This window comes from Lactuca serriola, chromosome 3 (genome assembly GCF_051521515.1).
Source record: "Lactuca serriola cultivar US96UC23 chromosome 3, Lser_US96UC23_V15, whole genome shotgun sequence".
In the NCBI taxonomy this organism is placed as follows: Eukaryota; Viridiplantae; Streptophyta; class Magnoliopsida; order Asterales; family Asteraceae; genus Lactuca; species Lactuca serriola.
In genome coordinates this window covers 99023974-99168152 of record NC_136410.1, presented here as the reverse complement: position 1 = coordinate 99168152, position 144179 = coordinate 99023974, and the positions used below count along the sequence as shown (strand labels likewise).

The following is a 144179-nucleotide window of genomic DNA, read 5'->3' as shown; positions in this document are numbered from 1 at the left end:
TACAGATGTGTGCGACGTACCCACTACATGAGACGCACACTCCCTAGTATCAATTTTTGACACTTTTAACCCCTGATTTGTTTCACCTATTTCTTTTACACCACAATAGACAAATTTTCGCCTAAAACATCCACACTATTAGTATATAGAATTTGGCATATCACACAAGACAAGGAAAAGGACGATGTGATGCAAAAAAAATACCCGTAAACACCATGAAACTTCAAATCAGACTAATTACTTAAAGAAATCATCTGTATATTTTTGGAGAACAGAAAAAGCCGATAAAAAGACAAGTTGCTAGAAAGTTAATTGGCTAGATACAGTCTGCCTCCATAGCAAGAATGTACCGAGAACATATTAATAAGTAAATTAGTATAACAATCATGATTAAACTAAATAAAATTAGTAAAGTCATTTAAGATTTGTGATAAATCAATCCAACTTACAAGAAGTAATCGCAATATATCTACTACTATAGGATGACACCAAGCCAACACAAGGACTAACACTAATAGACCCAACTACCATGAAGACTATAGTAAAGAAACAAATATCCAACGCCCTAGTAGCCTATGAAGTAAACCGAAATAACACCCCAAAGATCGAAGAAGGAAATGAAGAGTGGAATAACAACAAGAGCAACCAAAATGCGTACACTTACCAAAAAATCATTAACGACAAACCTAGACCCTTCTATGGAGATGAAGGTATAAATCATATAACCTACTGGATCAAGGAGATGGAATCGATCCTACAAACCCACAACTATGCCAGAAACTGTTGGGTTGAATTTAACACCTTTACATTTATGGATGTTGCTCTTAACTGGTGGAATACCAACATCAAGAACTTAGGAGTTGATGCAACCTACTTAATTCCTTGGGAAGAAATGAAAAGGATGATAGTAGCAGAATTCTACCCCATGGGAAAAGTATCAAGAATGGAACAAGGGCTCCGACATCTAACTAGAAAGGGACAAATGTGTCTGCATAATCAATACGTTTCGAGGACCTTACCACCATATGTCTGAAGCTGATAAATTTAGAGAACAAGAAGATCAAGAAATACATTGAAGGACTAACACTATCAATTCAAGGAGCGATAACCATTGCTCAACCTGACACCTACCACAAGATTAAAGAATTGGCCTTCATCCTTTATTTATCCTTCTTTCTGTTCTTTCTATCCATTGGCCTGTACGTCCTAACTCATTCATTCGAGATATTATATAAGTGAACCTATTACGGAATCTAATTAGTTAAAATCAAAGTAAAAGTTCTTAGGTTAGACAGTAAGGGTAGGAGAAGGGCAATCACTCATTCTTAAAACCAGTGTTCTTAAGGCCAAAGAGTCGGTAGAAAAGGGGGGAAAGCTCTCCAAATAGAACAGACAACCCACTGAAGAGCAACGGTCGAACGAAAGAATGCAGAGAAATTCAAGGCTAACAAGAGAAAATATGATGACAATTCAAGTAAATCCTCAGGAGAGAAACAAGTTATCAAGAAACCCCTTATTGCGACACACATACCTTATACCGGAAGTCTTCCACAATGCAGTAAGTGTCGATACCTCCACGTAGGAGAGTGTAGAGAACTAGTCAGTAAAAATTATAGTAAAAAGGGCCATATTGCTAAGTCTTGTAGAAGCCCGACTCATACCAAGAACCAAAAAAATAGGGTTCTAGTAGTCATAACAATTGTTTAAGTATGGAAAGCAATAACACTTCAAAAGAGACTACCCAGAAAAACAATGAAGAAATGCTTAAGGCAAAGTATTCAGAAGCAACATAAACTATGTAACTCCAAGAGCTACCTAGATGAGCCAGCATACTAAATTTAAAACAATAATGTACCCACAATTGGTAATAGGAATAATGATCATGTGCAAAGATCTTAATAATAATCTTCAGTGACATTCTTGGGTTTCCTATTGGTGTAAAATAGACGAACCAAAGAAAGTCTCAGGAAGATAAATCAACCAAGAAGATCATACCAATATTTCCCCCACTTGTCTCCATTCGTAGAAACCATAGTCTGACTAGTTACCCAATTATGTAATATGTACGGATCATGTATAGCAAATCCTTTCGACAATCGCCAAAGAGACAAAAGTTATATTCCATACTCAATAGAGCATATGGTACAAGGTTCTATGGCAGTAGAATGCCAACTCCACTTACTCAATATTTCTCCACAATTATGAATTATAAACTAATCCCACAAAAAGCTTAATGTAACACGATTACCCCATGATGAGTTTAATACAAAATAACATCCTATGTGTTCATGCAAACCCTAATGCTTGGATCTAGGTTTCTCTATTGTACATGTAATTCATCCAAGACTTACAAACCCCAAAATCTAGCATGCAAGATTTGAAATTTACATATGAAAAACAGATCTAGATGATTACCTTGTTTGTTGGTTGTAGATCTTGAAGCCTTGAGAACTTTAGTGCCTCAAATATTGTGCCTCTAATGAATCACAAACACCAAAAGCAATTGGATGGAACAAGAGAGAGAGGGGAGAGGAAAAATTCGGCTCTAAGACTTATAGGGTTAGGTGTAGCTGAATTCTCATGCCCAGGGGGTTCTTATATAGGTGTATAAATTAGGGTTTCAGTCATTATCCTTATCTGGTTACTTAGCCACCAAGCAGCCCATAAGATAATTCTAGAATCCCATTATAGACGAATTCTTAAGGCCTTATCCTTAGAATTCGTCCACCCTATCATTTAGGGTTTACTTGCCCAAACTTGTAACTATCACATAATTACAATTCAGTCCCCCTAGTTCAATTAACTTCTTTTGATCACAAAGTTAATTCTTAATTAATTCTTATTTCTATGCCCATTCCAGTTAAGTTGGCTATGCATTTGAGTTCTACAAGTTCTTAGTTGTTTGCATAACTACTTGGAAGCTGAAAATGGGCATAACCTCTGGATCTACTAGCTTCCTCTTGAACTCCCAAGCTTCTTTCTTTTTCTCAAGCTTAACAACCACCAAAAATACACAAAACTAGCTCAAGAACACTCAAACAAGGTTATGGTTTCGAATTAGGGATTTCTGGACAAACGAAGGCGATAAGGGAGGCCACAATGGGGGTGTTAGTTCGTTTGAATAGGGTGCAAACCCTTTAAATTAGGGTTTCATCTAGACTGGCCTACTCTCCGACTCGGCGAGTAGGTTCTTCCACCCGCGTCCAATTTTTAACCTCTAATCGACGAGTTGAGGCCTCCAACTCGCCGAGTCCCAGAGTAAATGTACAAAAATTTAAATTTAAATTACGTACCAAAAACCAGGCGCTACAAATCTCCCCCACTTATTTTAGACTTCATCCTCGAAGTCTGCCACTGCGTCTGGAAAAAGCTCGGGGTAGTGCTCCCTCATCTCGTCCTCCGACTCCCAAGTCCATTCTGAGCCCTTGCGGTGCTACCACTGCACCTTCACCAACTCTACCTCCTTGTTCCTCAGCGTCTTCGTCTTTCTATCTAGAATATCTATCGGTCGCTCGATATAGTTCAGACTGTCATCCACCTGAATATCCTCAAGAGGCACCACTGCAGAGTCGTCTACCAGGCACTTTCGCAGCTGAGGGACGTGAAAAGTACTATGAATCTGACTAAACTCAGCTAGCATATCTAGCCTATATTCCACCTTGCCCACCCGGGCCACAACCGTGAAGGTTCCAATGTATCTGGGGCTCAACTTTCCCCACTTCCTGAATCGGGTGACACCTTTCCAAGGTGACACCTTCAAGAGGACCATATCCCCGACCTGGAACTCCAGGTCCGAAGGGCGCCTGTCGACATAACTTTTCTGCTGACTCTGAGCAGTCCCAAGCCTTCTACGAACCTGTTGGATCCTCTCCTTCGTCTTGATCACCACTTCGGTACTCCCCATGACCCTCTGTCCAACCTCACCCCAGCATATCGGGGTTCTGCACTTCCTCCCATATAACATCTCGAAGGGAGGATGGTAATACTCACATGGTAGGTATTATTGTAGGAAAACTCTGCCAAGGAAAGGTAGGCAGCCTAGCTACCACCAAAGTCTAATGCACATACCCATAACATATCCTCCAATGCTTGCAAGGTCCGCTCGCTCTGACCATCCGTATGTGGGTGGAAAGTAGTGCTAAAGTGCAGATGCATACCCAACTCGTCATGAAATTTCTTCCAGAATCTAGAAGTAAACTGCACGTCTCTGTCAAAAATCATGGAGACTGGCACTCCGTGTTGGGCTACAACCTCTCGAATATAGATATCGGCTAGCTTCTCGACCAAAATGCTCCCTTAGATCGGTATGAAATGGGCACTCTTGGTCAACCGATCCACGATGACCCTTATGGAATCTACTCCCCTTGCGGTCCTAGGAAGCTTGGTGATGAAATCCATGGTAATATCTTCCCATTTCCACATGGGGATGTCCAACGTCTGCATCTTGCCATGAGGCCGCTGATGCTTTGCCTAGACCTTCCTGCAGGTCAGACACCTCTTTATGTACCAGGCTACATCTTGCTTCATGCAGGGCCACCAATAATCAGGAAGAAGATCTTTGTACATCTTTGTTGCCCCAGGATGGATAGAAAACCTGGATTTATGGGCCTCATCCATCAAAATATGTCGTACTCCGCCCCAGTACGGAACCCAGGCCATCCCATGTAGGGTCAGCAGCCTGCGACACTCATAATCAAACGAGGCCACGTGGCCAATGATCCGCTCACATTTCCGACACTCCTCCTTCAAACCCTTGACCTCTTCCTCTCGGATATGCTCCAACAATGGAGTCGCTACAGTCATCCTCAGGCATACGTCTCTAATCGGGGCTACCTTGCGACTAAGCGAATTGGCCACAACGTTGGCCTTCCCCATATGGTAGAGGATCTCACAATCATAATCCTTCACCACATCTAGCCACCGATGCTGCCTCATGTTCAGATTTGGATGATCCATGAGGTACCTCAAACTCTTGTGGTCCGTGTAAATGGTACATCGGACCCCATAGAGGTAGTGTCGCCAAATCTTAAGGGCGAAGACAACCGCCCCTAACTCAAGATCATGCGTCATGCAGTGTGCGTCGTGAGGCTTCAGCTGCCTCGAAGCGTAGGCGATAACATGCTCCCTCTGCATAAGCATCACACCCAACCCCGAAATGGACGCGTCGTAGTATACCACAAAATCCTCCATGCCTTCTGGGAGGGTAAGGATTGGCGCCTAACATAGCCGCTACCTTAATTTCTCGAACGTTGCATGCTGCTCTAGCCCCCAGCGAGAGACCACAACCTTCTTCATCAATCGGGTCAAGGGCATGACTATCTTGATGAAGTCCTGAATGAACCTCCAGTAATATCCTGCCAATCTCAGGAAACTCCGAATCTCAGATGGAGACTTCAGAATTTCCCATCTTGTTGCGGCCTCCACCTTGTTCGGGTCAACCAAAATCCCATTCTGGTTGACAAGGTGCCCAAGAAACTGCACCTCGTGCAACCAGAACTCACACTTGGAGAACTTGGCGTACAAGCTCCCCCTCCGCAGGATATCTAACACCTCCTGCAAGTTCTCCTCACGCTGCTCCTGCGTCTTGGAGTAAACCAGGATGTCGTCAATGAAAAATATCACAGACTGATCCATCATCGGCCTGTCTACATGGTTCATGAGGTCCATGAACGCGGCAGGAGCATTGGTGAGCCCGAAGGGCATCACCACAAACTCGTAATGGCCATAGCGAGTCCGTAAAGCAGTCTTCTATACGTCCTGGTATCTGACCCTCATCTGATGGTAGCCTGACCGCAAATCTATCTTGGAGAACCAAGATGCCCCCCTAAAGCTGGTCGAAAAGATCATCAATCCTCGGGAGTGGGTAACGCTTCTTCACTGTTACCTTGTTCAGCTCCCGGTAGTCTATACACATCCGATGCGACCTGTCCTTCTTCTTTACAAACAAGGTCGGGGCTCCCCAGGGTGAACTGCTCGGTCTGATGAATCCCTTGTTTAACAGTTCCTACAGTGTGTAGACAACTCCTACATCTCAGGAGGAGCTAACCGATACGGGGCCTTGGCTATCGGAGCCACACTCGGGATTAGGTCGATCCTAAACTCCACCTGTCTCTCCAGAGGTATTCTCGAAAAATGCTCTGGAAAGATGTTCGGGTACTCTCGTACCACTAGCACATCACTCACGGTCGCCTTACCCTCCTCTTGGGTATCCATGACATAGGCAACATATCTGGCACAACCCTGCTGAAGGTAGCGCCTAGCCCTCGCTGTTGAGCATAAAGTTGGCCCGCGTTGTGGCCTCTCGCCCTGAATCACTAGCTCTCCCCCAATTGGGGTCCTAACTCAAACCAACTATTGTACACAGTCGATCACTGCCCCATTAGGGCTCAACCAGTCCATACCGATGATGACTTTGTTCCCACGTAATGGTATGGGAACAAGTAGCACTCCTCAAACAGCCTCAAAACACAATCTCAGAAAACCTCTGATACTCGAACTGATCGGTCATCCAAAATCTCAACCCCTAGAGGGCAATCCAACATGCCCAAAGACTCAGGGAACCTCTTGCTAAGGTCAAGAGAGACAAATGATCGGGTAGCCCCCGAATCAAACAACACCCGAACTGGAATACCTTTCACATTGAACGACCCTAAACAACACATCAAACATATATATAAACATTGTAAGCAACATAAAATAAGAGCTACGGAGAAGAAAACATACTCTTCACCACATTAGGTGTGGTGTGTGCCTCCTCGGTAGACAACTAGAAGGCTCGACTCCTCACCACCGAAGTATCTGTCTTTCCCTGTCAGCCATCCGTAAGCCGCAGGGTTGCTGGAGCTGGCGCTGCTGTTGCTGTTAATCTTGGGCAATCGGCCTTTTTATGGCCCTTCTGATTGCAGTGAAATCAAATCAGGTCTGGTGTCTAGAAGGTGGGGGCAGGGGAAGTACAATCCCTGCCAAAGTGTCCGAGCTTGCCGTACTTGTAGCAGCCCAATGATCCCAATCTACATACCCCCTCATGGTTCTTGCCGCACTTCCAGTAGCGGCCCCGACCCTGCTGGCCCTTCGACCTAGTGTCAGATCCCTTGGGCTTCTTCCTCGAAGCCCCAGTGACATGCCCATCCCCAGCCATCCTCTTCCTGAGGTGCTCTATATCAATCTCCTTCTCCCTCTCCCTCACAATCATGTCATCCAAGGTCGGACATGCCGAGTAGCTAACATGTTTCCGGATGTCAGCTCTCAACATGTCGTGATAACGGGTTTTCCGCATCTCCTCATCCCCTGCATACTGAGGCACCAATAAGGCCCTCTCCCGAAACTTGGCGATAATCTCCGCCACCATCTCTGTCGTCTGCCTCATATATCCAGAAACTCTATGGCCAGCTGTTGAAGCTCCACAGCGGGTGCGAACTCAGCCATGAATCGGGCCACAAAGTATGACCAAGTCATAGCCTCAATGGCTGAGGCTCCCAAGGAATCACCAACTGACTCCCACCAATCTCTGGCCCTGTCCCTCAAACATCCAGTTGCATACCTGACCTTCAACCCCTTAAGGCAAAAGCTCGTCAACTGAGCAGACTCCATGTCTGCAATCCATCGTCTGGCAACAATGGGGTCTTTCACCTCGTGGAAGTCTGCGCACCACATCCCTGAAATCCTTAAAGGATAGTGTGCGTGTCCCTGTCTGACCAGATGTCATATCGCTACTGAGTGCCCGGAGGCGATCCTCCATCAACTCTATGATCCCTTCCTTGATCGACCCAAAGATAACCGGGTCGCCTCAAGGATACCTCTCGTGATCTCTGACGCAATGAACTCGCGTAGTATCTCATCCGCTAGCTTGGAACCCAAACCCGAACCTGATCCTGATCCTGATCCTGATCCTGACCCTGATCCCGATCCTCCTACTCCGTGACGCGTAATCATTTCCATTCTGAAACAAAATACATAAGTTTCAGGGTCATACATAATCTAGAGAGATCTTACATACTCTACAAGTTCCTTGGTTCTATCTCAGCTCTCCTTGACTCGAGTATAGATCCTCTACTTTCAGTAGTATGGGCCCATACTACCTTTCACATCTATTCGTACTTTCCTCAAGGTTTGCTTTGACTTCACCAAGTCCCTTCTACTATTACTACTCGTTGCACTAATCTCATCCTAGGCTTACCCTAGGGTAACTCACCAGCCCACTCTCCGCCATCATCTGCACAAGAAGTCCTTGTCAACTATTACATATTACTAAGATCAGATAATTCTTCGAATGAGATTTCTCTCCCTACAACGGTTAGACTCAAACGAGAGCTGCGGAATAGGGCTAAACCTAACCTTCTGAAATTATTTAGCCCTCGTAATATGTAACTTAACATATTCGATTACTAGTTAATTAAAGATAACTAGGACCCCTAATAGCACAAAGCAAGTAGTATTCAGGCATTGAGTAACCGAAACCAAGCATATCCTATTCAGGCTATCATATTACTGTCTAATCAGTACTATCATGCAGCTCAATAAACACATACAACAGGCATACCTGGCATCTTCCTAGATCCTTAGCCCTATTCTAGCATGCAGTTATTATACACATACAATAGGCATAAAGGCATCCTTCCTAGACCCTTAGCCCTAATCTAGCATGCAGTTCTCATAATCCTATCATAACATAAAATGTATAGGTATCTTGGGGAAAACTTACATGAGTTCGGCCGGTCGCACGCATCACACACCTTGTTCTTTCTCAAAATTTTTTACTTTAACTTTAGAAAAACCATTTTTTGTGAAAATTCTTTCAAACCCTTGATTTGAGTCCAGACACCCCCGAAGGTGTGTCCGAATCCCTCAAACCAAGGATCTGATATCAACTTCTAACATCCCAAAATTCAAGGCCAAAAATTCCATTTTTAATTAAGTAACTTAAAAAATTGTTTACTGAAAACATCATCAATATCATATCGATCCATAATGCCATAAGTTAAATATCATAAAACATGTCGTGGAATAATAACAATGTCAGAGTACAATCCCATGGATCTCAAAAATGCAGAAATCATATGTGTGTGTGATGAACTGCTATCGTGCCAGCTCTTTCCCCTTCGATGTAGAGGTACCTGAAAAAAAAACTGAAAACTGTAAGCACGAAGCTTAGTGAGTTCCCCCATTATACCATATACCATACAAAACACATAATGCATAACATAACTGGGTACTAACTATCCCTTTGGTCTTGTCGACCGGTACCTTGCCTAGCATATCAGGGTGCTGGCCTCCCCTTCAGTCTTGTCGACCGGTATCTTGCTTAACATATCAAGGTGCTAGCCTCCCCGTCGGTCCTTTCGACCGGTATATAGGGACTATTTCACCCCTACCACTACCACATAATATCATAGCATATATTTCATAAACTTTCTAACATAATTGGGTACTAACTACCCCTTCGGTACTTTCGACCGGTACTGGGGTCTAACCTACCCCTCCTATCACATATCACATAACATCATAACATACTAGCACATAATCATGACAGATAGCAACATACCAAATAATTATCACAACGACAATTATCTCCACTATCACTCTTACTAGTGGGCCGACCTTGGTTCCTTCGACCCACTTCTACTGGAAGGTAACTCACCTCAGTGTCGTGAAGTGTCTGAACTATCCTCGCTTCCGGGATCAACTCCTCTCGAATCCTGCACATAATCATCTTCCTTAGTTACCATTTCATGGTCAACTTAGGTCAAAGTCAAAGTCAAAGTCACACCCTGTTCAAAGTCAACTTTCAGTCAACTTACCGAGTTGGTCCACCAACTCGTCGAGTTCCACGATACTGAGTCGGGACCCTTTGCAAGTGACTCGTCGAGCCCATCTTCATGCTAGTTGGGACATTTTTTTCCTTGACTCGTCGAGTTCATCTTCATTCAAGGTGATGCTCTTAGTGCTGGACTCACCGAGTTCTTCCTTGACTCGCCGAGTCCATCTTCATATTCTTGGGCCATAGCCTTGAACTCATTGATTTAGTTCATACACTCGCCGAGTCCTATGATTTCTAGGTCCTTAATGAGCCCAAACGACTGAGTGTTCTTCTAAGTTAACACATGGTCCATTATCAGAAAGGATTTGGTGGGAAATGCGACCTGACTCGCTGAGTCCCTCGATGTCCAAAACTATACACTCAATTTCAGTTGGTCTTAATACATCTATAACATAGATCTGGCCTCCTAGGGTCCATAATACATGTAGAGTTCCAAACTGACGTCTATGCATGGGGTATTTGGCTCAAATGACCCTAAAATGGAGTCTACAATATGCATGGGGTGCTTATGGCAATAAAGTTATGCCATAAGAACCCTCAATTTTTCTAGATCTGAAGGCATACCCTCTTTGAACCACAAAATCTCGAATGTGACTCTATAAAAGTTTAGAAAATATAGAAATGAACCCTAACTAGAGATCTAAGAGATAAATGGTCAAGGTTGAAGCTTTTTACCTCAAATGAGATGAAAATGTGACACAACCTCTGGATCTACTAGCTTCCTCATGAACTCCCAAGCTTCTTTCTCCTTCTCAAGCTTCACAACCACCAAAAATACACAAAAATGGCTCAAGAACACTGAAACAAGGTTATGGTTTCGAATTAGGGCTTTCTGGACAAAGGGAGGTGATGGGGGAGGCCATAATGGGGGTGTTAAGTCGTTTGAATAGGGTGAAAACCCTTAAAATTAGGTTTTCATCCAGACTGGCCTACTCGTCGAGTCAGGGTATTCGACTTGGCAAGTAGGTTCTTCCACCCGCGTCTAATTTTTAACCTCTATTTGTGACATCCCCATTTTCACGACCAGAAAAGACTGATTTTGTTTATGCTTTATGAAAATCAGAGTACCTCTTTTAATAAAAATGTTGCGGAATTTGTTCCTAGTAAAACATGATAAATACGTTATGAAAGCATTTCCGAAGAAAAATATTTTTATTCATTTTAAAACATTTGGGATGTCATCGTTAATACAGAAACATAAGTATAAATAGAACTTACATTCATTATCACTAGTGATTTACATCTCCTTAATCTCTCAGTGTAATGTGACATCATAACAACACTTGTAATATAAATAAACTGAGTGGGTCAGGTTGGGAAACCTGGTGAGTACATAGTGTTTTCAACCCACAATAATATAGTTATTATGATTAAACAATCAAATAATCAACCCAATTACCCATCACCATTATCTTCTTTACTCTTAAGGATCTATCCTAAGAGTCATCTATCCTGCATTCGTTCATTCTGAAGTCCCTTGCTTCCAAGGTTATAGGACTGGCACTAAATCCATAGCTGCCAATTCTCGTTCGTAAAGCACTAATTCCATAGCTGCTGGGTACTAAATCCAGAGCTACTAGTGTTTATCTAATAGGTACTAAGTCCATAGCTACCAATTCCTAACCGGTACTAAGTCCATAGTCAATGTTTGTCCAATAGGCATTAATTCCATAGCGGTCGATGTTATTTGTTAGGCACTAAGTCTATAGCTGCCAATGTTTACTCAAATCATGTATAAAAACGTTCATCCAGCATAGACAACAAGTATTCAGATAATATGCACACATAGCACGTAGTTTATATAAAATACTTCATATCTATGTGTAAGATGAAAGTAACTATGCACTCACCTGATACGGTGGTGACTCGGTCCTCGGACAGTACTTCGTAACTCTTAGAACAATTTTCCTTGACAAAACCTAGTATCATTACCACTAGGGTTTAGTTTAACGATAACCACGACAAATTAATATTCTGACTATTATTACTATTATATAAGCATTAAATAACACTCAATATAACTCATAATAATAGCCCAAATAATTATTTTAAGGACCTAATAACATTACTATAATTATTTGAAAGCTATATTAAAAATTGTGTAAGCGTAGCTCACTTACAGCGGATTTTAGAGAAAATCGGGCTTTGCTCGGAGCAGCGTTCGAAACCGAAAGACCCTTTTTCTCAGGACTTAGGGAGCATCGGGGCTTCCTTTTGGGTGCTAGGGGTTTTATCTAGGGTTTAGGAAGGTTTAGGGGAGTTAGAGAGAGAAAGAAACTAGAGAGAGAAGTGACAAATGTGTGAAAAACCGGCTGCCCTCGCTGCCTTTTTATAGCCTGTGTTAGAACAAAGTTCTTTTAGGATCGAATGATTCTATGCAAGTTAATGAATAAAGACAAAATAAAGAACACGAGAAAAGAGCTAAATATGTCGAATGATTATGCTTTAACACCTCAGAAGAGCTCGATAATGAACTTCGACTGTAGAGGTGTTTAGGGTTTACAATAATGAACGTCAAAATCAACAACTTATCATGCATACATGCATGCATATTTATAGTAAAACCCTATTAGCTAATCTAGATAATCACGGATGGACAGGCCCAATCCAGATACAAAACTTAAGGCCCTAGACGCAAGACAAACGAACTCAACAATCTCCCCCTTTGTGTCTATGGCGCTGAAACCTCAAATTTGTTTAACAACCGAAGACTTCTTCACAGTCTTGAAAATCCTCAGGATGATAGCCAAAAGATGGTACCAGAAAGTAATGTACCAACGCAGCATATCAATGAAAATTTTCTTGTCAGCTTCTGAGTTCTGCTTGCACCGATGTATCAAGTTGATAATGTGCTCCAAGCAGTCGGTAGAAAACAAATGCTTATCTACCAGAGCAAACAGAAACCTGTGAGCTTCGCCTTTCGTGAACATCACAGTAAGATTCGTTGAATCTATCTGTCCGATTTTCATTTTGTTCACATCCCCTGGTTTCGGTGTAGTCTTCACAATTGGCTTCTTGTTCATCACCTTTGCTCTCTCTTGATCCATAGTAGCAACTTCATGGATGTAGGAGGCCAACATTCTCTTCAGATGTTCTAAGATAGGCTCATATTCCATAGGATTAGTGAACAAAATGTTGTATAGTAGAATCCAATCATGAGGGTTGAGATTGGGAAGATCTGCAAGAGAGATAATAGACACCGTGTTTGCTGTACCACGAGTGATCTTGAAATTGATATTGATAAATCTCCCTGCAGGCGAAGGTTTGAGTACCTTAACAGTAATGATCTTTTGTGCGCTCCAAGTCAAGTACTGTGGTTGCCCATACTTTAAGTAAAAGTCTATCAACTCACGATCAACCTTCGGGTTATGGAAAGGAACCTCAGCAGTTGAATCAAAACAATGGAAAGTAAAAGCCTTCCTTGTAATTGGCATATCGAACTGCGAGTCTTTGGAGTTATCACAATCAAACGAAGCAACTAGCTCCAACCAATAGACGGAAGGAAACTCAATCACCTAATTGATAAGTGTCTCTTTCGTCCATAAGGGAAACAAAGCCTTCTTACAGTTCAGGGCATCTTCTTCTTCTTTGTTTCTCCCTTCTCTTTCCTCTACTTCCTTTGTTACTTTCACACTTTCATCCAGATCTCTGTTTCTTTTCTTTCGTTTGAGAGCATCAGCAATGGTTTCTTCTTCCTCGCTTTCACTATCATAAATAGTCTCCTTTGGCTTTTCTTGTGAACTAGAACCTGAAGCTACATTATCCTTCAGGTCGGTTGTGACACTTGGTTGAGCATCTTCTGTTTTCACAAATACTCTCGGCTGAACAATACAAGTACTACTTTCTCCCCCTTGTTTTGGATGTACAAACCCCTCCAAAACACCTTTCATTTCATGCAGCATGGCAAGGGCAGGAAGGAGTTTGGATGTGAGATGATAGTGAATTGTAAAAGTTAAAATAGGATCATGAGCACCAAGTAAATTGGTCAACAAGTCCTTCACCTCACCTGCACAGCTCTTATACACAGCCCATTGGACCTTTAATAAAGAGATTTCTTTCTCCGCTTGGGCTAGCTGCACCTTCTGGACTTCAATAGTGGCTTTGTGTTTGGCCAGATCCTCCTTCAAAGCACTTTCGGTTGCTAGGGTAGCATGAAGAGAGTCAAAACGAGAATCCACTAATCTTAAAAAGGAAGTGTTCTCGGTTTGGAGCGATGAGTGTACAACATCGAACTTAGTGCTTTCTTCTTGAAGGGACTTAGAAAAGGAGTCAACAGAGGATTGGACTTTCGCTGCAGTGGTTTCAGCATGAGCTTTCAAAGAGTCAAGGAATATCTGAGTTGTGTGAATAACCTCAGTAACCTCTGTCGTTGCCTGTTTACAAGACGATGTAGACGCATCAACTGCCTGAGTAGATTTTTCAATAGCCTTTGTGTATTGATCAATGGCAGTTTCGAGGAAGGCTTTAATAACAACACCACTGTAAGCTTTACTATCATCAAGTAAGCAATCAAGCTTCTCATGAATTTCGTGTAAATGTTGAGTTGTGACAGGAGCATCAATATCATCATCAGTCGGAAGCCGATATGGACTAAAATAAGTAGAGTCATATTCATCATTTTCTCCACCAAGGGTAGCACCAGAATCAGTGGAGTGGATAGGAAAGAGAGGTTTAGTGACAACAGGGGTTTCTGTTACAGTAGTTGCCCCCGTATCAGATACGTTGACATTCACTGTGGGGTTAGGAATTGTGGTTGTTGGGGATACTGTAAAGATTGGGGATGATAAAGGAGTTGTGGAAATAGGAATGGAAGTGATGGGAGGTGGTGGAGGTAAAGTTGTTTGTTGAGATGTGACTGGTGGAGTAATAATAGGATCAAAGAGATGAATTGTCTGTTTTGGTGATGGAGGTGGGGAAGGAACTCTGTTGTGATTGGGAGATTCGGTTGGAGTAGGTGATCGGGGAGGAGTGTTACCCCTTGGTGAGTCATGATGACTTTCCTCATCTTCATTGTCATCGGCCTGTTCTGAACATGGAGGAGTGGGACTCTTAGATCTTCGTGCCATCTTCTTTAACTAATTTTTCTTTTGATGAGAAGACTCCCCTTCACCACTCTTGCGTTTTGTGGACTTAGAGGACTTAGACTTTCCTTCCTCAGTAGGTTCTTTCTTGTAGATATGTTTCCCTCGGTTGTTAGGCTTGTCTACGACATCCAGAGCAGCCTGCTGTTCTGGAGAAAGAACTCTTGGTCCAATGGGAGGAAGTTTCCGATATTCAGCCATAACATTACTTTGGTCTGAAACACACCTAAACATGGACTCAAGAATTGATCCATTGTGAGGAAACTTAAGGGTATCCGAAAGAATAATCTTCTTCGTGTGGAAGATAGAGATAGAGGCAAGCAGAGCATCCTTCATAACTGGAATCTCCAAAGAATTAATCGCTTTCCTCGTAATAAGAGTCCAAAATCTTCCACATGATACTTCAGAATGCCTCGTAGACGTGTTGAGGCTCTGCACCACCTGAGACCAGATTATTGACCCATATAATCAAGATTGATCCCGTTGTAAAGTCCATAAAGAAGGGTAAGGAAACCCTTGTTGATACCGTCTGAACCACCACTTCGTTCTGCTAAACCCTTAATCAGTAGAGTGAGCAAGCCATTCCATTGAGATAGTAAACATGACTTCTTCACTTTGGTAATGGTGGTGAGCACATCAGTGTATCCCATTTCGTACATCATCGAGACTAACTGAGTTGTCGTAATAAAATCCGGTGAGACGACTGAGGAATCGACAGCTAGATGCAAAATCGAACAAAACTTCACTTTAGAAATCGATGCCTTCTTATCGTGGATGACAAAGTAGATGCATTATTTATTTTTGTCATAAGTCGCCGTAGAATTAACTTGCGTTAACAACGACATTGGAACAGCTTCAACCTGGGTTAGGGCTAAAACCAAGGGGGAATATTTCAAACATTCCACAACATGCAGCATATATGAATCATACAAGAACGGGTTAAGTTCGATGATCATATTTTGGTTTGGCTTAATGGTGAAAAATGATGATGATGCCATCTGATCATGAACTGATGATGAAGTCGTCATTGTTGATCGAAGAAAGAAGATGAACAGTGTATACTTGCCTTGTAAGTTTGAGAGAACTTGTTGCTGATAAAAGACAAATAAAACAAGAAACCCTTAATATACCATTGACAGGAGAGAGAAAAATCATGATGATAATGACATGATCTCTGAAACGTCGCCTGGAAAAGCGCGATGTGACAGTGTGGTTACTCCCAGGTATACGTCAGCACGCATGGGTATAGAGACCGTTCAAATTTATGCGCCCAAAAGCTTATATTCGATCGTCATTTAAAATCCCTTTAAAACTCCTTGTTTGGCTTCAATAGAGAAAACAAAATTCAAACCAATCAGTAACCAGAGTGTGGGAAAATTGAAATTTTCGTGCATTAGTGTGACAAAGATAAGGAAATAAAACAATTGTGTATGGGATGTGAGTGAAGTCTCATCTTAAGACAGAAAGCAAGGGATTCCGGGCAAGAATCACTTCCTTCAAAGTCAAGAGAGACTTGAAGTGCTTGGGTGGATTCCCGAAAAATACGATCAACTGTTTGCTAATAAACATTGAAAGGCTTCTTTTAATTATAAGGCTTCAGGGTGGCTTATCTTCAGCCGAACTTCGAGTCTTAACATAAGACCGAACGTTGGAAGAAGTACTTGTGAGACCGATGTGGTCTGTTAAACAAGTAGGTGGGATATAATTTTGAGTGACAGATAAAGTAATAGGAATCTCAAAAAAAAATAAACTGGGTCTTTTAGGGAAGAAAAGCCTTAGTGTTAGACAATTTCAGAAAAGACCGCACAAAAAGAAAAGGAGATTTCATTAAGTAACCAGTAAGTTCTTGAATAATTAATTCACCGTCAATTCATTATTGGTGTTGGATATTGGGTTTCACTTAGCACATGGTATATGTATCTAAGATCACAAACATAGATGTTGTGTAACCATAAACCTCAGTGGTAAGGACCGAGTGTCTCAAGGGTTACATTGGTGAACTGAAAGTAGATGGAGAATATAAGAGAGGTGGTTATAGAACCGAAAGTACCTTCTGCTAGATAGACGTGAGAAAGCAGAAAAACTCTTAACTCATATGAGAAGAGTAAGGTAGCTCTAGACCGAGTAGATGTGATCAGCCTGATTGGGAAGAAACGATAGGTATAGATCGAATCATTAAGGTCAGCTCAAAGTCTTAGAGGCTTAGGTCAACATACAACAGCATGCTTCTAGGGACCCTTTTCTAGTTCGTATTGAAATTAAAGATACCTACCTTAGATCCACATTTTGTAGTACTGGTACTCTTGTCACCTATTAAGAACAAAGAAACATACCACACAAACAAACAAATGAAACAAACAAAATATTTTTTTTTAATTTATGGAATTTTCTGAAAAAGAATAAAAACAGAAAGATAAAATATTTTTGGATTTTTGAAATTTTCTGAAAAAGAATAAAAACAGAAAGATAAAATATTTTTGGATTTTTGAAATTTTCTGAAAAAGAATAAAAACAGAAAGATAAAATAATTAAGTTTCAATCAAATGAAAGACAGAAGAAAAGAATGTACAAGATATACAACCGAAACCTTATCTTAGATGAGTGAAGCGAAATAGACCGAGCGTTCGGTTCATTTCGATTCCTTAAAATTCTAGAGCCGAAATAGACCGAGCGGTCGGTTCATTTCTATTCTCGAAAATTATGGAGCCGAAATAGACTGAGCGTTCGCTCCATTTTGCTTGTCTAATTTTTAGTGAGAGATTTGAGGATTCGGTACCGACTCTCCTTCCATCATGCCCAAGCCTTGTAAAATTTTGTTAAAGGTAGCTTCTGATAAGGCTTTAGTGAAGATGTCAGCCAGTTGATCAGCAGATCGAACAAAGTGTACTTCCACGTTTCCATCTTCTACATGATCCTTGATGAAGTGATATCTAAGTGCGATGTGCTTGGTTTTTGAGTGTTGCACTGGATTGTGACAAATCCTAATTTCACTTTCAGAGTCGCAATAGAGAGTAATCTTCTTCATACTTATCCCATAGTCTCTCAGTTGACTTTGAATCCATACCACTTGAGAAGTGCAAGATGTTGCAGCTATACACTCAACTTCGGCTGTGGATAATGAAACACAAGTTTGTTTCTTGGACTGCCAGCTCACAAGTTTCCCATCAAGAAATTGGCATCCACCTGTGGTGCTCTTTCTGTCTAGTCTGCATCCTCCTAGATCAGCATACCAGAGACCGAGAGATGAGGTTCGCCTCAGATAACGAAAAATGTTCTTCACAGCAACCCTGTGAGGTTCTTTTGGATTGGCTTGAAACCTGGCACAATAACAAACAAAAAACATGATATCCGGTCTACTAGCTGTTAGATACATAAGGGACCCTATCATTTGACGATATAGTGTTATGTCAACAGCAGGTTTTTCCAGAGATGGAGTTAACTTAGTGCCAAATGCCATAGGAACCTTCACTTTTGAATCACCCTACATACCGAATTTCGTCAGTAAGTTCTTTGTATAGGCCTCCTAGTTGATAAATATACCTTCTGGTCCCTGTCTAATATTTAAACCAAGGAAAAAATTAATCGGACCCATTGCACTCATTTCAAATTTAGTCTCCATCAACTTCCTGAATTCAGCTGTTAAGCCAGGATTCGTGGAGACGAAGATGATATCATCAACATAAATCTGAACAATCATCAGATGTTCTCCTTCCTTCATACGAAAGAAGGTAGGGTTAACCGAACCTTGCTTAAATTTTGACATTTTCAAAAAGCGAGTTAGTGTTTCATACCAGGCCCTAGGTGCTTGATTTAATCCATAGACAGCTTTATCCAGTACATAGCAATGATCAGGGTATTTTTCGTTCACAAAACCCGGCGGTTGCTCAACATAGACTGTTTCTTCTAATTCTCCATTCAAGAAAGCACATTTGACATCCATTTGGAAAACTTCAAAGTTTTTATGAGCAGCATATGCCAAAAAGATTCTAACTGGTTCTAACCTTGCTAATAGAGCAAAGGTTTCCTCATAATCTATCCCTTCCTCTTGACAATATCCTTTTACCACCAACCGAGCCTTGTTACGAATAACATTCCCCTCTTTATCTAACTTATTTCGAAATACCCATTTCAAGCCGACAACATAAGCATCTTTCGGTGTAGGAATCAACCTCCAAACTCGGTTGCGTTCGAACTCATGGAGCTCATCCTGCATTGCTTGAACCCAATCAAAATGATCAAGTGCAACACTTACAGTTTTCGGCTCAATTTTGGAAATAAACGAATTAAACATACAAAATTCAACTTTAGAGAATAATGCAGTTTGTTTCGCCTTCAGTTGAGAACGAGTAAGAACACTTTCTGAAGATTCACCAATAATTTGTTCTTTGGTATGGTCCTTCGTCCATTTCACTAATGGAGGATAGTTTGGATCATATTCTGGATTCAATTCAGCTTCCACTTCTACTTCAATCTCTGAGAGATCACCCTCGCCTTCGTCAGTTGTACTCTCAATCTCTTTCTCCTCCTCGACTGGCGAAGTGTGTCCTAAGGTAGCATCAGAGTCTGCATCCTCTGCGGGAGTTGGATTCTCCCCCTCGATTGTACTACCACTCGTTGGTTTTAGATCAGTACTTTCCCTTTCATCTGGACCTTTATGCGTTGGGGAGGGAAATGGATTCTCCCCCTCGACAGAGACTCCGGTTCTCTTTGGTGGTGTCAAGCTCTCCCCCTTGAATGTTGAATCATTGTTTGGAGAGCCATTTGATGACGTAGCATCTTTGGGTTTACTTTCCATCCTTTTAGCAGCTTTGTCTATGACCTTTTTGAGATTATCAATTTTGTTATCTGTTGCTTTTGCTTCTGAATGAATCGCTTTCTCTGGTTCATCAAATAGCCGAATGTATTCCTCGAACAGGTTGGATATAGGAACCGAGACTTGTCCAGATTCTGGGAATATGTCACCTAGGTCACCTTTAGTCCGCTGAACCTTCTTCATATAATTGTCATCAAAGGTGACATAGTAAGTCTCTTCAATCCTTTTGGAGCGTTTATTCAACACTATGTATGCTTTTGATGACAGAGAATAACCCATAAATATTCCCTCATCAGCTTTGACGTCAAACTTATTTTGGTTTTCTTTAGAGTTGAAAATAAAGCACCATGAACCGAATATGTGGAAAAATTTGACATTAGGCTTCCTATTATTTAAGATCTCATATGGAGTAATTGAGAATCTTTTGTTGAGAAAAGACCGATTCTGAGTGTAGCAAGCAGTGGCAATTGCATCAGCCCAGAAGTATAATGGTAGTGAGGCGAAAGTAAGCATTGTTCTGGCAGCTTCACAAAGAGCACGGTTTAGTCTTTCAACAATCTCATTCTCTTGTGGTGTATAAGGGGCCGGAAAATTATGATTTATCCCCTTATCATCCAGAAAGTCCTCAAAATCTTTGTTTTTGAATTCCAGACCATTGTCACTTCTGATGTTTCTGACCGTCTTTCTCAGCTGTACTTCCACTTGTTTAATAAATGTCTTCAACTTGGGGGTTGCATCTGATTTCTGTTTAAGAAAGAAAACCCAGGTGAAACGTGAAAAACCATCTACAATTACAAGAATGTACTTACTACCACCGATACTTTCGATAGCCGAAGGTCCACACAAGTCAATGTGCAATAGTTCAAGTGCTTCAACTATCTTTGTATTTATGCGTGTAGGGTGACTCTTTCTGCTCTTTTTCCCATCTCACATGCAGCATATAGATGCTCCTTATCGAACTTGAGAAGAGGGAGGCCCCGAACGTGGTCACCAAGCACCAATTTGTTGATGTCTTTGAAGTTCAGATGCGATAGGCGTCGATGCCATAACCAACTTTCATTGGTATTCGCTTTTGACAACAGACAAATAACGGGTGTACCTCGAATTGGGTTTAGATTCAGAGGGTACATTTCTCCCTTCCGTTCAGATTTCAGCAGAACCTTTATGGATTGCTTTTCAATTATCTCAAACCCCTCATCATCAAATGATACCTTCAAACCTGTGCCCACAACTAATTGTGACATGCTGATGAGTTTGTGTTGTAATCCTTCTACATACACTACTTTCCTAATTGAGAAGTCTCCATTGGTTATCATGTCATACCCCTTGATTGTTCCATAGGAATTGTTTCCATACGTTACACACTCACCATCTTTCAGGGACCGAAACTCCCTCAGTTCTTCCTTCCTTCCTGTCATGTGACGCGAGCAGCCACTATCTATATACCATTCGTCGTCAAACTGCTCGTCACTGATTACCTGCAAATTTAAGCAGATTTAGGAACCCAAAGTTTCTTGGGTCCTAGTGAATCTTTCATAGAAAAAGGAATTACAGTAGAAATATCAACCAAATATGTTCATTTAATGAGAGTGGTTTGATCTTTTCTTTTAATTGTGTATACCTTAATTTTGGTTTTATCTTGTTTAAATTTGAATTCGTTGGTTAGTTTGTTTGATGGCGTGTGGCTCCTAGGATTAGCTGATGATTGCTTGTTATGGATCCTAGTATCAGAAGCCAGCTTTCCTTTTCCTTTGATATTTGTTTTGAAATTTGCTTTGCCTTGAAGTTTGTTGTAACAGAGATTTGACTGAGGACTGAAACTAGGTTTAGAACTAGTAGGGGGACCGAAAGTTGACCTAGGACTGAAGCCAGTCTGCGGACCGAAACATGACTTTCGGTTCTTTAACTTGGAATAGTAAGAACTTGGGCTGAAATTTACTTTTACTATTTCCTTTCCCTTGTCTGTTGAGATTTTCTTGGGAGGAACATAGTTGAAATATTGTGAATTCCAGTAACTCTTTCGCTCATTTAGATTCTTTGCATATCTTTGATTTCTTAAGCGTTTTTGCTCAACCAGTTGCTTCTGTGATTTATGCACGTTGAAGCTTTCTTTTTGCTTGTCTCTTTGAGTTTTGGCTGTTTTGACTCGTACTTTCGGTTCTTCTTTCGGTTCTTTAGGAATATCTTTGGTTCCACTCGTACTTGGTTTGTCAGAACTTGAGCTTTTATTTAAGGGTTCAGCTATGTATCTTCCTTTAACTCTCCAAGAGGTCTGCTCAGATAAGCCTAATGTTTCGTCTGCATTATCTATAGGAGCTGACCAGAAGAAATCTTCGCACCCTTCTTCGTTGTCTTTTTCCACCAAGACTCTTAGTTCTGCCGTTTGCTTTGGAGTGAATCCTGTAACTGCGTATACCTGATTTGGCACAGTCTGAACCTTTTGATAGACCATGGCCTTTTCCTTGAGTTTCGGTTTCTGTTCTTTTGACATACGAGCGAATTCAACCGAGTTTTCTGATATTAGTGGTTTTTCGTTCTCGATTTCACTTTTCATAAACTTAGAGCAGTCAACTTCATCCTCTACTGAGATTTCACTCATCTCGCTTTCCTCATCAAATTCAGACGTATTATCTAAGTTTATTTTATTTTCATTGACAAGTTTGGCGTTTGAAAGATCAAACGTTTGAATAGTTTCAGATTTAATTTTTAGCCTATCATTTTCATCTAAGATATCTTTTAGCATACTTTTGTGTTCCTTAGAATCGATGAAGGTTTCTATCTTGTCCAGACCAAGCCTATAAGACATGGATCTCTCTTCACTTCTGATTCACATTCTGCTATGACCTCATCTTCCTTAAATTCAAGAAAGGGCAATATCATTTTATGAATTTTCTTACCAATTTCACAGCTTAAAGGTAATTGAGCAATATTAGTATAAAGACACTTAGCAATTAAACATAAAACATTTCTTCGTTTCAAAAACTTTAAATTGTCTCTTTGCAAATAAATGCTTTCGTCCCTAGCTCTAACTAACTCTGCTTCCTTCAGCTCAATCCACATTCTTTTTTCCTCACTTTTTGGAGACACCCTGCTGAGTTGGTCAGTTAGGTTAGAATTCGCTAAGCGAGTTTTCATGAGGCTACTACTTAGGTTAGAGAACTTAAAGTTTAATTCAGTTAATTCTTCTTCATAATATGTTTTTGGAATTTTAAGAGATTCAATAATAGATTGTACCTTTTTGATCAGTCGATCGCAGTCGTTGATCTTCTCACTCACTGGCTTGGCTGCAAAGCATTTGTTATCGGTCAGGTTCGGTTCCTTATCTGCACTTTCGGTTGATGGGCCAGCAGTGACAATTAAACACTTTCCAGACGAACCTCCTTCCTTTGTCACACAAGCCTTTCCATGAGTGGGCCTTCTAACCTCTTCATCTTCAAAGTTGGTTGACCACACTTCTACGCCACCGAATTTATCTTCCCCAGCATTCTCCTGAACAATCAAGGCATTCATTGAGCTGTTAGTCACCTTCTTCTTCTTGATTTCTTCTAACTTGCGCATATAGTACGCTTCATCATCTTCACCCTCTCTCTTCTCAGCCGTTTTCCTTAACATGCAAACTTTGGCAAAATGATTCTTGTCGTGACAGTAGTTGCAAGCATATCCAGAATCTCCTGCAAGCTTGCTCTCCTTTTTCTCTTCATCCTTTTGAGAGGAGACTTTCGGTTCATCCTTCATCTTCTCAGAACTATAACTTCCCTGCCAGTTTCGGTTCTTGCTAACAGGAAATTTTCTCCTTGCAAACTTCTTTGGGTTTGTGACCATCATTGCATACTCCTCACTTGTAAGGTCACATTCAGACATATCTTACTCTTCTTCTTCTTCTACGATACTTTTTCCTTTAGAGACAAGAGCCAGCGATCCCACACCAGAAACCACTTTTGCTTCCTTGGTTATTACACTTTCATGGGACTTACATATCCCCACAAGTTTCGCCAGCGATTAAGATTTAAACTGTTCATGCGCCTTCACAGTGGAAACTACAGCCATCCATTCCGGTCTCAGCCTGTTCATGAAAGTCACTTTCTGCTCGATCAACTTCCTCTCTATTCCATGCTTGATCATTTTACTTAGGAGATGATTGAACCGATCGAAAGTCTGTATGAGCTTCTCTTCAGGTTTCTATTCGAAAACTCCAAATTCTGACAGTAGCAGGGTTTGAATGGAGTGTTCCAGATCTTCATCAGTTGAGTAAAGTTCCTTCAACCTATCCCAGATTTCTTTAGCCGTTGTGCATGAACCTACTAACCGAAAAGTGTTAGATTGCAGGGCGAATCTGATCATCCTCATGGCCTTTACATTACAAAGCAATTTATCTTTATCGTCCTACGACATCTTGTCTATGTCTGCCACCAGCTTGTTGTACTCCTTTTGGGACTTGACAGTTGTGTTTGTTCCTGAGTGAACAAATAGCCCAAGCATGATAGTGTGACATCCCCAAAATCTCGGCCAGAAAAGACCGATTTCATTTATGCTTTTTAAAACATTTTCAGAGTAAATCCGATTGATTTTAAAAGAGATGCGGAATTTGTTCCCAAAAACAAAACATGATAAAATAGATATTTATCAAAACATTTCATATAGAAATATGATTTCATTTCATAATCAAAAGTCGGGATGTCATGTTCCGATATAGATCATAAAGCATAAACGATGATATTACAAGTCGTTCAACAAATATATACATATGCAGACTTGTAAACAAAAATGACTTGATGATTCGCCCATCTTAAGCTCTTGCGCCACTTCCTGTAATACAAATCAACTGAGTGGGTCAGGCTTGGGAGCCTGGTGAGCATATAGGGTTTTCAAACCCACAATAATTATATTTAATTTCATCAATCAACAATAAACCCGATTACCCATTCCCGTTATCCTCACCTTACGTTCCTAAAAATAACGTCTATTATAAGGAACTTATATTCAGGATTTTCATCGGGACGGACATTACTGCAGAGGGGCTTCCTCAACAATAAGTGTCCTAAAGGCAACCATGTGGGGGATAGAGTACACCGGTGAACACGTCGTTCACAACACCTACAGGTAATGAGCCTGCTAGTGTTCCACAGGACAGTCTAGAATAGTCCGTGGTCGTCATCCATACTCTGCTGAATGACTAGAATAACACCAATAACACCGAGGCCTCTCATCTGTTTATTTCACACCAATTATCTACCCATGTTCTACCCAACATATTAGTAGATAAAAATATACATTTTTATACATTGTTTAAAAACCTGTATAGCATGCTTTAATCAATACATATTCCACATAACAGATGAGGCATACACACATAACACGTATTTCATAGAGAATATACATTCACGCATATAACCACAAAGTATATACACGTAGCACGTATTTTATATTAAATACTTCATAATATTGCGTTGGAGAGAAAATAACTACACACTCACTTGATCAGAAGATGATCCGACAGCACTACGGCTTATAGAAGTAGCGTCTCTCCGCAGATCTGGAAGATCTTCACAAAAACCGGCTCCTCGCGGGCAGGGCTTCGGCTCGGGAATAACGCTCTTCGGGATTCTCGGGGCTTCGGATCTCGCTTCGGGGCTCGGGAATAATACCGGGGCTTCGGGGTATAGTCGGCACGCAAATCGAGGCAAAAAGGCTAGAGAGAATGAGGAATTTGCAAAAGAAAAGAAGCTGCTTCGGACCTCCTTTTATAGCCTGATCCTCGGGGTTACGCGGGGCGTAACTTCGGGGGTACGCGGGGCGTAGTGCTTCGCAGATCGTCAGCGCTTACATCACCGGGCCCTCTACGTCATCGCTTACGACTCACTACTCCGCAGGACTCGAGTGCTCTACGCTGTACGCGGGGCGTACAGCAGTACGCGCTGCGTACTTCGGATAGACCGCCTCTCCTTCTCTTCGGATAATATCGGAGGTTAAATAAAAATAAATATTAAATATTTATTAAAACTTCAAAAATTCATATCTCCTTCATATGAACTCCGTTTTCGACGTTCTTTATATCCACGCGAAGGTGAGACTACGCTCAACAACTTTCGTTTAGGCTCCGTCGGCTAATTTTGACTTTTATTTTTATTAATTATTTTTAGAAGGCTCGGACAGGAAAACTTCGTTATAAAATCATAACTTCTTCGTCCGATGTCCGTTCTCGCCTATCTTTTCATCGTTTCGCTACTAACAACGAGATCTTCGATTCTCATTTAGATTGTTCCGGCTAAAAACCGCTCGATCTCAAATCGAGTATTCGGGCTGCATACTGCCACGTCGAAACTTAGAAAAATCATAACTTCCTCATGCGAAGTCAGATTTGGGCGTTCCTTTTATGCACGCTCTCGGTTTAACGAAATCTACGACTTTCGTTTAGATCGCTAAGGCTAAATATCGCTCTATCTTAAATTCATATTTTACGTCACTCGACGTCGTGCCGGTTCCATCGCGAAACTTCGACAGGTCATAACTTCTTCGTTATAACTCGGATTTTGGCATTCCTTATATCTCCGGAATCCTTGTTTCAACCACTACAACTTTATGCAAAGATATCGGGCATATCTCACACTTTAATTTTGACGCTTATTTCATTCTTAATTTAATTACATCACATAATTAAGCAAATAAACACATAACTCACACAATACACAAATTCACAAATAATACATTTTATTATTTCAAATTGGGGTTACAAAGGTTAACCTAGACTATTACATTGCTAAAATGGCAAGCCTAGAAACACGGGCGTTACAATTCTCTCCACCTTAGAATGATTCCGTCCCCGGAATCACACACCAGCAAACAAATGCGGATAGCGACTCATCATGTCACTCTCCGTCTCCCAGGTGAGATTCGGCCCATTCGTGTGTTTCCATCGGACAAGCACTAACTCAACCATCTTACGTCGCAACTTCTTAGTCTTTCGGTCAACGATTGCCTCCGGTTCCTCAATCAACCTTTTGTTCTCATCGATCCTCAACTCTGAAAGTGGAATTATGTCGGGAACTTCTCCCATGAACTTCCTCAAGTAACACACATGAAAAGTGTTATGAATTCCATTCAGTTCTTCTGGTAGTTCGAGTTTGTAAGCTTGGTTCCCAATCCTCTGAAGAACTTTAAACGGTCCAATAAACCTTGGACTTAACTTTCCCCTTTTACCAAATCTTATAAGTCCCTTCCACGGCGAGACTTTAAGTAAAACCGAATCTCCAACTTCAAAAGTCATCGGTCTTCGCTTTTTGTCAGCATAGCTCTTTTGACGATCCTGAGCTGCTAACATTCTTTCCCTAATTATTTTCAACTTTTCAGCAGTTTGATGAACCAACTCCGGTCCCATAAACTGCTTTTCCCCAGCCTCAAGCCAACAAGACGGCGTACGACACTTCTGTCCATACAATGCTTGATAAGGTGCCATCTTTATGCTCGAGTGAAAACTATTATTATAGGAAAATTCTACCAAAGGCAAATGTTCATCCCAATTACCTAGGAATTCCAAGGTACACGCTCTCAGCATATCCTCAAGTGTTTGTATCGTTCTTTTGCTTTGACCATCAGTCTGCGGATGGTAAGCTGTACTTAAACACAACTTGGTACCCAATTCCTCTTGTAGACTTTTCCAAAATCGTGAGGTGAAACGACTGTCACGATCCGACACAATCGTTAACGGAACACCGTGAAGCCTCACAATTTCTTTCACGTAAGAATTCGCAAGCTTTTCCATAGTCCATTTCTCCTTTGCTGCTATGAAATGCGCACTCTTAGTGAATCGATCGACGACCACCCAAATCATGTCGTGACCATTCCTTGTTCTGGGTAGTTTAGTGACAAAATCCATAGCAATGTCTTCCCACTTACCCATAGGCACAGGTAATGGTTCTAAACTCCCGTATGGTTTCTGATGTTGTGCCTTGACTCTTGCGCAGGTTACACACTCGGCCACATACTTCGAAATGTCGAGCTTCATCGTCGGCCACCAATAATAGGGTTTCAGGTCCCTATACATTTTTGTGCTACCGGGATGAATCGAGTACATGGTTTTGTGAGCTTCTTCCATCAGAAGATCCCTGACTCCTCTTGTCTTCGGTATCCAAATCCGATCTTGGAACACCTTCAGTCCGTGACTGTTTACACCGAACACCCACGTTTTGCCCAAACGTTCCTCCTTTCGGTCATTTTTCTCAGAAGCTTCGCTTTGAGCTTTCTTTATACTTTCCAAAATAGTCGAGACAACTTCAATTCTCAACGCTCTTGGCCTTTTCTTTTCAAGATTGACCTTCCGACTGAGAGCATCAGCAACAATATTGGCCTTACCGGGGTGGTAAAGTATCTCACAGTCGTAGTCCTTAAGTAATTCCAGCCAGCGTCGTTGCCTCATATTCAATTCTTTCTGACTAAAGAGATATTGGAGACTCTTATGATCAGTGAAAAGTTTGCACTTTGTGCCATAGAGGTAATGCCTCCATATTTTCAGTGCGAAAACTACCGCTGCCAACTCCAAATCATGAGTCGGGTAGTTCTTTTCGTGCTCTTTCAGCTGTCGAGACGCATATGCTATCACCTTTTCTCTTTGGGTCAAAACACAACCCAATCCAACCCCAGACGCATCGCTATAAACCGCGAAGTCTTCAACTCCATCGGGTAGAGAAAGTATTGGTGCCTCGCATAGTTTCTTCTTTAGTCTCTCGAATGCTTCTTTATGCTTATCACTCCAAGCATAAGTAGCTCCTTTGTGGGTCAAAGCTGTTAATGGACTAGCGATCGAAGAAAAGCCTTGGATAAACCTTCGGTAATATCCGGCTAATCCTAAAAAGCTTCGGATCTCCGTGGGGCTTTTCGGTTGTTCCCACTTCATCACAGCTTCGATCTTTGCTGGATCAACCATTATCCCTTCTTGGTTGACCATGTGACCCAAGAATTGGACTTCACGAATCCAAAAATCACATTTGGAGAACTTCGCATACAACTTCTCCTTCTTCAAGACTTCCAACACTTCTCGCAAGTGTCTGCCATGCTCCTCTTGGCTTTTTGAATAAATCAGAATGTCATCTATGAACACTATCACAGATTTATCAAGGAACGGATTACAAACTCTGTTCATCAAATCCATGAATGCTGCCGGAGCATTGGTTAGTCCAAACGACATAACCAAGAACTCATAGTGTCCATATCGCGTTCTGAATGCGGTCTTCTCTATATCCTGCTCCCTTACCTTTAACTGATGATATCCTGACCTCAGGTCGATCTTTGAAAAATAACTTGAACCTTGTAGCTGATCGAATAGGTCATCAATCCTTGGCAACGGATATCTATTCTTTATTGTTGCCTTATTCAGTTCTCGGTAATCAATGCACATCCTCATGCTTCCATCTTTCTTCTTTACGAATAACACCGGAGCTCCCCAGGGTGATGAACTAGGTCTAATGAAACCTTTGTCCAATAACTCCTGAAGTTGCATCATTAGCTCCTTCATCTCCGTCGGTGCTAATCGATAAGGTGCTTTTGCAATTGGCGTTGTTCCGGGCAACAAGTCGATACGAAATTCTACTTGTCGATCGGGCGGTAATCCAGGAAGATCTTCGGGAAATACTTCCGGATAATCACACACAACAGGAATATTTTGCATCACCTTCTTTTCCTTCTTAGTGTCGATCACGAATGCTAAGTATGATGTACACCCCTTGGTCAAACATTTTCTGGCTTTCATTAGAGAAATGATTCCAGAGTTTACTCTGCGTTTATCTCCGTACACCATAAACGATTCCTTACCAGGTGGATTCACTTTCACTATTTTCTTCTTGCATAAAATTTCGGCATCGTTGGCGCTAAGCCAATCCATTCCCAAAACGATGTCGAAACCGTTAAGTTCGATAGGCAATAATTCCTCGTGGAACTTATTCCCATTCAGATCAATTAAGATGTTTTTCATACGATGGCTAACAGGTACAAACTTGCCACTAGCAACTTCGACTAATAAAGCATTATCTAGTCTATCAATAGGCAAAGCTAGTTTTCTACCAAATTCATGCGATATAAAGGAGTAGTTGGCTCCAGAATCAAATAAAATTTGGGCAGACAATTTGTTAACGAGAAAGGTACCTGAAGCGACATCAGCTTCATCTTTAGCAGCTTCCAGTGTCATCTGGAATGCTCTCGCCTTTGGCTTTGGCGGAATGTTGGGTCTTGCTGCTTCCTTCTTTTTCGGACAATCCCTTGAGATGTGCCCCTCTTCACCACAACCATAACAAACATTCTTGGTGAAGGTGCAGTCATTGGCATAATGCCCTAGCTTTCCACATTTGAAGCATGTGGTTTCCCCACCACACTTCCCATAATGCTTCTTCTTGCACTTGTCACACCATTTCGCTTCTACCTTTCCTCCACTTCCCCTCGAACTAGACTTCGAGAATTTACTTTTCTTGCTGGACCCTGAAAATCCATCGATTTTCCTTTTCTCGCCAACCTCTGACCTTTCCAGACCTTTTTCCCTGATCTGGGTCTCAACATTTCTAGCAGCCCAGATGGCGGCTTTCAATGTGGTTGCTTGCTTAACCATTGGACCATAGTCCGCTGGTAGTCCAAGGGCAAACTTGTTGACCTTAGAGAGTTCTGTAGGCACCAAATATGGGATAAACTTCATCTTTTCTGTGAAACTTGCAGCGTATTCAGTAACGCTCAATTTCCCTTTCTTCAAATTCTGAAACTCATTACTGATTTCCAGAAGGTCCTGCTCGGAGCAGTATTGCAGTTTTAGTTGTTCCACAAAGTCTTCCCAAGACATTTTGCTTGCTTCTCCCTTGGGCATAGAGTCAGCTAACAGCTTCCACCAACTCAACACCCCAGATTTTAGCAGAGGGATCGCAAGAGCGGTCTTCTGCCTGTTGCTGCATTCGCAACTTTCAAACATAGTCTCCATTTCGGAGACCCAGTCCATAACTTGCACCGGCGTCGGGCTTCCGGATAGACATGGTGGTTTGGATGCCATGAAATCCTTATACTTGCACCCACGACCATCATTTCCTCCATACTGGTTATTGCGTCTAACCACCGGTTGTTCGTCTTGACCAATGATTCCACTAAAGTTTTCTCCTTCAGACTGCCCTCCATTCTCCTCGGGCTCTTCCGCTTGAATTGACGGTTCTTCACGATTCTGCCTAAGCAGGCGTCTTGTTTCTTCCATCTGACGATCCAACATCATTTGAATCATCATTTGTACACCAGCCATTGTTATCGGCTCAGGTGCATCAGCTACGACAGGTACTTGTTGAATTACAGGCGGTTGATTCCTGTTTTCATCAGCATTTCCAACTCCGCTTCTTGTTCTCACCATTTTTTTTTGATCTACACACCGAATAATTTCACCTTATTACTCCAAACGATTACATGCTAGTTCTAATATCGTATACATACGCTTAGAATCCTAAACACATAAACCTTCAGATCCGGTTGGCAACAAACCGTAGATCCGAACAAATAATATCATATATGGCAACATAAAACATTTAGCACATAAAAGCATTTTAGGCAACTCTCCTAAAATAAACTAGTGCTCGTGTCTAAATTTATCAGACACACACCTCCCAATCTCCATTTAACATCTTAAGTTTAAGTCTAGAAATCCTACAAATTCCTAGTTCGCTTAAACTAATGCTCTGATACCAACTGTGACATCCCCAAAATCTCGGCCAGAAAAGACCGATTTCATTTATGCTTTTTAAAACATTTTCAGAGTAAATCCGATTGATTTTAAAAGAGATGCGGAATTTGTTCCCAAAAACAAAACATGATAAAATAGATATTTATCAAAACATTTCATATAGAAATATGATTTCATTTCATAATCAAAAGTCGGGATGTCATGTTCCGATATAGATCATAAAGCATAAACGATGATATTACAAGTCGTTCAACAAATATATACATATGCAGACTTGTAAACAAAAATGACTTGATGATTCGCCCATCTTAAGCTCTTGCGCCACTTCCTGTAATACAAATCAACTGAGTGGGTCAGGCTTGGGAGCCTGGTGAGCATATAGGGTTTTCAAACCCACAATAATTATATTTAATTTCATCAATCAACAATAAACCCGATTACCCATTCCCGTTATCCTCACCTTACGTTCCTAAAAATAACGTCTATTATAAGGAACTTATATTCAGGATTTTCATCGGGACGGACATTACTGCAGAGGGGCTTCCTCAACAATAAGTGTCCTAAAGGCAACCATGTGGGGGATAGAGTACACCGGTGAACACGTCGTTCACAACACCTACAGGTAATGAGCCTGCTAGTGTTCCACAGGACAGTCTAGAATAGTCCGTGGTCGTCATCCATACTCTGCTGAATGACTAGAATAACACCAATAACACCGAGGCCTCTCATCTGTTTATTTCACACCAATTATCTACCCATGTTCTACCCAACATATTAGTAGATAAAAATATACATTTTTATACATTGTTTAAAAACCTGTATAGCATGCTTTAATCAATACATATTCCACATAACAGATGAGGCATACACACATAACACGTATTTCATAGAGAATATACATTCACGCATATAACCACAAAGTATATACACGTAGCACGTATTTTATATTAAATACTTCATAATATTGCGTTGGAGAGAAAATAACTACACACTCACTTGATCAGAAGATGATCCGACAGCACTACGGCTTATAGAAGTAGCGTCTCTCCGTAGATCTGGAAGATCTTCACAAAAACCGGCTCCTCGCGGGCAGGGCTTCGGCTCGGGAATAACGCTCTTCGGGATTCTCGGGGCTTCGGATCTCGCTTCGGGGCTCGGGAATAATACCGGGGCTTCGGGGTATAGTCGGCACGCAAATCGAGGCAAAAAGGCTAGAGAGAATGAGGAATTTGCAAAAGAAAAGAAGCTGCTTCGGACCTCCTTTTATAGCCTGATCCTCGGGGTTACGCGGGGCGTAACTTCGGGGGTACGCGGGGCGTAGTGCTTCGCAGATCGTCAGCGCTTACATCACCGGGCCCTCTACGTCATCGCTTACGACTCACTACTCCGCAGGACTCGAGTGCTCTACGCTGTACGCGGGGCGTACAGCAGTACGCGCTGCGTACTTCGGATAGACCGCCTCTCCTTCTCTTCGGATAATATCGGAGGTTAAATAAAAATAAATATTAAATATTTATTAAAACTTCAAAAATTCATATCTCCTTCATATGAACTCCGTTTTCGACGTTCTTTATATCCACGCGAAGGTGAGACTACGCTCAACAACTTTCGTTTAGGCTCCGTCGGCTAATTTTGACTTTTATTTTTATTAATTATTTTTAGAAGGCTCGGACAGGAAAACTTCGTTATAAAATCATAACTTCTTCGTCCGATGTCCGTTCTCGCCTATCTTTTCATCGTTTCGCTACTAACAACGAGATCTTCGATTCTCATTTAGATTGTTCCGGCTAAAAACCGCTCGATCTCAAATCGAGTATTCGGGCTGCATACTGCCACGTCGAAACTTAGAAAAATCATAACTTCCTCATGCGAAGTCAGATTTGGGCGTTCCTTTTATGCACGCTCTCGGTTTAACGAAATCTACGACTTTCGTTTAGATCGCTAAGGCTAAATATCGCTCTATCTTAAATTCATATTTTACGTCACTCGACGTCGTGCCGGTTCCATCGCGAAACTTCGACAGGTCATAACTTCTTCGTTATAACTCGGATTTTGGCATTCCTTATATCTCCGGAATCCTTGTTTCAACCACTACAACTTTATGCAAAGATATCGGGCATATCTCACACTTTAATTTTGACGCTTATTTCATTCTTAATTTAATTACATCACATAATTAAGCAAATAAACACATAACTCACACAATACACAAATTCACAAATAATACATTTTATTATTTCAAATTGGGGTTACAAAGGTTAACCTAGACTATTACATTGCTAAAATGGCAAGCCTAGAAACACGGGCGTTACAATTCTCTCCACCTTAGAATGATTCCGTCCCCGGAATCACACACCAGCAAACAAATGCGGATAGCGACTCATCATGTCACTCTCCGTCTCCCAGGTGAGATTCGGCCCATTCGTGTGTTTCCATCGGACAAGCACTAACTCAACCATCTTACGTCGCAACTTCTTAGTCTTTCGGTCAACGATTGCCTCCGGTTCCTCAATCAACCTTTTGTTCTCATCGATCCTCAACTCTGAAAGTGGAATTATGTCGGGAACTTCTCCCATGAACTTCCTCAAGTAACACACATGAAAAGTGTTATGAATTCCATTCAGTTCTTCTGGTAGTTCGAGTTTGTAAGCTTGGTTCCCAATCCTCTGAAGAACTTTAAACGGTCCAATAAACCTTGGACTTAACTTTCCCCTTTTACCAAATCTTATAAGTCCCTTCCACGGCGAGACTTTAAGTAAAACCGAATCTCCAACTTCAAAAGTCATCGGTCTTCGCTTTTTGTCAGCATAGCTCTTTTGACGATCCTGAGCTGCTAACATTCTTTCCCTAATTATTTTCAACTTTTCAGCAGTTTGATGAACCAACTCCGGTCCCATAAACTGCTTTTCCCCAGCCTCAAGCCAACAAGACGGCGTACGACACTTCTGTCCATACAATGCTTGATAAGGTGCCATCTTTATGCTCGAGTGAAAACTATTATTATAGGAAAATTCTACCAAAGGCAAATGTTCATCCCAATTACCTAGGAATTCCAAGGTACACGCTCTCAGCATATCCTCAAGTGTTTGTATCGTTCTTTTGCTTTGACCATCAGTCTGCGGATGGTAAGCTGTACTTAAACACAACTTGGTACCCAATTCCTCTTGTAGACTTTTCCAAAATCGTGAGGTGAAACGACTGTCACGATCCGACACAATCGTTAACGGAACACCGTGAAGCCTCACAATTTCTTTCACGTAAGAATTCGCAAGCTTTTCCATAGTCCATTTCTCCTTTGCTGCTATGAAATGCGCACTCTTAGTGAATCGATCGACGACCACCCAAATCATGTCGTGACCATTCCTTGTTCTGGGTAGTTTAGTGACAAAATCCATAGCAATGTCTTCCCACTTACCCATAGGCACAGGTAATGGTTCTAAACTCCCGTATGGTTTCTGATGTTGTGCCTTGACTCTTGCGCAGGTTACACACTCGGCCACATACTTCGAAATGTCGAGCTTCATCGTCGGCCACCAATAATAGGGTTTCAGGTCCCTATACATTTTTGTGCTACCGGGATGAATCGAGTACATGGTTTTGTGAGCTTCTTCCATCAGAAGATCCCTGACTCCTCTTGTCTTCGGTATCCAAATCCGATCTTGGAACACCTTCAGTCCGTGACTGTTTACACCGAACACCCACGTTTTGCCCAAACGTTCCTCCTTTCGGTCATTTTTCTCAGAAGCTTCGCTTTGAGCTTTCTTTATACTTTCCAAAATAGTCGAGACAACTTCAATTCTCAACGCTCTTGGCCTTTTCTTTTCAAGATTGACCTTCCGACTGAGAGCATCAGCAACAATATTGGCCTTACCGGGGTGGTAAAGTATCTCACAGTCGTAGTCCTTAAGTAATTCCAGCCAGCGTCGTTGCCTCATATTCAATTCTTTCTGACTAAAGAGATATTGGAGACTCTTATGATCAGTGAAAAGTTTGCACTTTGTGCCATAGAGGTAATGCCTCCATATTTTCAGTGCGAAAACTACCGCTGCCAACTCCAAATCATGAGTCGGGTAGTTCTTTTCGTGCTCTTTCAGCTGTCGAGACGCATATGCTATCACCTTTTCTCTTTGGGTCAAAACACAACCCAATCCAACCCCAGACGCATCGCTATAAACCGCGAAGTCTTCAACTCCATCGGGTAGAGAAAGTATTGGTGCCTCGCATAGTTTCTTCTTTAGTCTCTCGAATGCTTCTTTATGCTTATCACTCCAAGCATAAGTAGCTCCTTTGTGGGTCAAAGCTGTTAATGGACTAGCGATCGAAGAAAAGCCTTGGATAAACCTTCGGTAATATCCGGCTAATCCTAAAAAGCTTCGGATCTCCGTGGGGCTTTTCGGTTGTTCCCACTTCATCACAGCTTCGATCTTTGCTGGATCAACCATTATCCCTTCTTGGTTGACCATGTGACCCAAGAATTGGACTTCACGAATCCAAAAATCACATTTGGAGAACTTCGCATACAACTTCTCCTTCTTCAAGACTTCCAACACTTCTCGCAAGTGTCTGCCATGCTCCTCTTGGCTTTTTGAATAAATCAGAATGTCATCTATGAACACTATCACAGATTTATCAAGGAACGGATTACAAACTCTGTTCATCAAATCCATGAATGCTGCCGGAGCATTGGTTAGTCCAAACGACATAACCAAGAACTCATAGTGTCCATATCGCGTTCTGAATGCGGTCTTCTCTATATCCTGCTCCCTTACCTTTAACTGATGATATCCTGACCTCAGGTCGATCTTTGAAAAATAACTTGAACCTTGTAGCTGATCGAATAGGTCATCAATCCTTGGCAACGGATATCTATTCTTTATTGTTGCCTTATTCAGTTCTCGGTAATCAATGCACATCCTCATGCTTCCATCTTTCTTCTTTACGAATAACACCGGAGCTCCCCAGGGTGATGAACTAGGTCTAATGAAACCTTTGTCCAATAACTCCTGAAGTTGCATCATTAGCTCCTTCATCTCCGTCGGTGCTAATCGATAAGGTGCTTTTGCAATTGGCGTTGTTCCGGGCAACAAGTCGATACGAAATTCTACTTGTCGATCGGGCGGTAATCCAGGAAGATCTTCGGGAAATACTTCCGGATAATCACACACAACAGGAATATTTTGCATCACCTTCTTTTCCTTCTTAGTGTCGATCACGAATGCTAAGTATGATGTACACCCCTTGGTCAAACATTTTCTGGCTTTCATTAGAGAAATGATTCCAGAGTTTACTCTGCGTTTATCTCCGTACACCATAAACGATTCCTTACCAGGTGGATTCACTTTCACTATTTTCTTCTTGCATAAAATTTCGGCATCGTTGGCGCTAAGCCAATCCATTCCCAAAACGATGTCGAAACCGTTAAGTTCGATAGGCAATAATTCCTCGTGGAACTTATTCCCATTCAGATCAATTAAGATGTTTTTCATACGATGGCTAACAGGTACAAACTTGCCACTAGCAACTTCGACTAATAAAGCATTATCTAGTCTATCAATAGGCAAAGCTAGTTTTCTACCAAATTCATGCGATATAAAGGAGTAGTTGGCTCCAGAATCAAATAAAATTTGGGCAGACAATTTGTTAACGAGAAAGGTACCTGAAGCGACATCAGCTTCATCTTTAGCAGCTTCCAGTGTCATCTGGAATGCTCTCGCCTTTGGCTTTGGCGGAATGTTGGGTCTTGCTGCTTCCTTCTTTTTCGGACAATCCCTTGAGATGTGCCCCTCTTCACCACAACCATAACAAACATTCTTGGTGAAGGTGCAGTCATTGGCATAATGCCCTAGCTTTCCACATTTGAAGCATGTGGTTTCCCCACCACACTTCCCATAATGCTTCTTCTTGCACTTGTCACACCATTTCGCTTCTACCTTTCCTCCACTTCCCCTCGAACTAGACTTCGAGAATTTACTTTTCTTGCTGGACCCTGAAAATCCATCGATTTTCCTTTTCTCGCCAACCTCTGACCTTTCCAGACCTTTTTCCCTGATCTGGGTCTCAACATTTCTAGCAGCCCAGATGGCGGCTTTCAATGTGGTTGCTTGCTTAACCATTGGACCATAGTCCGCTGGTAGTCCAAGGGCAAACTTGTTGACCTTAGAGAGTTCTGTAGGCACCAAATATGGGATAAACTTCATCTTTTCTGTGAAACTTGCAGCGTATTCAGTAACGCTCAATTTCCCTTTCTTCAAATTCTGAAACTCATTACTGATTTCCAGAAGGTCCTGCTCGGAGCAGTATTGCAGTTTTAGTTGTTCCACAAAGTCTTCCCAAGACATTTTGCTTGCTTCTCCCTTGGGCATAGAGTCAGCTAACAGCTTCCACCAACTCAACACCCCAGATTTTAGCAGAGGGATCGCAAGAGCGGTCTTCTGCCTGTTGCTGCATTCGCAACTTTCAAACATAGTCTCCATTTCGGAGACCCAGTCCATAACTTGCACCGGCGTCGGGCTTCCGGATAGACATGGTGGTTTGGATGCCATGAAATCCTTATACTTGCACCCACGACCATCATTTCCTCCATACTGGTTATTGCGTCTAACCACCGGTTGTTCGTCTTGACCAATGATTCCACTAAAGTTTTCTCCTTCAGACTGCCCTCCATTCTCCTCGGGCTCTTCCGCTTGAATTGACGGTTCTTCACGATTCTGCCTAAGCAGGCGTCTTGTTTCTTCCATCTGACGATCCAACATCATTTGAATCATCATTTGTACACCAGCCATTGTTATCGGCTCAGGTGCATCAGCTACGACAGGTACTTGTTGAATTACAGGCGGTTGATTCCTGTTTTCATCAGCATTTCCAACTCCGCTTCTTGTTCTCACCATTTTTTTTTGATCTACACACCGAATAATTTCACCTTATTACTCCAAACGATTACATGCTAGTTCTAATATCGTATACATACGCTTAGAATCCTAAACACATAAACCTTCAGATCCGGTTGGCAACAAACCGTAGATCCGAACAAATAATATCATATATGGCAACATAAAACATTTAGCACATAAAAGCATTTTAGGCAACTCTCCTAAAATAAACTAGTGCTCGTGTCTAAATTTATCAGACACACACCTCCCAATCTCCATTTAACATCTTAAGTTTAAGTCTAGAAATCCTACAAATTCCTAGTTCGCTTAAACTAATGCTCTGATACCAACTGTGACATCCCCAAAATCTCGGCCAGAAAAGACCGATTTCATTTATGCTTTTTAAAACATTTTCAGAGTAAATCCGATTGATTTTAAAAGAGATGCGGAATTTGTTCCCAAAAACAAAACATGATAAAATAGATATTTATCAAAACATTTCATATAGAAATATGATTTCATTTCATAATCAAAAGTCGGGATGTCATGTTCCGATATAGATCATAAAGCATAAACGATGATATTACAAGTCGTTCAACAAATATATACATATGCAGACTTGTAAACAAAAATGACTTGATGATTCGCCCATCTTAAGCTCTTGCGCCACTTCCTGTAATACAAATCAACTGAGTGGGTCAGGCTTGGGAGCCTGGTGAGCATATAGGGTTTTCAAACCCACAATAATTATATTTAATTTCATCAATCAACAATAAACCCGATTACCCATTCCCGTTATCCTCACCTTACGTTCCTAAAAATAACGTCTATTATAAGGAACTTATATTCAGGATTTTCATCGGGACGGACATTACTGCAGAGGGGCTTCCTCAACAATAAGTGTCCTAAAGGCAACCATGTGGGGGATAGAGTACACCGGTGAACACGTCGTTCACAACACCTACAGGTAATGAGCCTGCTAGTGTTCCACAGGACAGTCTAGAATAGTCCGTGGTCGTCATCCATACTCTGCTGAATGACTAGAATAACACCAATAACACCGAGGCCTCTCATCTGTTTATTTCACACCAATTATCTACCCATGTTCTACCCAACATATTAGTAGATAAAAATATACATTTTTATACATTGTTTAAAAACCTGTATAGCATGCTTTAATCAATACATATTCCACATAACAGATGAGGCATACACACATAACACGTATTTCATAGAGAATATACATTCACGCATATAACCACAAAGTATATACACGTAGCACGTATTTTATATTAAATACTTCATAATATTGCGTTGGAGAGAAAATAACTACACACTCACTTGATCAGAAGATGATCCGACAGCACTACGGCTTATAGAAGTAGCGTCTCTCCGTAGATCTGGAAGATCTTCACAAAAACCGGCTCCTCGCGGGCAGGGCTTCGGCTCGGGAATAACGCTCTTCGGGATTCTCGGGGCTTCGGATCTCGCTTCGGGGCTCGGGAATAATACCGGGGCTTCGGGGTATAGTCGGCACGCAAATCGAGGCAAAAAGGCTAGAGAGAATGAGGAATTTGCAAAAGAAAAGAAGCTGCTTCGGACCTCCTTTTATAGCCTGATCCTCGGGGTTACGCGGGGCGTAACTTCGGGGGTACGCGGGGCGTAGTGCTTCGCAGATCGTCAGCGCTTACATCACCGGGCCCTCTACGTCATCGCTTACGACTCACTACTCCGCAGGACTCGAGTGCTCTACGCTGTACGCGGGGCGTACAGCAGTACGCGCTGCGTACTTCGGATAGACCGCCTCTCCTTCTCTTCGGATAATATCGGAGGTTAAATAAAAATAAATATTAAATATTTATTAAAACTTCAAAAATTCATATCTCCTTCATATGAACTCCGTTTTCGACGTTCTTTATATCCACGCGAAGGTGAGACTACGCTCAACAACTTTCGTTTAGGCTCCGTCGGCTAATTTTGACTTTTATTTTTATTAATTATTTTTAGAAGGCTCGGACAGGAAAACTTCGTTATAAAATCATAACTTCTTCGTCCGATGTCCGTTCTCGCCTATCTTTTCATCGTTTCGCTACTAACAACGAGATCTTCGATTCTCATTTAGATTGTTCCGGCTAAAAACCGCTCGATCTCAAATCGAGTATTCGGGCTGCATACTGCCACGTCGAAACTTAGAAAAATCATAACTTCCTCATGCGAAGTCAGATTTGGGCGTTCCTTTTATGCACGCTCTCGGTTTAACGAAATCTACGACTTTCGTTTAGATCGCTAAGGCTAAATATCGCTCTATCTTAAATTCATATTTTACGTCACTCGACGTCGTGCCGGTTCCATCGCGAAACTTCGACAGGTCATAACTTCTTCGTTATAACTCGGATTTTGGCATTCCTTATATCTCCGGAATCCTTGTTTCAACCACTACAACTTTATGCAAAGATATCGGGCATATCTCACACTTTAATTTTGACGCTTATTTCATTCTTAATTTAATTACATCACATAATTAAGCAAATAAACACATAACTCACACAATACACAAATTCACAAATAATACATTTTATTATTTCAAATTGGGGTTACAAAGGTTAACCTAGACTATTACATTGCTAAAATGGCAAGCCTAGAAACACGGGCGTTACAGATAGCTTCCTAGATGAGATAGCCATTGTCTTCAGATCCAACCACATAGTCTTCAAAGTGATGAGCCCATACTTCGTAGTCTTGAGTATAGAGTATGGGTACTCTAGTTGTAGATCCAATGTTATTTGAGATATTGATGGGGTTCGTTTGCGAATCATCGTGAGACATGATGAGCTGCTAGAATCAAACCTGTAATCTTGAGATTAGGGTTTTATCAGAAACAGAGTTACCGTCATTATGAAGAAGACGGATTCTATTTATACGATAAAAGTGGAAACCCTAAAGTATTCTGAATACAGAAGGAATGTGTATTAATCACACAATCTCCTGCTTTGATACCAATTGTTAGAACAAAGTTCTTTTAGGATCGAATGATTCTATGCAAGTTAATGAATAAAGACACAATAAAGAACACGAGAAAAGAGCTGAATATGTCGAATGATTATTACTTTAACACCTTAGAAGAGCTCGATAAAGAACTTCGACTGTAGAGGTGTTTAGGGTTTACAATAATGAACGTCAAAATCAACAACTTATCATGCATACATGCATGCATATTTATAGTAAAACCCTATTAGCTAATCTAGATAATCACGGATGGACAGGCCCAATCTGGATACAAACCTTAAGGCCCTAGACACAATACAAACGAACTCTACATCCTGCGAGGCCTCAGATAAGGACAACAGGTGGCGCTCCTCGGATGGGTCATCGTGGCATGCTCCAGAACCGCTCAGCCAAAGACCGTTGGGCGTAACCTTCTTCTGACGCGGGGCGTACTCGGACGCGGGGCATTCCTCTCGTACGCGAGGCGTAGTGAGGCCAGGTGTCCGAATCCGAAGACCAGACCGTGATCAGCAAGCGACGGCCCTGATCGAGCCACGTCATCACCCTCGCACCAGCTTCGCAAATTCGAGTTCCAACTTCAAAAAATTTGTATCTTCCTCATAGAAGCTCCGTTTTCGACGTTCTTTATATCCACGCGAAGGCGAGAATATAATCTACAACTTTCGTTTAGACTCCGTCGGCTAATTTTGACTTTATTTTAAAAGTTATATTATTTAATAGGCCGGGACAGGATTGGTCCGTTAAAAATTCATAACTTCTTCATCCGACGTCCATTTTCGTCCATCTTTTTATCGTTACACTACTATTAACGAGATCTTCGATTCTCGTTTAGGTTGTGTTGGCTAAAAACTTCTCGATCTAATATTCGAATTTCGGGTTGTACACAGCTAAGCCGAAACTTCGAAAAATCATAACTTCCTCATACGAAGTCAGATTTGGACGTTCTTTTTATGGACGCTCTCGGTTTAACGTATTCTACGACTTTTGTTTAGATTGCTAAGGCTGAATATCACTCTCGAAACTTCGACGGGCCATAACTTCTTCGTTATAACTCGGATTTCGGCGTTCTTTATATGTACGGAAACCTTGTAACATATACTACAACTTGGTTAAGATTATTTATTCTAAATAATCTTTTTCCGAAAAGTCATTTTCGACACTTATTGCTTCTAAATTGACTAGCTTGGATCTACGGGCGTTACACTATTCGACGAGTTGGGGCCTCCAACTTGCCGAGTCCCAGAGTAAATGTGCAAAAAATTATATTTAAATTACATACCAAAAACTGGGCGCTAGAAGACCATATTGGATGTTGATAATATTGATTATGTAATCTAAGTCCTTGGTTTATGTTTCGAAGCCAAAAGGAAAACTGGGAAAAGTTATTTGTTAGGATTATTGCATAGATTATGGTTTTTAGTTCATCATTTGTTATGCCAAAATTAACTAGATAGAAGTGTGAGGCTCATCAATACCTTTTCGTGGATATAAAGATCACCAAAAATAGAGTTGAAACAAAAAAGTTATGGTCATTTGAAGTTGGAATGGATTTGGGTGAAAAGTCATGGTCACATCGTGGGGATCAAAGCCCTCGACATGGCGATCAATCAGACCTAAGCCCATGATTTTTAGGGTTTTCAACGTATATGAGCATAAGGTTCCTCATTTTTGGGTATTTTATCATCCTCCATCACCTCTAGAACACATTAGGAGAAACCCTATCCTCCACCTTCAAGATTTGAGCTTCTCCTCTTTTCTCTCTCCTCTTTTGGGTGCTTTTTATGATATTACGATGAAGTTTAAAGATCAATAAGGATCTTTTTGTTGCAAGGAGTGATGCTTCGAGTTTAGATCCATCAAAGACACTACATTTCTAGACTATTGTAAGTATAAAGTTCTAATCTTGCTATCTAGTTCCTTAGATCTTGTCATTTGGGATTTTTGGCAGTTTTGGTTCATTTTATGTGTGATCTTGGAGTTGAGTGGACACCAACATCTTCTGATCAGTTTAGAATGCTTCTTGGACCTCATGGACTAGGAAAGCTGTAATATTTTGCCTTCCATTTTATTCATGCAAGTTATCTTAGTCCTTTGGGTCATTTTTGTCGCACCCCAAAACCAAGAACGGCGGAAACGTTCTGGGGCGGAGGATATCATGTAATGTATCACAACAATGCAAAGTAGTAAACAAGCAACAACATCATCCATTGAATTAATAGTATAATTTTAATTACAATTGTGTTCTTTCATAGTATAAAACAAAATAATGAATATTCAAAATAAAAGACGAGTCTTGACTGCTCCGTCTTCACAAAACCTGGTCGTCATACCTGTCTATTTGTGACCTGAGAATACAAGTTATTTTTAAAGCGAGTATCAGCAATAAAGCTGGTGAATTCATAAGTATTTATGTGTCTTTGATTTGTAAAACTGTAAAGAAAAGACTTGTAATTCTTTGGAGAAAAGTTTGTATAAGTATGAGAATGTTTGTAATTAATTGTAAACGTTTGAAAACCCTACAAAATCCCATATTTCCTACTAGTATAAAAAGTAGTCTTCTACCAAGACCCAACTGTTTTGAAAGTATGCATCACTGTAAATGTGACGGTTTTTCCCCTGTATAACAATTATTATTATAAAACTATCATCTACCTCATCGTTTATGTGTATGTGTCAAAAAATAAAGGTAATAAGGAAAATAGTATATCTATATCAAATATATTCTACCTCATTGTTCATGTGAATGTGTCACAAAGTAAAGGGAAGAAGGAAAATAATATAATAACTAAAATTGTATCCTTTTGCACTAGGATATTCACGGCGTGGTAAGTCGCCGAACAGTACAACCGTAGACACCCGTCGATGTGCATTTTCCCTACTGTAGCTAATAGCCTTGGGGGTAGAATGGTAAGTCCCGAAACGTATGTAATAGTATCTATGTAATAGTATCTATGTAAACGTATCTATGTAATCGTATCTATGTAAACGTATCTATGTAATCGTATCTCTTGTAATTGTATGTAATTGTATCTCTTCATATAGTATGTAATGTATTCGTATGTCTGTAATTGTATCTCTTCATATAGTATGTATTGTATTAGTATAGACTCATGAATGAACTGACTCTTGTGTGATTCCTTGTACTTGGAATAGTAAGTAGTATCTCCTAACTATACCTATTATAGTTACTAGTAATGTACTTGTATAACCGAAAGTATGCCTTTGCTACCCAAAGGTACTGAACTGACTGATGGAACTTTTATGTCTATATATATATATACATGATATATAACAAATATTTAGACGACATTCGGACGAATAACCGATACCTTAAGGCCACATCCCAACGAGGAAAAGGATTTAAAGCGATACCTTACGTCTATCAGTGTTGCTGGTTTTTGCTACGAATCTTAGATTGGTCATAACTTCTTCGTTATAACTCGGATTTTATTGTTCTTTATATGTACGAAAACCTTGATACTATTCCTATCACTTTATTTAACCCAAATAAGATTTTAGGAAAGTTAAATTTTGACCTAAATTTGACTGGTGTTACATTACATTGTCTTGAAATATCGGGTTGTCACAATTTTGGTTTATTAAATTTTAGATCTTGGAAGATTGCGGCATTATTATGGATAAAGTTGAAAATCTTATCCATCTAGACATCTTTCTGATTTAGATCTAAAAGTTGGAGACTTGGACTTAACGTATTAAGTTGAGAAAGATGCATTTTTGAGTCCCTTTGTGACTTAAAGTCTAGATCTTGGTGGTTTGGACCATCCTAATGGATAAAGTTAGAAACTTTATCCATTAAGACCTTGGAAAGGATCAGATCTGAGCTTTAAAGCTCTTGGAATACGAAGAAAATGGATTAAGCTCGTATGAGCTATTCTGACTAGTCCCCACGACATGGCCTTAGGCTGCCACGACGTGGCGACTGGAGACTAATGATTGTTTTGGAATTTTGTGCACACAAGATAGCCAAGGAAGGCCACGACATGGAGGGCTGCTGTGACAACCCGTAAATTACTCCGTCACGGTAACCCATTTTTGTCACACCCCCAAACCAGAACGGCGGAAACGTTCGGGGGCGGAGGACGTCATATTCAGTATCATAACAGTTCATAGAAAGAAAAGTACACACCACCATACATATATAAAGGTTTTTAAAATGTTTGCATCATTGTATTCATTACATGCCCAAAAGATAAAAGCATAAACATCTTTCAAAAGAAGTAATTAACGCCAGCGCGTTAATCCCCAAAAGTTGATTTCCAAACCTGCTTAGCGGTTCCCTGAGAATACAAGTTATTTCAAAGAGAAAGTGTCAACAATTAAGTTGGTGAGTTCATAAGTAGTTTAGAAACTTTGTATGCCATTCCAATTTGAGTGTATGTTTTCCAAGAAAATCCCTTATTTTCTTATAAAAGTGTGAAATGCATGAGAATATATGTATTGAATAATATGGATAGTTAAATCAAGAAATTCCCTTATTTTCCTATTAGTTGTTTGTTTTGTATACCGGGAAAATCCCATATTTTCCTAAAGTGATAGTTAGCCTAATGTCCCAGACTAAAAACCGAAAGCAAAAGACATGCCTTAGGGAGTTAGAGCATAGATTTATATAATAAAACCTATTAGAAGATTTCAGTTTGTTAGATGAAGAATAGTTTTAATAACTACTCATTCATCAATCAGAAGTACTATAATAATTGTATATCCGATGAGTTTTATAACCATACTAAACATAATATGCCTGTAGCGACGTTCTTCAGGCGTCGTAGCGTTATGACAAACTGTCACCCCAAAGGACGGACTGTAGCTAACAGACAGGGCGCGGGATCATGACTTCCCGTATAGATATATACACATTTGACACGTTCTCCGAACGGGAGACTCTGGTTATAGACAGGACTTGAAGCGGTACCTTTTAGCAAAAAGGTATTATTTGAAGATGTACACGTCTCACGGATTCTCAACTAAGTCTGTATTAAAGTAGTAGTTTCGTATGAAAAGTTTATCCTTTTTCACAATGTTCAACAATGCATAAATCATAAGTTTTTAAAATGTATTAAAACGGTTTAGCAACGAAGGATGCTTTGGAATTGCTAAATACTTTGTATAAATCTAGTGCATGCAAAATGTGACAAGAGTTTTCACATAGTAGTAGTGAATCACAAGTGATTCATTCGATAAAAACGAGAACAGTGAAACTTTATGAAATACACGATAATAACCGTATGTTTACTTGTATTCCCCCCCCCCCCTTAAAAAGAGTATAAAAAGCATTTAAAATGTATAAAAAAAATGTGTTTGTAGGGGTATGAACTCACCTGAAGGTTTGAAGAAAGCGAGATGGAAACCGGGCAGAATTTCGTCTCGGGAAACGGATTTTTCTCGGGATTCTCGGGAATCTCGAGAATCACGGGAGTAAAAACGATCTTCGGGACTTGGGCAAAATGACCAGGGCTTCAGGTTAGCACGGGCACGGAAAACGAGGCAAAATGCAAGAGAAACGAGAGGAAATGAGCAAGTTTTCCCGGAACCCTCGCATCCCTTTTATAGGGGCTGAAAGGCCTCGGTACGCGGGGCGTACGGGCGTACGCGGGGCGTACCCATGCGTCATGCATGACCGAGTCCTCGACTGCCCCAGAGCTCGGATGGGACGGGGCATAGCTCGCATAGGAGGCGACGTGGTCGAACCGAGGCCCTTGATTTGAGTACGCAGGGCGTACCTCGGTTCCATCTGCTGACTCCTCTTCGGATATTACCAAGAGTTTAAAATTAAAAATATATATTAATTATTTATTAAACTTCAAAAATTCATATCTCCTTCATACGAACTCCGTTTTCGACGTTCTTTATATCCACGCGTAGGTGAGACTAAGATCTACAACTTTCGTTTAGATTCCGTCGGCAAATTCCGAAATTATTTTTATTATTTATTTTTAAAAGGACGTGTTTAAGGAATTTCTTTAGAAATTCACAACTTCTTTATCTGACGTCGGTTTTTGCCAGACTTTTTACCGCTGAATTACCATTTTCGAGACCTTCGATTCTCGTTTAGGTCATTCCGGCCAAAAGTCGCTCGATCTCCGATTCGAGTTTTTAGCTGCCTGCTGCTAAGCCGAACTTTAAAAAAATCATAAATTCAATTTACGAAGTCGGATTTGGGCGTTCTTTTTATGTACTTTTGCAGTTTAACGATATCTATGACTTTCATTTAGAGACCTAAGGTCAAAAAGTATTTTATTGAAACTTTGCGTTTTTACATAACTTCGTATTGCCGGTTTTTGTCGGAAAACTTAGAATGGTCATAACTTCTTCGTTATAACTCGGATTTTAGTGTTCTTTATATGCTTGGAAATCTTAAGATGATATCTACTACATAGCGTACTCCAACCAGAGCTTTTGAATACTTCATTTTTCGATGGTATCCCAATTACTTTTTCCAAGAGGTTACAAGACTCGATTTTTAATGACCTGAAATGACGGGTTGTTACATCATCCCCCCGTTAGAGGGAATTTCGTCCCGAAATTTTAATACAAAAGAAAAGTTTTATGGGTTGAGGAAGAGGTGTGGATACTTCTGTTGCATTTGATCTTCTCGTTCCCACGTGAACTCAGGTCCCCTCTTAGCATTCCATTGGACCTTTACTTGGAATGCGACTCTGTTTAGTTCGCTTAACTTCCCTGTCCATGATCTCGACGTGATCTTCCATAAAGTTAAGATTTTCATTTAGTTCGATTTCATCGAGTGGAATTACTAGTGTTTCGTCGGACAAACACTTTTTCAGGTTCGACACGTGGAATACTGGATGTACTTTGTTAAGCTCGATCGGAAGTTGGAGTTTGTAGGCCACTGGACCAACTCTTGAAATGATTTCGAAGGGTCCAATGTACCTAGGATTTAGCTTCCCACTTTTTCCAAAGCATATCATGCCCTTCCAGGGTGAGACCTTCAGTAGTACACGGTCGCCAATCTGGAATTCCAAGGGTTTACGTCTTTTGTCGGCATAGCTCTTTTGCCTATCCCTTGAGGATTTCAGTCGTTCTCGTATTTGCACGATCTTTTCAGTCGTTTCTCTGATGATCTCCGGACCAGTGAGGGTGCTATCTGGGACTAGACCTTTTTCCAATTGCGTGTCGCCCACTTCTGTCCAGCACAGAGGTGATCTGCACTTACGGCCGTAAAGGGCTTCAAATGGAGCAGTCTTGATACTAGTATGATAACTATTGTTATAAGAGAACTCGACCAAAGGTAAGTGAACATCCCATGCTTTACTAAAGTCGATTACACATGCTCGCAACATGTCTTCCAAGGTTTGGATTGTTCTCTCACTCTGTCCATCAGTTTGTGGGAGGTATGCTGTACTCATATCCAACCTTGTTCCCATGGATTTTTGCAATGATTGCCAGAATCTGGAAGTGAATCTGCTGTCTCTATCTAAGATGATGGACATCGGCACTCCATGAAGTCGTACGATCTCCCGGATGTAGGTTCTTGATAGTTTTTCCATCTTATCAGTTTCCTTGATCGGTAAAAAATGAGCGGACTTGGTTAGTCTGTCAACGATCACCCAAATAGTATCTTGGCCACCCTGAGTTTTGGGCAGTTTCGTTATAAAGTCCATGGAAATCTGCTCCCATTTCCACTCAGGTATTTCAGGTTGTTGGAGTAGGCCTGAGGGTTTCTGGTGTTCTATTTTTATCTTGTCGCAAGTCAAACACTATCTCACATAGGTAGCAATCTCCGCTTTCATGTTTGGCCACCAGTAGAGTTGCTTGAGATCTAGATACATCTTGTCTGACCCTGGGTGTACGGAGTATGGAGTCTTGTGTGCCTCGCTCATAACTACCTCTCTGAATCCACCAAACTTGGGTGTCCAGATTCGGTTCATGAAGTAGCGTGCTCCATCACTCTTGATTTCTAAGTTCTTGTCCATTCCTCTAAAGGTCTCACCTGTCATGTTTTCGGGTTTCAAGGCCTCTATTTAAGCTTCCTTGACTTGTGCTGACAGGTGCGAATGGATCGACATGGCTAATGACTTCACTCTTCGGCCAGAGTACTCCTTACGACTAAGGGCATCGGCCACGACGTTTGCCTTTCCCGGATGATAGCGAATCTCACATTCGTAGTCGTTGAGCAATTCGACCCAACGTCGCTGTCTCATGTTTAACTCTTTCTGGTCGAAGATGTGTTGGAGGCTCTTGTGGTCTGTAAAGATAGTGCACTTGGTACCGTATAGGTAGTGCCTCCAGATTTTAAGAGCGAAGACCACCGCTCCAAGTTCTAAGTCATGAGTGGTGTAATTGACCTCATGCGTTTTCAGTTGTCGTGAGGCATATGCAATAACCTTTCCCCTCTGCATTAGCACATAGCCCAGTCCTTGCTTCGAAGCGTCGCAATACACCACAAAATCTTCGGTCCCCTCTGGAAGAGAAAGGATGGGTGCACTGCAAAGGGCCTGTTTCAAAGTCTGAAATGTAGTATCTTGCTTTTCTCCCCAGTTGTAGGTCACACCTTTCTGGGTTAAAGCGGTAAGAGGTTTTGCGATGCTGGAGAAATTCTGAATGAACCTTCGATAATAACCAGCAAGACCTAGAAATTGGCGAATCTCTGTTGGAGTAGTTGGGGCAGACCAGTTTTTGATAGCCTTGATTTTTTATGGGTCCACGTGGATTCCTTCCTTGCTGACTACGTGACCGAGGAAGTCCACTTTTCTAATCCAAAACTCACACTTTGAGAATTTTGCATAAAGTCTCTCAGTCCGTAATGTCTCTAAGACTTGTCTCAGATGTTGACTATGCTCTTCTTTATTCTTTGAATAAATGAGTATATCGTCTATGTATACGATCACAAATTTATCCAAGAATGGACGACATACCCGATTCATTAGATCCATGAATACGGCCGGGGCATTGGTTAGTCCGAACGACATCACTACGAACTCGTAATGTCCGTATCTCGTTCGGAAGTCCGTCTTGGGAACATCGCTCTCCAGGACTCGCAGCTGGTGATATCCCGACCTCAGATCGATCTTGGAGAAGTAGTTGGCTCCTTGGAGTTGGTCGAATAAGTCGTCGATTCGGGGTAGGGGGTATCAGTTCTTGATGGTAAGTTTGTTGAGTTCTCGGTAGTCGATGCACATCCTGAATGATCCATCCTTCTTTTTCACGAACAAGACGGGTGCTCCCCATGGCGAGAAGCTCGGCCTGATGAATCATTTTCCAAGTAGCTCATTCAGTTGGCTGGATAGCTCCTGCATCTCTGCCGGGGCTAATCGATAGGGTGCTTTGGCTACTGGGGTAGCTCCGGGAACCAGGTCGATTCTGAACTCGACTTGTCTCGCGGGTGGTATTCCCGGAAGGTCCTCGGGAAAAACGTCGGGAAAATCGCATACGTCGGGTACATTCTTGACGTACTGGACTTCGCGTTTCACATCTACAACATGTGCCAAAAACGCGTGACACTCTTTGCGTAGGAACTTCTGAGCTTGGATACATGAGATGATACGAAGAGTGGTACTGGGTTTGTCGCCCAAGACAATGAAAGTTTCGCCGGTTGGCAGATTAAGACGAACGGCCTTATCGTAACATAAAATGTCTGCATGATGAGAACTCAGCCAATCCATGCCAATGATGACATCGAAACTCTTAATCGAGACTGACATGAGGCTGATTGTAAAGGGATGATCGTTTAGAGTTAGATTACAGTTTAAGTATATCTCCTTGGTGCCTTCGGTTTTACTGTTGGCCATTTCTACTATAAACGGTTCACTTAATGATTGTGGTAATGGCTTTAGCAGGCCTTTAAAATTGTGACTCACAAAACTTCTCTCCGCTCCACTATCAAACAAAATGCATGCATACGAGTTATCGAGAAGAAACGTACCCGTAACAACAGTGGGGTCTGCAACAGCTTTATCTTGTCCCATTGCGAATACTCGGCCCCTTCCGCCGGTATTCCTGTTGTTTGCCTTCGGGCAGTCCCTGCGGTAGTGCCCCGTGTCTCCGCACTCAAAGCAGGCGCGGCTTACTCCGGTATTAGTAGTGGGGGCGGGTTGTTGGGTTGGCTCTTTGCAATAGCGGGCTGTATGTCCCTTCTTATTGCACCTGGTGCATTGAAGGTCACGGCAGAGACCGTGGTGGTGGAAGTTGCATTGGTTGCATTTCGAAAGTTTCCCATTGTATGAGCTTGTGGGGGCAGTATTGGTAGGTACGGTAATAGCATGGATCGCTACTACTTGTTGTTTCTTGGGGTTCTCCTGTAGGGTTTGCCCCCTTCTCTTGTTCCAAGGCCTATTATGGCCTTGTGCCTCCTTAGGTGGATTGGCGGTAGTTGCAATGGTACCATGTTTTACCCCGTGGTCGATGAGTCGCTGAGCCAGGTGTTTAGCGCTGTTGTAGGTGATAGGGTTGGAAGCTAGGACATGCCCTTGAATCTGGGGTGACAACCCCCAAATGTACCTTTCAACCTTCTTTGATTCTGGGTTGACCATGGTAGGGCACAATGCAGCGAGGTCGTTGAACCTAGCTGTGTAGGTGACTAGATCAGACCCAGTCATTTTCAGATTCCAGAGCTCCTGCTCAAGCTTTTGCACTTCGCCCCTTGGGCAGTATTCTTCCAGTAGTAGAACCTTCAGATCTTCCCAACTCATGGCGTTAGCGACAGTGAGCGTCACCGAATTCACATGGCTTTTCCACCAAGTGAGGGCTCGATCTATGAAGGTGCAAGCAGCGAACTTGACCTTGCTTGTTTCTTGGCACGAGCAGATCTCGAAGACTGTTTTGGTCTTTTCGAACCATTGCATTAGTGCAATGACTCCTCCCATGCCATTAAAAGTCTTTGGCTTTGAGTTAGAGAACTCCTTGTAGGTACACTCCCTCACTTGACCACGGCCGGTGCCATGATTTGAATGATTCGTGCTGCTTCTTGTACCTCCATTTGCATTGGAGTTTATTTGTGAGAGAGCTGCTATTACTGCTGCTGTGATAGCCGCCTGGAACATGGTCGGATCATACGTTGGTGGTGGAGGTGGTAGTGGCACCGTGCCCGGTCTGGGCCTCAGGTTTGGACGAGGAGGCATCGCGCTGCCAAAAGAAAATGAGAGATTATAAGTTTTGGTGATTGCAAGTTGAATGATATTGAGTTAACTTCCTTTAATAGTTCAAGGATTTGGTTTGGCCAACACAGGGTTCTGAGTCTGATTTATAAATGAAGTTTGAATAGATGTACTTATGAATTGGACGAACTGCACATAATCAAAACAGAAAAGAGGTTTTCCCTATATATTTTAAACGTATAGTTGTGTTACATCCGAGTTTAGACAAAATTTTTGACCTTTCTAAAGGTCTCCGATTACAGAAAGTTTAAAGAAGGTAATACTTTTATCCGAAGTCCTAATTTATAACAAAATTTGAAATTTTGGCAAGCACTACTTGCGACGTAGGTTGCGCTTGGAGCTTGACTCCACATCCGATTGCTTCGACTCTATTAGACGTCTATCAAAAGCAGCTTGTTGTTCCCTTAATTCGGCTAGGGCTGCAATCATTTGTGCTTGAAATGCCTCAGTTTGGATTTGGGTATGGTCCTGAATCCCATCCAACCTACGGATGTCAGAAGTGTGAACCTGCACTTCTACGTTGATTTCGCGGATCCGGTTGGCTTGAACTTCGGATTGATAGCACTGGTTGGCTAGTTTGCCAACCATGACCGGAAGTGCTCGGTCCGCCGATCCCCCGCCCCTGACATCATAAAAGTCTCGGCACATGCCGTAGGGAGGGCGTAAGCTTTGTTGTTGGCTCCAATGGTGGAGGTGACTCCCCCACACAGGAGTGGGTCCTTGGAAGTTCCTCACATGGACGGGAGGTTGTGGGGCCGGTGGATTGATAACCTCTGGCTCTGAATCTGTACCAGAGTCATCTCCTTCATCCAACTCTATAGGTTCTTCGTCTTCTTCGGGATCTTCTTCGATCCATCCTCCATTACCTTGGTTGGGGTAGTAGGGGTCATTGGGGTGGTGGAATCCAGCCATTGAGTCTATACGAGAATAGGGTTAAGAATTTACTATAAGCTGGAGTACATGAAATTTACCCTTAAGTTTAATGGTTGTTGATACTCAAATACTCCCTTAGTATTATTTAACGATATGTTTTTGGCAAGTTCTTAAATTTGTTGTCCACTGCAGACACTCCTCAGCACACGTTAGTCGGCTCTCAGACAAATATAGTTAATCATGCTATATCCTTCCCAGTTCCGATTACATGTCCCAAGGCGTACCTGCACTGCACAACTTATTTATAATACTTCTAAAATGGTCTGATGTGAAACTGTTATTAGTACGAAATGAATGCATGCTTACTTTACAAAAACTAAATAAATTTAATTTCAAAAGTATGACTCTTCTCAGAGTGTTTTTGCCCAGTTGAGTTTATAGTTGTATACCAAAAATGGTTTTGTTATACTTAATTCACTATAAATGATGCTCTGATACCAATCTGTCACACCCCCAAACCAGAACGGCGGAAACGTTCGGGGGCGGAGGACGTCATATTCAGTATCATAACAGTTCATAGAAAGGAAAGTACACACCACCATACATATATAAAGGTTTTTAAAATGTTTTCATCATTGTATTCATTACATGCCCAAAAGATAAAAGCATAAACATCTTTCAAAAGAAGTAATTAACGCCAGCGCGTTAATCCCCAAAAGTTGATTTCCAAACCTGCTTACCGGTTCCCTGAGAATACAAGTTATTTCAAAGAGAAAGTGTCAACAATTAAGTTGGTGAGTTCATAAGTAGTTTAGAAAGTTTGTATGCCATTCCAATTTGAGTGTATGTTTTCCAAGAAAATCCCTTATTTTCTTATAAAAGTGTGAAATGCATGAGAATATATGTATTGAATAATATGGATAGTTAAATCAAGAAAATCCCTTATTTTCCTATTAGTTGTTTGTTTTGTATACCGGGAAAATCCCATATTTTCCTAAAGTGATAGTTAGCCTAATGTCCCAGACTAAAAACCGAAAGCAAAAGACATGCCTTAGGGAGTTAGAGCATAGATTTATATAATAAAACCTATTAGAAGATTTCAGTTTGTTAGATGAAGAATAGTTTTAATAACTACTCATTCATCAATCAGAAGTACTATAATAATTGTATATCCGATGAGTTTTATAACCATACTAAACATAATATGCCTGTAGCGATGTTCTTCAGGCGTCGTAGTGTTATGACAAACTGTCACCCCAAAGGATGGACTGTAGCTAACAGTCAGGGCGCGGGATCATGACTTCCCGTATAGATCTATACACATTTGACACGTTCTCCGAACGGGAGACTCTGGTTATAGACAGGACTTGAAGCGGTACCTTTTAGCAAAAAGGTATTATTTGAAGATGTACACGTCTCACGGATTCTCAACTAAGTCTGTATTAAAGTAGTAGTTTCGTATGAAAAGTTTATCCTTTTTCACAATGTTCAACAATGCATAAATCATAAGTTTTTAAAATGTATTAAAACGGTTTAGCAACGAAGGATGCTTTGGAATTGCTAAATACTTTGTATAAATCTAGTGCATGCAAAATGTGACAAGAGTTTTCACATAGTAGTAGTGAATCACAAGTGATTCATTCGATAAAAACGAGAACAGTGAAACTTTATGAAATACACGATAATAACCGTATGTTTACTTGTATTCCCCCCCCCCCCCCTTAAAAAGAGTATAAAAAGCATTTAAAATGTATAAAAAATGTGTTTGTAGGGGTATGAACTCACCTGAAGGTTTGAAGAAAGCGAGATGGAAACCGGGCAGAATTTCGTCTCGGGAAACGGATTTTTCTCGGGATTCTCGGGAATCTCGGGAGTAAAAACGATCTATCCTAGCTTATAGTTTAGCATGATTAGCTTTCAAATTCGTGTTTAAATCATCCAAAAAGACCAAAGACTTGTGTTTACGGTCCAGAAACCTCCCCAAACCGTGAACACCTATAAATGGGGTTTTGGAGCCCCAAAACCCTTCCAAATCACTTCTAGTGCTTAGATATGACTTAGGGGCTTGCATGAATGGACTTAGAGCACCAAAATGTTACCATTTGAGGAGTAAACATGAGTTTACGGCTCAAGAACATGCTTGGACCATAAACCCACCTTCATGGACCATAAACACCTTTTAAGGTGTTAAAATGCCCCTTAAACACCTCCAAAAGATTCCATGAGTGCCTAGAACCTTATATTCCTTCATGAGATGCACCAAAACATGCATAAATGAGTCACACTTGAGTTTATGGTTTGGGAAGGTCTCCCAAAACCGTAAACACCTCCATAGGGCCTTTAAGTGCCCTTAACACCTTGTATAGCTTAGAATTGGACCTAGAACTTTGTATGCTTAACCTACAACCACCAAAACACATGATTCATGGACAAAAATGAGTTTACTGCCATAAAATCATGTGTTTAAGGTAGTAAAATCACCAAGAACACCTTCATAAACCGTAAACTCCTTTCCAAGGTCAATTCAAGTCTCGATCACTTCCTAAGCCTTTGATTCAACCCTAGAACCTTCCCTTGTGCATTGTAAGACCAATTAGCATCCAAGAACACACCACCCATGAGTTTACGGCCGTAAAATCGTGGGGATATGGTCTTTGGACCGTAAACATCCCTAAGGGCTTACTCTTGAAGAGTAAACTCCTTATCTAGGCCCTACACATCCTTAGATACTACCCGGATCACTCCTAACACTTGATATGAAGTGTTTTCACGCCTCGGAGTGTATATTCTTAATTGATTAGTAGTTCAAAGTCTAATTAGATACAATTTATGTATCTCTTCATATTACATAGGAACCTCGCGTGTATTCAAGCCCCGAACTGACACTTAGCATCCTATCCGACACATTTCTCGTCTGGTGAGTTCATACCCCTACACCTTTTTCAGTGTTTTTCAATGTTTTCAGGGGGAAATACAAGCAAAAGTACAAGGAAATCTTGTACTCAAACTTATTATTTCATTTGAAATGTTTTATATTCCGTATGCTTTTAACATTGAAAACCGTATTAACCAACCGTTTAACTTGCAGAGTTAGATTTCAAACTGTTTGTGAAACTCGTTATAAAATGTTATATTTTATATTTCACAAATGATTTTCCACATCATTTCTATCAAAAGCATTAACTTAGAACTTTAGATATCTCCTCGGTAACACTCCACAGAGATACGCGAGTGGAGGACCGCCTTTGTAACTAGAACTTAAAACAGGATTTTCCACATTATTACTTGTAAATTCGTTATTCTTAGGGTTGGAGAAACGTCCTCTGTAACACTCCACGGAGATACGCGAGTGGAGGACCGCCCCTGTAACCAGAATCTCTTAGTAGGAGAGCGTGACTTGAGTGTATAGATCTATACAGGGCTAACTACCCCGCACCTTGCTGCTAGCTACAGTGGGACCGACAGGTCTACGGGTGACAAAAGTCATAAATGATATTGGCCTTCCGTTGCCATATCTAGTTTATCGTATGGTAATAGAACTCGCAAACTTAGATAACGGAGATTTACTTTTAAGTAATAAAGAACTTAGTAAATTAATAACCTTAGAAATTAGTTTACTATTTAATTAATAGTTTTATATACGTGTTAAAACTAGCATACTTTTCAAGGATAACCAGGCTTTCAGGAAACTTCACACAAACACTACAATTATGGTAGATTCGTGTACACTTCATTCAGATTCGATAACCAACCACAAACTTTTAAGGAAAATAAGGTTTTTTCCTAGGATAACAAACTGTTCTTAACCAGATTGTGTAACAAACGGATAACCAAACCTTACTTATAAGAAAATATGGGATTTTCTTGGATAACAACTGTTTCAGAAAACTAAAGGAAACTTGTTCATTTTCAGAAAACAAACCGCTTATGAACTCACCGGCTTTATGCTGATATTTTCAAAACTGCTTGTATTCTCAGGTCAACATTAGACAGGTATCTTGCGTTCTTTTGCAAAAGATGGAGCATATGGAAGTCACGTCTTTACTTTTGCTTAAACTAATGTATCTATAAAACCTGTATTACCTTATTTTCAAACAATTGTAATGATTCTATGTAATGTAATGTTTTGTGTTTACTATGCTTACTATGTACATTGGTTGTGATACTTTACATATCGTCCTCCACCCCGGAACGTTTCCGCCATCAGTTTCGGGGTGTGACAGATTGGTATCAGAGCCCTTGTTTATAGTGAACTAAGTATACCAAACCTTACATGGTATAAGACTATAAACACTAAGGGGCCGAAGTGCTCTGAACTAAAAGTATACTTTAAAATATAAGTATTTTTCAAAAGTATACAAGAATACCTAAACGTCAGATACCATAACCTCGAGTAGAACAAAACATAAGTAATTGGGTGTTGTTACGCTGCGGTTAAACCTGGGCAGTTATGTAGTCGTGTCTAGGGACAATATAGCATGATCAACTATATTCATTCAAGACACGACCAACATGTGCTTTGGGGTGATTGTGGTATGCAGCATGCCTAAAACTTACCAAATATCCAAACAATGAGTCATCGTTGCCGCGAAACATAAAATACTATGGGAGTATTTTAGCCAAAGCCGATTGCGTTGTAGAAATTCATTCCAAGTGTTGCTACTCGTTCTTTCCTTAGCGATAAATTCCCTTGTTTTGGTAGTTTTCCTATATATTATGGCTTAGTAGAACACTTTATCTGTCATAATGAGATATCTCTTGTTTCATATCTCATTATTCGATTCAGAGGACTTACCATCCTCTTTTTCCTAATCATTTTAGATCAATAAGCCTCCAAAGAAAGGACCCAACTCAAGGAACAACAACCCTCCGCCACCGCATCCTTCTCAATTCGACCCTATCTTATTTCAGGCAGCTGTTACTGCCGCAGTGACGGTTCTAATGGCGCACTTGAACCCCGGCGAGTGCAGTAGACCAGGAAGTAACACCTATCCCCAAAACCATGAACATGATCAGGAGCACCAGAATGAGTGTGATGAGGGTAAGAAGATTTTCTGGAAAAAGCGAATGGGTCAGAGTTCACAAGGACCCTCCAAGAAGCACAAAACTATGGCAGTCCACGCTGCTACTACTCCTGTCGCTGCGTCTATAACTCAAGCACCTACCAATGGGTGTGCTGGTAACCTCCCTTGGTGCAACAGGTGCAGTTACCACAATCGTATCCCTGGCCCGTGTCGTGAAAGGTTTTACAAAAACTGTGGCAAGAAGGGCCACCTTGTGCGAAACTGCAGAGCACCAGCTCAACCAACCAATCAAGATTCCGGAGCGAGTGCCGATCAAGCCTGCTATGAGAGCGGTGAAATCGGGCATTTCAAGAGAAACTTCCCAAGAGCAACAACCAACAACAACGCCGGGATAGCTCTGGCTATAAAGCAGGAGGAGGCAGTCGCCGATCCTACCGACGTCGCGGGTATGTTTTTTCTCGAAAATTCTTATACTCACATCCTTTTCGAATCTAGTGCTAAAGAAGTTTTATTAGCCATTCATTCAAACATCTTCTTAAACATAGTCCTCGTCTAATAACCAAAACATTTACTGTCGAGATGGCTAACGGTGAGAAAGAGAACGCTAACGACTTATTCATAAGTTGTACCCTTACCCTGAATAATCATTCTTTTCCCATTGACCTAATGCCAGTTTCCATAAAGAGCTTTTATATTATCATCGGCATGGATTGGTTGAGCCCCAATCATGCTGATATCCTTTGTTACAAGAAAGCCATCCGTCTCAATCTCCCCTGTGGCCAGACTCTCATGATCTACGGCGATAAACTCAGTTCCAACCTTCGTATCATTTCATGCATCAAAGCCCAAAAGCTTCTGCGAAAGGAGTGTTACACATTCCTAGCTCATGTAATCAACGAGAAACAGGAAGTTAAAGACCTCGAGAGCATCCCCGAAGTCTGTAACTTTCCTGATGTCTTTCCCGAAGAGCTCCTGAGAATTCCTCCCGAATGCCAAGTCAAGTATCGCATCGACCTAATTCCTGGAGCTAACCCCATAGCCAAGTCTCCATATTGCTTAGCCCTAGCAGAAATGCAGGAGTTATCCAGTCAGCTCAATGAGCTTCTCAACAAAGGGTTCATCAGACCCAGTATTAATTGTGAAGAAGAAAGATGGATTCTTTCGGATGTGTATAGACTACCGTGAGTTGAACAAATTGACCATCAAAAATCGTTATCCTCTTCCTCGAATAGACAACCTTTTTGATCAACTTCAGGGAGCCAGTTACTTCTCGAAGATAGACCTCAGATCAGGGTACCATCAGCTTCGAGTTCATGAGAATGATGTTTCCAAGACAACATTCAGGACTCGATATGGTCACTACGAGTTCGTAGTGATGCCCTTCGGTCTAACCACTTTCCTTGGTCACGTGGTAAGCGAGGAAGGTATACACGTGGACCCATCCAAAATCAAGGTGATAGAGAATTGGTCAGCACTAAAGACACCCACATAAATCCGTCAATTCTTGGGTCTCGCTGGCTACTATCGCAGGTTCATCCAGAATTTTTCCAGAATCGCCAAACCCTTAACTACTCTGACACAAAAAGACTTAAACATGAGGCAACGGCGATGGGTAGAGATGCTCAATGTTTATGAGTGTGAAATCCGCTACCATCCCGGCAAGGCCAATGTGGTAACAGATGCCCTGATCCGAAAGGAGAGTTCAAGCCGCAAGGCGAAGACATTAACGATAACCATCCATCCCCACATGTCCGCTCAGATCCGAGAAGCCCAGTTGGAAACCCTAAAACCAGAGAACGTGTTAAATGAACCCTTGAGGGGAATGGATAAGAAACTTGAGATCAGAGGTGACGGAGTCTATTGTTTCATGGATCGAATCTGGATCCCAAATTTCGGAGGTTCAGAAAAGTTGTCATGAACGAAGCTCACAAGAACTGATACTCTGTTCACCCAAGGTTCGGATAAGATGTACCTGCATCTCAAGAAACAATATTGGTGCCCAAACATGAAAGTCGAAATCGCTACCTTCGTGGGCAAATGTCTGACCTGCGCCAAGGTAAAGGTCGAGTATAAGAAGCCCTCGGGTCTGCTCCAGCAGCCCGAGATACCTGAATGGAAACGGGGGATGATTATCATGGATTTCATCACCAAGTTACCCAGATCTCCGAGTGGGTACCATACCATTTGGGTAATTGTCGGCCGTTTAACAAAATCCGCTCACTTCCTTCCAATTAAAGAATCATTCAAGATGGAAAGACTTACACAAATCTACATCCAAGAGATAGTCCGACTGCACGGTGTACCCGTGTCCATTATCTCCGATCGAGATAGCAGATTTACTTCAAGGTTTTGGCAGTCCCTTCAGAAAGCTTTTGGAACCAAGCTGGATATGAGTACAACTTACCATCCTCAGACAGACGGACAGAGTGAAAGAATTATTCAGACCCTGGAAGACATGCTGAGGGCATGAGTCATCGATTTAGGAAAGTCATGGGACACCCATTTACCCTTGATCGAGTTCTCATATAACAACATCTACCACACTAGCATCAAGGCTGCCCCGTTCGAAGCCCTCTACGGTCGCAAGTGCAGATCCCTTCTGTGTTGAGCCGAGGTAGGGGACACGCAGCTAGCCAAGAGTCAAATTCCCGATAGTGCTCTCACTGGTACTGAAATCATCCGCGAAACCACCGAGAAAATCATCCAAATCCGAAAACGATTGAAAGCTTCACGAGTCAGACAAAAGAGTTACGCCGATAAACGACGAAAGCCCTTGGAATTCCAGGTTGGAGATCGAGTCCTGTTGAAGGTCTCGCCCTGGAAAGACATGATACGCTTTGGAAAGCGCAGAAAACTTAACCCGAGGTACATAGGACCTTTCGAGATCCTCGCTAGGATCGGTCCTGTAGCCTATAAACTCCGACTATCTCCAGAACTTAGCGACATCCATCCTATCTTCCACATCTATAATTTAAAAGTGTCTATCCGATGAAACCCTAGCAATCCCTTTGATGAGACCGAGATCAACGAAAGTCTGAACTTCATGGAAGAACCAATCGAGATCATGGATAGAGAGATTAAACGTACGAAACAAAGCCGTATCCCGATAGTGAAGGTTCGCTGGAATGTCATGCGAGGACCCGAGTTCACTTGGGAGCGCGAAGACTCGATGAGACAAATATCCACGTCTTTTCAGTTATATGATTTGTATCTTAATTCTAAATTTCGGGACGAAATTCCCTCTAACAGGGGGATAATGTGACAACCCGTAAATTACTCCGTCACGGTAACCCATTTTCGTCAGTAAAACCGTTTGTATTAAAAATTTTCCGTTAACATTTTGGATTAGGTCATTTAAATTAAGACTTTTATTATGACCTCATGAGTGTCCAAACACATTAGAAACGCGTGAAAATACCCTCGTTATTTATTTGGAAAATTTTTAATTATAACTACGTCGGGTTACAACAATTAATCGGGTACGACCATAAGTCTCGTTTAACGTCAATATCGGGTAGATTTCCACCGGGCCACAAGCTCAAGCCTTATATAAAGGATGAGTGAAATTCAATTTAGCTTTTTACCACCACGTCATAACTTTCTCTGTCTACTCTCTCTCTAAAACTCGACTTTGATCCAAAACCACCCTTTTCAAGCTCCAATTTGGTAAGTGATCTATCCTAGCTTATAGTTTAGCATGATTAGCTTTCAAATTCGTGTTTAAATCATCCAAAAAGACCAAAGACTTGTGTTTACGGTCCAGAAACCTCCCCAAACCGTGAACACCTATAAATGGGGTTTTGGAGCCCCAAAACCCTTCCAAATCACTTCTAGTGCTTAGATATGACTTAGGGGCTTGCATGAATGGACTTAGAGCACCAAAATGTTACCATTTGAGGAGTAAACATGAGTTTATGGCCCAAGAACATGCTTGGACCATAAACCCACCTTCATGGACCATAAACACCTTTTAAGGTGTTAAAATGCCCCTTAAACACCTCCAAAAGATTCCATGAGTGCCTAGAACCTTATATTTCTTCATGAGATGCACCAAAACATACATAAATGAGTCACACTTGATTTTATGGTTTGGCAAGGTCTCCCAAAACCGTAAACACCTACATAGGGCGTTTAAGTGCCCTTAACACCTTGTATAGTTTAGAATTGGACCTAGAACTTTGTATGCTTAACCTACAACCACCAAAACACATGATTCATGGACAAAAATGAGTTTACTGCCATAAAATCATGTGTTTAAGGTAGTAAAATCACCAAGAACACCTTCATAAACCGTAAACTCCTTTCCAAGGTCAATTAAAGACCCGATCACTTCCTAAGCCTTTGATTCAACCCTAGAACCTTCCCTTGTGCATTGTAAGACCAATTAGCATCCAAGAACACACCACCCATGATTTTACGGCCGTAAACTCATGGGGATATGGTCTTTGGACCGTAAACATCCCTAAGGGCTTACTCTTGAAGAGTAAACTCCTTATCTAGGCCCTACACATCCTTAGATACTACCCGGATCACTCCTAACACTTGATATGAAGTGTTTTCGCGCCTCGGAGTGTATATTCTTAATTGATTAGTAGTTCAAAGTCTAATTAGATACAATTTATGTATCTCTTCATATTACATAGGAACCTCGCGTGTATTCAAGCCCCGAACTGACACTTAGCATCCTATCCGACACATTTCTCGTCTGGTGAGTTCATACCCCTACACCTTTTTCAGTGTTTTTCAATGTTTTCAGGGGGAAATACAAGCAAAAGTACAAGGAAATCTTGTACTCAAACTTATTATTTCATTTGAAATGTTTTATATTCCGTATGCTTTTAACATGGAAAACCGTATTAACCAACCGTTTAACTTGCAGAGTTAGATTTCAAACTGTTTGTGAAACTCGTTATAAAATGTTATATTTTATATTTCACAAATGATTTTCCACATCATTTCTGTCAAAAGCATTAACTTAGAACTTTAGATATCTCCTCGGTAACACTCCACAGAGATACGCGAGTGGAGGACCGCCTTTGTAACTAGAACTTAAAACAGGATTTTCCACATTATTACTTGTAAATTCGTTATTCTTAAGGTTGGAGAAACGTCCTCTGTAACACTCCACGGAGATACGCGAGTGGAGGACCGCCCCTGTAACCAGAATCTCTTAGTAGGAGAGCGTGACTTGAGTGTATAGATCTATACAGGGCTAACTACCCCGCACCTTGCTGCTAGCTACAGTGGGACCGACAGGTCTACGGGTGACAAAAGTCATAAATGATATTGGCCTTCCGTTGTCATATCTAGTTTATCGTATGGTTATAGAACTCGCAAACTTAGATAACGGAGATTTACTTTTAAGTAATAAAGAACTTAGTAAATTAATAACCTTAGAAATTAGTTTACTATTTAATTAATAGTTTTATATACGTGTTAAAACTAGCATACTTTTCAAGGATAACCAGGCTTTCAGGAAACTTCACACAAACACTACAATTATGGTAGATTCATGTACACTTCATTCAGATTCGATAACCAACCACAAACTTTTAAGGAAAATAAGGTTTTTTCCTAGGATAACAAACTGTTCTTAACCAGATTGTGTAACAAACGGATAACCAAACCTTACTTATAAGAAAATATGGGATTTTCTTGGATAACAACTGTTTCAGAAAACTAAAGGAAACTTGTTCATTTCAGAAAACAAACCGCTTATGAATTCACCGGCTTTATGCTGATATTTTCAAAACTGCTTGTATTCTCAGGTCAACATTAGACAGGTATCTTGCGTTCTTTTGCAAAAGATGGAGCATATGGAAGTCACGTCTTTACTTTTGCTTAAACTAATGTATCTATAAAACCTGTATTACCTTATTTTCAAACAGTTGTAATGATTCTATGTAATGTAATGTTTTGTGTTTACTATGCTTACTATGTACATTGGTTGTGATACTTTACATACCGTCCTCCACCCCGGAACGTTTCCGCGATCGGTTTCGGGGTGTGACAGCTGCTGATTGGCAATTTTGTTTTTGACTTTGACCGTTAACTTGTTGACCATTTTGACCTTTGCTCAAACTTGAGTAGAATTGAGCATTTAGCTAAGGATTGGTTTCCGTTTGGCTTTAGGAAGCTTGGGTTGGATGTTCTATTGCCGACGTAGCTGTTGGGCTTCTGTTGAATAGTTCAAATAAGTCTCTTCACTGTACTCATAGGTCGAAGGCACCAATGTCAACCCTTAGATTATGCTTGTAGGATGCTAGTTGTCTGTGTGATATTTGCATGTTGGGCGGGGCCCGTATACGAGTTAAGGCGAGGCCCGTTATAATAATTGGGCGCAACTCGTTATACGAGTTAGGGAGAGACACATAATACTCATTGGATGGGGCTCGTTATACGAGTTAGGGCGAGGCCTGTTATACTCATTAGGTGGGGCCCGTTGCTTGTATAATATATGGTATTTTGGTGAACTCACTAAGCTTTGTGCTTACGATTTTGTGTTTAAATGTTTCCAGGTACTTTCAGTTTCAAAAGGAAGGGTTCGGTTTGATTGCACTACATCTCCTAGAGATTTATTAAGCATTGACTTTTTACGATCTACTCTGATGTTCTGGGAATACTTTTACTTTGATTGTCTTTTGGAACAGCTGAATTATTGATTTTGGTTTAATTAAATGAAATTTTTACTTGGTATTTTTTAGAGGTTACACTTTTACTTGATTGAATCAACAATTAGTCTAACATGATTTCACCATTTTGTCACTTTATACCCTCAAACTCTAAGGTGGTGTTTGTTTTTTTGAAACAAAAATCTATAAAATTTGCGGAGCACCTATGCAACCCTCTGCAGTAGAAGAGATGGACCAAACGGCTGCAGACTGTAATAAGAAGCGTGTTTGTTTTTTTAACGTCTGCAGGCTGCTGCAAATATGACAAAATTAAAATAAACTGATTTTATAATCCGAAAATAGTTTTTTAATACCGAAAATATAATAATGTATGACATTTCGGCAATAACTTATGATATTTCAGCAAAAAATAATGATATTTTAACAAAAAAAATAAAAAAAAAATAAAGATATTTTAGCATAAAATAATGATATTTCATCAACAAATTATTATTATTCAATACAAAAAAAAGGAAAAAAAATTTCAACAAGAATAATAAAAAAAACGAAAAAAAAATGTGAAATAAGATTTCAGCAATATATAATCAATATTTTAGCAAGAAAAAAACAGAAGAAGAAGAGGTTGGAAGAGGTAGGAAGAAGCAAAACAAGTGTTGCGCCAAGAAGAAAACGCGCATAAGTTTTTTAATCCGAAGACTTCTGAAAAAGAGATGAAAAGTGTTGCGCGTTTGTTGCGCCGCGCAGCAATAAGAGGTCTGAAGAAGTTTTTTTTCTAAAAAACAAACAGTACCTAAATGTCACAAATTCAATGTTTAACCTCCTAACTTTTATATTTTCAAATAACACAACTAGTCTTTGTAATTTTTAATTATTTTAGTTTATTTATTTATTATTTTTAATTTATTAAAATAAGATGAAAATTTGAAATTTACCAAAAAATAGGCCCAAAAACTATTATGCAAATGGTAAAAAAAAGTATTCAGTCTCTAAAAACCCTAAATCAGGAATTCACCGACACAAACAAAAGTTTGGCAAATTGGCTATAACATAGTTGTAATAAGGTAATTATTGCTATAATATAAGAGAAATATAAAGAAATACCATGGTGTGAGAGAGATTGAGGATGGTCCAAGTCATGTAAGAAGAACAACCAAAAGTAGAGAGGATGAATAGTTAATCACGTTTTTTCACATTATTCTTATAGAGATGGAGAGAGATTACCATTATGAGGGTGCTAATGCAAGAATGGGAAAAAACCATGGATGTTTGGGGATGACAGAAATGGAGTGGTCGTTAATATGAGTGTGTCGGTAATTGGTAACTGCTGATGGAAGAAGGAAGGAAGCCGTCAGGGTCGATGAATGCAGATAGGTCGTAGAAGGTGTCTAAAGAGATATAAGCGTGTTTTTTTATTAGGTCAAAGATGAGATTTTAGAAAACTTAATCGTTTGTAGGGTTATGAGCGATTAAAAGGCTCGATTGATTCAAATGTAATTTTTTCCTTGCCAAGCACCCTAAATGCTTATCGATTCAAACGTTGCATCTTAATGGAACCATTAAGATGCTTACCAAACAACCTCATAGTTTTTATTACTCCAAGAAATTGAAAACTTAGCTTGAATACAACAATCGCATCTACAAAATGGTTGATTTCTTTGTCTACGTAGGCATATGCAAGAGTTTGAGCCATTTGAAACGTGTTCGATATCGGTTCACCGAATTGTTTTTATGTAAAACATTTCTCTATGACATCAATATTTTTCAAGATATATAAAAAATTTGTTATAATGACAAAATCTCATGTTCATATTTTTAAATATCCCTTTATTTTTCAGTCTAGGTTCATAATCATCTAATTATTTTTGCTTTATGTCATAATAATCGGTTTTAAAACCCACATTCAAACACTCCATGAAAATTGATAGGTAAAAGATAATAACAAATTTAATGTTTGCTTGAGACCTTTTTGGTTCACGATGGCATATACGTAAATACCAAGGCAAAACGAGGTTGGAAGTTAACAACTGCTGGTTTAACAAAAAAAAATTTACTGGATTTGCGTTTTATGGGTTTCTAGAACTGGAACCAATCGAAATTGTTTCTGACAATATATATATATCATCTTCATTCTCTCTCTCCTTCTTAAAACTACTTGCAGACCATTTTCCTTCCACATCTCAAAACCCTAATTCTAACAATACATGCCCCGCCTTTTCACAAGATCAGGTACGTTATATCTCTTCATTTCCTTCAACTCTTGTTGAATTTATCTGTATTTGCTCAATCGGATTGTGGATTAATTAATACAGAACCAACACATCTTCGATCATTAATTAGCTCGATTGGATTTACACAATTTTGTTGAATCAAGCTCGTGATTTCCTTTCCTTGTAAATTCATTCGATCAATTCTTCTTTTGTTCTAATGCAATGAGTTGAGGAGATTGAAATTGTGTAATTCTGTTTGGATATGTGAAATTGAATCTGAATTATCTCAATTCAACTTGGGCGGTGATTAGATTCAACAATCGGGTTGTGATTTCAAATTTGAATCCTTTGTTGAGTGTTTGAACAATTCCGATAGAAATGGGATTTAGTTGATTGATTTCATTATGCCATAAGGATGTATGAACTTTTTTCTTTCTATGCAGAGAAGATCGCATTCACATACAAAGTGTTTGAAGATATTACTTTGATGTAACAAATAATGGAGGCAAACGTATGTGATGTTAATCGTTTAGACTCTGATGTTCTTCTGCCTCCAAGAAAGCGTCTACTCGCCTGTTTAAAAAAGCAAAATGGCGACATCAATGGAAGCCCAAATTCACCATCAACATGTACCCCATTGAGTAAATTAGACACCCGAATCAGTTACTTATTAAGAGCTCATTTAAGCACTGATAATCCTTCACAAGAGGAGATTGTAGCAGCCTCAAGATCAGCAGCTGAAGTTGCAGTCAAAGTCGCCATGGCTGCAAGAGCTGCAGCTGAAGAGAAAGCAGTAATAGCATCCAAAGCCATGGCTGCTGCCAAAAAAGCTTTAGAATTAGTCGCCATTGTTGATGATCAAAATCAAGAAACACCATCTTCTCCAGAACAAGATTCAAATTCAAAGAAGAATAAGCAAGTTGAGGTACAAATGTTGTATAACAATAAGAAACCAAGGTTAGAAAATGGTAATAAGACAAATGATGAAGAATTAGCACGTAAATTACACCAAGCCATAAACAGCTCCCCTAGAATTTCAAAATCTGGTGTACCTCTTCCCTCTGAGTTAAAGGCTCATAATAATAATAATAAGCTTAAAAAGTTATCAGAAAACGGTATAATTAGCAATGGAAGTATAGTTGTTGAAGGGATTTATAGAAATGATAAAAAAGCAGAAGAAGATATTACAACAAATGGGGAGAGAGAGAGAATACAGACACAGACACAAACACATTCAAAGGTGAAATCTTGTGATGATGATATGAGTATGACTTCTTTTGGTAGAAAAAGGGGAAGAATGAAACAGAAGAAGTTGCCATTGAGTATATGTCATGATAGGGATCAACTTCAACTTCAAGCAAACCCTAACCCTAACCCTAACCCTAACCCTAAAGAGGTTCATGATCATCATCCTTCTTCTAAAACCTCATTATCTGTAGGGATGCCACCTGGCAATAATGTTGTTGAGAGGAATTTGTGGAAGTGTCAGGCTTTTAAAGCATCCCCTTGTGTTAAACAAAACAAAGTTATGCAGTTGTGATGTTTTTATGTTTACCATAACAATCAGCAATTGGGAGAGCATAGTGGTTCAGGTAATTTTTTACTTTCTTGCAAGATTCCTTCTTCTTCTTCTTCTTCTTCTTCTTCTTTTTTTAATCTAAATGCAAGAAATAGAAATTTACATTCATTTCTTTGTTTATTATTGCATTTTAGTTGTTTTTTTTTACTAATGTATTTGGTTTGCAGGCTGAAAGAAGTTAACTTGAAGAGAAAGAATGAATGAATGAATGGATGGTAGTGTGAGATGATGAATTAGGGGATTGATTATAAGAGAGATATGTTCATGTTGTATGTAGTACAAAAGGTTGAAAGTGTTGATGATATTTTCTGATTAGTCTTTGTGGTGTTTGACATGGGTTTGTAAAGACAAACAAGATTTTTTTGGCTTGAATAATGGAAAATCCTTTAATATTATTATGTTTTTTTTTTGGTAGATTTATTGTAATCACAATGTAAGTTGATCATTAATGGTTTTTCAAGATTATCTTTTATGGATTCTAAACTCATGGAAAAGTTGCATGGACTAGGTTTAAGTTAGGAGAAAAGTATCTTTTTAACAATAGAATTTAATATGGATGAGCAAAATCGATATCGGAAACCGAAAATCTAACAAATACCAATGGAACCGAAACCAAACCAAAACTGACGGTTTTTGGGTTCAGATTTGAAAAACCGAAAAAATCGGTTTCGGGTTTAAAAACTGACACATAATATATATTTCTGATTATTTAATATTTAATATATAGTTTAATAAATAAAAAACTAAATAAGGAACGTAAGAATTGAATATTGGTGTTTTCATGTTTTGGCTGTAATGACTTGTTTTTTGTTTTATTTTGATGGTGTTTTCATGTTTTGGCAAACTTCTAAACTTGACAGATGTAATATTTCCTTTAACCATTTAGTAGATTTTGGTGTTTTTGATCAGTGTTAAATGGTTGGAACAGTGGAAAGGAATTTGTTTTACTTTGTTTACATTTGCTAAAAAAATAGGTTAAAACCCAAAAACTATGGGTTTAAATCTTAACCCATGAATCTATGGGTTGAACCCGACAAGCCAAATCTAATAGATTCTAAAAGTCAAGAACCAAAATTAACGCATTGGGTTTGGGGTAACCGATACATACTCGTCTTTAAAATTCAAGATATAAATATCCAAATTATAATCTCATCATATGACTTGTGGTACTTTATCAAAACAAACAAAATGATTATATTAAAAGTAAAAAGAAAAAGAAAACATTAAATATCTAAAAACAAAATGATTACATTTGCTAAAAAAATTGACTACATTTACAAAAATGTTTTTCACATGAGTATCAGGATGACTTTTTAGTTATTCCTGTTATGATGTGTCATGATGTTCTTTCTAATTCGAGATGAATAGATATGCGATACTTGATTTCAAATCGAATGGATAATTTTTAGAGACTCATCTATATAATAAACACTAAAGAGGTGGGCTCAGATAGGGTTAAAATCTTAAGATCCTAGTAGGATCCTAAGATCTAATATAAATGATGTTCTTTCTAATTCGAGATGAATAGATATGCGATACTTGATTTCAAATCGAATGGATAATTTTTAGAGACTCATCTGTATAATAAACACTAAAGAGGTGGGCTCAGATAGGGTTAAAATCTTAAGATCCTAGTAGGATCCTAAGATCTAATATAAATTTTCCTTCGGATAGATCCTAGTGTGATAGAGATCGTTTTTCGGTTATAAGATCTTAAGATTGTAAGATCTTAAGATCAAAATCGAGATCTTAACAACCATAATTGAGATTGTAAAAATAATCTATTATAAATCATATATAACTAGGTATAAGACACATGTATTACATGAGTTAATTAAAAAAATTAAAAATAAAGGTTTAAATATTTAAGAACTTTGGATTTATAAAAAGATAAGAAAAATAATGAATTATTAAAATTGATTTTTTTATCTTTTAAATTTAAATAAACAAACAAAATAAACTAATGAACTTTAATTTGAAAATTTTGAAATAAGAAGATAAGTCCATTAATGAAATTGATATTAATTTATTACTATATTTATTGTAATTTTATTACATTAAAGTATTATGTGAAATTTATTAAAATAGGTAAACCCATAAAATAACATGTGAAAAATAAATTAATTCAAAATAACCATAAAATGACATTTGACAAATTGAATGAGAATATGACAAGTGGCAAAAAAAAAAAAAAAAAAAAAAAAAAAAAAAAAAATTATTAGAATAGATACAAAGCTTTTTGGTGAACTCATTTTATTTGGTACAATCTTTCCAAATTATAAAATGTAATTACTAAAACTTAAATCCTTTTTTTAGCATGTCTTATGTTAGATCATGACATTATATTCTCAACCTAGATTAAGACGGCGACGAAAAAGCAAAAAGATCTTAGATGGGCAAGAGATTTGTTGCTATGCTTTCATAAACATGTTTTGCCTTTATAAACTTAATTGCTTTTAAAATGTAGTAATTAGAACTAACCCGAAAATATGATTTTATATAAGGGTTATTGTTAGAAAAGTCGCAACATTTTGGCATAATCAACAGAAAAATCCCCAAAAATTTATATTTACAAAGAATGACAGGATATTGGGTTAAAACTTTGGAAAAAATCTTTTTGACCAATTTCGCAGATTTACTCAGTTTCGAGTGGTGATGGTCAACAACTCAACATGTTATGATAAGTTTATTCATCCTATATTTTTTACGGAATAAACCAATACAAAATATTTTTATGTGAGATTACTTGTTTAGTTTATATATTTGAGATACATACACACAAAAAGGAAGACAAAGGAACAACATATATAATAAATAATTTATATAATAAAACTTTAATGAAAAAAAGACAAAAGTTAAGTTAAAACAATCATTTTAAAACATTTAATAGAGAAAACTTTGACTTTTCAAGAAACAAACATCTAGTTTTTGCCAACCATAATCAGCATCCATGAAAAAATTTGGGTGTTGCTAATAAGACACCCCATTGACAACTTTTTAAAAAGTCAACCAATAATTAACTGTTTATAATCAGCTTTTTCGGAAAACAATGCAATTTCATCCAATAAAAATATTTAAAAAATTAATTAGGGTGCCATATTGCAATATGAGATATCTTTTTAGCCAACCCCAAAAATTTCAATGCTTGGACTTAAAGTGTAGACCTATGCATAATGCAAATTAACCACACCAACCTAAACTATATGTGCTACAAGGAGTAAAAGTGTAGATCAAAATTTTTCCAAATTAAAAACAATAAGGACAAAAAATGTAGTTAAAGGAAAATAAAAACTACATGGACAAAAAATGTAATTATCCTCACTTAAAGCCTATAGGGAATAAAACTATAGCTAGTGTGTTGGTGACTTTATTGTTATCAACATTTTTTGGTGTAATTATTATTAATAATGAGATAGATCGAACTCTATTTACTAAACTAGTTTGGAGGTGCGGAGTGCACACTCGGTGTAATAAATGTGAACTTGGGAATACGGGGGTCCGGGAGCAGCACTGCTGGGTGCAGGGTTCTAAGCGGCTGCAACCCCTTGGCAGGGTCTAGGGCCAGAGCCAAATATGTCTCATAACTACCAGTTTTGGCGCCAAATCTGGAGGCAACGGCCATAACCACTTTTCCCTATGCTATAAGAACATTCTTCATGTTCCAGAAAACGGGTTACAAACCATATCGTCTCAAAATTTGTTTTTAAGATTTGTTCTATCTCACAAGAACAAATTAACATGTATTCTGGGTTTCATAATCTGAATTAGTGTAACGTCCCGTTCCAAAAAAATTCATTTTATTTAAGTAAATCTTTCCAATTATAAATCCGTTATGGAGAAAACCATTTATTCCAAATACATTTATAAAATCAGAGTGATATTAAAGAGCGGGATCTTCATTGTTGTTGATGAATGTGTACATTCACGCGTTCGCCTTCCAATGATGATCGATGATACCTGAAACAATAAACAAATGGGTAAGAACAAAGTTTAGTGAGTTTCCCCCAAAATACCCCATACGATAACATACATGCATGCATAACGACTGCTATTCGGGCCTTCGGCCTGACTGGACCGCCTCGTAGTCCTCCAGTCTATCCCGAGCCTCCTTGCCTTCGGCTTACAGCCGACCCACACAAAGCAGGACCGCCTCAACCTACCACTACCATATGTCGACATATAAACAATCAATGATCAAGTAGGAACATAATACAGGAAAAAAACAATCATACAACTCACTAGCACCTACTTGTCCTTGCACCGCACACAATCCCGCTACCAGCTAAGCTCCATGAAGTGCGTAACAATAATTAACCAGAGGTGAGATAGCCAGCCGAACAGATGATCCTACTCTAGAGCCACAACCAAAAAGGAACATGCAAGAAAGCCTAGATCAAGAGTTCTCAAGCTATCCTACATGACCACATACAGTCCCTAGGGCACTCCACAAGATGATAACCAGCAAGTATAGATAGACATACAGTTCTACAGATCACTGCCGCGCAGTAACATCCTATATACCGGGATACAAAACTAACCGATCACTACAGCATAACAACATACTCGATGCCAGGATATAGATTTAACAACATAGAAACCTACTAAATATCAACAATCCAAGGAATGTATAACCGTATATACTCAGATGTGAGATAGACACCCGGACAAGTGATCCTACTCTAGAACCACAACCAAAAAAGGAACAGGTAAAAGAGCCTACATCAAGAGTCCTAAATCTATCCTATGTGACTATATACAATCCCTAAGGCATCCTTTTACTAACAGATAAGCAAAACTAGTGGTCCGACATTGGTGTCTTCGACCCATGGTACAATGAGGTGAAACTCACCTGAATCGAAGAACTCTGAACACTGCGATATAATCCGTTTTTGGCACTGCTGGCTCCCAAGAATCCACTAACACCAAAAGCATATAGAATCTTAATCAATAGCCTAAAACCCAAAAGTTTGGATCAAAGTCAAACTTGGTTAAAAAGTCAACGGTCAACGGAAGTCAACAGACAGGCCCTCACGACGTGACCATCTATAGCTCACGTCGTGAGCCACTACAGGACAAAATAATCAAGTCTATCACTCCTCAAGACGTGACAGGCATAATCCTCACATCGTGAGATCCATCTAAGTGCCATTTTGATCCAAAAACTTCTTAATCCATTAAGCCTATAATCCATCTTTTCCAGAAGGCTTCCTAACACTCCAAGGATCATAAAAATTGATTCTTTAAGGTCCTGTATGTCCAATACCAGACTTGAGCTCAATCTGAGTCATTCATGAAGAAAAAGGAAGTAATTTCTCAAGCGTGAACTCAAACATCCTTCAAACTTTAGATCCATGACATATAAGCATCAAGGGACCCTAAGGACCCATAAAGTTGCCAACCCCATTTAAACTTTTGATCCATAACATATGTCTTATCGACTTCTCAACGGTTGGATCAATCAAAAGTGTGAATTTAAACAAACCATAAGGAATAAAACTGAAATTTACTTGATACTTATTAAAAGCTATATGACCAAAATTTTAAATATCCTAACTTAAAATTTGTAACATCCTAAAAATACAGATAAAATTTTGTTTTTAATTTCATTCAAATCACATGACACTAATAGAAAAATAGTAAAAAGAGTATCATAGTAACATTGTATCAGAGTATAAATTCCCAAAATCTCTAAATGCGAAAATCATAGGGTGATGTGGTATGATCAGGTTGGGCACTTCCCCTTCGAACTGGAAGTACCTGAAACATAAACTAAAAGTTGTAAGCGCAAAGCTTAGTGAGTTCCCCCAACATACCACATACTAAACAAACATACTGCCAAGCATATATGGGTGCTTGCCTACCCCTTTGGTCTATTTCAACCGGATACTATTAAGCATATATGGGTGCTTGCCTACCCCATTTGGTCTATCTCAACCGGATACTATCAAGCATATTTGGGTGCTTGCAATCCCCTTCGGTATATTTCAACCGGATATTGGGTCTATTTCACCCCCTACTACCACCACATAATAGCATAACAGAAATTAAAGAGTCATCAAGCAAATACAAGCTTAATTGACAATTGTCACAAAGACAATCATCACACTACATCATAAACTAGTGGGTCGGCATTAGTGCCTTCGACCCATAGATACTGCAAAGGAAGATTCATATCAGACTGTAGGTATCAAATCACACTCAACGGATGACTCACGAAATCATCTCCCTATCGCACAATCATAAAACCCTAATTATACATTAGGCCACATTCTAACCCGAAAGTCCAAACCCTAATTCTTAACTTAAGGAAAAAAGGGCTTCTATACCCTTTCCTTATTGGTCCTCTTTCCTTCCAAGGCCTAAATCCATACAAAGTCCAAAAAGGCATCCAAGCCCAACTATAAGGCCTCTAAGGCCATATATTGCCCAAGAACCCCCAACATGGCCTGAAGCCCAAAAATGACCTACTACAATCAGGTGGGCCCGAGGCCCAACTTAAACAAGTCCAAAGCCCAAAACTAATCGAGCCTAAAAATCATCTAAGCCAACAAACTATGTACGTGCCACATATACGGCTCGGACGCCCAGCGTATGCTGATGACCATCCGGAGTCAGGATACTGACCCAGTACATGCAGCATACCCTAGATTATGCTTAACGTATTGGCCAGTTAGCCCAAACTCATTCCCATGTCTTAATCCATTCAACCTTTACTTCTAAAACTTAGATCAAAGCTCAAAATATCGTCTTAAGCCATAGAGTTGAAAACTTTATGCTTTTTCATGCATTTATGGGGCTCAAACCATGAATTTAACCCATTAACTCACTTGGATGGTTACTAACACTTGCATGGTTGAGTCTTAACCGCCAAGATCCAACTTTTATGTCTCAAAACACTTCCAAGAGTCCAAAAGGACAACCCAAATGGCCTGGAGTTTCTCATACTCCAAGAAACCAAGCTATGGGGCCAAAAGGTGCCATATTCTTCCCTAAACCTAGATCTAAGCTTGTAATGATCAAGGTTCAAACTTTATACCTTCAGTAGGCTAGAAATGATGCACAACCTATGGATCTAAAAGCTCCTTCTTCTCCTTTACTTCTTTCCAAACTTCCTTCTTCTTCAAAACCTCCAAAGAACACCAAAATACTCAAGGTAAGCTCAAAGATGCACTCAAGAAGGCTAGGGTTCGATATTGACACTAAAATGGAAGTGGAGGCTAAGAGGGTAAAGGACTTGAGGGACTTAAGGTCTTTAAATAGGGTGCAAACACTAAAAAATAGGGTTTGCCCCTAGCTTGATTACGCCCAACGTACGTCGAGGATCCCCCGATGATGCGCATGCAAGGAGTACGTTGTGCGTACCTAGTGTACGTCCAACATACTTACGAGTCCCCCACCACCTTTTTACTTGAATTTAAATAGAATAAATCATTAACTCGTATCTGGTGACTTTGGTGCGACAAAAATTATAGGGACTAAAACTATAATTAATGCAAATTAACACTACATGGACCACAATAACCATTGTTGAAATTGAAAACTATAGGGGCCAAAAATATAGATAATGCAAATTAAAAACTATGGGACCAACACTATAATTATCTTAATTTTAAAACTATAAGGACCAAAATTGTTATTAATAGAAAATATAAGAACCAAAACCGTAATTATGCAAATTAAAAAATATGGGTACAAAAACTTTAATTAATAGAAATTATAAATTATAGGGAGCAAACTTGTAATTATTAAAATTAAAAATTATAGGGACCAAAACTATAACTAAACAGTTTCCTAGTACTTAAAAAGATAGTAGGATAAATGTAGTTCAATTTTTTCATATATGCAAATGTAGTTAATAAACAATACATGTACTTCATTGTTTTAGGAATTACAAATCATATGATGATGTTGGAACAAGTTCATTACTCCAGGGCCACTCGTTTTTCTACACTAGTGTCATTCCTATCCTATAGGATCAACCTTCTTCATTACCCTTAATTTGGTGATTCTCTTAGAGTTTTTCATTTGCCTCTTCACATTGCTTCAACTTCCAGGCTACTACATGTGTTTCTTCAATCGTGAGAGATTCCTCCACCTCTTGGGGTGCCTTGTTTTCTTTGACTATTGGACATTTTTGTGGCATGTTTGTCTACATAGGATGCATTTTGTAGTTGTCCCCACTTTATAACAATATGTATCCCTCTAACTTTGTAAGGTCTCTCTTTTTGTTGATGATTGGTCTTCCTGTTATTCTTTTATGTTTTGGGGAAAACACTATTACAACATGTCACTGCCATTAATGGGATTGATTATGTACTAATAGTAGCTTTCGAACATTTTTGTTGTTAACCATTCTACAACATATTGCTTTACATTCCTATTTACATAGGAAATTGCAACAGTAACATGCATATACGGTATACCAGTGAAATGTCATACTTTACAAGCACACATGTTTGCATTCAAATGATCACCAAAACCTTGATGCAGAAGTCTTACTTAAATGTCGATGCATCCCACTTGGAATTACTCCCTGATACCACTGATGCGGCTTAATTTTTTCAATCCTCCTTCTAACTGAGGGACATATGGCTAAGTTCCAATTTTCTTCCCTTCGTTTTCTAATGATACATCCTATCCATCACAAATATTGTTATTTCCGCCAAGATTGCTAGAATAGGTTTCTTCATAGCAATCACAAGTGTTGCATTGAAAGATTTTGAATTGTCGTTCTTAACAATATTGTAACACCCATCTTCTTCAAAATAAGCCATACACCATGTTTTAGGTTGCCTTTCCATCAAATGCTCATATGCAGTTGTGTTTATCAACCTAATTTGATTCACTGTAGTTTCAAATATTGATGTATTTAAGGCCTTTACAACTATCTACCAAAGCTTCCTATATTCAACATTTGCGGACGTTTTCTTAAAGCTGGCATAGATGTGCCTAACATATTGTTTATTCTCACTTTATGCATCCTTGAATCCAACAATCATTTACACCTCTTAGACATATATGTATCTTTGAAATACAACATGTAGAATTAGGCATAATATCTACATCTACATTCACAATAGAACCTAGATTAGACTTTAAAATCTAACCATAACTTCATAATTTTTCATAATGTGGATGTACCTTCGATCTCATTTAAAACATGTTTCTTTGCATTCTACCCTACAAAACACTAATCTTTATGTTGAATCTCTTCATAACTTCATGTGCCATTTTTCCATAACTTATTTTAGGGGTTTTCCAAAATGTGATTAACAAATTGCTTTCCCACCCATGAATATGTGACAAATGACCTAAAGATAAAGGTTCTAGTATAATTATGTTCTACAATTAAGGACTTAGTACAAAATTTTCTTTACTAATCCAACTTACACGTAATGTAGAAGGACATGAAACCTATTCCTTGTCATTTTTGCAACAGTTAACTAACAATCTACTTTTGTCATTTTTTCATACCATAGATTATACCCATTAGCAACAACATAATTGCTTAACAATAGTTAAGTTGCTTTATGTTAGATAATCTCATACCAACGATGGGTACCATATTATCCCATTTTCTGAACTAGATCAAAATAAAGATACACTAGGGGTGGGGGTTTGGTGTAGTTGCCAACGTATTCTAGAACTTATAAGTAAACTGTATTTGGTCTTAAATAAAAACAATTGTTGCTCAAAAAGGGACCAACACACTATTCAATTCAAAAACATATCCTCTATGAACAACTAATAATGTATCAGACAAGAATGCGTCCACGTGATCATCAAAGTATTCACTTTCGATTCTTCTACCATTATACATAAGCATCCTTTAAAAATCAACAAAATCATCATCATTCTTCAATGCTCTCGACATATGTCTTAGTGATACTTGTCCAACATAGTAGTACACATCAACACACAGTCATTAGTCAAAAATTTTATATATAAAATGTAGTCGTTGAAACCCATTCTTTTGAAATCAACATCCATCATAGAAGCTTTAATATGGTTAAAGTAGACTAGGAATTTTAGGTCGAAGTGCATTTGTAGCACGCATGTACTTTGATTCATTTGTATCCACAAACCAGTCATTGTCGTTTTCCTTGAATGTTTGAAATCAACATCCATCATAGAAGCTTTAATATGGTTAAACTAGACAAGAGAGTCTTTGTCTTCTTCCATAGGAAGACTATACTCCGAACTAAAGAAAGCTCTAATTTTCACATAATCATGTGTAATGCTCTCTGAAGTGTCCATAGATCAGGGGTACATCTCTAATAGCCACATAGGAAAAAATGATATCAATGTAAAGATTTTATTTCTAAGGAAAACCGGCCAAAACAAATGCCAAATCAGCAACATCCTCCTCCAATTGTATTTTTTTTACCACTTCACCAAGTTATATGATATAACAAGAAAAAAAAAACAAGTTTAATGATGTTTTTTGACCATTTGGAAAAGATTTTTACCCATCTAAGTCATTTCATTTTCCTATTAAGCATTTAATAATTGTACAATCAACCAACTAATTAAATCTATCATATCCATTTCAACAAAACCTAAGCAACAGAGATACTGGTTTTCTGTTAAACCATCACATTTGCAGATGTTTCAACATACAAAAATTTCACAAGAATTTAAACGTCGATTGCAATAATCACTTTTCCACAAGTTAAAACAAAAGACTATACAAAGATTGCAAGATATATGAAATCACAGGCTTCAAGTTTCACCTTTCAACACAGGAAAACCTTTAAACAACTTCAAACACGAAGATTTTATGCAGTTTTTCAAAGCAATTTTCAAATACTCAAATCCAGATATCATCTCAAGTACACTAGTCTACAAAAATCTAACATTCATTAATCAAGATTTCAAGATTCATCATCAATCCAACTCCTTTTCAACCTTAATCCCCATAGATTTAGCTGTACCTATAATTGATTTTGAAATCGCCTCCAAGGACATGTACTGACAATACGGATCTGCTTGCTTCACCTTTGCGATTTCATAGATGTGTTTTAGGGTTAGGGTTGATGCAACAACATGACCTGCACGTCCACTCCCGGAGTCAATTCCGGCGGCTTTTTTTAGAAACCAGGTGACTGAAGGAGAACGAACGCTCAATTCAAAAGTATTGTCTTTGAAAACAGTCACAGTAGCAGCGATTGGAGCTTCCGATTTGTATTTCTGTGTGCGAGCGTTGAAGTCCTTGCAGAACGCCATTAGGTTAACTTTGTACTGACCTACAGCCGGACCTACCGGTGGTCCAGGTCTTGCTCCGCCGGCTGGGATGGTGAGACGGACTGTCGCCGCCACTGGCCGACGCGTTAGAATTTCCTTCAGGGACGCCATTTAACTACAACCCGAACAAGAACATAAAAATTGGAACAGTAAAACGAAAAAACCTAAACGCTAAACTACGAGATGAAGAAATTAAAAGAGAAGGATAACAGAATGATGTATGTGCTTGTTGTGGAGTGTGAATGAGTCGAAAAGTCTGATTTTTAATAGCATAGCGATTGAATTAGGGATTTGCATCTAAACATATGGTTCCAGGTGGAAGAATAAATAAAATTATTCAGACAATTAGAGTGTATACAGATCTTGTGCCAATTCTTGTATAGAGAGATAGCTTGAATAATACCTTGAAATGATCAACAATGGAGAAGGAGATTTGCTTGAGCGAAGACAAAGATCGCCGCCGTATCGAGGAGTGTTTCTATTTTAGGCTTTTGGTAGTTTGGGCCGAGCCCCTCCATAAGTGTTTAATCGGGGTTTTTTTTTTCTTCTTCTTCTTCTTTAGGTCCATTGGAATTTGGATTGGTATTATGCACATTCGGGCTAAAATGATTTTATGTCGAATAATTAAAATTTAATACTTATTCACGATAATATAGTTATTTGATATGGAAAAAATAAAAATAAATAACTAGTTGTAATCAAATATGATATAGGCCTATAGGGGATAGCGTTTGATTATTTAAAAAATTCTTATAAATAAAATACTGATGTATAAATTGATTAAAAAAAATACTTTTGGGAAAATAATTTTAGAGGTGTGAAGTGCAAGTTAAAGAAGTCTCTCAAAACTAGCAGGTTAAGAAAACTCGTAAATAAAATACTAATATATGGATAATTTCGTTACAGTTATAAAATTGAAAATTTGATCCGAAAATAAGTAAAATATAGTCAACCAAATAGTTAAAATTGATTATTACTACAATGAAATAACAATTACAAAAATATACCTCCACATATTCCCTTAAACAATTTCATCTTTGTTATAGTTTTTTAGATCAAGATATTTCAAAATGATAAACATACTTTTTCTGTGAAAACATTGTATTTGATAACATCAGGTCATATGGTATTATTAAGAAATTAAACAACTAATATTGTAAAATATTGAAAGAAAAAGAGCATTTCCATACAATAAAGATTCATATATATTAATATTGATGTATATCATACATTACTATATATTACATATATCATATTTACATAAACAACCACTATGAAATAGATTTATACATAAATATAAACAACTTAAAAGAGTTGCCACAAACACAATACATAATTAATGCTCCAAGTACTTATAGAACCATTCTTCATCCTTACAATAATGGTACATAACATTGTACACCTCCATCAACAGCTTCGGGAACCGACTCCCAAAATAATCATTAAACCCCTCCGGTACACCTCCCAACAATTCCTGTGTCCAATAATCATCAAAACAATCATTAACACAGTACAACCTGTCCTGTCCTGTCCTATCAATAAAAAAAAAGTGATAACGTTCTGTATGTTGAGAAAATCGAACCTGAATTTCTTTGGGTAATTCGCGGTAATGATTTAATTTATTTCGAATGACGCGAAGCAAGTCACGCACACCGTTGTATTTATACCGCCTATACCGACCAATGTTATTGATGAATTCCGGTTCCATCTTTTCATCCCATTTTCCACCCAAAGCCACCGAACCTTTACTTTCCAATTCCCTAAGAAGAACGGAATCACATTCCCGGTCTTCCAATTCCACCCGATCACTAGTATCCCTTAGAAACGACATTCTCACCTCGGAATCCCAAAACAAAGGATGATGCAACACATCCACAGCCCTTGGCCTACAATGCAAATTCTTTATTAATTTAAAACGTCAGAGGAAGTAGGAGGACTGAAATTGTAATTTTATAACTTTACCTGAGTTCAGGGTTAGGGTTTAGTAATCTAGAGAAGAGGTCAAAAGCTTCCGGAATATGTCGAACTAAAAAAAGGTTGACTCGGTTTTTGACCACATTCACATCACGTTCAAGATGATCACCAAATGGGTGTCTGCCACATGTCATGCAGAAAAACAGGACACAACCTAAACTGAACAAATCTATCGCACGTGTTTGGCGTCCATGAAGAAGTTGTTCGGGTGCTTGCCACCCTGAACTTCCGGAACCTGACGAAAATAACCCATAACAATTTACAACGTGTCAAAAACAGCCCGGTTTTTGTAATTAAGTTGGTTTTATCTTCTTACCAGTAGCATGGAGTCCTAATGACAACATGTCGCCAACGAGGCGTCTGCTAATTCCCATGTCAGAAAGCTTCCCACATATTGATTTTTCTTTGACTATTAACACATTGTGTGGCTTTAAATCCCGATGAATGATCCCTAATTCATGCAAATGAACAAGCCCAGATACTATATCCCTATAATAATAATAAACATCAAAGTAAAGATATAAATAAAGTAACACATGTAAATAAAGTACAATGTTGTTGTTATAAATGGTTGGATGTACATGTACCTCATCAATTTTAACAAAATAGGCGAAGGGTATCCATTTGGTTTCCATAAATGAACATCATGCATGATGATGTCACGATTGATTGAATCTAATTCTAAACCCCCTTTCTTCATTTGAATTAAATCATAAAGGCTACAAGCACAACGCTCCAAAGAAAGATAAACAAAATCATGATCATATTCCACTCCATACCACCTAACAATATTTGGATGTTGATCAGAAGCAATAAGATTTTGAATTTCTTTAAATGCAACATCATGGTGGGCCCTCACGAGGCGTTTCACAGCAACCTTACGACCTTCGTATACCCCTTCAAGAACAACTGTTCCATTACTACCCTTTGCAATTTCTTTATTTGACACAAATAGTTTGCCTATAGAACGCCCTTCTGTGTCACATTCGATTAAATGATTAAAATTTAGCACTGGATTTCTTTCACTATCAACATTTCCATCTTCATTGGCATAAATCCTTCCTTGTTTCCTATGCCTCTTCCTTCTAGAAGAAGAGGAAGGTTTTTGTTTCAACATTGCAGCCATTATGGTATGATGGCGATACATAAGACCACCAATGGCAATAATCAGAATGAAAATTACAACAAACGCCATTCGCCCTTCGGAAAGAAAGTTGACTTTTTTCACATCTTGTTGACTAGGGATTTCGGGGTTTTGGGTGTCAAGGTTATTGTTTGAATTGGGTAGTAAAGGTTTATTTTGAGGGAGTAGAAGGATTGGAACTTTTTTTTCTGCTTGTTTTCCATGGATTTTATAAGAACCAAGCTTATGAGATGTACGTAGCCTATGGACAACAGCTTTTGACTGGCATGACAAGGGCATGTTGAAGTCAAAGTCAAAGTCAAAGTCAACACTGGATTTTGAGCGAAGATTATTTGGGAGAGGTAAAGACGGACGAATGATTTTATTTGGAGGTTCTTGACAAAGTAAAGCAACATCAATGTCTGCTACAGTCACATTCCATAGAACTTTGTCAGAATTTGCAGCAAATGATGTGAGTAAGTAATCTGTTCTTGTGAAGGAGAATTGTTTATCAGGTTTTTCATTGACCATAGTTGACTTTTCATTTTTCATGGTGGTTTTTTGGAAGATGAAATTTGAGTGTTCATTGGTTGATGAGCTGTGATGAACACGTATTAACCTTCCAGTGTTAGCATCAACTACAAATGCAGTAGTTTTTTTGGATCCAAGAATAACTCCTCCATCCTCTGATACGTGTGGCATGATTCTGATGAATTCCTCCATGGTCATATCCATACTCTGTAAGTTACAAATAGGTAGTTGAAATTGAATAATAAAGTACATTGTTGATATTGGTAGCAAGAGTAAAGTTTCAGAAATTTACCACTTTGCCAAGATCTGTGTGTGCATACAGCTTCCAATCATCCCCACAGTCTACATAATAACTGCCTTCAGGCACAGGTGCACTTTCCTTATCATCATCATGGCTGGTAGAAGCCTGGTATGAAGAGTAGATTGGAGATCCTGATGCAAATGACCAAATTATCCTCCCAGAATCACGATACACCAAATTGATTGTACCATCCAATGCAGCAACAAGGGCAGTGTCATGATTACTGTGTGGAGAGAGAGGTATGTAAGTGCATGAAAGAGAATTACTTCAAATGATACTACAAAAAAAGTACCCTAATATCATAAATTTGCAAAATTATGTTGAGTGCAGCACTCTGCTTATGTAAGATCATGTTTATCTTGGTTAATTGTGGTAAAATCCTGAACCTTAATTAAAAAAGCCTTTGCACTTGTTAGAATGAAGAGCAAACCCTGTGTAGAGTATGTGAGAGTAAGCAATTATAACATTCATAGTTACAAGTTTATTGCAAAGGAACCATTGTGAATTGCATAGAATTGCCCATTCCAACAAATAAGGGGAAATTGGAGTTATAATAAGTAATATGGGACCAAAATCGAGCCAAGCTGAAGTTGAGAACAAAATTCATGGTAATACTTCAGTTCAACCGAAAGAGCAAAATTTACAGAACCCAAACTACATGGCAGCAGCATGGATCGATATACAGATCTTCACCTTGATAAAGAGGGAAAACAGAATGGCAGCAGGCAGCCATGTGTACATGCATGAGAAGAAACTGTTCATCAACAACCTCAAATTAACGAGTAAAAAAGGAGAAAACTTACTCCGGAAAAGATAACAGAGACCGCCTAGCCGGTGCTTGATTGACTTTCGAGATTTCCAAGTTTTGAACGCTGTCAATCGATCCAAACAACAGCAAAAAGAGCAAGAAATCGGCAAATAAATAGCGGATCAAGGCGTAATTCATCGATTGCGATTGATTCTGATAGCAAACAGGGTTGGATTGATTGTGAATTGAACTCAATTTGCTACCAAATCATAATGATTTAGGGTAAAAATTCAACTTCGTAAGACGACTATGAAGGATATGCAGGGAACGAAGGATTGCCGGAGGAATATTCGAAGGGGTTTCCGGCTGTCCAATTCAAGCATCTCCGAAGCCGTGTTCCTCTCTGGTGTCTTGTTTGTAGTCTCAGTTACAGTCAACCGGAGAAACGATTATACAGAAAAGCAGCACACGTCACCGGAGAAATTTGCGACATAGTTTCATCTCGACCCTCTATCTATTAGTTTGTACACATTTGGTCCTCAATATCAAAAAACATATACTTTATCTCCTCCTAAACTTATTCCTAAAATTCCTCTAACTGATAATCGACAAAAACAATATGATGATATAATAATACATTAGATTGTAATAGTTATATCAATTTTTTAGAAGAGTGAATTACTTGATGTTTACTCAACAATTGCTCGATTAAAAAAAAAAAAAAAAAAAACTATTTCTTTAGGCCAGAATCTTATTAACATCTCAAAAATAAAGTATGATAGTGTCTATTATTTATGTTACTTTTGTCATAAGATATTCATATCACATATTCAAAAATTTTTATTCAAAAGCACATACGTTTAAATGATTAAAAACACTAAAAATAGAAAAGTGGCGGCATGATTGACTAAATTGACCTTCAAATGTGGTCATATGTGGCTACTAAGTGCACAAGAGCTCACATATGTGGACTAAAATGGTGGCTAAACAACTTTTTTAATCAATTAGCTAGATATTGAAAATCGAAATACAAAATCAAACATAACATACAACAAATTAAAAGGTACAAAAATTTCAAGATAAAATCCACATGTAAACAGATGACCAAGTTGTAAGAGCAAAAGCAGCAGCCAAATAAGTCCACATCATCAACATTGCACACTCTTCTTGCCCAACACTAAACAATTCAGCCATTGTACCTACATTTTTCATATAACAAATCCCATAAAACAATAAGTCAAAATAAAGACTATCTTTGACTTTCAAAAGTCAAACACCACTTACATTTTCCTACCAATATAGCCATTTTACTCTATTTGTTACACATTGCTATTATAAGCAAGTAAATGCATTTATGTTGCTAATTTTTAAGTAAATAATTGTAAAGTAAGTTGCTATTTCCTACAAATTTGGGCTTACTGATATTGATGCCAGGTGGCAGAGCAAACATTATCAACAACACGAATCTGAAGAGCGGGTCCACCGGAACCAATCCCATATTAGCCGCCATTTTTATCACACCAATCCCAATAACAGGAAGAATCAAATACCTCACTAACATAACCGTGATAATGATTGTGGGCCCCACGCTCGCCTTTCGTAGACCTATCAACAATTTCATCATATAAAATCCGGGCATATTTTTTTTTCTTCCATTTTAAAGTCTATTATTATTTAAAACTAAAAGTACCTTGTGTGAGGTTGCCTCCTAGTATAAGAGTCAAACAAGGTATGGTTCCAGCTCTATCATATATATACACGACATCATTAAAAAAATATATCATAAATTTCACAAAATCTTATGTTGTAAAGATTTAATAATGTTAATTATATCATGTGTACCCGAGTAATATCATTGAGTCTTGAATCACCCTTAAAGGAGCTTTTTCGCCAGTTAAAAGATGTTTTATCCATGGGATTGCACCAATAATGAGTCCTGCAAACTAGTTAAATGTAAAAATATTCCGATTTTAACCCACTATTTATAACTACTTACCGATTCACCCTTAGAGTTATGATTTTAACCCACTACTTAGGATTAACTACCAATTGGTCCTTCAATTTATGTGGGATACAAATTTTACACTTACAGAGCCAAGGGTTGGTGGAGCTAGTAGTTGATTTACTATTTTCTTCAACATTGCTACTAATTTATCTGAAATCGATCCATCTTTCTTCTTTACATTCCCTACTGACGTTTGTTGCACAATCTACAAAAAGATAATATTTCTTTTGTTAAGCAATTAAATTGTTATAGGTTTCAAAGGGGGGATACTTACACATTGGTTTTCTATATCTTGACTAGTCAAATTTGATGAAGGCATGATTTGATCAATATGATCATTATTTGTATCGAGTATATGAGTGTTTTGATTTGCATGATTTGACAATTCCTCGGTTTCTTTTATTGTGTTGTACTTCAAAGCTGAGGCTTGCATCATTTGGTATGTACATGTCCATGTGTAGAAACTACCCCACTATCCAAAACCATTTTCTTAATCAATATATATATTTGTGTACAAGATTCTTGAAAAAAGATCTTTGAAGGGCATTTTAGACATTTTAGTAAAATGGTAAATGCTTACAGCCATGGAGAATGATGCATAAGAGAGAGCCTTAGCCTTACAGATGCCATGATCACCGAATGGGCTGCCATTATCTGTGCAGATTGCAGGAACCATTATCACCAGAAGATTTGCATAGTTTCCTATTTTTTTTTTATTTTTCATCATCAAATGAATAAATTAATTAAAAAGAAAAGAAGCATAGAAGGTGAAAATGAATAATTAATAACCAGAATTTACCTGTTGAACACATAGCCATGATGAGGCCTTCTAAATGAGGCTTTGGTTTGATTAGTTTTACTGCTATCCATCCCAATATTCCTCCACATAAAAATGTTATTCCTATATTTATTGGCATAAACCACCTATAAAAAGAAACTAAACCACATTAACAATTTAATATGATATATATACAACTTATAAGTTTAACTTTTATATGTATAAAAGGAAAATAGCAACAATTTACATTGAGATGATGTCATGAAAGGTGACACTCTCCACAAGGCTTGTAAAAATAAGTGAAGGCGTAAATACCACAAACACAATCTGCAAACATTAAACACAAATTTTTTAATTCCTAAAATTTTTCGAAATGCTTTAGCAATTAGCATGTATGTTTGATGATGAATAAGAGATGAAATTTACCTTGTTAAGTGAGTTTCGAGTGTTGCTGGGAAGTAGGTTGAGGTAATCAGTAGCCATGAAAGCTCCGATTGCACTTATGATCAACACCTGCAATATCGGCATCGATGCCACCCCCAACAGCCCCCAAAATCCCATTCTAATTATTCTCCTTCAGATAGATAGAATTGTTGAAATTAAAAGATCGATCATCGTTGTTCAGGTTCAGTTTATAAGGTGTTTCAATTGTTAAGTTAGTGGTGGTGGCTTTTCCACGAGATAAAGCAAAAATTAGGTTGTGACCAAGTGGGATTACAAAATGGGAAAGCAAAGTACAGATTTTTTTTCTTATGATTTGTTTTGAGGGCTTCCAATCGCTACCAAGTCCGTCACTCTCACAATCTCCGGTCGACTTTTGTGGTGTGTTTCATTACCAATACAACAATAGTCGACTCAATCTCTCGTCGTCAACCCTGTAGCAGCTATCTCTCGTAATAACCCCTGAGCAGCCGCCATTATCTCCCCTATTTTCTGGTAAAATCGAACCCACTTCAGCAGCCAAGATCGATCCCTTTCTAGTAGAATCCGACTCTGCTGTATTCTCTACTCTCAACACCATCCCTGCCAACACATCAGATTGTTTTCAAAATCGAACTTGCAATTACAGAAAGCCTGCTACAGAGTGAACGCCTTTGTAGTGTATATTATGTTGTAAGTTGTCATATGATTTACTATAACTTTTGATATGAAACTTTACTTTTTTACAGGTGAGAAGCATATAGGAAGGAAACTGCAAGAGGGTGAAGAACTATTATATGTGAAGGGCTTAAAACATTAAGACTATACCCACCACATTCCATACCATATATGTGGACATATGGGTGCCACATCAGCACCACATTCCATTACTATTAACATGGGATACTTACCACTAACACACCATTCTACATCATTATTTTTATTTTTTTTTAATTCAAAAATACAATAAAATTACTTTTTTTTAATTCAAAAATTAAAATAAAATTACATTTTTTATAAGTAAAAAGCATTCATTTTTTTAAAACTATTTTTTCATTAATTATAAAAATAAAATAACAACTTTAAACTACATTACATTAATAAGAATACGAACAAACGTACATATAAAAATCCTAATCGTCGTTCATGCTATGTTGGTACAAATGTTCCACGACATCTTCTCGAAGATTGAAACACGTTTCACTGTTATGAATTTCAACAACTCGCTCCAAAAAAGCATTCGTTCCGGGTACGAACTCCTCAATTGGAACGACAACGTCGTTCGGATCATACATGCAAATCGCTCGACCTTCATCTTCAATAATCATATTATGCATTATAATACATGCTAGAACCATTCGTTTAATTCTTTCTTTATCCCAGAGTCGTGTAGCATATTTCACTACATGTCATGTTTGCTTAAGGACTCCAAATGCCCTCTCGATATCCTTTCTCGCTGATTCCTATTTTTTTGTAAAAAATTTTGCTTTTTCACTTCGAGGAACCGAGTATACCTTCATCAATGTAGAATAATCCGGGTATATCCCATCACCAAGGTAGTAACCATATTTGTACGCGTGCCCGTTTACCCTAAACGTCATATCAGGTGCTTTACCGGTCCAAATATCGTTGAAAAGTGGAGACTGACCAAGAACATTAAGGTCGTTGTTAGACCCCGCTACTCCAAAAAAGGCATGCCATATCCACAAATCTTGAGATGCAACAGCTTCTAGGATGATAGTTGGTTCACTTATATCTCCTCGAGTGAACTGACCACGCCATGCAGTTGGACATTTTTCCCAAGCCACATGTGTACAATCTAGACTGCCAAGCATACCAGGAAATCCATGTCTCTCTTCATGAGCCGAATATAATCTCTCAATATCACGTTGAGTAGGTTTACGCAAATATTCTTCGTGAAAAACCTCATAAACACATGCAGAAAACTAATCTACACATTCAACTGCGGTCCTCTCGGATACTTTCAAGTATTCGTCAGATGCATCAAATGTTATACTATATCCCAAATACCTAAGAGCAGCCACACATTTTTGTATACTACTAAAACCCATTCTTCCTCTAGCGTCGGGTTTTTGTTTGAAAAAATCATAATGAGATTCTAAAGCATTACTAATACGTAAAAATATAGCCTTATTCAGACGAAAACGACGTTCGAACGAGTCGTCATTATAAAGACAATTATCGGCAAAGTAATCACGTACCAATAAGTCGTGTGCGGTTTGGCGATCACGATTGACGACCGCCCTTGTACGCGTTGCATTCGAACTTTCTTCGGCGTGAACGTGTTGCACAACATTGAAGAATGTCTCGACGAATTCTACGTCGTCATCCGAGTCAAAACTTTTTAAAAATTCCATATTTATTGAGGGATCCATGGGTGTAATAGAATATGTATGTATGTGTATGTGTTTTGGTATTAGAAGTGTATTTATAATTGAGTTTGAAAAAAAAAAACGGCCAAAATAGCCGTTCAACGGCCAAAAAAGCAAACACCCAATCAAATTCATCGTTTGAATTCGTTGTCCCGAACACAATTCATCACGACCACGGACTACCACCAACCATCGGGACGGTGTGCGCGTCCGTGGTTCGTGGACACCTCAACCACGAGCCGTTTCGTGGATAGTATACCAGTCGGTCTAACTGCAACGAGGAAAAAGTGAATGAAATGGAGAGGTACCTTAAATAGAAGGAAAACAAACTTGAAGAGACAAATAGTAAAATTAAATCAAGCATTTTAGCATTAAAGAAGAGGTAAGATGATGCAAAAAAAAAAAATCAATTACTTTAATTGTAAAAGAGGAGGACCTATCTTTTCTGTTAACTTTGTTGTTCAAAAGTCAATGATTCACTCTTGCTTTCTTTTCTCTTCAGCACACCAATTAAGCCTATTAAAAAAAACTTCAACTTAAAGGAAAGGAGCTGATCAATTGAGAAGTTAACTGACAAAGGAAGAGTGATTTTGTATTTAATTTATGGGTAACTCACAAAAATGACCCCTTCCTTGCTGTTTTCATCATATTTAGTCCAACATAAAAAAAAATTAGTTTGGTCTTTGAGTAAAGCATTATGTTAATGTTTTGCCAAAAGAAGTTTACTTGGTGCCAATAAAAAAGCCATAAAGTTTAAAAACAAGCTTTTAGAATATTCATAATTGGTTTGCTTAACTTGAGATGTGTTCTTGAAGATTTTCGTATGTTTAGATATTTCTGATGGAGAAGAAAATTAAACCAAAATTTTGACCATCTGAAAATAGACGAAAAATATGTTTGCTTATTAGTTCAATTTGAAGTGGTTTGTATATGTATAAAATAGTTTAATACAAATATGTTATTTTTAATTGTAAGTATTTACTAAAATTACATTTATCTATCAAAACAATTCGATGGAAGACTACCTACCGACAAATCTATAAAATATATTTTGATAGTTCAGAATAAGCCTCTAATTAGAATCGAAGTTGTGTCTACAAATAGCATATATAATTGTTAATAACTTAATAGGAAAAACTGTAATAAAGTCCATACATATTGGCCTCATAATCGATTTAGTCTCTATATCCTTTTTTATTCAATTAAGCCCCAAATCCTGATAATCGTATTCAATTTAACCCTTTAACCCGGTCAACAGGTCCACCAACTTTCAAAAATTACATTTTTGGCCCAGATTTCAAAATTTATTACAAATTTGGTCCAAAATTTACACTTTTGGCCCAGATTTTAAATTTTGTTACAAATTTGGTCCAAACTTTACCCTTTTTGCCTACGTTTTAGAATTTTGTTACGAATTCATCATAACTTTAGTTTTTTTTACAACTTTTTTCTCAAAGAATTGTTTATAATATGTTTTTTCTTTATAAAATCCATAGTTGCAGAAATCGGGATTAATCGGCGATTAATCATGGATTAATCGCTTGGCATTCTCCAACCGTCGAGGATTAGGGCATTAATCGGAAATTTAGGATTAATCGGCCTTGGCGGGATTAATCGGTCAACAAAAGTAAAAAAAAAACGAAAAAAGTCAAAAAAGTAAAAAAAAAGGTCAAAATTTTTTAAAAAATTCAAAAAACCAACTTTTTTTTTTACTCCAAATTTTCAAATATTGTACCGAAATGTTCATATTTTCGTATTTCCAAATTACAATTTTTCTTATTTTCTAATCTTGAAGTACTTGTTTTTCTTAAGATATATTAATATTTAATTAATTTTAATATTTTATTAATAATCTATGGTCCCATATTAATCCTCGATTAATCCCCGCCAAGAGCGATTAATCCCTTAACACCAGTCGACCGTCGAACTACCGTCAAACGATTTTTACAACCTTGATAAAATCATATTTATACAAAAAAAAAACGTATTTTCACTTTAAAATTTTATATTTTCTATATAAAACATTTTTTAAAAAGTTTTTTAAATGAAATATCTAGTTATAAAAATAAATATTTATTAAGTATATAAATATATACAAATCCGTTTTTATAAAAAAATGTATACAAAAATGTATTTTACAAAAAAAAAGTATACAAACACCTATTTTATCTATATTTTTTTATAAAATCTTGTTTGTTTACATTTTTTTATAAAAACTTGTTTGAATAATTTTTTATATAATACGTGTTTGTATACATTTTATAAAATGTATATAAACACGATTTTATAAAATATATACAAACACGTATTATATAAAAAATTATTTAAACACATTTTTATAAAATGTATACAAACACGATTTTATAAAATGTATACAAACACGTATTATATAAAAAATTAGTCAAACACGTTTTTATAAAAAAAATATAAACAAACACGATTTTATAAAAAAAATAGATACACACTTATTTGTGTGCATATATATCTATATATATATATATATATATATATATATATATATATATATATATATATACACACACACACACACAAAGGTGATAAGTGTTTGTATACATTTTTTTTTGTAAAATACATTTTTGTATACATTTTTTTATAAAAACGGTTTTGTATATATTTATATACTTAATAAATATATATTTTTATAACTAGATACTTCATATACAAAAATGTTTTTATATAGAAAATATAAGATTTTTATGTGAAAATACGTTTTTTTTTTTTGTATAAATATGATTTATAAAGAAAAAACATATTAGAAACAATTTTTTGAGAAACAAAGTTGTAAAAAAAAAAACAAAACTAAAGTTATGATGAATTCATAATAAAATTCTAAAATTTGGGCAAAAAGGGTAAAGTTTGGACCAAATTTGTAACAAAATTTAAAATTTAGGCCAAAAGTGTAAAATGTGGACCAAATTTGTTATAAATTTTGAAATCTAGGCCAAAAATGTAATTTTTGAAAGTTAGATGACCTGTTGACCCGTCAAAGGGTTAAATTGAATGCAATTACCGATATTTTGGACTTAATTGAATAAAAAATAAATATAGAGACTAAATCGATTATAATGTCAATATATAGAGACTTTACTGTAGTTTCCCTAACTTAATACCAAGACGAAAAATGAGTTCATTGTGTCTCATTCAAGTTAGACACATTGATACACAAAAAAATCCTTAGGTGGATGAGTATTCTTAGAGTATTGAACTTATTACTACACAACATCCATTAACAAGAAATTTGTAATGAATCACTTACAATTAAGTAAACATCAATTGCCTATTTAAATGCAACAAACATGGATTGACGTTTGCAACATAAAAAAAAGCTTTTACAGTTTTAAATCTTTCTAATTTATGCTTAATTTTTTAGCACACGCCGAATGAATAAGTGCGAATAAGATCAATGGGCAACCAATGAACAAGTGCCAAAAGCCTTGAATAAGATTTGTCGATAGCCATTTTTTTATTCATGTATTATACATTGAAAATACATTCGTCAGTGGCGGTTGGTAAGAGGGGCCAAGGGGGGCCATGGCCTCCTCGATTTTCAGCCTCCTAATACTTGATATACAGATAATTTTTTTTATAAATGAATCCAATAATCATTATATTTTGCTATTTGCTAATTTGGCCCCCTTTGTTTTGAGCTCTGTTTTTTGTTTTATATGTAATGTAAGTTACAAAATTTGGTTATTAACCCATAAAATCATCCGAAAATCACTGATCAAATCAAAAAAAATATTGATAAAATAAGAAACCGGATGATATTAAGAAACCAATTAAGCTAATAAACTATCTCTTCAACTCTATTAAAATTAAAAAAAAAAAAAAAAAAAAAAAAACCTCTAATCTGAGATACAAAATTCTGAACTCAAAGATTTGAGTTTAAGAAAACAATAAAGAACAAGATAATTCGACGCCAGAAACCGTCAAAATCTCACCGGAATAACACCGCCGCCGCCGCCCAACTGCATCTCCCACATTGGTTTCTATCGCCACTCGTCAGACCACTGCTTCTCCGTCGTCGGACTGTAGCTTTTCCGCCTCTTTCTTTTCTCCGTTGAGTGCTCTGCTCGGTGCCGGCAAAATAGTGAATGCTCTCCCTCTCCAATACCCTCATGACCTCTCGACCTCCTCTCCACAATGGTGAACAGGTTTTTTTTCTCATCATGTTTGTCTCTCTCTTTTAACTCTCTTTGGGTCTTCACCTTTATTTATTTATTTATTCTGTAAACTTGTGGAGTGTAAGATTGGTATATAGTGGTATAGTGTAGGCTGACAAATTTACTTTATTAATAATGATAACATCTATTTTTAATTTATTATTTTTGTAGAATTATAGTATGCAAAATCCTTATGTAAACTTATTTATTTTATATATTAGTATATAGTGGAATTAATAAAAATGATAACATACAAATCCATATATAAAACACTAAAAGTATAAAACGATTATACTCATATTTTATAAAAATATTGTTGCTTGATATAATAGATTTGTCCTTATTTTATTTTAGTACTATATATTGTTATTTATTAATTGCTACTATAATACATATCCAACATGAAAAAACAATGGTCTATTAACGAGTTATTTAAAATGAATGTGCTAACTTTATTCAAGGACCTGAACACCTATGAACACCTACTAGAGATTGTTTTGGATAAAAATACATTAAATGTCTAGCATTCCTGTTGCAAGACTTTAAAAATAGAAAAAATCAATGACTTCAATTTTGAAGTGAGACATAAAAATATTTTGTTACTAGTTTTCTTGTCTTAAATTTTTATATGTCATCATTTTGAACATTTTTTTTTGTCTGTATGGTTTTGTTTTGAAGTTTTAATTCCAGCCCCCTACTTATAGTGCTTGTGTTCCACCCCTGCATTCGTTTATAGCATTGTATATACAGTAAAAGATGTATCAGATTACCCTTCGTGGGTCGTGCTTAGCAAGGACCTCAAACTTTTCTAGTATATATATATATATATATATATATATATATATATATATATATATATATATGAACGAACATAAACACAAATTCTTGTTCATTTAGTTAAACGAATGAACATGAACAATAGTCTCGTTCGTAAACGTTCGTTTAAGTTTTTTTTATGTTCATATATATTCAATTGTTTTTTATTACATTACTATATTATTGTTCGTTTATGTTCATATATGTTCAATTGTGTTTGTTTATCTTTGTTCATTTATGTCCGTTCGTTTATGTTCGTTTAGCATATTCACGAACGAACATGAACAAGACAATTTGTTAAACGAATGAACATGAACAAGAAAACTCTGTTCGTGTTCGTTCGTTTGCTCAGCTAACTTAAACGAACAAACATGAACAAGCCTTTGTTCGTGTCCGTTTGGTACATTTACAACTCTATATATGAGTGAACTAACAGGTGAAGGGGTGTAGCAAGTGAGTAACAATAAGAGAGTTTGTGATCTTCATTGTTAAAAAATATCTAGTTGCAGCCCGTAGATGTAGGATTTACACCGAATCTGAACCACATAAAATCCTTGTGTTATCTATTACTTTTTTTCTGCTTTCGTGTGTGTGTGTGTGATAGTGTTTCTGCTGCATTGTATATTGTCCGATTCATAACATCAATTTCGTTGCAAATGACAATGACAATTGCAAAGTCTAACTAAGTAATACTCTATCATCATTTAAAATGAGAATCTCACAGAGTCCAACTAAGTAATGTTCTTTCAAGTTTCAACATCTGAAAGTCTTGCAGATTATTACAAACATGATGGTACTATAAACTCAACCTAGGCATAGAAATTAGTAGAAAGATAATAAAGTGTAAATTATAAATAGGTGATGTTGTATTGAAGGAATTATAAATTAATAGAATAATTCACATATTTATTAAAAGATATAAACTAGTTGTTAATGTTATTAAAACCAATTCAAAATATTTTATATTATATAACATTTATACATTAGTATTTACAAAAACTAATAAATAAAAGATGATGGGCGCATGCAAATTTTGGAAGCTTATAACTTTTAGATTTTAATAAAAACCTGAAGAAAAAAAAGTTTCGTTCTCTCAATTCCAAAAAAAATCAACTGGTTTCGGCAATAGGAATTTCTAGCTTTTAGCTAAAATAAAAAAAACATCAAATCCAAAAAATACTTCAAGTAGCATTTTAAACAAAGCTCTTTTATAATTTTTCAAATTGACTTAATTATCCTTTGTAAAATCAATCATGTATTTTATATAAGCCATTTTATGTAATTTTACATGTTTTAAAAAACGTTCATTTACTTTTGCCAAACACTCATGTATAAATAAAAGCTACAACTTTCATCTAATTTTACAGAACACGTTTCGATGTCTGTTGCCTCTTTTGACCATCTTTGTTCAAGCTTTATATTATTTAATTTAAGTACTTACAATGATGATGATGATGTCACTTTGTGTCTTCACTTCATAAATCTTCGATTATACTGTTATTTATATAATTATCTATTATCTATTACTAACAATTAGCAAGACATCGACTAATTGTTTGTAAGTGTGGTTTGTTGTTTAAAAACAATAAGAGTGCTTGGCTTAACGGTATAACTGTGTTTTTTTGCTATGTAGGGGTCCCCTTGAGCCTACCTTTTTCTTTTCTTTTTATTATAGGTTAATTTCATATTGACCCGACCAATTGTTGTTAGGTTTTTGCTTAATAGGTCCATTTATTTTTGTGTAGTCTAGATGTTTCAATTGTCATAAAGCAACTCGCTCAAATATGAAGGGATTAGCCATTTTCCCCTCTTAGTCGATATTTATTTAGCAATGTTATGTAGATAGACTGACTAATGTATAACACAAGTGTAAGAAAAAAATAAAAAATAAATAAAATTATTTCGTCGTCTCTATAATCATGTTACTTGTAAACCATTTTCATATCGTTTATAACTTATTAATAGTCAAAATCCTTTATTTGTTCATTGTGAAGAGAAATATCAAGAACAATAAAAATCTGTCGAGGTTTTCTTACTCTTTGACCCTTGTGGGCTTTTCGAATCATTTTATGATTTTCTCTCTTCTCATGGTTCTTATTTGAAAATGATTTGTTGATATTCTTTGTAGCATGTTAAATCCTAAATTCATCAAAGTTGATCTTAGCTTTCAAGAAGTTTTTGTTCGCTACTCTTTCAAATATTCAAACGGAATACGCAATGTTGACTGATGTAGACTGTGTTGGTATAAATTTAAATGAATGTGTAACTTTTCTTTGAATTTAAATGAATATGTAACATTTCTCGAATGAGTCACATTGTGTGTAATCTAAAGAATACTATATTATTGTGTATCTAAAGAAAATTTAAAAGATGGTCTTTGTTATATTAATGATTAACTTGACTACAACCTTTTAAGGTACAAAAATTTCAAGATAAAATCCACATGTAAACAGATGACCAAGTTGTAAGAGCAAAAGCAGCAGCCAAATAAGTCCACATCATCAACATTGCACACTCTTCTTGCCCAACACTAAACAATTCAGCCATTGTACCTACATTTTTCATATAACAAATCCCATAAAACAATAAGTCAAAATAAAGACTATCTTTGACTTTCAAAAGTCAAACACCACTCATTATAGCAATGCACTTACATTTTCCTACCAATATGGCCATTTTACTCTACTTGTTACACATTGCTATTATAAGTAAGTAAATACATTTATGTTGCTAATTTTTAAGTAAATAATTGTAAAGTACGTTGCTATTTCCTACATATTTGGGCTTACTGATATTGACGCCTGGTGGCAGAGCAAACATTATCAACAACACGAATCTGAAGAGCGGGTCCACCGGAACCAATCCCATATTAGCCGCCATTTTTATCACACCAATCCCAATAACAGGAAGAATCAAATACCTCACTATCATAATTGTGATAATGATTGTGGGCCCCACACTCGCCTTTTTTAGACCTATCAACAATTTAATCATTTAAAATCCAACCGTATATAAAAAAAAAAATCCATTTTTTTAAAGTGTATTATTATTTAAAACTAAAAGTACCTTGTGTGAGGTTGCCTCCTAGTATAAGAGTCAAACAAGGTATGGTTCCATCTCTATCATATATATATATATATATATATATATATATATATATATATATATATATATATATATATATATATATATACACGACAACATCATTAAAAAAAAAACATCATAAATTTTCACAAAATCTTATGTTGTAAGATTTAATAATGTTAGTTAATTAATATGTACCCGAGTAATGTCATGGAGTCTTGAATCACACGTAAAGGAGCTTTTTCACCAACTAAAAGATTTTTTATCCATGGGATTGCCCCAATAATTAGTCCTGCAAACTAGTTAAAGGTTATATTTTTTGTATAAGTACAAGAATATTACGAATTTAACCCACTACTTATGGTTAATTACTAATTGGTCCTTGAATTTATGTGGGATGGAAATTTTACACTTACAGAGCCAAGGGTAGGTGGAGCTAGTAACTGCTCTACAATTTTCTTTATTATTTCCACTAATTGATCGGAAATTGATCCAACTTTTTTCTTCACAATCTGCAAAAAGTTTGTGGATGATAATATTTCTTTTGTTAAACATTTAAATTGTGATAGATACAATGTAATGAAGCTTACACATTGGTTTTCGGTATCTTGACTAGTCAAACTTGATGAAGGCATGATTCTATCAATATGATCATCATCTTGTTTATTGAGAAGATGAGTGTTTTGATCTGAATCATTTGAGAATTTATCGATTTCTTTTATAGAATTGTACTTCAAAGCTGAGGCTTGGATCATCTGATAAGTACATGTCCATGTGTAGAAACTACCTAACTAGATGAAAATTGAAACATACATTATGAATTTTCTTTGAAGGGCATTTTAGACATTTGACTAATGGTGAATGCTTACAGCCATGGAGAATGATGCATAAGAGAGAGCCTTAGCTTTACAGATGCCATGATCACCGAATGGGCTGCCATCATCCATGCAGATTGCAGGAATCATTATCAATAGAAGATTTGCAAAGTTTCCTAATTTTTCATGAAAATTGGAAGTGAACAGATTAGAAAATAAAAAGAAAAAATGTTAAATGGTGAAGATGAAGATGAAGATGAATAATAATACCCAAATTTTACCTGTTGAACACATAGCTATGATGAGGCCTTGTAAATGAGGCTTTGGTTTGATTAGTTTTATTGCTATCCATCCCAATATTCCTCCACATATGAATGTTATTCCTATGTTTATTGGCATAAACCACCTATAAAAATAAAGTAAACCACATTAACAGGATTATACAACATTTACGAATTAATATCTATTTAGAAAACAGATGTATAATGCTGTTATTAGAAGGAAAGGGGTAAAGATTTTACATTGAGATGATGTCTTCAAAGGTGACAGTCTCCACAAGGCTTGCAAATATAAGTGAAGGCGTGAAAACCACAAACACAATCTGAAAACATTGAGCAAATTTATCACTAGTGTCCACCTAGAATTCAATTTTAATTCTACAAAGTTTTTTTGAAAGCGGAAACCCTAGAAATTGGGATCCTGGATCGGGTTTAACATGTATGTATGAATTATGATGATAAAATAAGAGATGAAATTTACCTTGTTAAGTGAGTTTCGAGTGTTGCTGGGAAGTAGATTGAGGTAATCAGTAGCCATGAAAGCTCCGACTGCACTTACGATCAACACCTGCAGTATCGGCATCGATGCCACCACCAACAGTCCCCAAAATCCCATTTTGATTACTTTCCCTCTCAATCAAAATTTGAACTTAACAATTAAAAATTACTACATATTATGTGCATAGAGCGATAGATGAAGATGGAATAGTGGAAATTAGAAGAGCGAGACTGATGATCGATGTATCTGCGTCTTAAGATCATCAATAATATGAAGAAGATGATGCATCTTGCCTTTTCATGTCATCGTTGTTCAGATTTATATTATTTGAATAATTATTACAATAATAGGAAGAAGGAGAAGAAGAAAAGAATTTGAGTTGTGGGGAATGACTTCTCACAGTATTTTATTGTTTACTATTTGTATTATTTGAATAATTGTATTATTGTTTCGTGTTACTGTTTTATGCTGTAATTATGTATTAAATAAGTTGATTTTAATTAAGAATCAACCAATTTTTCTTTGGAAATCCCAAAAGGCAAGTGAATATTTTACTATAAAAAAGGATTTTAATATGTTCTTTTATTAAAGGGATTTTCTAATATGTGTCCTAAGGACAAATATAAAAAGTATTAATTAATCATAATTGTTATCATAATTAAATGTGAAATGTATTAATTATTGAGATTATTAATGAAATTTATATTTAATTATGGTAATATTTCTTATAATGTGTTTAACGTTCAATTATGATAACAATTGTGATTAATTAATACTTCTTATATGTGCCCTTAGGACACATATTAGAAAATCCCTTTATTAAAATAGGTCGTTGATCTTTTTATATACAATAACCAACACTTGTAACTTTATATTGATTTACATGATATATAATCTAAATAACTGTGCAAATAGCACATGTTAACGGTAGTTTAACTATATGAGATGTTGATGAGATACAAGTGTACATATATGTAAACTGTTCAAAAACAAAAAAATTGTTGGTGTTGGCAGATCCAACTTAAAAATTTGTTCAATAAATTTATTAAAAAGTTTTAGTTTTGGTCTATATAGTTTTCTTCTGCAATTTTGGTGCATATTGTTTATTGTTATAATGATTATGGTACATTGAATAAAAATAAAAATAATGTTGGTATTGTCCCATCCCTATTATACGACAAACATCAAAACTTCACACTTTAATTGTTCAAAATCAAACAATTCTTTTGATAATATTAATCTTATCTTTATTCAAGGGAGTTCACATTTTTTTTTGTTCAATTTTGATCGATAGTTGTCGACAAAGATGGTTTCCAAATCAATCTCAAATTTAGAAGTTATCTATTTGATAATGAATTACCCAAAATAGAAAAATATAAAAGTTGTTATCTTCAATTTTTGTTTTTCAATTTGATCAACTTAAAAAAGAATAAATCTTACAATATGTTGATTGGTATATTCTTTGCTACGTATTAAACAATTACAATTCAAAAACTACATAAATGATCTTTTTGCTTTGAATCTTCAAGAGTTGATGTTTTTTTAAGTAAAGCAAAAAACTAGAAACTTATTTTTGGAACCACAAACATCCAATAATTGAGCAAAATTTTGTAGAAATTACAAAATAAATTTTTAAGATCCTATGAATTGAGTCGACCAAAGCCTAAAAATGATTTTTCAAGTTTCAAGTCAAGATCCACATGAAGACCGTTGACCATCCAGTAAGTGCAAATGCTGCGAAAACGTAAGTCCACATCGTCAGCACCGAACACTCCTCTTGTGCAACATTGAATAATTGTGTCATTGTACCTACATACATACACATGATGCAAGATTTAAATGAAATTTATTCAATGAATTTTTTGTAATTCTCTAATGCATACTTTTCATATGATAAAAGATTTAAATGCATGCACAATTTTTTGTTACACACATAATAATTCAATGAATGTGCAAATATCAAATGTCTAAAAAATCCATGTTGCTTCAAAGAAAGGCTTACTGATATTCATGGCAGGTGGCACAACAAACTGGATCATGAGTACAAAACTAAAAAGAGGATCAGATGGAAGTAATCCTAAAGCAGCAGCACCTTTAACAACTCCAATTGCAATTACAGGAAGAATCAAGTATCGGATCACAATAATTGTGATGATGGTAACATATCTTATGTTTGAATTTCTCAAACCTGTAAAAAATAATCAACAAAGAATTTACAATCCAAAAACATATAACTTAGTTTAATTTCTTTCATTTTTTTTCCGTACCTTGTATCAAATTTCCTCCTAATATAAGTGTGATACAAGGTATTGTTCCATCCCTAAATTATCAAAAAAAAGTTGGTAAGAAGCTATATATACTCAGAATGATGTGACATTAACCCATAAATATAAGATTTAATAATTATGACTTATAAAAAATCATACCCGAGTAACGCGATAGAGTCCTGGATCACTCGTAATGGAGCCTCATCACCAATCAATAGCTTTTTCAGCCATGGAACTGCACCGAAAATGAATCCTGCAATCTGATAATAACGTGTAATTGAAAAAAATATATTTTATAACAATTAAAATATATAACATGAGTTGATATACATAAAAATAATTAAAAACTTACAGCACCAATTGTTGGAGGTGCTAATAGCTCTTCCAACATATTTTGTAAAGTTTCTATCAGCTTAGAGGAAGACCCTTCTTTTCTCTCATTGTTGGCAAGATCTTTGTACACCATCTACAAATAAATAGATTATATATAAGATTTATTTAAGAGTTATTAACAAAAATGATTTTATACAGTATAAGTGTTAGGGGTGAGCATTTGGACCGAACCAGACCGGTTTTACATAAATTAGTGGACCTTGCACCGGACCTGTTTAGGCTTACCAGGTCAAGATCTGATTCCTGGTTCTTGGACGTAAAAGTGAGCATTTGGACTGGCTCTTGGACCGAACCTGTTTTACAGAAATTGATGACCTTGGACCGGACATATGTGACATTATTTGTTGGTCATTTTCTTAAAGTTCATAAAATTGTAATTATGTAATAACTACTAATATGGGAGATCCTAATGTGGTCATTTTTTTGTGGATAACTCTTTCTTTAATATGTTAAACAACAAATAATCATTTTTTGAAACTCACAGTTGGATTTTCTGGATCAACGTCCGCTTGACCTTCATTTAATAAGAGATGACTTGTTTCGTTTGCATTGAAGTCTTTGTTTATATCCTTGATCAATAAATCCTCCTCCTTTTTCATTTCATTGTACTTCACAGCTGAGTTTCTAATTAATTGGTATGTATATGTCCATATATAGAAACAACCCGCCTACAGAAATTTAAATCCACATCATTTAATTAAATTAAAATGCAATTATCACAAGAAGCAAGTAATTTAAAAAGAAAAAATAAAGACTTACTGCCATGGAAAATGATGTATATGAGAGTCCATTAGCTTTACAAACGTTACCATCTCCAAAAGGACTTCCACTTTGAGTGCAGATTGCCGGAATGATTATTAAAAGGATGTTTCCCAAGTTGCCTAAAAAATAAATAATTATCAATACGTAATAGTTAACGGACTATTTTTGCCATTTTTGTATACTTAAGGGAGTGTTTTTATTATTACTACTCTAGTCTAGAGAGTCTTTTTCTTGTTTGTACATACTTATGTTACGACTTTGTCATTTTACTCCTTTATGTATAAGGGACTATTGTTGTATTTTATGTATAGTTTAGGGACCATTGTTGTCATGTATGCATGTTTGGTAGCTTACCAGTTGAACACATGGCAATGATTAGGCCCTCCATATGTGCTGCTGGTTTAATTAGTTTTACTGCTATCCATCCCAATATTCCTCCACACAAAAATGTTAATCCAATATTTATAGGCATAAACCACCTAAAACAATCCAGAATTACAATATTTATATATAGAAAATTAATTAATTAGCTAATAAATTATTTATGTAACAAAACATGTTACATATACCATGAGATTATGTCTTGAAATGTGACACTTTCGGCAAGACTTGCAAAAACAAGAGATGGTGTGAAAGCCACAAACACAATCTGCATACATTATTAATTGAATTGTTAGGATAAATACGTTATTAATATAATTTTAATGTATGAATTCATGTATCAGACTTTATTTATTAAAAAAAATCAATAGAACAAATAAAAAAAAAATACCTTATTAAGAGAGCGACGAGTGTCGTTGGAAAGAAGATTGAAGTGATCTGTAGCCATTAAAGCTCCTATGACACTCACTATTAAGACTTGAACTATTGGCATTGATGCGACCCCGAAGAGTGTCCAAAAGCCCATTTTTATAAATTTCTTTTTGATGAATTGATTTAATCTTGATATTTGTTATGTGATGAGATGTTGATGTTGTCGTTTGTCTTTTATACGTGTGCGTAAGGGGCTTTATAAATTATAAAAGAAAAGAAATACCAGTCTACACTTGGTGTCTATTGATATTATTTTTGTTAAAAACAATAGGGATTTAATGGTCTTTTTACATACAAAAGACACGTATTTCTCGTATTTGTACTTCGTGAAACATACATAACACTCCCATAGTTCCACCTTTTTAACCCTTTTTTTTTTTTTTTCTGTTTCTTGATTTTCCTGTGAAAATGAATAGTGAAATGATTAGATTTGTGGGTTGTTTTTAACAAAACGGCGTGAAGGGAGAGCGAAAAAGTGTAATGAACGTGGGAAGAGGGATGAGAAAAGTGTGGTATATATCATATACGTGTGTGAAAGGAAGATAATCTTGTCCTTTTTTTACTAGAGTAAATTACAGTTTTACTCCCTCATTATATCAATTTCTTACAGTTCCCCCCTCATTATATCTAATCAATATTGGTCATAAAATTGCGTTCTTGTAAACTTTTCTTTTTTAATATTGCTCATAAGTTTGAGATTCTTGCAATCTTGGTCCTTAAGTATAACTGAGTTTTCAATCTTGGTCCCTTAGATATAGTTATTTACTCGGATGGAGAATAAAACCTTTCATAAAATAACAAATAAGGACTAAATTTGCAAGTGAAAACTTTGATACTTATAATTGAGAAAATTAAATATACCCACGAACCAAAAATAAAATTTACAACGTTTCCTATTTAAACTAGGACCATTTCTTATAAAAAGACAACTTATGTTACATATAAATAATCTTATAAAAAGACAACTTATGGTACATACAAGGGAAAATGACTTTTTGTGCAGGTAATAAATTAATATTTTTTTTTATATACTTTCTTATTTTTTATACATAATTTATCATTAAATTCATCTGAATTTTTCAAAACTATGATTTTGCCCGCATATTGTAGGTTAATATATTTTATGTATATGATTTGTCATTAATTTTTTTTATACATGATTTACCATTAAATTATATTTTAATTATCTTCTTCGGCCAACATCATCCATTTTTCCACCTCCCACCGCCAACATCCACTTCCAATAACAAATATCACCCTCATTCAACACCACAAACATCCACCTCTAGCAACAAACACCATTTTACATCATTGAACGGAGGTGGTTACATGTGGCCCATGATTCAAGGGGAGAGAGAGAGAGAGAGAGAGAGAGAGAGAGGTTTTCAAAAAATTATAGGAGAAAGAGAGAAGCATGGAAGGGTGTGAGCATCGGTAGTAGGGATGTCGGTGGTAGTAAAGAGAAGGGATGAGAGTGTGTTTTCACCGGAGATGGGCAAGAAAAAACTCTATACTTTGCAATGTTTTTTTTTTAACAACATGTCAAATTATGATTTCTTTCGTTTTTGGAATTGTATTGGCTGAAGAAAGATGATTAGAAAATTGATGATATTGAAAAAGATGAAAGTGGCTAATATGTACAAAAGTTAGTTAAATATTAAATTACGTACACAAATATAAATTTTACGGTGTTTCTTTGAACCCAAAATATGAGTTTAATAATAGTTTTGAACAGATAAATCGGTTAGACTTGCAATAGCCGCTTAACATAATATTTTTTGAACAATAAATGTTAGTTTAATAGTAAATCATATATAAAATATAAAAAATGATTAAATATATACAAAAATGGTAATTAATACCCTACAAAATCATTTTTCCTACCAATAATATCCTGAGGTTGTTCCAAACATATTTTGGTCTCATAACAAAAGAGGAAAAAAGACCCTTAAAATACACAAATTTTATCAACTATTTTTATATTAACTTAATAATTGAAAATAAAATTATTTATAATAGCTTCTAAATATAACATTTTCGATTATAAAAACCTATATACTTAAAGCAAAATACTTCTTCTAGCTTTTTGAGATGCAAAATCACTAATAATATCTTCAAAATCGATCATGACTAACATTATATTAAGACAAAACTTCAAAAATGGTCCTTGTGGTTTTCGAAAATATCAAGTTTAGTCCCTAAGTTCAAAAAACCTCACAGATGATCCCTGTGGTTTCAAAACTTTTAACATTTGGTCCTTCCGGCTTACTCCGTTAGCATTTAGCCGTTAAGTAAGGGACATTTTTGTCATTTCACTACCCAGGGACCATTTATGAGGTTTTCTATTACTTTTTTTTAGAAAAAATAAATAAATAAATAAAATTTAATTTGCAAGGGGTCCCACCCTCTCTCTCTCTCTCTCTCTCTCTCTCTCTCTCTCTCTCTCGATCGATCGATCGAAAAGAAGCTAAACCATCTGGATCGTCATTTACTCTACCTAAGTCGCCTCTCTCCTGTCTGTACTCCTTCTTCTCCCCTAGATTTCCCTCTTCTCCAATGATTTCTCTCTACGTAGTTACTTCTCTCTACCATCACCAGCTTCATCTATTTCTTCTAGCTCTTTATGAGTTGCGGTAAACACTAAGCTTTAGACAACATCTGAACATTGACGACCGTCGCCTCCTTTCAGATACCTCTTCTTATCAGCTACCACAACAGTGCCATCAAAATCAAATGATTGGTTCCTATTGAAATCGATGGATGAAGATCCTAACCTGGTGAGCTTGTATTGACGAAGCTCGCAGATGCAGAACTTTTAGAGGAAGGCGACAATGGAGATGATGCTTTCGATTTAGGTCAAATATTTCACACAGAGCTTGAATATAGGTTTCAATTTTAGATTTTGATTTGGGCTTACCAATTTAGGTTAAATTCTGGTGATTTTTTCTCCTATTTTGGTGGTGTTGGAGAAATAGAGAACATGAGGGTGATGGGTGAGGGAGGCTATTTTATTTTTTCTAATGGGAGCAATTTATCGGATTTTTCGGCGAGTTTCGACGTGACCCAGTTCGTGAAATCTAAGAAGGATTCGGAGAAAGGAGAACCAATCTGGGGTCGAAAAATCAAGAGCATTTCTATTTCGAATTCCAGCAATGGTGGTGGGACTGAGTTGACTCGAGTGAGTTATGGATCAGTGGTGGGGTTTGTCGTCGTACCTCCTTGTCGACCTTCTTGGTGTTGCAAATCTTGCAAGAGTGACATCTTTCAGATGATGTTGAGGCTTATATCGGGTATAATTGTGAGAGAGACAGAGCAACAATTGTGGTGGTTGGTGGTCTGAAAATTATAATAGCGATGGTGGTGCTTCACCACCAGTAGGTGTGGGTCTGACTGGAAGGAGAAAGAGTGCAGATCTGGGTTTTTTTCCGCTTTGATTCTTCATCCCTAGAGAGAGAGAGAGGGGGGCAGAGAGAGGGGGGTAGGACCCTTTAATATTAAATTATTATTAGACAAAACTTAAAAAATGGTCCCTGTGGTAGTGAAATGACAAAATTGCCCTTCACTTAACGGCCAAAAGCTAACGGAGTTAGCAATAAGGACCATTTGTTAAAAGTTTTGAAACCACAGGGACCATCTGTGAGGTTTTTTGAACTTAGGAACTAAACTTGATATTTTCGAAAACCACAGGGACCATTTTTGAAGTTTTGTCTTATATTAATAAAGTCTGTAAAATTTTTGGGTCTGGGTCTGAGCCCGCATCGTTCACCGTTTGTTGAATACCTTTCATACATTTTCTTAAATAATGATAAATTTATTAAAATATTATTAGTTTCATTAAATATAAATATGTTAACATTTAATATGAATAGAAAAAAAAATGTGGAGAATATTTAAGTTTTTATGGGTAGGAGAAGAATATAAAAGAATTTTTAATTGTCTTAACTAATACGCATAGTAACTCTTAAAAGAGACAAAACGTACATATCTTATAACCCAAATAAATTTTACAAATCTATTTTACTTTGTGTTTTATGCTATTAAAAATAATAGACACGTTTAGATTGAAATAAAAATATTTTTCTAGTGCGACACAGAACAAAATGCTAAGCAAAGCATACTATTATGGTTGGCCGTGTAAAATATAATGTATATATCAAGATCCAAATATTATTATAAAAATCATTACATATTTCTAATGTACCTCAAAACAACAATTTATATTATAACAAAATAACAAATGAAGTACAGCTTGCTGTTTTTGTGGTCCATAAAAAAGAATAAATATATTAGAGGTAACGACAACAAAAACATAGTACTAAAAAAATTAAAATTATACCCCTATAATTAATTAAACCTTTTTGCATTGTAGTTTTTTACATGAATTTTAAATTTAACATAATAAATTAAAATCATTTTTCTCAAATGTCATGTTTTCATTGAATATAACACATATAACACATGTTATTTTTAGAATTTTTAGAATATTTTTCTAGTTGCATGTTGTTGTGTTTTCCATTTTTTTAAATTTAAAATTCATATTTTCTGAAGATTTGTATATGTAAAATAGATAATTATATTAAATTTCAGAATAAATGATCGATAACCGTCTTTTTCTAAGGATTTATATATATATATATATATATATATATATATATATATATATATATATATATATTGAATTATTTATTTTATTCATTATATCTTTTGTATTTATTTAAAAATATTATTAAAAAAATATATGTTTAAAACTTTATATTAAATTTTTATTTTTATATTAAATCTTATATATAATTCAATTTTCAAACTCTTTTCTAGTTTTTATTTTCAAGGGGGGGGGGATGATATTACAAAAGAAGTGCTTTATATGAGTAGATTTATCAGAAAATAATAATAAGCTACAACTTTTTCTTGGAATCTTTTATTTTAGAAATTTGGTGTTACTAGACGAGTTGATACAGACATCCAGAAATAATTGATCATAATAATTGATCGAAGTAACATGCAAAGTTGTAGAAAAATACGCAATTTGTTATTTTTATATGTATTTATATATTTTTTAAAAGTAAAAACTTGATACAGAACGAAAGTATTTATGTTTGTCAAAACCAAAATGAACTTAAAAAAATCTGTGAATAGCTGGTATAATTTGTGAACTTGATTTTAAACATGGATTAAAGTAATTGTGTTGACTAATCGTATCCAATCGAGTTAGTATTTCAAATCCTATAAAACACAAATTTAATTTGTTTTGTAAAAGTATCTTCTTTTCAACACGCTTTATCACTAACCAAAAATCCCCTTTAGTTCAATGTATATTTGAATCCCTTTTCCAAATATCCCCTTTTGTTCAATGTATTAAGAGTACAATCGATAGAACTTTAAAGAATATATAATCATTGATTAAACGTATTCTAAGTATATTAGGAAATTTTATTATTTTTATGACAACAATTTAATAAATAGTTGTAATATTCAAAACTATTAAACAAAAATATTAAATTTTTATATAACTTCTAGTACATGACAAGCATCAATTGCATAGGGGAGACCAGTTGGTTAAGCCTACCTCTATATAAGTCAAATACTCAAATGTCATATGTTACTTGAACCATCACACACACACACACACACATATATATATATATATATATATATATATATATATATATATATATATATATATATATATATATATATATATATATATATAGATAGAGAGAGAGAGAGAGAGTTAGGTTCAAATGTTTTCACTATCTATTGTGTGCCTCTATGATTGATTTTAGACCAATTATTTTAGTTATTTTAAAAAAGTAATTAATGTTTATTAAATGCTGAAGATTTAATTAATACCTATTATATTTTCAACAAGTAATATGCATTAATTACTTTTTTAAAATAACTTAAATGATTGGTCTAGAATCAGTCATACATGCACACAATAGATAGTGAAAACAAAATAACCTATCCTATATATATATATATATATATATATATATATATATATATATATATATATATATATATATATATATATTTTCGTTCTGAGAATTTGAGAGGTAAGCTACTAAAATTACCGGGTTTTAGTTTACCAATTGTATAATATTGATAACTTATGCGAGTATAATTGTCAATTTAATTAAAAAAAAACATTTTTAATGATTTAGATAAAGAAATCTATTTTGACATCCTAAAAAAATTAATGGACAAACTAAAAGAAAAAGATTCATGATCATGAGGGTGACTCAATAATGTTAACTTAATTAAAGTTAAAATATGAAAATCGATTATCGATCATTATTTCATATGCAAAAAAAGACAATCAATTACCAAAAGATTTGCATCTACTTCGTTATTTTAAGGAATATGCGGGATCCAGTGCATGTATAGTCTGGAGTTTGATTTGCTTCATTAATTAAATAAAAGTAAACATGTAACGACAAGGGTTGTCCATGCACGTGAATCATCAAATCTAAATCTACCTCCTTTTTTTGAACGAATATTTAGTTGAATTTAGTTGTACACTATAAGCTTTTAAAATGTGTTAGATTATATATATAAACAAAAGATAAATACTTTTAAAAACTATTTGAAATAGCCTTTGGGATATTAGCTTTTTTTTTTTTTTTTTAAACTACTAAAACTCTTAAAAACTACTTGAGCCACAGCCTTTTGGTTATCGATCCTTATTCATTATTATACTAGTTTTTTGGATGATTGTATTTAGAGATTTATCTTTTTCGATTTACATATGAATAATCGTCAACTTTGACTTAATTAGGATACTATAAAAACATTGATTAGAGCATCATAATACTTTTAAAATTCTTGATTATCAGTAAAAGACTAAAAGTACTTGATAATTGTTAACAATTTATGGTTAGCATTTACTAAATATGAGAACGACATATACAAATACTCATACTAAAAAGATCATATAAAATTAGAAATATATAATAAAAAGGAATAATGTTTTTTTTTGGTTAATAATAAGGTTATTACCGAGTTCAATTACGAAATACCGGAATTAGTTAAAATACTAAATAATTTAGATATCAAAATGTAAATAATTAATCGAATCAAATAAAATAGAAAGAAACAATCTCTGTTGATTCTCCGATTCCTACCAAATCGTAATCTCCGAGATAACAGATTTCATAATACGTTCATTTAATTCATAACTCCGATATTACAGGATTCTATCTAAATGAGATGAAAGATAGAATCAAATAATTGAAACTATACGAACTCAAACAATAACAATGAATCTACATGTTGTAAACTTAATCAACGAATAATTAAAAAAAAAAAAAAAGGTAGAATATGAAAATGACGAACCTGGATGAATGAGATGAAAAGCAATTGAATGTTGTAAATGTGTGAAATTGTGGGATTATGTATTATATAATATAACAATTTGAGTTGATTTCTTATGATATGATAGAAGGAAAAGAAGCTGCACATTTTTTTTGGTATATAAAGAAGAAACCAACCAGGGAGAGAGGAAGGGGAGAATTAGGGATGGTGGAAATGATGTGTTGTGGAAAGCTGTATTTCACCTCCACCACTACAAGACAAAATATGGAGTTTTGAATACGTATACGTATACGTATATTTTCCCCAAAATTTTGACTAATTTCCCTTGCTTTTTCCTTTTTCTTTTCTTAATTTGAGGGAGGCTTTGTTAAGATATTAATGTGTCTTGAAAATCCTTATAAAGATAGACAATCTCCGATTTTTTAGCATTGTCGATCAATATGTATCATGTCCCATTATCAATATATAAAATTTTATTTTTTATAAACTTATCTTAGTGTTTATAAATCTCTTGAATATTTATAAATGGGTCTCATATCTGGATTCATTTATGTAATTTATCATTGACAAAATTACAAAAATGGTCCTTGAGGTTTGACAAAAGTCATAAAGTTAGTCCTTGCTAATTTTTTTGATGCAAAATGATCCTTGTGGTTTGCAAAACTTGTAAAGATGACCCTTTTACTAACACCGTTAGTATTCAGCCGTTAGGGACTGAATCTGTAAGGATATTTTTGTCTTTTTCAAATATAAAGGGACTGAATTCATGAAATTTGATAAACCATAAGGACCATTTTTGAAGTTTGTTTGAAAAAAGTGAAATAATTAGCTGAAAGAAGAGGTATGTATTTTTATGTATTTATTTTACATAAAATATATTTTTTATGTCTTTAAAAAATACGTTTTCGTATAAAAAATATGTTTTCGTAAAGTATATTCTTCATGTCTTTGAAATAATAATAATTAACACTAGTTATGACATAAGAAAATGTATAAATTCTTTTCGGGCGTTAATTCTAAAACCAACCGAAAAAATGGTTTTAGAACTAGCGACCCAAAATAATTTATACATTTTTTATGTCATAGTATTCATTAAACCGACAACGTGCATATAGAGAACGTCCAAATCTGACATCATAAGAGAAATTTATAATTTTTCGAAGTTTCAGCGTAGCAGTATACAACTCATAAATCGAATTTTATATCGGTCAATTTTTATACAAAATGATCTAAATGAGAATTGAAGATCTCATTAATGGGGGTTCAATGATAAAAAGACAGTCGAAAACGGAGTCCGTATATAGAAGTTTTGAATTTTACACGGTTGTTAACAGTGTAATCTTCTCAGACTATTAAATTTAAAACCGTTCAAAAATTAGCCAATGGGGTCAAAAGAAAACTTGTAGATCTTGTCAATACCTATGCGCGGATATAAAGAACATCAAAATGGATCTCGTATGTGAAAGGTATGAATTTTTTTTAAATTGGCAGTTTTACCTGCGTCCTGCGCCACATGTCAACACCAGATGAAGCCTTGGTGCCTACGCAAGACTCACGACGTGAGAGGCTTGTCTCATGACATGAGAGGCCTCTGGACAACCTATAAATAGAGCTGAAATTCACTCATTTCATCACACCTTTCAACTCCATTCTCTCTCAAGCCCCCCAAGGTCCTAAGAACTTTTCTCTAGCACCTCCTAGGTTTTAGTAGCGAGTCCCGGAGCACCAGAAATCCCCGAGAAGAAGAGCTTTCGGATCAGAAGTTCTGCCCGTGCAGAGTCCGATTCCTTGCTAAACCCCCTTGTTAGTGAGTTATGTTTATCATACTTTAAGTATAACTTATGTTTAAGTTCATTATCGTTATTATGAACCTATAAACAAGATTTATCAGTGATTCCAATTCGTTATAACGATTAATCTACTTACGGGGATGATGTCTAGGGTGTGATTTAGTGAGGTGTTTAAAGTGAGATTTCCAAATAGTATACTTCGTATACCAAACGAACCCTACCTCCAATATGATCCTACCTGGTTGTTCCTTACTTGATAGATCATGAAGTAGACTTTGAGTTAATGATGAATCTAGACTAATAATTAGTTGCAATAAATAATAAACTAAGACGTAGTAATAATGACACTAGGTTATGTCAAAGGAAAAGACAATTGCTAGAAGCGAAGCACCGCCCGAATTTCGAGTCGTCACTTTAACAAGTGAGTGCATAGTTACTTTTATCTTACACATAGATATGACGTATTTAATATTAATACATGCTATATGTACTTATTATTTGTATTCATGATATCTATGTTAGATGGACGATTTATATATGTTTTACGTGCTTTAAATTGTATATGTATTTTTATACCTATAAATATTCAGTAAAGGTAGATGAATGATGAGAGATAAAAGATTATATAAATTAACATTGGCAGTTAGGGACTTAGTGCCCTATAGATGAACATTGATAGTTGCGCCACAACCTGTAGGTATTTTTGAACTACGTGTTCATCAGATGTATTCTAAAAATCCTGACACTTGCGCCTAAAGGATAATATTGGTAGTTGTGCCTAATAGATAACATCAAAATCCTGGCCGTTGCACCTAAAGGATAATATTGGCTGCTATGCCTAACAGATAACATCTTAATCCTGACAGCTGCACCCAAAGGATAATATTAGCAGTTGTGCCTAATAGATAACACCGACAACTATGGACTTAGTGCATGTTAGATTATAACATCCCCCTCTGGCACGTATCACAATATTGTCCGCTTTGGGCCACTCGGCACGAGGACTTCCCAGGGGGTCACCCATCCTGGTACTACTCCCACCCGAGCACGCTTAACTGCAGAGTTCTTATGGGATCTGCTGCCCTCACGGCTTTAAAACGCGTTGTGATAGGGAAGGTATCCACACCCCTTATAAGGAATGCTTAGTTCTCCTTCCCAGCCGATGTGGGATCAGATCTAACCTAATTGTGATAGGGAAGGTATCCACACCCCTTAATCCTGACAGCTGCACCTAAAGGATAATATTAGCAGTTGTGCCTAATAGATAACACCGACAACTATGGACTTAGTACATTTTAGATAAACCCTAGCAGCGATGGACTTCATGCCCATTCCTTAGGATAATTCTTAGGAATAAATATTGAGGAATAGATGTGTAACGCTCTAACAATTCCAACCAATTTAAACTTTTCAAAAACAACCCAATTTCATAAAGTTATTACAAAAAGGTTTTCAATACATTTATTATCAGAGTATTTCCTAATACCACATCATAAACACATAGAACATGAGGAGCGGTACGATCACGCCTTTTCCTTGCCACGGTCTCCTGAAGTACCTGAAACATTTAAACCACAACTGTAAGCCCGAAAGCTTAGTGAGATACCCCCAAAATACCAACCACATATACCATAGACATAACATGCCATATCGCAACAGAACGCAGAACAGCCATACACTTCGGGTCTACTGTGTGACTGGTCCGCCGAACCGGGCCTACAGTCCACCTGGTCCACCATCCGAGTCATATACCTCGAGTCTACGGTGTGATTGGTCCACCCGCACCGGACCTTCAATCCACCTGGTCCACTCTCCGAGCCTCGGCACATCTGGTCCGCCCTCTTGGGGCCTACAGTCTATCCGGACCGCTCGTTGGGCCTTCGAAATAACCGGTCCGCCCTGGGTATGTTGGCCTATAGCACAAAGCAGGACCCGCCTCAACCCAAACCCAGTCAAACAACCATGTGCACATAAACATATAATCATATAACAATTCACAACAAATCAACCAATCTAGCAGATCACATACATAGCACATCCCTACCAGGATTCCGACCTAACCGGTCACTAGCATAGCATCATCCTATAAACCAGGATACTGACCCTAACCAGGTCTCTAACGTATACCATCCTAATTACCAGGATGCAAACATATCAAAGCAATAACATAACAAACAACTACCCGGATTTCCATCCAATAAAGGGTCGGCCTTGGTGCCGTAGACCCTGTCGATATAGTGAGGATAACTCACCTTGCAACTGCCAAAACTCTGAACTGAAGAAGCAAATTCCTGAACCAACGCCTCACCAAGAATCCCGAACTAACCAAAGTAGCAAAATAACCATTAGCTCAAGCACAATATCCTTCCAAGGGTAAATTGACCATTTTACCCTTAACGCAAACTGGTCCATGACTAAGGCCCAACACCAGAATATGAAGGGTCCAACACTAGGTAAGCTTCTCAAGCCCACTAGTGACCCACTAATGGCCCAATTTGCTATATTGGGCCCAATCCCTTAATGAGCCTCATCTTAAGCCCATAATATATTCCTTGGTCCATATAATATGATTTCTGATGGCCCACTAAGGCCCAAATACCCAAACATGCCCCAAACCACGACCCAAAAACTCATGATCCATGCAGACAAAGTACGCGGCCCCCCCCATGTACGCTAAGCGTACCGGTAGAATGGTGAGTACGCTGGGCGTACATCACTTTATGCGGGGCGTAAACTCGCTGAACTAAAAGTCCTCATAAGTCCTTAATGGTTTAAGCTCTTAAGCCCAAACTTCAGATCCATCGACCAAACATGCCTAGGATCCATAAAGTCTCAAACTTTATCACTTGGGACGTCCATAAAGCTCTTAACTCAAGGTCTTAATCCATTAAGACCCACTTATATCATACATGAGACAACCAAAGCCAATGGGACCTCATTTTTCTTGCTCAAGACCTCTCCTAAGGTCTGAAAGGACAGTTAATCTCGACTAACTCACATCATGCATCATTTTGGGGTTTGTGGGACAAGAAATGATGTCAAAACTTCATAAAACCAAGATCCACACAAAATAAATGTCAAGCAAGAGACTTTATACCTCAAAAGAGCTCCAGAAGATGATGCCTCTCCAGATCTATGAGCTCCAGCCACCCCACTCCTTCTTTGACAATTTTCTATTCCTTCTTCTTGGCTCTCCTTTGCTAAAACAAGCTTTCCAAGGTCAAACACACCCAATAATGGAGGTGGGACGGCTATCTAGGGTTTTCTGAGGGTAAGAGAGTGTTTATGGAGGCTAGGGTTGGAACCATAATGTTCCTTATATAATGGCTCACCCTCAAATTAGGGTTTAAAGACTTTGGACGTACGCTGGGCGTACGCCCCCAACACCTGCGTTCATTTACCCGATTACGCTGGGCGTACCCATGCGTGTCCCATTCTCATGCATGGTCTTCCTCATCAACTTTTCCCATTAAGGGCTATAGATGTCAATATCTTCAAAATGTCATAACTCCTTTATTCTGAGCCCGTTCCCAACGAACTTTATATCCACACGAAGGTGGCGAGAAGCCCTATGCTTCTATCAACATACACCGGTCTGAAACCTTCTCGAATAAAACCCATTTCCCATAAAAGACCAAAACGCCCTTACTCTTGATCCCGGGGATCCATGAATAATTACTCTTAGAACGGGGCATTACAAGATGATTCTTAGGGAAGATACTTAAGAATAAAGAAGATAATGGGTAATTAGGTTAACTGTTTGATAATTAAACATAATAATTATATTATTGTGGATTGAAAACCCCATGTACTCACCAGGTTTCCCAACTTGACCCACTCAGCTTATTTGTATCACAAGTATCGATGCGAAGATAATTACACTGAGAGATTAAAAGAGATGTAAATTATTAGTGTAAATGAATGCAAGGTCTGTTTATGCTTATGTTTCGGTATTGACGATGACATCTCAATGTTTTAATACAAATAAAATACATTTTTTCGGAAATGCTTTGATAATATATTTATCATATTTTTGGGAACAAATTCTGCAATAATATTCTTCAAGAAGGATACTCTGACTTTTAGATAATCATAAACAAATTCGTCTTTTTTGGCCGTGAAATCGGGGATGTCACACACACACACACACTCTCATGTTATTTTGTGAAACCACCCTACCATATATTTATCTCTCTTCCCTTTTTGCATGAGGTTTTAAGTCAATTTCTTGCAGGTTGGATCTGATTTTAGAATAGTTTCTTGGTGGTGGTGACTAGTAGACATGGGTGGTTATGGTGGTGAATAGTGATAATGAGACCATGCGGTACACCTTTTACCGCATACCGCGGTATAGTGTGGTATGTGGTAAACATCGCACCCACACCCCCCTCCCCCAAAAAAGTGTGGTATGCATACATTGTGTTACAATTTTACCGCACGGGAAAAAAGCACCCCTTCAAATGTTGTACTTCATGCATAAAAATATGTATTATGGTGGGTGTGGTAAGGTATGGTATGACACCAACCAATTTTGTGGGGTGAGACAAAAAATAATTAACACGACATTGTAAAAATATGATAAATGTGGTATGACATCTACCATGGGCGGATCCACAATAGATCCCGGGGTATCCCAGGATGCCCTTCAAAAAAAATTTTGTACTGTATTTTTTTTTATAAAAATTTCATTTTAGTTATTGTATATATACACAATATTAATATGTTTAGCGAGATATCAAAAAAACTTGTGGTTGGTTCAGATGGTTAACGCGTTAGGGAGTGTGTTTGTGGAGGTTGTAAGTTTAAATCTTCTTTCAAACATATATTTTCTTTTATTTTCGTAGCTCATTTTATATAACTTTATACGGATTATACCTATTATATTATGATGTTGTGAAAAATTAAATGCAAGTAGTGAGTTGTCCAAGTGGTAAAGTGTTGAACTTTTAACTTTGAGGTCCCTATTTCCAATCTTGGCTCTTACATGAGTGTATTATATTTTGTTTATCAGTTTTTCAACTTGTTTTTTAAAATTCTAAAATTATTCTACATCGGTTATAACATGAAACGTAGCTCCTATATATCTGTTGTATAAGCAACATAAACTTCTCAATTCTCAACAAGTTAAACTTTCGAATGGGTTTGAGTTTAAACTTGAAACAGAGTTTGGACAACCAAGAAACTGAACCCATCAGTTTGGGATACCTATTTACTTTGACCATGACTCCACCACTGATACCTACCATCCTGAGAGGTGGTGTTTGTTGTTAGAGGTGGGTGGTGACGTTGTGAGATGGACAAAATTAGCCGCAATTAGCAGTGTTAGTCGGAGAAAATAAATGAAACATAGTTTAATAGTAAATCATATACAATCTTTTTTAATGGTAAATCATGTATAAAAAATTATTATCTTGCAATACCTAATCAAAATGGTATTTATTGAACAATCTATATAAATTCATTAGTAAATTATTTAAAAAGACCAACGTAATTAAGCAGTCGAGATCGCGATAGACATAAGCATCAACAACTCAAACACCTTATCAATGATTATCTCACGTAAGATGTCGTGAGAAAAACCTAAAGAAATCATTCATAAGTACTGAATGAGTACAAAAACAAAAATAACTTATTTTGAAACAAAAAAATATTAAAGACTAAATATATACATAATGAAAAATATATTATCTTATTAAGTTATTTTCCCGGCTAACCTCGAGTAACCGGTCATAAGGATTAAATGTATATAGTTTAACAAGTTGAAGGGGTAAATATGAACGAAAAAAACTCAATGACCAAATGTTTACAAATCAAAAAATATATTACATTTTAAAATTATTATCTCATTATGAAACAACCAAAGACAAAAGATGACGCATTCCATGATTAAAACTTGAGAGATGATTGAAAATTATTGGTGACAAGGTCTTCCGGCCGAACACATCTACTCATACGATCATACACCCATGAAAAATGGATGGTCGTTTCATCGGAAAGAGATTTTCACTCTCTATGACATTTTAAAATGTATTGTTTTGTTTTTTTTGGAATGATATGTGGAACACGATAAATATCTCAATAAGACCCAAATTCCATATTCTCTTCTTCCATAAATTTAATGATAAATAAAATAAATTTAATGATATGTGTTATTAAGGAAAAATAATATAATTATGAATCAACAAGCAGAAAGATACTTAAGGAAAAATAATATAATTATGAGAATAGTTACAGTTTATATATAAATATTGTTATAAAATATAGCGACCATTTATCTACAATTTCAAAGCGAATTTGATCACATCATTAAATCAACCATAACAAGCAATTTTATTTTGTTTGATTATAGACTTAAAAAAGAATTTGCCAATAACATATTTACATTCTTGATTTTAATCAAGTGCGCTGTTTACTTTTTATTTATTTTATTTATCTAATTTTAGTCTCATTGCATAAATGAAACACTAATAATTCATAAGATGATTAAGAGCACCATTTACATCAAGTTGTCTTTTCCTTCGTTCCTGTTTTTCTAAGTTCTAAGCATATGTATTTATTACAACAAAATGATGTTATTTGGTAATTCTCATAAATTAATCATTCTACTATATGAGTGAATTATTTGATTTGAACAATTATATATATAAGACCAAAAGTCTGGCTTGATGTATTTAAATAACAACCCTTTATCTATTTTTTGTTTTTTCTTCGGCCTAACTTTTCTACCAATTCTTTTACTGTTAAAATTGATGAATATTATTAAACTAAGTGTGAGACCCGTATACTACACGGGTCTATAAAAAAATTTAGACAAAACTGTAAATTTGGTCCCTGTGGTATTCAAAAAAATTTGGATAGGGTCCAAAAAATTTTCGAATTGCATTGAAGGTCCAAATTCAAGAATTTTTTTTATTTTGGTCCAAAAAAACCTAAAAAGACGGTTATGCCCTTTTATTTTCTTTTATTTTCTTTTTTATAATTATTTTAATATCATTTTGATTTAAAAAAAAAACAAAAAACAAAAACAATTTGCTACCAACCACCGCACCATACTCTCTCTCTCTCTCTCTCTCTCTCTCTCTTTCTCTCTCACTCTTTTCTTCTTCTTCTTCTTCATCTATCATCTACAAATCACCATACTCTCTCTCTTTCTCTCTCTCGCACTCTTTTCTTCTTCTTCTTCTTCTTCTTCTTCTTCATCTATCATTTACAAATCGAGGAAAAAACCCAGATTTTCTTTCCTAAGACATCCAATTCAGCAAATAGATGAAGATGTATAGAAATAGGAATACAAAATTAAGGAGTTGGAACTAAAATAAGGGAAAAATGTAAGTGATTTAGATGCATCAATTGTGTCTTCAAAGATGAGGCTGATGGAGAAGCGACTACAATTTCATCCCACCCTTATTTGATCTTCATTCTTGCAATTAAAGGTGTTTTTTTTTCTTGACGATCTTACCCCTCTTTGTGGAAATCAAAAACCCAGAAGATGAGATGATGTAACCTGAAAACCCATAAGAATATTTAAACCAATGTCGGAGAAGATGAAGCGGTGGCTGAGCGATGTCATCAAATGTCTTGACTCCTAGAACCAACACCTCTATTAGCGGGTTTTGTTTGTGAGAGATTTGATTTTTAGGATGTATATGTGAGAGGTTTCAGTTGCAGGTAAAGGTGAGGAGGAAGAAGAAGATAGGAGGGGGTGGTGATGAATCTGCATCAATGATATATGTGAGGGTGTGTGTTTATTGTGGAGAGAGAGAGAGAGAGGTGGGTGGGGATAATCCTTTTCTTTCCTTTTTTTTTAAGTTAAAATGATATTAAATTAATTATAAAAATACAAAAAAGAAAATAAAAGGGCATAACCGCCATTTCAAGTTTTTTTTGGACTAAAATCAAAGGAAGTTTTTGATTTTGGACCTTCCATGCAAGTCGGAAACGTTTTGAATCCTATCCAAAGTTTTTATGAAACCACAAGGACCAATTTTGCAGTTTTGTCAAAAATTTAATATAAAATTATAAACATTACATAGTTTTTAAACTAATAATTTTACATAAATACACAGAATATAATAAATAAAGTAATAAATGTCGTAGCACATTTACTATGAAATTTAATAGATTGATCTACTTTACATATATAAATCTCATTAAAATGTGGATTTTAAATTTAAAATATTGAAAATTTTAAGAAAATAACAAGTGGAAAAAAAATTGAAAAACTCTTAGAAATGACATGTGTCAAATTAAATAAGAACATAACATTTGATAAAAATGAATATCATTTATTAGGTTAGAAGTTGTTGCTATACATTTTCTAAATATACATTTTCCAAATCTACTTTTATGTCTATTATACATTTTCTAAATATACATTTTCCAAATATACACTTCAATTTCAACATGTTTTCTAAATCTACTTGACAAAATTGCAAAAATGGTCCCTGTGGTATGCAAAATTTTGGGGTTTTAGTCCAAACCCCAAGTTTTTTGGATTCATGGTCCTTTTGGAGTGGTTTGTATGTAAAAATAGTCCCTCCGAAAATTGAAATGACTATAATACCCTTGGGGTATTTATTTTTCATTTTTCCTTCATTTTTTTTATAAATTTAATATTTATTTTAACAATTAAAAAAATAATAGAGGACCCACCTCTCTCTCTCTCTCTCTCTCTCTCTCTCTCTCTCTCTCTCTCTCTCTCTCTCTCTCTCTCTCTCTCTCTCTCTCTCTCTCTCTCTCTCTCTCTCTCTCTCCACATACCCTACCGGCAAAATCAATTTGGAGATCTGGTCACCGGAAAAATCAATTTCATGACCTTGATCTCCTTTCTCCTCTGCCACTTGAGCTCAATCGTATTCATTAGTTTGTAAATTCTCCAATGTCTCACTTTGTTAATTCAAACACAAATACAAATCTATCATTCATTATTGTTTCAATATAAAACATAAACAACATGGATGGTGAAACCTGATATACATGTTTCTTGTAGATACAGAGACAACCAGAAAATGAAAAATCCCCCTTTTTTCTCCTTTCTCCCTTACTGGTTTCAATTTATCCATGAGTAATAACCAGGAAATGAAAAAGCCTTAGACATCTTCATATCATCGTCACCAAATCGTGCTCATCCCTTTTGTTTATGATCAACACACACTGAATGTGTGTGTGTGTGTCGCTGCTTCTCGGTCGAACAAAACCACATACATACTTGTTGTTCAAAGTCGATCTACAGGTGAAAAGAAGGAGGGCAGAGTCGATATAGCACCTTGCTGCCGGTAAGATACCCATTTCGTCGGACATTATCTGATACCATTTCAATTGTTCGGAAAACCTACCATATCGGCTCCAGCGTCTTCAAATCAAAGTGAGTGTCCCAATTCAAGGTTCGTTGTTGTGTTTCATCATTCCTAATTTGGGGATCGTTCTAGGTCTTGATCTAGATCACTCTATGCTTTTCTAATTGAAGCTTATTTAAGCTTTTTAACCTAACACAAAACAAAGAAAATGACGAAGGAAGAAGGGATATCAAATTGAAGTGTGTATTGGGTGGGTTATGTGTATTGTTTAAGTTAAAACTCGTGGCTTCCCTGATTTGATCTCCATTCCTGCAATTAAAGGGGTTTTTAGGTTGCTGATCTTACCCCTCTTGGTGCAATTAAAGGGGTTTTTTTAGTTCCTGGAAGAATATTTAACCAAGGACGCAAAAGATGAAGTGGGCGACTTAAGATGAAACAGTTTATGAGCCTCAACAGTAGAAACAACATATGAATCTGTAAACGTGTGTTGAATCGGAAATCGGGCAGGGAAGGTCGTGAGCACAAATGGTGGTCGTGTTTCTTTTGCTGGTGATGAGAGAGAGAGAAAGAGAGAGAATGGGTCCTCTATTATTTTTTAATTGCTAAAATAAGTATTAAATTTATAAAAAAAATAAGGAAATAAATTCCCCAAGGGTATTATAGTCATTTCAGTTTAAATTTATAAAAAAAATAAGGAAATAAATTCCCCAAGGGTATTATAGTCATTTCAGTCTTTAGAGAGACTATTTTCACATACAAACCACTCCAAAAAGACTATGAATCCAAAAAACTTAAGGTTTGGACTAAAACCCCAAATTTTGGCATACAACAGGGACCATTTTTGCAATTTTGTCAATCTACTTTTATGTAATTATACATTTTCCATCCATCTATATAAGCCACTTTTTACCAAAAGGTTACTTTATTAGCTAACTTATGTAACAAAAACTAGCTTTTCTGGCTTTCATTTAAAATTTAGTTTTTCAGTTACTCTGTCAAAAATAGCCTAACACAACAATCTTCATATTTTCAAATAAAAATCAATTTAGCTTCGGATTACAATCCGATTTAATATTGTCAAATTATTAACACCGGATGTAACATTTTCAACCAAAAGATGTACCACTACCACAAAAAAAAATCACAAACAATCAATGAACACAAGTATGATAGATTTGCGACAATATAGTCAACATAGTTTTGAAAATCATTATCAGTAAGAAGAAGCTTCAACTCCATCAGTGGTGACTGATGACCCGTTTGGCGGGTCATCAGCACGCAATTGAGCAGACACATCGTCTATTGCAGAATTCAGCTGAGCAATCTTATCAGTTAATATTTTGCGTGTTTTCTGTTTCCAAAAATAAATAAATTAAATTAAAAGGTAAGTTTCAAATTCTACGCATTATATATTAAAAAAATTATATATTTATATATCATCACCTCCAAAGCTTTCTCTTCATCGTATATGAATTTTGGCAGCTTCCTCATTAGATCTTTTCTGTCTGCCCCTGCAAGTGCCTTGCTTATCTACATGATAAAAATATAAAATTTCCAAATTATAAAAAAAAATAATGTACTTTTCAAAGTGGTTTTTTTATAAAAGTAGCTTCAAGCATACCTGAGGTGCATATATAGCTCCTAATGCTCCAACAACAATTCCTCCTAATACAAAACCACCAACAAATAAGCTGGCTCCACCTAGTCTATCATCATTTGCTCTTCAAATGCATATCAAAAAATTAAAATCAACACCCAAATAAAGTGGGTTTTAACTTTTATGTATATCTTTTATAAAAGATTAGCAACATACCCAGCTCTCACAGTAAGTGATTTCCTGTGTTTTGTTAGTTTAGTTGCTCCACTGTGGCCAATAAACAGGTTACTGGAGCCTTGATCAACTTGCATCAATAGACCTATCATCATTTTAAAGGAATGTAGTTTTGATTGAAGAAAAAGTATATTGAAAAAAGATAGAAATTGAAGTTTTCAAGGCAGAATTTCAAGCAATTGTACATAGAGACAGAGTACATTGACATTCTAAAGAATCTAAGTATCTAAAACCAAACCATAACTTCAACAACAAGAACTAAGATCCATAAAACCTAATTCACATATGGAATCGCGAATATTTTGTCTAATTATAACTCAAAGTTCGTATATGTGTGACTGAATCAAGATCAAACTACGAATTGAACAGAATAGAATACAATTATGATATATTTTAGGGAGTTTTAACTCCCTGGGTTGAAACTAAAACTAGGAGGAATTCATTTAAGAACTTTGAGGATATCGACCTGCGATTTCCAATTCCGAACCTTTAATTCCTTTTCCGTCAATATGAGTTCGAAATTTAAGCAGCATAATCAGCTAACTTTTCATGATTTTGCAAACAATACAATGTATTACAAGTTTGAGGGGGCGATTCGTGTAGCAGAAATGTGAAACAAGTAATAATTTAGATATAAACAACAAATCGAACGCTGTATTATACGTTTATGCAGCAGAATTGAACTCGTTATAGTTATGATCAGATTTCTCAACGATAAACTAAAATTATGAAAAGGAAAGCTCAATTATGCAATCGGCATACCAGATAAGAACTGATTCCGGTGGGTTGGGAGTGAAACGAAAGAATTAGCGAGAGTAGTCATCCTTCTGAGTTCTGACAATAATTCCAGTGTACTGTGAGAGATAGAAGAACTTACGGTTCGATTTGAATCCACTTGTTTTCCCCTTTCGTTGATGTTTTCAACTACCATCAGAATTTGGGCCCTCATAATTACTTAAAATGAAAGAGATATATTTTGATACTCTAGCCCAATTAAATGGTCCAATGGGCTTCAAGACTAAAAAAACAGGAAGAACTTAATTTATTTTAATTTTACTAATAACACTTCTAATCTCCATTCTTAATAAAAACTTGTGCTAGATGTCATGTGTCCATCTTTTAGACCTATCTTCTGTCACGTGTCCATCTCTCTAGCTATTCTCTCTACTTTCTCCCGCCCAATTCATCATTCAATATTAAATCTGTAATCAAATCCGTATCCCTATAATTCAGCTGATGAATTTGGTGCAATTTCGGTTTTCATCATCTTTGTTCCTATACATCATCGATTAATTTTTAAATACATGATTCCATATCAGTTTATCTTTTAGACTTTCCTTCCTTTTGATGCTGTCAATCCTTAAATATCGCCAATCCCTTATCTTTCTTCGTTATTTCCTTTTTTTTCAACCCTAATCTTCTTTTTCCTCTCAATTAATGGCCGCAATTGCAAGGAAACCTGGGTGTCGCCGCTGCTCTAAATGCTTTCCATTATATATTTTCGTTGATTTGTTGTTGATCTGTCTGATACACATAAATGGTGTTGTCACAACTTTCTAAGAAGGATGATTGGAGTGACATTCTGAATCAAATTAGGTAGATTAGGTTTTATAAGTAATCTGAGATTCAACTGATTACTGATCTGGTTATTTCAAGGTTTGTATTTTTTCAAGTTCGTATTAATCTTCTTGATAGCAACTATTTCTTCTTTGACTTTTAATTCAAAATTTGAAGATTTGGATTTAATGTTTAGATTGAAAAAAACTGAATGGTAGTATGAATAAGGGAAAAAACCAATGATATGTTGTTAAGAGGGATAAGTTTGATTATGCACACTAAGTGCTCGATGAAATGCTTGAACAATATCTTATTTTTAATTCCTTTTAACTGCAATTTGATAGGAAAAAATTAATTCAATCCTTTATTTTGCATAATTTCTTGAATGGTTTTTACTCCAAATGTAATATATATATATATATATATATATATATATATATATATATATATATATATATATATATATTTAATATTGTTGCAATTCTGCCCTACTTTACTTAAGTATATGGCTTCAATGGCAACATGTTTTCCTCATCTGAATTTATTAGTGTAAATGTTGGAGCAACCAAACAACCAATTCACTTCGGCATTCGAAAATTTGGTAAAGACTTGCTTATTTGATTTTATAATATGATGAGTTGTGAGTTGTAAGTTGTGTGTTATGATTGTCGTAAAACAATTATTATATTTTATATTTTACTATGACTACTGGTATTAATTTAAGTTCAAAAATGGTATTTTAGACGTGGAAAAAACATAGATGTTGTAGGCCACTGGCACGTCATGAGAGTCATAATAAATGTTTGTTGCAATCATTATGAGTATCAATCAATTATTTACGGCAAATGCTAATATCAAATTCCAAAACTTTATTGGTATGCATCTACTATTATGTTATCATATTAATAAGAGCATACTGATATGGCATGTCTGATGCTGGTGATATTTTTTTTGGCAAGGTTGAAAAAAACATACAGTAAATCTGTTTTTTTAACATACTTTTTTTGTGGAGTGTCCTTAAAAGATAATGTCGACATGGTCAATGTTGTGTAGGTTATTGATGATTGTGCCCTTAAATTGACTCAAACTTCAAAGTTTTATGAATAAAAGTTGGTGATAAAAAAAGTATCGATTTCACCGGAGCCACCTCTCCTCATAGTATATTTTCCATCTAGGTTTATTGTTAGGAGTTATATTGAGTCTTTTGAAGGAATTTTACCTACTAACATATTTAATTCAACAATTTGTTGTTGGAAATTTTTTTAATTAAAGTTTCTATCAATCTTTCCACCATCCGTTGTTTGTCTAATGACGAGGGACTGATATTCGTCAAATTAACATTCTTTGTTAAGGTAAAACCTGTTTCTTGCATTCAAATTTTTTTATTTTTTTATTTGTATAATTTTACCTGTATGCCAATGACTTTCTTCATTTTAGTATGCTTGATTTTTCATGCCTTTATTTATATTATAATACATTAAATTTTTAGAAGTGTATGCATATCAGAGAGAAAACATTATATATGTTGGTTTAATTCCGTAGTCTAATTGTTTTATGGTAATTTGGAAGTCCTTTTAGATGTTAGGAAAATGAATGTGTGTTAATTTTGCTTTTTGGTGGGGTTTTTATGTCAAACATGCAACATGTTATAACCTCCTCTCATAACCTCATATATGGATAATAAATGACAAACAATGTTTTTCTTAAACGCCCTTGATTTTGTGATTTCTTTGGTAAATTTTATAATAAAGTATTCATGGTCATCTGTTACAACAAGTATAAATGGACACACATGAGAAGAACTAACACAAAGCAAAACAATTTCTATTACTTTGATTTTTTATAATGTGTTGATTATGTTGTTGATTCAGTTTCCTCATTTGGAAACAATTTGTGACATCACCTCAAAAACTACACTCTTTTTTAACATTGTGGATGAAATGGGTAAAATGGTCAGTTACTTCTTCCATTAAGAAAAGAGCAAAATGGTAATTTGCTTCTTTTATTAAGAAATGGGTAAAATATGCATTTACTTCTTTTATCAAGAAAATGGTATATTGTCATTTGCTTCTTTAATTAAGCTAAGGGTAAAATGGTCCTCATAGTAAATCGTTGCTATATAACAGGTAAATTCTGAATTATTTTGTCACTTCTCGCCTATAGCACATGGAGTAAATTTGTAAAATTTAATGTTTTTATGTTAGAAAGTTTGAAGTAAGGTAAAAGCTTCACCATATTATTTAATGTTAATGTATGTAGTTTGTTGGTTTAAAAAAGAAGTACATGAGTAGGCCCATATATAAATTAAGCTTCATCTTATGATATAGTGATTTATACTTATTTAATTAATTAGATTTATATTTATTTAATTAATTATTTGCTTTTTGATTCTAATGGATTTCATAAATAGATATCTTCTGCATCATTTATATGAGGTTGCGTGTAAAAAACATATTCTTGACATTGAAAAGGAAATAATACTTTATAATATGATTCTCTTTAGATTACATGACTACTAATTCTTTTTAACTTTGATATGGGGTTATGGAGCTATTTCATTTAAATCAAATACTTTGACTTTTATTTTCTTATATTATTTGGTCATCTATTTAGATATTTTTATATCATTATGAAACAAAAAAGTTTTAATTTTTGGTTTGTGTGTGATATTGTATTAAACGAAAACAATAATTTTTATTTTCATTTTAAACATAAGGAAGAATGTTGCTATATCTTATGTTTAAAAGAGAAAACAATTATATTTAAAAATTATATAATTTTTTTTATCATCATTCGTCAATAATTATTTTAAAATTTTAATTAAAATTATTTTTGTCTTTCTCACCCGTGCTGTCCACAAGTTATAACATAGTTAAATATATAAAGATAATAAGTATTTACTTATTGGTTTATCTTAAGAGTTTATCTTTATTTTTTATAGTATTATATTTTTAAATTTTTTTACGATATTATTTTTAAAAATCTACTTGCCCATAACATTGTATTAGTTGGGGGCTCTAATGCAATAAAAAAAATATGGGGCCCTTTGACATTTACTATAGTTAACGTTATAAACGTTCCTCTTTTATCTAGGTTTATGACTGCTAATAATAAACTAAAAAGTTTATAAATGTCGGAGTTAATTTTTTTTTTATGTATATGTTTTTATAAATCATCAAGATAACTAAAAATGAACAAACATAATACCAGAAGTGATGGATTAATAGAAATATTTGCTGCTTGATAGCTTTGACTTACTGATTGCTTCCTTGAGTTTGTTCCAACCCAAATTTGGAAATTCCAAACGTAAAATCCACATAGAAGTATTCAAGAGTTGACAATTGAAAATTTGTATTATGTAATCAATCAATAACTAAAAATAATTAACGATAATCGGCTAACCCTAATAGATAATGAAAAATCATAAAAGAAGTGAATCACATACTTCAACAATTGAGAATTGAGATGGAAGAATATAAGATAAATGTGGTGTTTAAGTTTTCAAGATCGTATTGATGTGACACATGCATTTCATCTTCGAGAATCAAGATCATTCACCGTGATGTGGCATATCAAACAATCAATAATGGACTTAACTGGGATTTGAGATATATTAATTATTAACGATAAATCTTCAAATAAATCTCCATCAACCTAAACTTATTCTTACCTAGTTTATAGGATCTTGTTCATATCTTGTAATCTTGTATTTATTGCAAATAGTGAATTACATATCTCTCTATATTATGGGAGACTGATTTAATTAAATCATTGTATTAATATTGGTTTAAATTTGGAAAATATATAACCCTTTAGAATTGGGGGTCCTAAGCCATACTTTAGCGAAATATAAACCCCTGCATTGTACCCTTAACTGAGAGTAAGTATATTTATAGTATACAAGAAAATACTTATCACAAATCAAAGTTACATATGTATGCAAAGCCATATGGGCTTCATCACTCTTGCTATGCATGCTAGTTTTTGATAAAGAGCTCATTTTTTGCAATAAACAAGCATATGTTAATTTATAGGCGATTTTATTGAACAGGTTTAAAGCATTTAAGCAAAATGACTGAGACTAATTTATGGAATAAACAATTATAAAGAGACGTTTGTTATACAAAACTTGTTAAAAATATAGTATATTAGACAAACAGAATTGAAAAAACAATGAAATAAAAACGTGTGATGAAATCACTATCCTTAAGGAATATTAATGCCCACTAGATCGTTGATGAGATCAATTCTATGTTTCTCTCATGGCCTCCTCGAATTTTAAGAGTTTTAGGCAATAATCCTACAAACTCTTCTCATGTACATGGCTTAGAACATTTCAATGATAATATCTAAATAGAAAAACCGATCAAGTAAAATTAAAGGCAAAGATCATGCATTTATAATACCAAATTTCCAATAGTTGCAACCATTCATGAATAGTTTCAATAGTCCATAAATAACTTAAAAGCTACAAGTTCATTTTTCCCTTCTACGTGATACTAAAAGAAAGCTCCCATTTTTCCAACACAAAATAATAAATACTACTTGCTCTAACAAAATTCTCTCAAAATACATGTCATATAAGTTATAACATTGTTTTAGTGACTACTTATCAATTTAACCAGTTTCACTCATCATAAATCATAATAGGTCAAAGGAAGTCAAAACATGCGAGGGGGGTAAAAGGGTTGTTTTTGGAGTTCCAGTAAACCTCAGGGATGATTTAGATAATTTCTCACATAGTCGACACTAAAATAGTCAGAACGGGGTTGACTTTGACTATCTCAAATTCGTTCGATACCGCCATTATCATCATCAACGAAGCAATCAAACAATGAGACGGCAAGCTAAAATACTCAGAACGATCGACTTTTAAATAATTCCAAAAAAATATACAAGTCGTCGTGGGCCCACCACTGACTTTGTTCCAATCGCCATTACTGCTCCATCACAACTTCATCACTACCATTAAACTAATACTAATTGCATTCTTCTTATTCTTGCGTGGAGGATCAAATCAGGCTCAAAAACCCTTCAATTCATCATCTGTTTCTAGTTTCTACATACATTTCTTCAAATAAGCCAAATCAATGTCTCAGAACCCTTGATTTTGTTCCTTGAGTTCTCTATTTCAGTCTGAAATGGCAGGGGGTGCAACCGAGGGTACACGGCAACTTGATCAAACACCCACATGGGCTGTTTCTGGTGTTTGTGCAATCATCATCATCGTCTCCATTGCTTTAGAGAAGCTTCTTCACAAACTTGGAAAGGTATTTCACTATTTCTCTTATTTTTCTTTCATGTACATTGGTTTTTCCATTTTTTTTGTCGTAAACTTCGTCAGATTTTAGATGCAGATAAGTTGTTCGATGAATGTTCATACATAAACTCTGTTGATCGATTTCAATCAGATAATATGATTAATTGATAATTGATTATCTCTAACATCATGAAAGTTTCACAGTTTTTCACAGATAAGCATAAGAAATCAATGTTTGAAGCTTTGGAGAAGGTGAAAGCTGGTGAACATCTAAAACATTTCTCATTTCCTTACACCATTTTGTATAAAAAACCTGAATCTATATTCCATAACCTTTCTTTTATCATGGCAATGTGTAGAACTGATGGTTCTAGGGTTTATCTCGCTACTGTTGACATTTAGTCAAAGTTACATCGTGAAAATATGCATCCCTGATAGCCTCGCTGATACAATGTTACCATGTGCTGTGAAAGAGAAAACTCAGAAAGATGAGAAATCAGAAGGAATCCATAGATTGCTTCTTTCGCTTCAACATGGTAGATTTCTAGCTGAATCTTCTCCTTCTACTTGCAATAAGGTAATTTTGATCTTTAGCGTATTTACATAATTGCCATTTTTGAAAAAAAAAATTATATTTTTTTAAGAGTTAAAAAAGTTTAATCTTTTAACTTTTATAGGGTAAAGTACCGGTTATAACTGTTGATGGATTGCATCAATTGCATATACTCATATTCTTTCTCGCTGTCATCCACGTGGCATATAGTGCTATTACTATGACTCTTGGAAGACTAAAAGTACGTTAACTTAACTAGCAACTAACATTTAACATTTTAAATATTTATTGTTCCAAAATATTTTTACTTATATTTAGATATGTAGATACGTGGGTGGAAGCATTGGGAGGAGGAGACTTCAACCCATAATTACGAGTTTTCTAATGGTATAATCACTTTTATGACTTCATGAAATTAAATGGAAAAAAAAGTAAATAAAGAAATATTATCCCAAGAATTTGAAAATTTTACGCTAATCTTGAATCTTGATTGATAAATATACAGATCATTCACGATTCAGACTAACACATGAGACATCTTTTGTGAAAGCGCACACGAGTTTTTGGACTAGAGTTCCTTTCTTTTTTTACATTGTAAGTGTTAAAAGACCATGTTGAATTGTTTTCCCATTAAGCGTTGTTTTAGAGAAAAAATGTTTAAAAAATATTTGAAAAATGACGGTATTTATGGAAATAGAAAAAAAAAGATTTGGGCAAAATTGTAAAACTTTGGAATTTAGTGGAAGGTTATTTATTATTATTATTTTTTCTAATTACGAAATGCACTATTTTTTTGTGAAATTGGTCCCTAATGCAAGTATTTATTTAGATTTTTCTTCATATTTATACCATCATTCGCTAACAACATAACGTTCATTCTAGTACTATGAAAGTATGAAGGTCATTTTCTATGAAAATGGTTTTTGAAGATCACTACAATAAAAAAAAGCTTCAAAAAAATAATTTTTTTTGATAAAAAAATCATGATTTTCATAAAAATTTGAATTAATTCGAATTTCACAGTACATGATTCTTTTTTTAAATTTTATTATTATTATTATTATTATTTATTTTGTGACAAACCATTAGTCATTTTATAAAACGAAAAACATATTGTATAGCTTATTAGATGAAGTTTTGTCCCCTTTAATTCCATTAATTAAGTAAAAAATAATATCTAAAGTTGTTTTTTTACAGGGATGTTTCTTTCGACAATTTTTCAGATCAGTTAGTAAGTCTGACTATTTGACTGTGCGGAATGGATTCATAAATGTAGGTTTTTTTAATTTATCTTTTTACCTTTTTCACTATTTATTTTATTTATTTAGTTTTTTCTATTATTTATGTAGGTTCATTTAGCTCGCGGGAGTAAATTTAACTTCCAAAAGTACGTTAAAAGGTCATTAGAGGATGATTTTCAAGTGGTTGTAGGAATAAGGTACAAAATATTAATTTATCTCATTACATTCATTATCATTCAAGATATTCATTTGCTTTTTAACTTATTTTATATATATATTTTTTCCACAGTCCTGTACTTTGGGCATCGTTTGTTATTTTCTTGCTTCTCAATGTTAATCGTAAGCCTATTAAAACCTTATACTTTTGAGTGTCAAAAAGAAAAGTCTTTTAACTATCATGACATTTTTACCCTTTCGATATTTTCAGGCTGGCAAGCTATGTTTTGGGCATCCTTGCTTCCATTGGTTGTAAGTGTATTTTATTTATTTATTTTTTCTTTTGAGGATAAATTAGGAAACAAAAAGTATTATGACACGATTTCCACAGGTTATTTTAGCAGTTGGAACAAAACTTCAAGCCATTTTAACGAAAATGGCCCTTGAAATCACCGAAAGACATGCTGTTGTTCAAGGGATTCCACTCGTGCAAGCTTCCGATAAATATTTTTGGTTCTCAAAACCACATTTGATTCTTCATCTCATACACTTTGCTCTGTTTCAAGTAAGCATTCTACTTGAATTTTGTCACATTGAATTTATTTAACTTGATATTGTACAATTTAACAAAAATGTAAATAAAGGAATCTTACATATCTGAATCAGTACCATCGATTTATTTGAATGATTGTAAAGGACGAATAAGTAATTTTAAATAGGAAACTTTCCAAAAGTGGAAATATTATTATTAACTCTTTTTTATTTTTTTTCTTGTGCTCACAGAATGCGTTCCAGATAACGTACTTTTTTTGGATATGGGTAACGTACACGAACTTCCCCTTCTAGAAGTTTACATAAATTGTTGGTGACAATATGTTTCTTTTTTCTACTTTTGCAGTATGAATATAAGATCAGTTCTTGCTTCCATGCTAATATCAAACTCGTTATTTTGAAACTTGTTATAGGGTAAGAATGTAATTTCCAATTAAAATGTTCCACGTTCAACTCGGGCTTGAATTAATTTCACTTCGGTTCTTGTAGGGTTGGGGTCCTCATATTGTGTAGCTACATAACACTTCCGCTCTATGCCCTTGTATCCCAGGTATAATTTCTTAGATGACGAGGACATTCACGTCTTTTCCACAAACAAAAGCTGCAAGCGACCTAGCAAGTCCCTATCCAACATTTTTTTGCAGGACAAAAATTGCAGTTTTTGTCTCATTTGCATAAATAACAGTCTCGATCAGAATCAAACACAGTACAATCTGTTGAGTCAGATTTTGATTTACTTGAACATGATTTTTATGATTTTTAGATGGGGTCAAACATGAAGAAATCTATCTTTGACGAACAAACATCCAAAGCCCTCATGAACTGGCGGATGGCGGCGGTGAAGAAAAAGCGTGGCGGTGGAAGTACAGGCGGCAATTCGCCTATTCGGACACTTGAAACCCCTTTTAGTCCTGGCCCCACCACGCCTCCTTCCATGATGTCACAATCCACCGGAGCCACCCTCCACCACCCCAAGACCACCACCACCACCGCCTTCTCCCCACCGTCTCCTGAATCATCCGCCACACACTTGATAAATGTACGAGTCGATCATCAAAACGGCGACATGATTAAATCCAATATTCCTCAAAGAGATTACACCAAGAACGAAGAGGATTTTTCATTTGATAAACCTAGTACTAAATACTAACTTAATTGACCCGTTACTGCCTGTTGGATAGATCCATATCCTGATCCACATCACAACCCGGTATCATCAAAGTTGCCTATGAAAAATCCGGCATGTATTTGGAGGCTAACATATAGTTCTTTTTTCATATAATCGATTTTTATCTAAAATAAAATCATTTCGATGAGTTACTTCGTGTGTAGGTGCGTGTTTTTGTGACATGGCGTTATATAAGTAAATTACATGTCAAAATCAAATATTTATGTTTATTAGTACTTATTGCCTAATTTTGTTCACAACGTGTCCTTTATCTGAACATCGTCTAGATTTTTCTGGTGAATTTTACATCATATTAAATTCTATTTTTGTAAGGGTGACGAAGTATCAATTTCAAGTCTTTAATTAATGAACAAGATATTAAAACGTTAAGACTCGACTAGACAGAGTAATTAATATTAATATTGTTATTTTGATTTCTCTATATTTAATTAGTGACATCGTATAGATTTTTTTGGTGAATTTTACATCATATTAAATTCTTTTTTTGTAAGAGTGGCGAAGTATCGATTTCAAGTCTTTAATTCATGATAAAGAGATTCAAACGTTAAGATTCGACTTCACAGAGTAATTACTATTGTTATTATATTTATGAGAAATCTATTTAAAAATTAACCTGGATTTTATTTGATACGTCGAACAATCGGAGTTAGATAACGGTTGGTAAGATATTTTCCGTCAGTTACTTTAATAATATCAACCTTTTCATGTTAGGTGAAACAACCAAAGCCAGTGATAAGAAAATGGAAAAATATCAACTTTAAAGGGAAGAAAACGTGAATTATATTTTTGGTCCTTTCACTTATACCCAACATACTATTTTGGGTATTTTGGCAAATTCTAACGTAAATTCAAATTTTGTTCATATACATGAAATGATTTGGCAATTTAACAAGATGTACATAGGTATCTGTATTTAAAAGTTATTAGTTGTATGTTTCATCATACTTAAGCTTGAACAAATCCATGCATTGTTTACGACTTGTGACCAACCTACTTTTCTGTTCATTAACAAATTGGCAACCTACTATATGGAGGCTTGTTCGAATCCAGGCTTCGAAAATAAGTTTGTTATATAGAGTATACAAAATTCCTAAAAACTACTTCGACTTTTTATTTTTTAATTAAAACCTATAAAATAATAACGATTTTGTATGTAATCTTGAATAACATAATTGTGAAATGAAAATCGTATTTCCTATTAGTTAGAATAGTATTATTTATCAACATATCTTTAAAAAAGTGTCATTTATAATGCACTGGTTATTGTTGTCCTAATAGAAATATCACTATGTCAGTATGTTGGGGTATTTCATTTGGGGTTTAAAAATTAGCAATGTAAATGCATTTTAAAAGGAAAGGTGCATAGCAAAAATAAAAGATCCAAAAATCTCACACAATTTTAACTCATAAAATTATTGCAAACACATGCTATATCTCAAGATTGTTATATATAAAATCTCAAAAGATGGAAGAATATCCACTTGCACAATGCAACTTATATATAAAATGTTACATGGTGAGTGCTCGTCGACAAGAGACAAAACTAAACATGTGTTTTAGATGTTTAGTTTCTTGTAAATGATATCTCATTAAACAAATGTAAATGTAAGGATATAACAATTTGGAGTAAATTTTCGTCTATGATCTAAAGGTTAAATTGCACGTTTAGTTCTTATTTTTAAAAATTAGTTTTGTTGGGTTTTTATATCATTCAAAGTTGCATGTTTCGTCCCTATCAAACATGAAAGGACTATAATACCATTTTTTTTTATTTCTTTTTCATTTACTTTTTCAGATTTTTGATTATTTTTAATTATTAAAAATGTTTTAATTAAACTTGTGGGTCCCACTCCCTCCCCACCCGTTTGTACCATTTCCCTCTTCTCTTATCTTCAACCTAAAAACACAAGGTCTACATCTTTTCCTCTCTACTAAGACTAAGACATTGACCTCTGTCTCCGTTGGAAACAACCTCCATATCCGTTGGAAATCATCATTCTCTCATTATCAATAAGACACCGACCTACTAGCTACACTATGAAACCTCCCTCATTAAATCCTTACCCTCACTACTCACTCCTCCTCCTTCACTACCAACTGTCAGAGTAAATCGCTCAAAACCATAATCTCAAAATCAAAATTAAAATCACATAAAATGGATTCATGCCTAAAATTCAAAATGTAACATGAATTCAAATATGAAACTCAAAATGTAAGTCGTAATCAAACTTAAAATCGAACATGGAAATCAAACCCATAATCGATATATAAAGAGTATGAAGGGAAGCAGATATGTGGAGAAACGGGAAGAGCAGAAGTAGAACTATTGTTGTTGGTGCGACGATGTTGCCTCTCTTGGCGAAGGCATTAATAAAAATGATGGCGACGATGCTTTTATTCACCCTATACAACTGAAACATCCCTAATTTCTTCAAAGGGACAAAAATTTATGGGATGAAGACCGGGTTTTAAGGGTTGACATGTAACGTCCCAAAATACTAAGTAAAAATTATTATCTTAAATCAACCAAAATAGTCATTCATTCATTCCAAATACCAAAGTCTTGAGTAACGAAGTTGTATCAAAGTTATCATAGTACACAACAAAATCATAGAATGCGGAACACTGGTGGATGTTGTGTGATCATGTCAGGCCTCCCGCTTCGAACCAGAAGTACCTAAAACCATAAACATAAAACCGCAAGCACAACTCTTAGTGAGTTCCACAAAATACCACATACAATACAAGTATCAGGCCCCACCCGGTATACATCGGGACCCACCCCACATCGGGCCCCGTTTGGTATTCATCAGGCCCCGTCTAACATCGGGCACCACCCAGTATACATATAAATACATGCAAGAGTCATAAAGATAACTATCATCCTACATACATAAACCATATGACTGAAAATGGTGCCTTCGGCCTACAAGTATAGTGAAGAGACTCACCTCTCAGATGATAATCAACTGCTACAGCTCTTACTGCCGAATCACAGGTGTTATACCCCACCTAGACATTCATACAAGGTAAAACCTTAGCCACCTTTCCAAAAACTAAGAGTTGAACAAAAGTCAACTCAGATCAAAGAGTCAACGGTCAAAGGCAAAGAAGTCAAAATTCTATCAGCACTCTTCCACGTCGTGGCCTTCCTTGGCCATGTTGTGGGCACAAAACGACGAAGCAATTGACTGGTCTATGGTGGGCCCAACGTTGCGACCTAGTGTCGTGCCGTAGGGTCCAGTCTAAATGGCTTATTCAAGTTAAGTTGCCCTTAAATCATTGTCAGGGGCTCAAAAGCCCATATCTACTCCTTCTGAACATCTTGATGGATAAAGTTTCCAACTTTATCCATTACGACACTCCATTAAGACAAGATCTCAAAACTAGGTTCTAAAGGTAATTTAAGAGGTATAACTCATCCATTAAGTCCTTAATCACAAAAGATACAATCCTAAACTTTCCAGGAAGCTTGTAGGGGTCCTATTGATCCCTAAAAATGTAAACTTTATGGACATGCGTGCCCCATGCATGTACTTCCTCAAATCTAGGTCAAAAAGAAGAAAAGGGACCTGAAGCTCATGAAAGATTTCCAAATCACAACCATTTCTTAGATCTATGAGATATAATGTCCTTGGGACTCATAAGAGTCATAAAGTTGCAAACTTTATCTCTTTGATCCACTTAAAATCCAATAAAATAGTTTATTAGGCAAAATAACTCTAGATCTCTAAGGAGAAGATAAAAGACTAGATCAAGAGCCTTATAATTGGTCCAACAAGGTGCTCTCAAAGGTTGGGGAGTGTTGCTTGCTGGTCTCTTGCACAAAATCTTCCTCTACTAACTTCAAAATCACCAAAATCTAGCAAATGAGTTCCAAAAGCTTCAAAGAAGATAGGGGTTAGGGTTTCTGGGGTTTGAGAGTGATGAAGGCTTAGGATAAATAAACCCTAGCCTCTCCATTCCTTTAAATAGGATGCAAATCCCAAAAATTATGGTATCATTAAAATCAGCTGACACGCTGTGGCGGGCCTTTTAAACTCAACGATCAAGGAAAACATCGCTACGCCATGGTGAGGCTCCACCATGCCGTGGCCACCCAAAATGAAGGCTGAATAATATAATGGATTAATTCATACTTGTAATGGGTGTTACAACTCTCCCCACTTGAATCAGACTTCATCCTCAAAGTCCTCTGCTGCAAATATCTTTAGATAATGCTCCTTCATCTTCTCCTCAGGCTCCCACGTCCATTCTGGGCCCTTCTGGGGCCTTTATTACACCTTCACTAAACCTACCACATTGTTTCGCAAAGTCTTTGTCTTCCTATCTAGGATCGCAACTGGTCTCTTTATATAGTTCAGGCGCTCATCAACTTGAATATCCTCTAATGGCACTACTGCGAAATCATCAACTAAGAATTTCTACAACTGATAAACATGGAACGTGCTATGAATATGACTGAGCTTGTCGGGTAACTCCAAACGGTATGCAACCATAAATGGACCAATATATCCGGGGCCCAACTTGCCCCACTTCCGAAATCCGATGACACATTTCCAAGGTGACACCTTCAGAAGGACCATGCCACCAACCTGAAACTCGAGATCAAATCGTTGTCGATCCGCATAGCTCTTCTATTGACTCTGTGCAGTCTGTAATTTCCTGCGCACCTTTTGTATTAACTGAGTAGTACGGAGAACCACCTCCGTGCTACCCATGTCTCGCTGACCGACCTCACCTCAACAAATCGGGGTTCGACGATTCCTACCATAGAGCATCTTGAAAGGAGGTCAGATGATAGTTGTGTTGTAGTTGTTGTTGTAAGAAAAATCAGCCAATGGGAGGTACAAATCCCAACTACCACCAAAGTCCAAAACACAAGCCCGGAGCATATTCGATAGGGTCTGGATAGTCCGCTCACTCTGCCCATTAGTCTACGGGTGGAAAGTCGTGCTAAAGTGTAATCGAGTACCCAAATCCTCGTGAAATCTCTTCCAGAATCTGGAAGTGAAACGTACATCTCGGTTAGAAACCATTGATATCGGGACTCCGTGATGCACAACTACTTCACGTATATAGATGTCTGCTACTTCTCTGTTGAGATGCTCTCCTGAATAGGGATAAAATACACACTCTTGGTTAAGAGATCCATGATAACCCAAATTGAATCCACCCATCGCGCTGTCCGCGGTAACTTCATGATGAAATCCACCGTGATCTCTTCCCATTTCCAAACGGTGATTGCCAACGACTCCATCTTGTCGGGAGGTCGTTGGTTCTCGGCTTTGACTTTCCTGCAGGTTAGACACCTCTCCACATACCAAGCCACATCTCGCTTCATGCAGGTCCACCAATAATCGAGTCGGAGATCTTTGTACATCTTTTTCGCTCCCGGGTGGATAGAAAACCTCTACTCGTGCGCTTCCTACAACAAGATCTGTCGTGCACCACCGAAATAAGGAACCCAAACCCTCTTATGCAAGGTCACCAAACCGCAACTATCATAATCAAAAGAGGACACCTAACCTACTATGTGATCACTCTTTCGGTGCTCCTCCTTTAAGGCCTCAACTTGAGCCTCACGAATCTGCTCTAGCAATGGGGCAACTACCATCATCCTCAAACATGAATACCAAATTGATGCACTATTCACCTTGTGACTCAATGCATCTGCCACTATGTTAGCCTTCCCAAGGTGGTACAAAATCTCGCAGTCATAATCTTTTACTACATTAAGCCATCTATATTGCCTCATATTCAGATTTGGATGATCCATCAAGTACCTCAAACTATTATGATCCGTATAAATGGTACAACGGACCCCATAGAGGTAATATCGCTAAATCTTGAGGGCGAAAACCACAACACCTAACTCCAATTCATGCGTAGGATAATTCGCCTCATGAGGCTTCAATTGCCTCGATGCATAAGTGATCACATGACCCTGCTACATAAGCATTACACCCAATCACGTGACAAAACCATCATAATAAACTACAAAGGCATCAACACCCTTAGGTAGAGTCGGGATCGAAACCTCACACAATCTCTGCCTTAGAGTCTCAAATGCTTCCTGTTGTTCAGGCCCCAAACAGAAAGTAACTGACTTCTTCTTCATCCTGGTCAACAGAACTACAATCCTGGAGAACTTTTCACTGAACCTCCGAAAGTACCCTACTAAGCCAAGGAAAATCCAAATCTCAGACGGAGACCTCGGAACCTCTCACTTGGTCATTGTCTAAATCGACCAATATACCCTTCTGATAGAGGTACCCTAAGAACTGCACCTCGTGCAACCAAAACTCACACTTGGAGAATTTGGCATAAAGCATCCCCCTCCTCAGAGTCTCCAGAACCTCTCACAATTAATCATCATGATGCTCCTTGGTATTATAATAGACGAAGAGAAGACGATCACTGACTGATCCATCATCGACCTACAAACCTTGTTTACGAGGTCCATGAACGTTGTCGGTGCGTAGGTGAGCCTAAAAGGCATCACCACGAACTTGTAATGACCATAACGAGTTCTAAAGTTTTTTTGAACATCCTCATTCAGAACCCTCTTCTGATGATAGCCTGAATGCAGATCAATCATGGAAAACCAAGATGCACCCTGTAGCTAGTCGAACAAGTCATCAATCCTCAGAAATGGATAATGGTTCTTAATCGCTGACTTGTTCAGCTCCCGATAGTGAATTTCTTCACAAACAATATCAGTGCTCCCCAGGGTGAACTACTCGTCCTGAAAATCCCTTGTCTAACAACCCCTGCATCTCAGTTGGCGCTAACCGATAAGGTTCCTTGGCTATCAGAGCCGCACCTAGAACCAGATCAATACAAAACTTAACCTGCATCTTCGTAGGCACTGTAGGCAATTCCTATAGGAACACACCAGGGTACTATCAAACGATCGGTACATCATCAACCTTTTTCTTTCCTTCCTCTCTGGTATCCAATACAGAAGCCACAAAGCTCAAACAACTCTGCTGAAGATACCTCCTAGCCCTCGCGGCTGAACATAGAGCGGGTCCACGCTGAGCACCCTCGCCATGAATAACCAGTTCTCGAGGTTCGAATGCGAACTAACTAGTTCACGCAGTCAATCATCGCCTCTTTGGGGATTACCAAATCCATACCGACGATGAACTTGCCCCCACGCAAAGGTATAGGAACCAAATCAATTGGATATTTCTCATGAAATAACTCCAACACACAACCCCGATGAACCCTTGATACACGTACTGGACGGTCATTAGCGATCTCCACTTCTAGTGGGTAATCAATATCTCTAGGAGTATCACCAAATGTCTTACTAAGAGCAAGAAATACAAATGATCGGGTGGTGCTTGAATCGACAAGGACCAAGTTCGAAATTCCGTTCACTAGGAACGTCCCTAAATAGAAACAGACACAATAACCATAACCAAATAATCAATACATGAAATAAAGAGAAGATACATACTAGTAACCACATCAGGTGCTGCACGAGCCTCCTCGGCTGTCAACTGAAAAGCTTGACTCCTCAAAACAGGCGCCTCTGCCTTGTTCTGGCGACCGTCAGTGATCCTCAATGTTGCTGGAGCGGGTGCTACTACCGCTTTCACTATCAAACTCAGATAATTGAACTTCTTGTGGCCCCTCTGATTGCAATGGATACAAATCAGACTCGATCCATGGGTGGTAGTGGTGGTAGCGGTGTAATCCTTGTTGTAGTGATCCGAATTGCTGCACTTGAAGCAGCCATAACCACCCACCATGTAAATCCCCTCATTCATCTTGTCTCACTTGCCACTGCGGCTCCGGCCCTGCTGGCCTCTCGAACGCGAATCAATAATATTAGGCTTCTTCGTTGTCCCCTCAGATATCTGAGCCTGAACCATCTTCCGCTTCCTTGGAAGCTCTAAGTCAATCTCCCACTCTCGGTGTCTCGCTATCATGTCCTACAGTGTCTTGCAGCTAGACATGCTAACAAACTATTGAATCTCATGCTTCAGCATATCATGATACCTCGCCTTCTTTATCTCCTCTTGCGCTACATAATGCGGGACCAAAAAATCCCTCTCATGGAACATCGTGGTGATCTCCGCCACAAACTCAGTAGTCTGAAGAAGGTCCTGAAACTCCCTCGCCAACTGTTGAACCTTGATCACTATGCAAACTCAACCCTAAATATCATCGAAAAATCCTCCCATGTCATCGTCTCAACAACCTTGCCTCCTAAGGTGTGGTCTACCTCCTCCCAACAATCATGAGCTCTGTCTTTTAGAATACAAGATGCAAATCTGACCTTCGACCCCTCGGGGAAAAAGCTAGTCCAGAAAGCATTCATGATGTCTGCCAACCATCACCTGCTGACAATGGGGTCCTTCCTCTCAAAGAACCCAAGAGCCCACATGCACGAAACTCTCGAAAGGTCAGAGAGTGTGCACCCATCATAGCCACAATCTCAGTACGGAACACACCCAAACTCTCATCCAACATCTCCATAATGCCCTCCTTGATCATACCAAAGATCACAGGAGTGTTCTCCAAAATACTACGAGTGATCTTTGACAAAATAAACCCTTGCATCTGATCTTCCAAGAGTCCGACTCCAGAGCCTGAACCCGATCCCTCACTAGGACATGAACCACCTTAAGTGACCACCATACTAAAAATAAACAATGAAAACATCAGAAAACAGTCGAAGAATTTTCCACACTTAGCAAGTTCCTTACTATCCTCATGACTTCCTTTGTTTTGAGTATGGATCCTTTGCTTTCAGCAGTATGAGCCCACTACTCCCCCCCACATCTGTCTATACTTTACTCAAGGATTGCCTCAAATCTTCTAAGTTACTTCCTCACCATAAAATATGATGGGTTTTGAGCACTATAACAATCCTATGGTGCACATACAACCCTAGATGCTTTGGATCTAATTTTTCTCAAGTTATACACATAATTTCATTTTATCCAAAGCATATACCCTAGCTAGCACACAAGTGGAGGCATACGACATAAAAACTAGTTAGATGAATACCTTTTTGTTGTATCTTGTGATCCTTGGCCTTTCAAGAGCTTAGTACCTCATGTGTGACACCTCTAATAAGTTACAAACACCAAAAGCAAATGGAGGATAATGAGAGTGAGTCTAGGAGGCCCCAAAAATGGCTAGGGTTCCACCTTGGAGTACCAGTCCGATTTTGGGAGTGCAAGGGTTCAATTTATAGTTTGGAATCCTTAGGGTTTCATACATAAAACCCTAATTTACCTAAGCCTTTAGGTATTCCAATGATCCATATG

General features: G+C 36.7%; 9 protein-coding genes across 16 annotated transcripts; 2 read left to right on the top strand and 7 right to left on the bottom strand.

The window, feature by feature from the left end:
- Positions 1–67005: 67005 nt before the first annotated feature.
- LOC145092939 (uncharacterized) lies at positions 67006–69117 on the top strand. Of its 2 annotated transcripts, none has more exons than XM_079030940.1 (3): positions 67006–67162; positions 67587–68735; positions 68890–69117. In XM_079030940.1, the coding sequence occupies exon 2, from the start codon at positions 67643–67645 to the stop codon at positions 68681–68683; it is 1041 nt and encodes a 346-aa protein (XP_078887066.1). In that variant the 5' UTR covers positions 67006–67162; positions 67587–67642; the 3' UTR covers positions 68684–68735; positions 68890–69117. The 2 variants fall into 2 exon arrangements, with proteins under 2 accessions (XP_078887066.1, XP_078887067.1); XM_079030941.1 differs by having other exon boundaries at positions 67012–67162; positions 67592–68735.
- Positions 69118–79426: 10309 nt separating this feature from the next.
- LOC145092938 (uncharacterized) lies at positions 79427–80507 on the bottom strand. Its single transcript, XM_079030939.1, has 2 exons — positions 80370–80507; positions 79427–80081 (listed from the first exon to the last, which is right to left on the bottom strand). The coding sequence occupies exon 2, from the start codon at positions 80075–80077 to the stop codon at positions 79610–79612; it is 468 nt and encodes a 155-aa protein (XP_078887065.1). The 5' UTR covers positions 80078–80081; positions 80370–80507; the 3' UTR covers positions 79427–79609.
- Positions 80508–81147: 640 nt separating this feature from the next.
- IRE1A (Endoribonuclease/protein kinase IRE1-like protein) lies at positions 81148–85084 on the bottom strand. The gene is made up of 7 exons (XM_079030938.1): positions 84699–85084; positions 83887–84118; positions 82528–83801; positions 82257–82429; positions 81929–82175; positions 81549–81852; positions 81148–81440 (listed from the first exon to the last, which is right to left on the bottom strand). The coding sequence occupies exons 1-7, from the start codon at positions 84839–84841 to the stop codon at positions 81303–81305; spliced, it is 2511 nt and encodes an 836-aa protein (XP_078887064.1). The 5' UTR covers positions 84842–85084; the 3' UTR covers positions 81148–81302.
- A 536-nt stretch (positions 85085–85620) lies between these two features.
- LOC145092935 (protein PIN-LIKES 7-like) lies at positions 85621–88660 on the bottom strand. Of its 5 annotated transcripts, none has more exons than XM_079030936.1 (11): positions 87853–88660; positions 87674–87753; positions 87448–87572; positions 87229–87350; positions 86923–87120; positions 86734–86853; positions 86486–86586; positions 86334–86386; positions 86194–86248; positions 86063–86109; positions 85621–85842 (listed from the first exon to the last, which is right to left on the bottom strand). In XM_079030936.1, exons 1-11 carry the CDS (start codon positions 87985–87987, stop codon positions 85718–85720), a joined length of 1161 nt encoding a protein of 386 aa, XP_078887062.1. In that variant the 5' UTR covers positions 87988–88660; the 3' UTR covers positions 85621–85717. The 5 variants fall into 5 exon arrangements, with proteins under 5 accessions (XP_078887062.1, XP_078887060.1, XP_078887059.1 ...); XM_079030934.1 differs by having other exon boundaries at positions 86063–86248; positions 87853–88000; positions 88165–88660; XM_079030933.1 differs by having other exon boundaries at positions 86063–86248.
- A 595-nt stretch (positions 88661–89255) lies between these two features.
- LOC145095551 (uncharacterized) lies at positions 89256–90224 on the bottom strand. The gene is made up of 3 exons (XM_079033407.1): positions 89829–90224; positions 89361–89771; positions 89256–89309 (listed from the first exon to the last, which is right to left on the bottom strand). Exons 1-3 carry the CDS (start codon positions 90222–90224, stop codon positions 89256–89258), a joined length of 861 nt encoding a protein of 286 aa, XP_078889533.1.
- Positions 90225–97601: 7377 nt separating this feature from the next.
- LOC145092934 (protein PIN-LIKES 7-like) lies at positions 97602–100266 on the bottom strand. 3 transcript variants are annotated; one of them, XR_013702689.1, is made up of 10 exons: positions 99898–100266; positions 99660–99739; positions 99420–99544; positions 99193–99314; positions 98914–99114; positions 98740–98835; positions 98522–98622; positions 98306–98323; positions 98029–98214; positions 97602–97791 (listed from the first exon to the last, which is right to left on the bottom strand). XR_013702689.1 is itself a non-coding variant. In XM_079030932.1 (10 exons), exons 1-10 carry the CDS (start codon positions 100030–100032, stop codon positions 97667–97669), a joined length of 1224 nt encoding a protein of 407 aa, XP_078887058.1. In that variant the 5' UTR covers positions 100033–100261; the 3' UTR covers positions 97602–97666. The 3 variants fall into 3 exon arrangements, 2 of the variants coding, with proteins under 2 accessions (XP_078887058.1, XP_078887057.1); XM_079030932.1 differs by having other exon boundaries at positions 98306–98358; positions 99898–100261; XM_079030931.1 differs by having other exon boundaries at positions 98306–98358; positions 98740–99114; positions 99898–100265.
- Positions 100267–101401: 1135 nt separating this feature from the next.
- LOC145092933 (protein PIN-LIKES 7-like) lies at positions 101402–111633 on the bottom strand. Its single transcript, XM_079030929.1, has 11 exons — positions 111486–111633; positions 104110–104550; positions 103907–103986; positions 103692–103816; positions 103335–103456; positions 103058–103243; positions 102535–102648; positions 102342–102442; positions 102183–102235; positions 101918–102103; positions 101402–101724 (listed from the first exon to the last, which is right to left on the bottom strand). Exons 2-11 carry the CDS (start codon positions 104242–104244, stop codon positions 101600–101602), a joined length of 1227 nt encoding a protein of 408 aa, XP_078887055.1. The 5' UTR covers positions 104245–104550; positions 111486–111633; the 3' UTR covers positions 101402–101599.
- An 11943-nt stretch (positions 111634–123576) lies between these two features.
- Positions 123577–125331, bottom strand: LOC145092932 (uncharacterized). The gene is made up of 5 exons (XM_079030928.1): positions 125144–125331; positions 124364–124466; positions 124172–124271; positions 123994–124080; positions 123577–123901 (listed from the first exon to the last, which is right to left on the bottom strand). The coding sequence occupies exons 1-5, from the start codon at positions 125328–125330 to the stop codon at positions 123764–123766; spliced, it is 615 nt and encodes a 204-aa protein (XP_078887054.1). The 5' UTR covers position 125331; the 3' UTR covers positions 123577–123763.
- A 5615-nt stretch (positions 125332–130946) lies between these two features.
- Positions 130947–135128, top strand: LOC145092931 (MLO-like protein 9). The gene is made up of 15 exons (XM_079030927.1): positions 130947–131208; positions 131403–131460; positions 131558–131775; positions 131876–131992; positions 132078–132138; positions 132257–132345; positions 132949–133023; positions 133101–133189; positions 133282–133331; positions 133420–133460; positions 133540–133713; positions 133932–133967; positions 134047–134114; positions 134190–134250; positions 134464–135128. The coding sequence occupies exons 1-15, from the start codon at positions 131080–131082 to the stop codon at positions 134848–134850; spliced, it is 1653 nt and encodes a 550-aa protein (XP_078887053.1). The 5' UTR covers positions 130947–131079; the 3' UTR covers positions 134851–135128.
- The last annotated feature ends 9051 nt before the right edge of the window (positions 135129–144179 follow it).

What these genes read in the sequence shown, in the direction of transcription:
- LOC145092939 (XM_079030940.1), top strand. Translation starts at nt 67,643, where the DNA reads ATGGAGGCAAACGTATGTGATGTTAATCGTTTAGACTCTGATGTTCTT.
- LOC145092938 (XM_079030939.1), bottom strand. Translation starts at nt 80,077, where the DNA reads ATGGCGTCCCTGAAGGAAATTCTAACGCGTCGGCCAGTGGCGGCGACA.
- IRE1A (XM_079030938.1), bottom strand. Translation starts at nt 84,841, where the DNA reads ATGAATTACGCCTTGATCCGCTATTTATTTGCCGATTTCTTGCTCTTT. An exon ending in ACACAGATCTTGGCAAAGTG is followed by an intron (nt 83,802 to 83,886) that starts GTAAATTTCTGA and finishes TGTAACTTACAG; the next exon opens with AGTATGGATATGACCATGGA. An exon ending in AATTACCCAAAGAAATTCAG is followed by an intron (nt 81,441 to 81,548) that starts GTTCGATTTTCT and finishes TATTGGACACAG; the next exon opens with GAATTGTTGGGAGGTGTACC.
- LOC145092935 (XM_079030933.1), bottom strand. Translation starts at nt 87,987, where the DNA reads ATGGGATTTTGGGGGCTGTTGGGGGTGGCATCGATGCCGATATTGCAG. An exon ending in CTCGAAACTCACTTAACAAG is followed by an intron (nt 87,754 to 87,852) that starts GTAAATTTCATC and finishes TAATGTTTGCAG; the next exon opens with ATTGTGTTTGTGGTATTTAC. An exon ending in GCCACCTGGCATCAATATCA is followed by an intron (nt 85,843 to 86,062) that starts GTAAGCCCAAAT and finishes TGAAAAATGTAG; the next exon opens with GTACAATGGCTGAATTGTTT.
- LOC145095551 (XM_079033407.1), bottom strand. Translation starts at nt 90,224, where the DNA reads ATGGAATTTTTAAAAAGTTTTGACTCGGATGACGACGTAGAATTCGTC. An exon ending in CATCTGACGAATACTTGAAA is followed by an intron (nt 89,772 to 89,828) that starts GTATCCGAGAGG and finishes TGTGTTTATGAG; the next exon opens with GTTTTTCACGAAGAATATTT. An exon ending in ATTATTCTACATTGATGAAG is followed by an intron (nt 89,310 to 89,360) that starts GTATACTCGGTT and finishes ACAAAAAAATAG; the next exon opens with GAATCAGCGAGAAAGGATAT.
- LOC145092934 (XM_079030931.1), bottom strand. Translation starts at nt 100,032, where the DNA reads ATGGGATTTTGGGGACTGTTGGTGGTGGCATCGATGCCGATACTGCAG. An exon ending in GACTCCATGACATTACTCGG is followed by an intron (nt 98,359 to 98,521) that starts GTACATATTAAT and finishes TATATATGATAG; the next exon opens with AGATGGAACCATACCTTGTT. An exon ending in GCCACCAGGCGTCAATATCA is followed by an intron (nt 97,792 to 98,028) that starts GTAAGCCCAAAT and finishes TGAAAAATGTAG; the next exon opens with GTACAATGGCTGAATTGTTT.
- LOC145092933 (XM_079030929.1), bottom strand. Translation starts at nt 104,244, where the DNA reads ATGGGCTTTTGGACACTCTTCGGGGTCGCATCAATGCCAATAGTTCAA. An exon ending in CATTGCCATGTGTTCAACTG is followed by an intron (nt 103,457 to 103,691) that starts GTAAGCTACCAA and finishes TTTATTTTTTAG; the next exon opens with GCAACTTGGGAAACATCCTT. An exon ending in AGGAGGAAATTTGATACAAG is followed by an intron (nt 102,104 to 102,182) that starts GTACGGAAAAAA and finishes TATTTTTTACAG; the next exon opens with GTTTGAGAAATTCAAACATA.
- LOC145092932 (XM_079030928.1), bottom strand. Translation starts at nt 125,330, where the DNA reads ATGAGGGCCCAAATTCTGATGGTAGTTGAAAACATCAACGAAAGGGGA. An exon ending in TCACTTACTGTGAGAGCTGG is followed by an intron (nt 124,272 to 124,363) that starts GTATGTTGCTAA and finishes ATGCATTTGAAG; the next exon opens with AGCAAATGATGATAGACTAG. An exon ending in GAGCTATATATGCACCTCAG is followed by an intron (nt 124,081 to 124,171) that starts GTATGCTTGAAG and finishes TTTATCATGTAG; the next exon opens with ATAAGCAAGGCACTTGCAGG.
- LOC145092931 (XM_079030927.1), top strand. Translation starts at nt 131,080, where the DNA reads ATGGCAGGGGGTGCAACCGAGGGTACACGGCAACTTGATCAAACACCC. An exon ending in TTCTTCACAAACTTGGAAAG is followed by an intron (nt 131,209 to 131,402) that starts GTATTTCACTAT and finishes AAAGTTTCACAG; the next exon opens with TTTTTCACAGATAAGCATAA. An exon ending in TTCCTTTCTTTTTTTACATT is followed by an intron (nt 132,346 to 132,948) that starts GTAAGTGTTAAA and finishes GTTTTTTTACAG; the next exon opens with GGATGTTTCTTTCGACAATT.